This window comes from Phalangium opilio, unplaced genomic scaffold (genome assembly GCF_054372755.1).
Source record: "Phalangium opilio isolate 3A_F unplaced genomic scaffold, DU_Popi_V2 ptg000077l_1, whole genome shotgun sequence".
NCBI lineage: Eukaryota > Metazoa > Arthropoda > Arachnida > Opiliones > Phalangiidae > Phalangium > Phalangium opilio.
In genome coordinates this window covers 9,499,700-9,643,878 of record NW_028324185.1, presented here as the reverse complement: position 1 = coordinate 9,643,878, position 144,179 = coordinate 9,499,700, and the positions used below count along the sequence as shown (strand labels likewise).

The 144,179-nt window shown below is 37.7% G+C and overlaps 1 protein-coding gene across 1 annotated transcript; it reads right to left on the bottom strand.

The window, feature by feature from the left end:
• Window positions 1-43,616: 43,616 nt before the first annotated feature.
• On the bottom strand, window positions 43,617-44,926 carry LOC149657623 (uncharacterized protein F54H12.2-like). Its single transcript, XM_089844727.1, has 3 exons — window positions 44,452-44,926; window positions 43,906-44,205; window positions 43,617-43,837 (listed from the first exon to the last, which is right to left on the bottom strand). Exons 1-3 carry the CDS (start codon window positions 44,924-44,926, stop codon window positions 43,617-43,619), a joined length of 996 nt encoding a protein of 331 aa, XP_089700853.1.
• Between the last annotated feature and the right edge of the window lie 99,253 nt (window positions 44,927-144,179).

Sequence of the window (144,179 nt, the reverse complement as noted above, 5' to 3'; positions counted from 1 at the left end):
TCTTAACCATCAGGGCTTCAGGATCCGGCAGTGTGTCCAGCGTTTCAATAGCACATCGAAAATGCTCGACTGATTGCAGCAAAACTATATAACATCATTATGGCAAGTAATTCTTGGTTAATTGTCAGTTGCATATCCGCCAACTTGTCTACAGTGTCAAAAAAGTCCTTCATCTGTTCCTGAACATTTTCACCATCGAGTATTTTTTCATGGTAAGCTTCTTCAGCAGAGTTGCCTTCCAAGCTGGTCCACTTGACTGTATGTTATGTAGATTTAAGTTTTGTCCACACGTCCAGAGAGGTAAGGTAATTCTTCACTGGTTTTAGTTCCGAGAGACCGATAGCCAGGATCAAACCTGATTTGGTTTTCCTCTCTCAGTCTTTAACCAACTGAAAGTTTCCGTCCGCTCCCGGTATAACGGTCGCTCTAGTGATTATCCAATCGACGTATTCCTATAAGAAGAATTTCCACTTGCATCTTACAGGTATCGTAATGATCGGTACTTGGTGAATTCCAGCCATCCTTGAAGTTGATCTTCAACTTGACTCGTACTGGATTTCTAATGTTAACTATACTATTACCAAATATTAACCCTCGCCTATATTTATTTGTATCTCCGCGGTACCCAAGGTTCCCCTATATATGTATAGATGGTGCCACCCTTTTTTACTCTTTTTCGTAAACACATGTAAAAAAAATAATTTAGATAATCTACCGTGCTTTGCCCCTGGCGCTTTTTATCTAGCGTTGGTCAACCAGCTCCGACATTGTATGTAAGCAGTATCAAATGCACTTAATAAAACCCTTTGTTAATTAAACCCAAGCCTCGTAACTCAATCGAAAATCGACGCCAACAATGACGACTTCTAACCTACTTTTTATGCGCAGTGGGATAACACTGGGCCCATAACCAGTTGTTGTTACTAGGTCATTTCAAAATAAAGAAAGATTTCTTGTCAACACTCGAGTTTTACTGATTTCTCGTCAACACTCGAGTTTTCCTGATTTCTCGTCAACACTCGAGTTTTACTGATTTCTCGTCAACACTCGAGTTTTACTAATTTCTCGTCAACACTCGAGTTTAACTGATTTTTCTCAACACTGAGTTCTACTGTTTATTAGTGATTCCCTTACACTGCGAGGGATTTACGGTGAGTTCTAATGATCTTTTCGTGAATGGCATGATTGCCAACTGATTGTTGATGAAATTCGATTGATGTAGTGGTTACTTTTTATTATCTCTATTATATTTGATTATCATTTTGCATTGGAATACGCGTGAATATTTCGCGAAATGTGTTATTTCAAAATTACTTTACTATTTCTGATTGGTATATTCCCATTGCGCAGAATTCCATTAGACCGAATTCCCAATAGACCGAATCCCGCCAATATTTTTAATGAATTAAGCCCAACCGCGGATTTGGTATTTACAATTCAAACGACGCTATTTGTCGAATTAAGCGACCCCAAAAATGCTATGTAGTTTAATTTCTATTTATGTCGTTTATTAAAGAAAGCGTTTTAAATACATTTTTATTGCCTTGGAAACGCCATTATTTGACGACTATACAACAAAATGATAATTAAAAACCACCTTTGGAAGTTTTCATTACCCTGTGTTCAAAAAGTGTAATATAATAGTATACAGAAAAAGTGATAATAGCACTTGACTATTTGGGCATGGCTTAAGGATTAATCAAAAACGCTTTCATCCAATAAAACGTTCTTGTTCTAAACCAGTTTAGGTTAGGTAAGGTTGGGTTTGGTTAGCAATATCTTCATTGACTTTTCAAATAATATGCCTTTTCCAAAAAATTACTGTTAGGTTAGGTTAGTAATATTTTATAAATCATTCAACAATGTTACGCCTTTTCCAAAATATTGATGTTTTTTATCTTCATTGACTTTTCAAATAATATGCCTTTTCCAAATAATTATTGTTAGTTTAGGGTAAGGTTAGGTTAGAAATATTTTATAAATCATTTAACAATGTTACGCCTTTTCCAAAATATTGATGTTTATCTTCAGTGACTTTTCAAATAATGTGCCTTTTCCAAATAATTACTGTTAGGTTAGAGTTAGGTTGGGTTTGGTTAAGTTAGGTTAGTAATATTTGGAAATCTTTTATCAATGTTACGCCTTTTCCTAAATATTTATGTTTATCATCACTGACTTCTCAAATAATATGCCTTTTCCAAAAAATACTGTTAGATTAGGTTAGTAATATTTTCTAAATCAGTTAACCATGTTACGCCTTTTCCAAAATATTGATTTTTATCTTTATTGACTTCTCAAATAATATGCCTTTTCCAAAAAATACTGTTAGGTTAGGTTAGTAATATTTTCTAAATCATTAAACAATGTTACGCCTTTTCCAAAATATTGATGTTTATCTTCATTGACTTCTCAAATAATATGCCTTTTACAAAAAATTACTGTTAGGTAAGGGTTAGGTTGGGTTGGGTTTGGTTAAGTTAGGTTAGTAATATTTATAAACCATTTAACAATGTTACGCCCTTTCCAAAATATAGATGTTCATCTTCATTGACGTCTCAAATAAAATGCCTTTTCCAAAAAATTAATGTTAGGATAGGGTTAGGTTTGGTTTGATTAGGAGGACGTCTCTTCCACTTAGGAGCGGTTATACACTTCAAGTACAGTAAAATGGCTGGCTTAAAGTATTTTCATGATAAATAAAACATATAATAATAAATCAATATTAGCAATTGGTTTTATTATGTCATATTTTTATGATTTATTACTACTTTGTTCTTATATTCCTTAGTTTTAAAATAATAATTTTGAATTTTTTGGATCTTGTGTTCATTTTACGTAGGCCTTAAATTGTTTTAATTTTCTTTAAATTTCATCGGGGAAAACCCGAAGTGCGGATTTTTCGGTGCAATGGGATTGTCCCATTGGACAGAATCGTAAATCCGCCAAAGGTCGCGTTTTTCGGTCGAATGGTATTGGTTTCGGTTGATTGGGATTCGGCGCAATGGTAGTGAAGCTTTCTGATTTTCTAAAGTTATCGTGTGCATTCAAGTTATTAATAGGACATTCCGATTACAGCTGACTACCAACTACTAGTGTCTTTCTGAGAATATCAGAATACAAGTACAGGGTTCATACAACATTTGGAAAATCGAGTTCCCACAGTTTTCCAGGCCTTTTCCCTCTAGTAACGCGACTACGCGAGAGCCAATCAGTATATTTTACCTGCCCCTTATCGTTAAGCAATTTCTTCAGAGCAAACTAACTCAAACCTCACAAATTTCGCATACTTAACCGTATTTTACGAAAAATAGTAAATTTTTCCCAGAGTTTTTCAGGTTTTAGGGGTTTGCATGAACCCCGAGGTAATCGACTTCTACTGGTTCGATTACGCAAATGATTAAACCCCTCGAATTGTCCCACTTGTCAAATACTAAAAAATCAAGTCTACATACTCACCTTGGATGTGTTTCCAGGTGGTCAAATATCTTACTGCCATTCATTACTGGTTACCTTAAAAAAACCAAATTAAAATTAAAATTTACTCTTTTTACGATTGATTATTTCTCGTCATTCACAAAATGAGCTATAAAACGGATATACCTGAGAAGTTTATTAAATGTCGCCTCCCAAGTGACACGTACGCTTTCCTCATACCGCACTTCTATATCAAAGGGTCCTCATCAGTAAAAACCTTTTAAATAAGTAGCAACGCGAAAATAAATAATTTGTCTTTAATTATTTATATTACTATTTTAACAACCATTGAAAAATCACGAAAACTCAGTTTGGATATATAATAATTTGGTCTTGTCGAGCTTGTTCGCCCGTTTGATGACATCATTATGACGTGAGAAAAAAAGCGGGAGAAACCTTTACACGTCTCGAGCTTCTCGCTTCTGGGTCTGATAGCAGAGAGAGTTACCGACGCGAACACCATCTCACGTGAAAAATATATCTGTGCCGTCAGCCTACGGGAAACTTTTTAGCCTTGCATAAAAAATGGATTTAAAATCATTTCATATGAATCATTTTGAAATGCATAAGGCCAAATAACCAGAAATCGGAGGATTAAAAGTTTGATATTTTTGAATTCACAGAAATTAATTCTATCTTTTGTTATATGTAGTGATGCAGACGACAGCTTAAAAGGTCATGATCTCGACTCTGTCCTACACATTAGCGTAACCAATGAAACGCGAGGAAGGAGGAGCAGGCGGTTTAAATGTTTTCGGCGCTTTCTGTCACAGTCAATCAGATATTTGTATAGGGTTCATGGCCTCTTAAAGATTCCAAGTAGTAAATCTATGTATTCCTGGGGTAACTAATGCTTATTCCAAAGAATGCTGTCGATAGATGGAGCCCTACAAACGATGGAGCTCTAATCTGGCCGGGCCTTCTGGTTTTTTTAACCGTGAAACTACGTCCTCAAATTGCCGACCAAGAGAGCTGATTCCGAGAAATTGAAACGAAATTATATCCACTTTAAAGGGTGTATATACCTATCGTAATATTCCGTAGGGTATATCTCTCATCCATGTCTCAGTATCTTCAATCAGAAGTAGGATAAGAGACTAGAAGAGCACTGGCATTGGTAATAGATCCTGGCACTAGTGAACAAATTTGAGGATTTTATGCCGCTTCCATCGTGCCTCCACTAGAGAGGAAAAAATTGACCGAGTTCCAAAGGAGTCTACCCATTCAACCGAATACCATTGAAACCAATCCCATTCGTCCGAAAATTTCTAGCCAGTATTTTAAAATCTAGCCCAATGGCTGTTTTCTATTAAAAGGGAATATTTTCCCATTCAATCGAATCCCATTGGAACGAATTCCCTTCAACCGAAAGTTCCAAGCTAGTTAGTTTATTTGATTTCGAAGTGGTCTGCGTTCCACCGTTGTCTAGTGGTAAAGCGTCGGATCGTCACGCAGAAAATCTTCGTTCGAATATCCATCAGGAACGTAAGTTTACAAAAATCGAATTATAAGTATAATACTGAATAATCGATAATAATCGAATTTAACTTCCTTGCAGGTGCTGAATTTAGAAGGCGAATTTATAATTCAGCAGTATTAATAATAATGTGTCTTTTCCAAAACATTACTGTTGTGTTAGGTTAGGTTTGGTTAGGTTAGGTTAGTAATATTTTATAAATCATTTAACTATTTTACGCCTTTTCCAAAATATTGATATTTAGCTTCATTGACTTCTCAAATAATATGCCTTTTCTAAAACATTACTGATATGTTAGGTTTGGTTTGGTTAGGAGGACGTCTCTTACTCTTTGTAGCTGTTATACACTTCAAGTAAGTGTACCCCTTAAAAATAAATAAATAAAATCATCAAATTCTACTCTATTTGAGTCTTTTTGGGTATGCAAAATTGGGTTAATTGGAATAGGAGAACTGCGAATTGGGTTGAATGAGGTTTCGGTAAATGGGAATTGGGTGTTTTAAATTGGGTGAAATGGGGGTAATATTAACAAGTACCCAAAAAGTTATAAGTGCAATATGACCTTTAATTTTTGATATATTTACGTACAAAATATGAAAACATTAATTGGCTAAAACATTTTTATAAGAAGATAACTATAGAGGATTTTTAGACCAAATTACTGCAATAATTTACCGCCAAATTCGGCTACATTTCGTTCGAATGGGATTCTGTCGAATGGGCTTCGGTCGAATGGGCCAGGAGCGTTCCAAAACATTTCTTACCCCCTTCCTCTCAAGACTTAATCGGGACACGGAATTTAGCTCAAGACTTAATCGGGACACGTAAATCATCTCAAGACTTAAGTGGGACACGTGAATCATCTCAAGACTTAATCGGGACACAGAAATCATCTCAAGATTTAATCAGGACACGGAAATCATCTCAAGACTTAATTGGGACACGTAAATCGTCTCAAGACTTGATTTAGAAATGTGAATCGTCTGAAGACTTAATTGGGACACGTGAATCATCTCAAGACTTATTCGGGACACGTGAATCATCTCAAGACTTAATCGGGACACGTGATCATCTAAAGACTTTATTGGGACACGTGATTCATCTAAAGACTTAATCGGGACACGTGAATCATCTAAAGACTTAATCGGGACACGTGAGACATCTCAAGACTTAATCGGGACACGTGAGACATCTCAAGACTTATTCGGGACACGTGAATCATCTCAAGACTTAATCGGGACACGTGATCATCTAAAGACTTTATTGGGACACGTGATTCATCTAAAGACTTAATCGGGACACGTGAATCATCTAAAGACTTAATCGGGACACGTGAGACATCTCAAGACTTAATCGGGACACGTGAGACATCTCAAGACTTAATCGGGACACGTGAGACATCTCAAGACTTAATCGGGACACGTGAGACATCTCAAGACTTAATCGGGACACGTGAATCATCTCAAGACTTAATCGGGACACGTGAATCATCTCAAGACTTTATTGGGACACGTGATTCATCAAAAGACTTAATCGGGACACGTGAGACATCTCAAGACTTAATCGGGACACGTGAGACATCTCAAGACTTAATCGGGACACGTGAATCATCTCAAGACTTAATCGGGAAACGGAATTTAGCTCAAGACTTAATCGGGACACGTGATCATCTCAAGACTTAAGTGGGACACGTGAAGCATCTCAAGACTTAATTGGGACACGTAAATCGTTTCAAGACTTAATTTAGAAATGTGAATCGTCTGAAGACTTAATTTAGAAATGTGAATCGTCTGAAGACTTAATCGGGACACGTGAATCATCTCAAGACTTAATCGGGACACGTGAATCTTTTCAAGACTTAATCGGGACACGTGAATCTTTTCAAGACTTAATCGGGACACGTGAATCATCTAAAGACTTAATCGAGACACGTGAGTCATCTCAAGACTTAATCGGGACACGTGAGACATCTCAAGACTTAATCGGTACACGTGAATCATCTCAAGACTTAATCGGGAAACGGAATTTAGCTCAAGACTTAATCGGGACACGTGATCATCTCAAGACTTAATTGGGACACGTAAATCGTTTCAAGACTTAATTTAGAAATGTGAATCGTCTGAAGACTTAATCGGGACACGTGAATCATCTCAAGACTTAATCGGGACACGTGAATCTTTTCAAGACTTAATCGGGACACGTGAATCTTTTCAAGACTTAATCGGGACACGTGATCATCTAAAGACTGAATTGGGACACGTGAATCTTTTCAAGACTTAATCGGGACACGTGATCATCTAAAGACTGAATTGGGACACGTGATTCATCTAAAGACTTAATCGGGACACGTGAATCATCTAAAGACTTAATCGGGACACGTGAGTCATCTCAAGACTTAATCGGGACACGTGAATCATCTCAAGACTTAATCGGGACACGGAATTTAGCTCAAGACTTAATCGGGACACTTGAATCATCTCAAGACTTAATCGGGACACAGAAATCATCTCATGACTTAATCGGGACACGGAAATCGTCTCAAGACTTAATTTAGAAATGTGAATCGTCTGAAGACTTAATCGGCACACGTGAATCTTCTCAAGACTTAATCGGGACACGTGATCATCTAAAGACTTAATTGGGACACGTGATTCATTTAAAGACTTAATCGGGACAAGTGAATCATCTAAAGACTTTATCGGGACACGTAAATCATCTTAAGACTTAATTGGGACACGTAAATCATCTCAAGACTTAAACGGGACACGGGAATCATCTCAAGACTTAATCGGGACACGTGAATTGTCTCAAAACTTAATTTAGAAACGTGAATCATCTCAAGACTTAATTGGGACACGCGAATCATCTCAAGACTTAATTGGGACACGCGAATCATCTCAAGACTTAAATGGGACACGCGAATCATCTCAAAACTTAATTAGGAAACCCGAATTATCTCAAAACTTAATTAGGACACCCGAATCATCTCAAGACTAAATTGGGATTGTAAAAACACACTTCAAATAGGTTACAATGGACTATTGATAACGTTAATCATAAAATCACTTGTTTGAGTTCTTTTTTGCCCATCATTCAACCGTGCTCATTGTTAATAAGTTCTTGAATTACCTTATATTTTGTCCTCTTAATAAAAAGAAATGAAGCTGTGGCGACTGGTTAATTACGCCAACACTTGTTATATCACAAAAAATTTGATTGTTTGCCAATAATACCACTCGCGTTTACACTCTAGAATAAAAAAATAAACACTTAAATGATTCGGTTTTTCCTTACGCCTTGTATGCTAAACGATGCAGCTTTCGGGAATTAAACACAAAATATATGGGTAGATGCCAGGCCACTAATGAGCTTTACAATTCATTCGTGATATATTTCAGCGCGCTATGACGAAAACCTCATGGTCAGAAATAGAGCAGTATTCGATTAATTTTTCTATACTTGGAAAGGTAAAGCTTTAGTCAATAATTTCGCGTGACGCAAAAACGTTTCTTTGTCCGCTTTTATACCTTGCAATTAAGAACAAAAATCTAGCAATAAGCTGTTGTGGCTGGACGCGATTTATTTAGAAAGAAGTTAAACTCTTGTGTTCCGCTTTATTCAACGCAATTGCGTAATTTAAATCATTCCTGGGAACTTTTCCCAAAAGTTAATATTTCATTTATAACGCCATAAAGAGCAATTTCGAAAGAACTTTATTTAGTCAAGCGAGCAACGAGCGAGTTCTTACACGCGAGAAATGAGTTTGTTTTGGTCCAAATTCATTTTCAATCTCAATATTAGAAATAATTTGATATCGTTTTGTATCGGGGTATTTTCTATACTCCGAAGACACTCCCTTGAAATCATCTAAACTCACACCAGAAATATGTGATCTGGAATTCGAAATATCAAATAAAATAGAAATAAGGTGAAATATCATAAACAAGGGCTGGTATTGATCTTATTAGAATCATTGTGTAGTAATATTCTCATAATATCTAGACGGATTGTGTGGGAATAACTAAACTATCGTTAGGCATTACTAATTTCACTTGACTGCACCTTGAACCCTACGCGCATCACCAAACTATTTGCAAAGCTAGGAAGACGTCAGAATCAGAGGCGCCGATCAAGTGGGGCAGTGGGAAGCCCCCACTGGGAAACCACGTTTAATTTAGGGCCACTGTGAGTCGCCTGGGACTGGGCCCCCACAGGCCCTCTTATAACACTAGCCCTCACATGAGCGGTACCCTTATGAGCGGATTTCATAATAGTGGTTCTCATAACAGCAGTTCCTTAAATATCGGTTTCTTGAAGTGGCAGTCTACCCGTTACAGCAATTACCGATACAGCTGTTCTCGTAAACGAGGCTTACCGTTACAGCAGTTCTCTAAAGAGCAGAAAAACAGATATGTGAAAAACGTTAGTGCTTTATTATAGTGTAGGCTGGCCCAGTTAGGTTATATGAACTCAAATAAAATTAGGTCAGATATGGATAATTCTGTTAGGTTAAAGTTGATTATTTCAACTAAATAGTTTTAGGTCTGGTCAGGTTATGTTAGGTTCGGTTTTTTAGGTTTTGTTTTATTTTGTTAGACTAAGTTTAGTAATATTTTGGAAAAAGTGTAATAATTATTCAAAATATTCTTGTTTATCTTCATTGACTTCCCAAATTATAATATGCCTTTACGAAAAAATTACTGTTTACAATTATCTACTTCCGAAAGCTTTCTCGAATTATTTTCCTATCCTGGTATGAGAATTTTAAACTGATACAGCCTGAAGAATAGTACAATATTTAAGTGTAGCAGTCGCCATTCCTAAAAAAGCAGTTTTGAACAACGCCGCTGTTTTTTGGGAACTGCTCATACGAGGTACACCCGGGAAATAATAATGGACATTTCTTGTTTTATTAATTGGGTAGTTTTAGTCTATTTCACTATTGGGCCAGTATTTATATCGAGATAGCCATCACTATCAGAACAAAATTTCTAACGACCATTTTTTTTACTAATAATGAAACCAGCGCGATTACTTTCAGAAAGGAGGGGTGCTCAATGTTTTCAGGCTGGATCTGGAATACCAACAACTTGGCATCGCTTACAACAAATAGGAGGCTCGGAGAGACCAAATTCTCTGTTAGCCCCCCCCCACCGTCACTGTTTGGGTATTGCTAGAGATGGGCCGATACCAGTTTAAACCGATACCGATATGATCCGATACTTGGGAAACCGATACGTACCGATACCGATATTTTACCCGATCCTTCGATTAAACCGATATCAAACCGATACCGATATGGTATCGGTATCGGCCCATCTCTATAGATGATTCTCGATCCAATTTCGGTACTTGAAACTATAAAACTGGCTTATCATACGAAAAACCCATTTTAGACACTAGTTACGTTATCCGAAAATAGATGAAAATCTGTGCTGTCTCAGAGTTTAGGTCTTATGGTGCCATCTACTCTCAACATAAGTATTTATTTTCTTCAAAAATATCGGGTAGAAATATCGGTTCATTTTTAACCGATACCGATATATCGGTTAAAGCCAAATATCGGTACCGATACCGATATGGTATCGGTATCGGCCCATCTCTAGGTATTGCAACGAGCCCAGCGGTTCTATATTTCCTATCAAATCGTATATTTTTGAGCCTGTTATATCTTATCCTATAATTCCTTGAAGGTCCTATAGTAACATATATTTTCATGAAGCGTCCTATATTAGCCCATAATTCCATGAATGGTTAAATATTATACTTTATTTTTTAAGTTTTCGAATAGTTTAACGTCAAATTTGTCAAATTTTAGCTCTTATATCGAGATCGCATTTGACTAGAAAAATAAATTGCGGAGCTGGCTTCGCTCGCTCATGATTTTTTATATATTACATTTTCAAAACCAAATCCAATTTTTTATTTAGAAATGTTTCTACATATAGTTTAACCAGGGATAGATTTCATTTTAGGAGATATAGAGTTCCCCCCTCCAATACGTAACGAAAAGTTTAAATTATCTTATAGGCTCACTTAAACTATACGTATTAATGACGTTGCAGATTGGGACGCCGAAAAATACGTAATTCCTTTTTACCTCTCTCGCTATGACCCGCCGCTTCTTTCATACCCTCCCGTCCCGTAGAAGGACGGCCGGGAACAATTACTCTGTTCTCCATTCCTACTTCTAAAATTAAATCTATCCCTAGTTTAATTCAAAATAGTATTATATATGAGAAATTTTAGTCCTATATTTTCCTATAAAAACACATTTCTTCTCCTATAATTCCTATTCTTCCCTTAAGGAGTTTTAAAATCTGGCTTAGCCCCTTAGTTTTGTCTTGCCCCCCCCTGGGAAAAATTATGATCGGCGCCCCCTGGTCAGAATTATGAGGCGTGACGCAAAGTACTTGAGACCCGCCCACAAAACACTCGTAGAAATTAACATAGTACAAAGATTCCTATTAGCGCTATGCATTTCTTACTAAGAGCTAAATCGAGTGCGACAAGCGATAAGAGCATAAGGCTATAGAGCTCCATTCTCGAAATCGGAAATTACATTCCTCAAACATCAAGATTCATGGAGTATTACCATTTTGATCTCGATTGCGTACGTATGTTTTTCGTAGTACGGAGAGGCGTAACTCATTATGTATAATACGAAGGTAACCGCTAATAAAGGGTAAATTACTGACTCAATTACCAACCCGAAAAATACTCCTTAGTCATTCAGAAATATTTCACGTTTTCATTTTTCAGTAAAATTATCAAAGGTATATAGATAAAAACAAAAAGTACACTTTGTTGAAACTTGGTAGCGTCGTGCAATATGAGAAGCCCTCCTTTATCCCTGAATTGTGTCGACCCCCATCCGCGTATCGTATTGTTACCTTCCCGACCGTTGCACAGGGAACGAGCCGTGAATTGGTTCATAAAGTAGAAAATTCTAGCTCTAGTTCCAAAAAAACGGTTGGATGGCCAGCATCATGAACTGTTTTCTATAAACATATGACACCTCAGATTAACAAGCCCTGGATATGAAAGGGAATAGGGAGGCATGTTTGAATAGGGCATCGGCATCTCTAGCGCGCTTATTGTCGAAACTTGGAAATTAGCCACCCCAAATAATAAGCGCGTCTGCTACTCTGCTTTATAGCTACTTATATCAGCCAATTCTCATCATATCCCGGTACTTTAGATGCTGGGCCCGAGGTTTTTGTCACTAATATAGGTAGGTTTTTAGTTTTTTATGCAAAAATTTTCAAAGATGCGAAAAAAACGTTTACGTTTCGTAGGCCTTACTGGTACAAATCAATCCGCGTCGTCTGCATGGGATGACAAAGTTCTACCGTTTGAGGACGCCACATGGCGATACTATTTGAAAACGACCGGTTTTGCTTGCCTTTCACATCTAGGGTTATTAATGTGAGATGACACCGAGAAGCTCTTCCCTTGTTTGTTTGATTCTGTAGGCGGTTGATCGGAGGGTAATATGCTCTCAGTTTACATGTCGACTACAGCCCAAGGCAATAAAAATGTACTTTTTAATATCTACATACTTTTATATATTATTATAAACGTTAAAGAAACCTTGGCTTATCTTAAAATATTATTTCATGATGGTGGATCTGAGTGTCATAGTTTGCGTTAGTGTTAAGAGGAATCAAAACATTGTCAGGATTAAGGAAAACACCGTGACACCCCCTCTGCCGTACATTATGAGGAATAATGCCAAGATCTGCAGCACGCGGGTTTATTTTATTTCATCAAAACGTTTTGGAGTTTTTAAATGGTCTTACTTAATATCCAAATTAAAGAACGACAGCCAAATTATCAACGACATGAAAATCTCCGTAAAGTATTTGTTTACCAAATTTTAAGACGCTAATTGCGGCCGGTTAAAAAACAAATAACTGAAAATACAAATCAAAACAAGAACCTACTTTTTACCTCTTCGAGTGACGATGACGTCAGGGAGAAGTTTTAGAATGGACGTGTCTGTGTGTAGGGGGGGGCAGTCATCGCGTTCGTAGTTGGCAAATCGGAGCAAACGTGTTCGTAGAAAGTAATGTTATAGTTAAGGTTAATATGTACGCGGCGATCTGCTAGGGTTACGAAAAACGTTTAGCCCTTCAATGGCAGGGCTTCCACCAAAGGTTGACGCAATTGCGGGTTTTCTTACCATTAATTGTGTATCAATCGCCTTACATACCCTTATTTTCCAAAATTTGTTAAAGAGGCATACGCTTGTATTCAAACGTCAACAATAGCCGTGTTTAAAATTAATTTAGGAATAAACTTTCTTAAAACAATTTAACTAGAATAAAGCTAAATTAATGACGATTAAAATATTTAATATAAATTATATTTTATTATTTAAGAAAAACGTCTCGAATCTGAGAGGTTTATTTTGGTTTCCCAACTTTTAAGTTAGGTGTGGTTATGATCTTGCGCTGATTGTTTTAATTGTATGTGTATGTATGTTTGTGCCCGGGGTACGCCATGAACAAGTTTGGCTAGATTGTTTTAATTGTGTGTGTATGTATGTTTGTGCCCGGGGTACGCCATGAACAAGTTTGGCTAGAAACCGATTAAGACAAGATCCGCTACCACGTTGGAACTCGTTATGTGAACGAATTGCAAAAAAAGTACATTAGTTTTATGGTATGCGGTAACAGCAATTTCATGTCGATTCTTGAAAAGACTGTACATCCTGACATCTTCCAAATATATCTTCCACCTTGGGTAGCGGGTACTTGTCTGCATCTATAATCGTATTCGTCGTTACGCTAAAGTCACCGCAAATTCTGACCTTTCCATTCGGTTTTCGTTCTGGAACTATCGGTGCTGCGAAACTTGCGAATGGAATTGGGCAATTATTCCAGCGTCTTCCATCCTTTTTAGCTTTTCCTCAACGTTATCCTTGAGTGCGTATGGTACTGATCTGGCTTTATGAAACACAGGCTGAATATCAGTTTTCCGGTACAGATGAACCTTGACATCCTTAAGACATCCCAATTGGTCATTGAAAAGTTCTTCGTGTTTATCCAGAATGGCATTACTTTCCGATGTCTGCTTGACATGAGAAACTCTTGATAGTTGAGGCTGCACTCCATTTTGAAGTATCGGCAAACGTGACGATGTCCAAGTTCTTCCACACAGTGTTGGACCTTCACCGCAATAAATGACTAAAGGAAGTACATCTTCTTCATTTTTGAACGTGACTTTAGGATAAATGACTCCAGCTACGTCGACTTCGTGACCAGAGAACGACGTAAGCTTCATGTTGAGAGGTTTCAATTCATATATCTTCAAAAGATCTTGTACTTTGCTACTTGGCAGAAGTGAGTATGCAGAACCGGTATCGACCTCCATTTTGAAGTTTTGATTGTTGATTGTAACAGTAATCTGATATGGTTCTGGAAGTATGCTCTTCTGGTGCGAATCAGCAAGGAGATTAATTCGTGATTCTTGTAGTACGTATTCCGGAAATACGTCATATCTCGAATCTTGACGAGTGATTTTGTCTTCAGCTCTTGTAATTTGACGATTGATCTGGTTTGTATTCGATCTTCCTGGATTGGACCGGCAAGCTCTCAAAATATGACCCAACTTCGTGAATTTGTGGCACTTTGATTCACGAAATGGACAGTCAGGTGAGGATTGTCTTGTGTCGTTACATCGGGAACACTTTGAATGCTGTCTTTCTTGTGATTTTTGAGTCTGCTTCTGATAACCATTGGATTGATTCTGTTTCGAATGCTGATTAGTATTTCTTTTCGACAATATCTTCTTTCGGTGCAGTATAGAGATAGCGTTAACATTTTCCGTTGAAGGTTGTGCTACTTGTGTTTTAATGTCGAGAAGGTTGCAACTCGCTGTTTCCATTGCTTGGGCAATTTGATTAGCTTTGGCTAACGTAAGGTTGTCTTCGGAAAGTAACCTCTGCTGCAGAACATCATCACGGCATCCACAAACTAAACGGTCGCGTAACATGTCGTCTAGCGATGTTCCGTAACTATTAAATTGAGTCATTTTGCGTAGTTCGGATATGTAAATGGCTATGGTCTTCCCGGCTTGTCTTTCTCGCATGTTGAACGTTGTTGTTATCCATCCTATTACATAATTGAGTAAAAATAACCTGAACCTAACCTCACCTCATCTGAAACTAACCGAAGCAAGCCTAACCACAACCTAACCAAACCTAATACGCCACTAATCCATCACAAACTATGTTTCGACTATAATGACGTTCGACATAGTTCCGATTTTGTTATTTTCATCCTCATTCCATTCCATACTAATCAAATTTGTCAAAATGTGGTTCGCTCCTAATCCTTAGGATGCGAATTCTTTCGACTTTAAGGACGTTCGATTCAATTCCATTCGACTCTAGGTTAAATAATTAAATTGAGGGAGCAACTCTCTATTCGACATTAATCCATTCGATACTATTATGCGATCCCATGGCACCCCATGTTATCCCCTCGTAGAGTTTAATTCAGTCCGAGGGGCACTGCCATTAGGTAGGTATTGAGTAGCTATAAAAATGCTTCTTTATTGTGTTTATTTTGCCAAAATGTTGAAAAAATTAATCAAAGAGGCAAATAAGGACTTGCAATTAACATATCCTTTTTTCACCTCAAATTACATAATTCCTTCAAGTGAGGTTGGACATGGAGCAAAAAAAATTAATTTATTTGTTCAAATTGTAAATATACTGTCCTAAAATTAAGGTTTTCTCATTCAAAATAAATTGTGCACACTTTCTGAAATGAAATGTTTAGGCAATAAGTTTTATTCAAAATTAATGTGTGTAATCGGCAAATCCTGTTCACATTATCGGAATCAATTAATTTGGTAAAGTTGAATATACTCATTTTAAAAAATAAACACAAATAATTGTAATTCTTACCCTAATTAGTCAAGAAGAAACGGAGCAAATCTCTCATTATTTGAACCCCAAGCTATCCTAGCTCTCTCAGCTTTCCACCGTTGAAATCATAATTTCAAAAATAGCATTTTTTCTGCTCCGTTTATTATGTCGAGCTAGGACCAAAGAAAATGTCTTACAGCTCCGAAACTTTTTGAAGATACATATGTACACTATACATTGCGTGATATAGGGAATATAATACAAAAGTAATAGAAATTAAACAATATGAAATATAATACAAAAAACAAGAATTTTAAATTACACGGGAAATTGGGGCGAAGTTTAAATTTATATATTTTGGAATAATTTTAAATTACTATTAAATTGGTTTACTGATGAAATAGAAACTAGGTATTAAGGGAGAGCATTCCATAAGGGAATGGTCCTGCGGAAAAATGAGTTACGTAAGATATTGGTACGGGAAGGAGGAAGAAAATGTTTAAGGCTGGGGCCTCTAGTACCCTTACTATGAGAAGCAAATAAAAAATATGTCTCGAAGGAAAGTGATAGGATTTTAAATAGGCTCACTAGATCAAGGAAGGTACGACGGAGAGAGAGTGGAGTCCAGCCAAGAGCGGACAAACGGAGTTCCCGAAGTTTGGAGCGCAGGATTTGTACCACGTGACTCAATTGGCCAATGGTGGCTGATGTACATATTTCAAATGAAACGTACACGCCCCCCTGAAGGTCTCACCATCAAGCGTTAAAATCGGTAGTCTACGGGGTATACTCCTATTGGATAGAATCCCGTTGGACCGAATTTCGATTTGTACAATTGTAGCCAAATTTAAAACAATTTATAGCCCAAAGAGCGATTTTCGGCTCAATGGGAATATTTATATGGAATAGCTTTCGACTGAATGGGATGGGTTTACACATAAAATCACAACGTTTTCCTTCAGTTGCCGAGGTCCAGTAGCGCAATGAATAGAGTTGGATGATCGAAGAAGTTAAGCAGCATCGAGCGCCGTCAGTATTTGGGAGGGAGTTCTCTATCTCTCTCTCTATCTATCTCCCTCTCTCTCTCACTATCTCTCTATCTCTCTCTATCTCTCTCTTTAGTCTTCAAATTCAAACTATAGTATTCAATTTAATTTAACTTAAGGTAATTTAATTTAATTTAATTTTTAATTTTTAATTTAATCGTCTATTGTACTGAACTAATCGCGAATTGTTAAGACGGTGTGTGTATTCGCCCGACCGAGGCTTAGCGCGTGTGGGGGCCGCCATCTTGAAACAAGAGGATCAAGGCTTTCCCCTGTTTGTGCCAATAAACATGTTGCGCTCCAAATCGAACTCTTTGGAACATTCTATACGGGATAGAAGGCAATCGGTTAATACTCCTGTCTTGTCTGCAAGAAAGCCATCGTCTCCAGCTGTTATTAAGCCTCGAATCGTGATGAAACCCTGCCCCCACTGTGGAAAAGAATTTAAAGGTGATCAAGGCATTCGTGTCCACATTTCTAATTCTCATAAAGAAATCTCCCGAGCTAAGGTAGTGGCCAACTACCAAACGAAGAAAAAGCGTCCTCCAGACCCCAAATCCGATCGCGTGGTAACGCCTACCACATTAGTTGATATTAATGAAGCTCGCGATGACAAGGGACACGTCATCCCTAAAATCAACAATAATCCTACCCCTCTTACGGTGGAAAACCCTCCTAGCCCGATATTGTTCCCTGAGGTCAAGGCCTTCGAGTTGAGACTATCCAGACTTTTGGACGGTGAAATGGACACTACGGGGTTTGACGTCCTCTGCCTAGAGATTCAGGAGTTCTTGGCATCCGCAATTGACAAGCTACTCGGACCCAAACATCCGGCCAGCAAGGACTTTAAGGCGGGAAAAAGTAATTGCCCGAAAGAAAAGGACAAGGGCTATAGAAATTCATCGAACCCGCAACGAGACAGGATGAAACGCAGTGAAAAGTCCCGCCAAGAATATATGTATGAGAAGGCCCAGTACGAGTACTATAACCGCCGACGAAAAGTGTGGCGTACCATTGCCAAGAAGAACAATTACTCCACACGTAAAGTAGAAATTAATAAAATTCAAGAGCACTTTGAACAGTTACTATCCATCCCTAACGAATCAATGAGATCTCAATACGAACAAACAATCATCGTCGACGAGCATGTCGACTTTCCATTCTCCAAAGAAGAAATTTCTATGGCCATGAAAGGTATTGCAATCGACACGGCCCCAGGACCTGACCACGTCATGTTGCGGGCAGTAAAGGAAACTCACTGCCATCAGGTCATAGGACTGATCGCTACCATTATGAGTAAATGGTCGTATGTTCCATCTTCATTAAAACGCGCAAGAGCAATACTTATCCATAAAGGCGGAAACGACGATGACTTGAACAACTGGAGGTCTATTATGATCTTCCCAATAATACGTAGAATAATAGAACGAGCCATCGACAAACGCGTCAGAACCCAGGTGCAACCCTGCCAAGCTCAAAGAGGGTTCGTGTCCACTCCAGGTACGCACATCAACTCATCACTGGTCAATTCTGTGCTAAAGGCCTCTAAATCTAATAAATCGGATTGCGCAATAGTCTTCCTGGATGTGGCAAAAGCTTTCGATAACGTCAGTCACCTTCACATAGAAAAATGCCTCAATACGTTACCGCTATCTCATAAACAGCGGTTGTTATTACTAGAATTGATCTCAAACAACGAGGTTCAAATCGAAGCGGACCGAAAGAAGACAAAGAAAATATTTATCAAAAGAGGAGTCCCGCAAGGTGCTCCGCTATCACCTACCTTGTTCAATATCGCTATTGATTTCATATTAAAGGAACTCACAGAAGACTCAGTCGCAAGGACCCACGGCTATGAAGAAGTGCAAGGCCAAAAGCCACTATCGGGACTCGGCTTTGCAGATGATACCGTGGTTGTCGGAAACAATACAGAGTCGGTGAAAGCCCTAGTTCTGGATGGGCTCATGGAAATCGGACTATCAGTAAACTATAGTAAAAGTAAAGCAATAGTCATCTCCAGGGGGAAACTGGATATCTCTATGGAAAATGTCCAAATGCTAAATGGCCAACAAATCCCTACCCTTAGGGCGCAAGAAAGAGTAAAGTACTTAGGAATAAATTTTGAGGATGAAATTGTTCTTGACAAAGCGGAGGTCCTCTTCTCAGTGGCCAAGGATCTCGACAATTTGGTTGCAAGCCCATTGCTATTCCCGAGTCAAAAACATAATATTATAAATCAATTTATCTGGCCAACGGTTGTATACCCTCTTCAGAGCGCTCCATTAAAGAATCTCACGAAACAATTTCTGAGTGACATTGATACGTTCATCAAGGGAGCGGTTAAACAAATATTATTAATCCCGAACGATAGTCCTGATTCGATGCTATACTCCTCGCGAAAATATAGAGGTCTTGGTATAGTTCGAGCTTCCTGGGAGGCATACCTACAGCACTATAACATCAGTATGAAACTGAAGGTGGTAGATGATAGTACATTAAATGCATGTAGAGACTTCGCTCAAGAACGAATGGAATGTTTGGAGAAATTGTCCATTCAGGTAGACGAACAAGGAGAGGCGCCGCCAGTCCAAAGGTTAAGAGACCTGTTACGTCGTCAGGCATTCGAGGAGTGGAGTAATCTCCCGGGAAAAGGCTTAGGGGTGGTGCAATTTGCCGAATACCCGAAAGCAAATTCATGGATGGTCTTAGGAAAGGGCCTATCGTCATCCCAATGGACATCAGCCATCAAAATGAATTCAAACAGTTGTGCCACCCGAGGTACTAAAGGGCGATCCGACGGAACCACCTCATGCAGATTCTGTATGAAGAAAGAAACCTTGTGTCACGTTCTACAAGATTGCCCAAGAACCAATGAGATGGTGATTTCACGACATAATAACGTCGTAAATAAACTTGAAACTGAACGGAGACACTTGGGAAACGAAGTCCACAAAGAAGTTCACTGTGTGGACTCCATAACCAACACCAACAAAAGGGCTGACCTAGTAGTCCTGGATAGGAATAACCTAGCCTCGCATATGGATCTACTATCGACGGGTAATAAACATCCCCGCGGCTTCATCTTAGACCCCACGATTCGCTTTGAAGAGCAACTAGACCAAGCGTTGTCAGTAAACGCAGAAAAGAAATTGTACATGGACTCTACTCACGATTATTTTCGAAACAAGTACCCTGATATTGTTGACTGGGAAACGATCGGGTTGTACGTGGGCTCCCGAGGAACAATTCCCAAATTCTGGGTTGACTTCACCCGCCGGTTTTGACTGCACGAACAAATTTTAACGGACATTGCAATATTCTATGAGAGCGGTTGCTCTCTTAGATAAGACTTCATACTGACTTTAATGTATAAAGAGGGTTTTCTGTTTGGATGTAACATTGTTCGTTTTATGTTTACTGTTTTGAAAACATTCCACGGATCTACAATCCAGGCCCTTAATATGGGGTTAAAATTTCAAAGAGATCCATTAATTAGTTTATTTTATAAAAAATAAAGTTGCTAAGGGTGGTTTTCATTTCCATAAAATGATTCAGTCATTTTGGCAAAAAAAAGGAAATTTTCCCATAGGAATAACATGGGATATGTTCGAGGGGCTACTCACTTTCTTATTTCCAAATATTTCCGATTTATTTCTATTATTTTTGTATTTCTTTATTTCCCGATATTTTTCCTAAAATTTCCAATATTTCCATTATTCCTTCGTATTTCAAATATTTCTCAGTATTTCTATTATTCCTCCTTATTTCTATTATTCCTTCGTATTTCTATTATTCCATCGTATTTCTAATATTTCTCAGTATTTCTAATATTCCTTCGTATTTCTAATATTCCTTCGTATTTCTAATATTCCTTCGTATTTCTAATATTCCTTCGTATTTCTAATATTCATTCGTATTTCTAATATTCCTTCGTATTTCAAATATTCCTTCGTATTTCTAATATTTCTGATTAATTCTATTATTTAATAGCATTTTTGATATTTCTAATTCTCTCAACCATCATTATAACAATAATCTACAACCTATACGGTTAAATGAAGTCGGAATCGTTTTTAAAAGACTACTTTTGAATTCAAAGATACCTGATTTTCTGATTATAAAAGTTTTCAGTATTAATATAAATTCAGTTCAAAAATTTTTTTAGTTCCATTGTTTAAAGATTTCATTTGTTTCATAAGTTCATAAGATATGTTCCATAAGTTTGTCACTGGTAATTGAGAGTTTGTCACGAAGTAACGTAGGTGAAATGTGATATATTCTCGTAAAGTGACGCCTGGTGAAGCTCTGTCAATGGCTTAGTAAAATGAACTGTAGAACCGAGTGTAGTCAGTCCTTGCATCGTTCTCGAAATAGCTCTCACTAATTCTCTAACATTACGAAGTGTGGGAAGTGTCATACTTATGGAACATATCTTATAAACTTATGGTATTTTTCTTTATTACGCTTCCATATTAAATCCAAAACATATAATAGTATTTAAGAAAACTAATTAGAAACAATCTGAATTTCAAATGTTAAAGATTGCCGCTGCAACTTTGGATAATATCTCAACTTGTGACGTCACACGTTACATAAAGCAGACGACGCTTCAAGGCCGCCCAAAACTTTTCTCAAACCGAAGACAGATCGAGAACCCCTTAGGCATAACCAGGGAATTTTCTGAATCACGAAATAACAAACCTTTAAGAGTAGCTCAGTGAAATCAATCGTAAATCAGTGAAATCAATCGTAAATCAGTCAAATCACTATACAAAGCAGTCAAATCACTATACAAAGCAGTCAAATCAAGAAATCATCAAATCAATCAAATCATTAAAATCACTATGAAATCAACGCCAAATCACTCGAATCACTATGAAATCAACGCCAAATCACTCGAATCACTAGCAAATCATTCAAATCACTAGCAAATCATTCAAATCACTAGCAAATCATTCAAATCACTACCAAATCATTCAAATCATTTCCAAATCCTTCAAATCACTACCAAATCATTCAAATCATTTCCAAATCCTTCAAATAACATAAATCGAATCGAAATCATCGTAAAATCGTGAAAATAATTCCCAAATCCTTCAAATCGGCTCCAAATCAGCAAATCAGTCAAATCATTCTTAAATCTTTGAAATCATCAAAATCGAGAAAGATTTCAAATCTCGTACGCTCTCATGAGTAATGACGGCCCCCCTCGAGCTCGCATCCCTCAGAAAATGCTGAGGAAAATACAAATCTCTGCTTTACCAAGATTTCGCCATATTTCCCCGAATTTCCGATGATATTTCTCATTATTTCCGATATTTCTCATTATTTCCGATATTTCTCATTATTTCCGATATTTCTCATTATTTCCGATATTTCTCATTATTTCCGATATTTCTCATTATTTCCGATATTTCTCATTATTTCCGATATTTCTCATTATTTCCGATATTTCCCTATATTTCCGATATTTCTCATTATTTCCGATATTTCTCATTATTTCCCATTATTTCCCTATATTTCCGATATTTCTCATTATTTCTCATTATTTCCCTATATTTCTCATTATTTCCCAATATTTCCGATATTTCCCAATATTTCTGATATTTCTTATTATTTCAGATATTTCCCTATATTTCCAATATTTCTCAATATTACGATATTTCTCGAAGTATTGAAATATATTTCTTCAGGCTTGTACACCATATTTCGTAAGTGGCTAGCCCCTCGGATATGTTTGCTGTGATGGCCAAAGCTACTCGACCATTTTTTGAAGACTATTTATTGGATAGGTCTGAAAATGGTTTTAAATGAAAGGTTGAACATTAAACTGGTGCCTTTTGAAGTTTCATTAAAAACAATTAAGTTGAAGTATTGTTTTTCTTAATTTTAATTACATACTCTAAATTCCGTTGCTTACCCCTAAACTGTGGAGCATTCAACTTTTTAGTGGTATGGGTTAGGTAGTCGTTTCACCCCAATTATACCGCCTTTATAGACGATAATTCTAGGTTAGCGATCGAGGGTGATTAAACTAGGTTAGCGATCAAGGGTGATTGAGCTAGGTTAGCGATCAAGGGTAGTTGAACTAGGTTAGCGATCAAGGTTAATTGAACTAGGTTAGCGATCAAGGTTAATTGAACTAGGTTAGCGATCAAGGTTAATTGAACTAGTTTAGCGATCATGGTTAATTGAACTAGGTTAGCGATCAAGGTTAATTGAACTAGGTTAGCGATCAAGGTTAATTTAACTAATTTAGCGATCAAGGGTGATTGAACTAGGTTAGCGATCAAGGGTGATTGAACTAGGTTAGCGTTCAAGGGTGATTGAACTAGGTTAGCGATCAGGGGTAGTTGAACTAGGTTAGCGATCAGGGGTAGTTGAACTAGGTTAGCGATCAGGGGTAGTTGAACTAGGTTAGCGATCAAGGTTAATTGAACTAGGTTAGCGATCAAGGTTAATTGAACTAGTTTAGTGATCAAGGTTAATTGAAGTAGTTTAATGATCAAGGTTAATTGAACTAGTTTAGCGATCAAGGTTAATTGAACTAGGTTAGCGATCAAGGGTGATTGAACTAGGTTAACGATCAAGGGTAGTTGAACTAGGTTAGCGATTAAGGGTAGTTGAACTAGGTTAGCGATCAAGGGTAGTTGAACTAGGTTAGCAATCTAGGTTAATTGAACTAGTTTAGCGATCAAGGTTAATTGAACTAGGTTAGCGATCAAGGGTAGTTGAACTAGGTTAGCGATCAAGGGTAGTTGAACTAGGTTAGCGATCAAGGTTAATTGAACTAGTTTAGCGATCAAATTAATTGAACTAGGTTAGCGATCAAGGGTGATTGAACTAGGTTAGCGATCAAGGGTAGTTGAACTAGGTTAGCGATCAAGGTTAATTGAACTAGGTTAGCGATCAAGGTTAATTGAACTAGGTTAGCGATCAAGGGTAGTTGAACTAGGTTAGCGATCAAGGTTAATTGAACTAGGTTAGCGATCAAGGGTAATTGAACTAGGTTAGCGATCAAGGTTAATTGAACTAGGTTAGTGATCAAGGGTAATTGAATTAGGTTAGTGATCAAGGGTAATTGAACTAGGTTAGCGATCAAGGGTAATTGAACTAGGTTAGCGATCAAGGGTAATTGAACTAGGTTAGCGATCAAGGGTAATTGAACTAGGTTAGCGATCAAGGTTAATTGAACTTGGTTAGCGATCAAGTTTAATTGAACTAGTTAAGCAATCAAGGTTAATTGAACTAGTTTAGCGATCAAGGGTGATTGAACTAGGTTAGCGATCAAGGGTGATTGAACTAGGTTCGCGATCAAGGGTGATTGAACTAGGTTCGCGATCAAGGGCGATTGAACTAGGTTAGCGACCAAGGGCGATTGAACTAGGTTAGCGATCAAGGGTGATTGAACTAGGTTAGCGATCAAGAGTAATTGAACTAGGTTAGCGATCAAGGGTAATTGAACTAGGTTAGCGATCAAGGGTAATTGAACTAGGTTAGCGATCAAGGGTAATTGAACTAGGTTAGCGATCAAGGGTAATTGAACTAGGTTAGCGATCAAGGGTAATTGAACTAGGTTAGCGATCAAGGGTAATTGAACTAGGTTAGCGATCAAGGGTAATTGAACTAGGTTAGCGATCAAGGGTAACTTTCCACTGCGGAAACGAAGGGAAAGCTATTTGAGTTGGACTGGGCGTTGATTGTCATGTCAACCAGTCAGGATGACATTTTAAACAATGGACACGCAAAACCCTTAAAAGGAGCTTTTCTCTCCTAATGTTTAAAACGTTAGTTCTAAACAACTTTAATTAATATTAAGACTGAAGTTCCAGATATTAATAAAAACTGTCTTTGCAGACAAAGACTTGAAAAAGTAAGAGATAAGTTTAAAAATTAATTGCCTGAAGTAACAGATATTAAAATTTTGACTTTTGAAGACATGATTATAAAACATTTAATATTTGAAAAAAATTCTTATCTTAGTTTTTTTCACCAAAATTTAATTTGGCGAAAATATTTTTCAACATTATTTAAACAAGTATTTTGCTCTTAATAACAATTCTAGAAAAAATGTCATTTCCAAGAATATTTTAAGGGATTATGGATACTGGCTTTATACCAGTGTTTTTTTATTTATTAATAACTGCTTTTAAGAAGTTCAATTACTCGGATATCTGAAAAATTTAACTTGAGGAATTTAATTTTTGATATTTTAATATTGAAAATATTGCGAAGCGGAATATAACATAGGCCGTTTGACTGTGATATAGTTATTCAATTCGAAAAGATCTGTACTTTGATCGTGATCTTTGGAGAGCTATACAACACGTTCATGTTGGGTACTTCGAAAACTTAAAGTTAACGAATACGTTTTGTTAGGTCTTAATACTAAATTTATTTTATCAGCTATCAAAGATTTTTAGTACATTTTATTCTCCTTTTAGAGCCGAATACTCAAACCTAACTATACATTTTTAAAAGAAAGTAAAATGCACATGTGTTTTTAAAACGATGCAGATATTTCATAATGAAATATTTTTACTAAAGGTATTTTGGTGAAAAAATTAAGATAAGAATTTTTTTCAAATATTAAATGTTTTATAATCATGTCTTCAAAAGTCAAAATTTTAATATCTGTTACTTCAGGCAATTAATTTTTAAACTTATCTCTTATTTTTCTGCAAAGACAGTTTTTATTAATCTGTGCTAAGAGATTCAATTGCGCAGCTTAACTTTAATCTCCATTCTTAATTAAATTATAAAGATATTCATAACTTAGCTTTGTTTAAACTAAACTAAAAAAAAAATTATTTTAAATACTTGGTTAACGATGTCACGCGACTGATTTGGTACACTGTGTATATGCAACCCTATAATGGTTAGGGCAGTTTATACTCTTAACTAAAGTAATGATCATCATCTCTATCTAGGGTACGGACTCTACGCCTGGTGCAAGAGAAGCTACCACCTTTTCTGGGAAGATAGCTAGGACAGAGGACTCTGATACCTCGCCTAGCTCACAAGCGGCGGCGCCAAAGAAGACTAAGTCTTACTGCGACGTCGCCAGCATTGTCAAGATGGCCATCGTCAAAGATGGCTATCCTACTAATGCGGTCACGGATGCGGACGTTGTTCCCATCCAGGCCGCTATACTTGACGCACTGGACGCTGAGCTCTCCTCCGGAAGCTCGCTGCCGCGTCCCCTAAATTTCCACATCATGGGTGGGGCCATGATCTGTTCATGTGGAGATTCTGCGACCGGTGAATGGCTCGTGAAGGTGCTGCACCATAATGAGCGTGCCATAGGGGGAACACGGCTTTCAGTGATGAAAGCCTGTGAACTAACGAAGCCGTTCAAGGTGTATTTCCGTACCAAGGACCGTCGCACCACTGATCCGGCGGCTCTTCTCCGGCGACTAAAGGCCTACAACGGAAGGTTTCTGACCGACTGCTGGCGGTGCCTGAAGTCGTTCGATGAGAAGAGCACCAGACTCTGGATATTCCTCTGGACCCTCTTCAGAATGTCTCTGAGGCTTCTGATGAAGAAGGCAATACTGCAGCCAGCGTGAGTGGGGAGCTGGCAGCAAACATTGCTATAATTAATTTAGACCCATCCTTTCCAGATGGCTCAGATATAGACCTCGGGACAGAGTTTGACTTCTTCAAGGACTCTGAAACTGAGAGGCCTTACGCTCCTGATACTGCGATGGAGGCCGGGTTTGCTGCTGCCGGTGGCGAAAGAGATACTGGTCCTGGGGTGCGATTCAGCAGGCATGCGTTAAGCCTCGTTTTCAATCAAGCAAAAAGTTTACGCTTTTTGCTTACGATTGAGGTGGCAAAAAAGCGTATTTTCAATCAGCGCGCTACCGCGTGAGAAAAAAGCAAACTGCAAAACTACTAACCGTTTTCAAACTGGTCGTGCACAGCTTTTAAAGCGTGCGTTTACCGATATCACGTGATAGTGGGCGGGTACCAAAGCATATGGGGCCGTACAACTATAAACAAATATGGCGGTCACCTCGAAAAGACGGAGTATGCTAAGCCTCGGTTTCGTAAGTTTGCTTTATGTCTCACCAATTTTTAACAGCGCCACCTTTTTTAGCTGCCTATCTTTCTATCCGGTGCATTTCTTTTATTATTTATTTTTTTCTCCCATTTTCAATAATAGTATAGTTGTTACAAGTTATTCAATGTAAAATATAACACTAAAAATCTCCGAGTCGAACGGTCAACACACACTCAGAGGCATGAAAAATGGAGAATTACTATTGGACACTAAACTGTGACGTCATCCTCCATCGCGCTTCAAAGCAAAAAGTTAACGCAAATATCTACGGAGGATAGATATCTGCTTGAACTAACATTCAAGCAAAAGCGCGCCTATGAAAGCTTAAAGCTTCAGCCCAAGCGCGATTGAAAACGGCTAAATATTTTGCTTTTGCGTTTTGCTGTGATTTTTCAAGCAAAAGCTTGCGTTTTTGATCAAAAAAGCTTGATTGAAAACGGGGCTTTATGGCTTTAACGCAAGAAAACTTGCGTAATGATATCACTTTGCGTTAAATTTCAAAAAATGCGATTCACGTGTCAGCGTTACGATATCACGCGTTATCATAACGCCAAATGTCGGGGATATCGTATCGCCATCCGTTTGCTGGCGTTAATAGGTTTATCACGAACGTTATTAAACGTTTTCCCGATTTTACCCTCAAAAATTCAAAATGGCTGCACTCCGTGATGCTTTTTTAATAATTGCGCGCTGATTAAATTGAGGAACAAATTTAAATAGAGAAAAGGTTTTTAGAGATGATACCCAAGCGTTTGAAATGCCGGAAAAAATATTTTCTAATGCTTTTTCGGTTAACTATAGTTTAATTGAGGCTCTGTGAGAGTCTTACTGGGCCAAGGCCCACAATTATTTCAAACGATAGTAAAGTGAGCATTTGTTTTCTGCTATTATTGAAGTATAAGTTCAATACTTATAATCGATTTAATATGTTGCTATTTTATTATAAGAAGCTATTTATTTATTATAGTACTGAATAATAATTCCAATGCTCGTATTACATGCAGAGAAACAAACTACCAGGGGCAAGCCTCCATACTAGATAATTACCCTCACGTCTACAGACACCGCTAGAGTTGGCTAACCTCTCACATGCAGTTAGCTTGGGATGCTACTAGTGGTGTCTCGTGGCGTGAGGAATATTGTACAGCATGGAGGCGTGTCCTTGAAAGTTTGTTTCTCTGCACGTAATGTTAATATTGGCATAAGTTTATAAGAAATGTTCCATAAGTATGACACTGTCTATACTTCTTAATGCTATACTGAGAGGTAGTTCGAGAATTGACTACACGCGGTTTAGCAGTCCATCATCATTTTTAGTCTGTATTAAGCCTTTGACAGCCCTTCACCACCACCAGGCGTCGCTTTACGAGAATGTATGACGTTTCCCCTACGTCACTTCATGACAAGCTTTCAGTAACCAGTGACAAACTTATAGAACATATCTTATGAACTTATGGTATTGGTTAATAGCTTACTTTTTTTCCACTGCTGCACTACCTTCGTGGCGCAGTTTCGTTGCGGCATAAGCGGCTAAATGTGCGTTTGTTTTTGTTCAAGTTTTATCAACTGAATAAATTTCCCCTTTATGGATAAGTTTTTACACTTTAATGTCGCTACCTTTTCCAAATTAATGCTAATTAGCTCATTTATTTTAACACTTTCCACAATATTGCTATTTTAGTTCGTTTTTACACTAAAAAGAGGCGCACTTTTAGCCACTCGCGTTGCGACTAGCTGATTCCATCTTTAATCATAATTAATTTTCGAGAATTTAAAAGTTCCTATTACTACGTCTTTATTTTCTTCCCTAAAACTTAGCAACATATTCAGTTGCTCTTCATAAACCTTTTCCCCACGTTTTCTAGGCATTGTTGGTATTTTTAAATGTGGTTTTTCCGTCAATATTGTTGAAATTTTCGCGAGCAGGCGACAAAATTCAAATTTTTGGCGCCCTAAATTATTTTCTTTGTTAACGCTTAAGTTATCCCCGCTAGATAGCGCAAATGACGTTGAATCGCATTCCAGAGTGATATTTAAAATTTGCGTTACGAGCGTAACGCTGAAAAATCATAACGCGTGATATAAAAAATTTATCACTGTGCAGGTGAATCGCACCCTTAGTCGACTAAAGGGTATCGGCTATGAGTTCCCATATTTTATCTGCAAATTTTTTCCTCTTGAAATATGAAGTTATGTATGAAAATATATTGTTTCGTCTTCACTTCGCTTTTAGCTGCCTTAAGCGTAACCGATATGAATTCCCATAGTTTATCTGCAAGTAATTTCATGTTGAAATATGCAGTTGTGTATAAAAATATCTTGTTTCGTCTTAACTTCGCTTTTAGCTGCCTCAAGCGTAACCGATATGAGTACCCATATTTTATCTGCAAATGTTTTGCAATTGAAATACGCTGTTATGTATAAAAATATATTGTTTCGTCTTCACTTCGCTTTTAGCTGCCTTAAACTTGTAGGAACTCGGCACGAGGGCGTCATTGTCGTACCACGCTGCGGTTAAATGAAATAGTCCTTACAGGGTTTCAGAGTTACTTTCGCTCGGTCAGAAAACGGTTGTTGGGCCGCAACTATATCTTTTAAACACTTTGTTTTTATTTCCGTTCTCTGAAGTGTGGATTACGCAAAACTAGTGGAAAATTGCGGTAAGTTTATTGATTTGATCTTTGTTTTTGCAAAAAAGGCGATATAAAATAGTATTATCGATGGAAATTTTCGATCGCTTTTGATTATGCATAGGCGAAATACATTCGCTTATACTGTAAATAGCATCAAGAACGCATTTAAGCTACTAATAGGATAACGTAAAACGTTCCTTTTAACACTTGCCTACAGAAAATGATAGCATGTAAATGTCTAATTCGCTTTTGGTTAGACTTATCTCGGGTCATAGCGATATAAAAATGTAAAAGAAAAGGTCGGTCTCAACACTTGCCTACAGAAAATGCTAGCGCAACACTTAACTATAAAGAATGTACCATGCTGGATTTAGCTCGCTTTTGGTTAGCCTACAGGTGCTAGCTATATAAATTAGGCCAAACCAAACTTCACTTTGCTCCTCCAAATTATACTTCGCTTTCGGTTATATATACCAGATATTAGCTGTACACAGCGGAAAATCTATTTTACTTGAGAGGCTTGGTAGTTCACTTTACTCTAGTTTGTAAGAGGCTTGGTATTTACCTATGCTTTGACTATGGTGTGAAAGTACCAAGCCCCTCAAATACTATAGTAAAACACAGTTTTCCTCAGTAGTATTTGAGTGGCATGGTATATCCACTGATTCCATGTTTTTGTATGGAAACCGAAAGGAACAAGCCTCTCAAATACTATAGTATAAGTTTTCCACTGTTTTGCCATCATTTTGCTTTTGGACAGATATATCCCAGGTCATAGCTATACAGGGTGTTTCTGAAAAGTCCATCACAAATTAAGGGGCGTGTTTATGGGACCAAACTGAGCGGAAAGTACCAAAGAACATGGGGTCTACAACATTTAGTTTCGGAGATATGGCCCCCCAAACATTTGCTACAAAAACGAGAAAATATCCCAAAATGTGGAGTAAGGGTTATTGCCATTACCCAACTTGTTTCGAAGTCATAGACAATTTCAATAGCCTTGAATTTGAGAAACACTACTGTAACTTTAGATAGCAGAAGGGTATAAATGGGTAGAAGTACGCGTACGGCGGTAATGTAAAGCTAATGCCAAGTGTCATAGTGTTTTAAGATTTCTCAGCACCCAGTAAAATGGTGGACCTCAACCTAGAGGGCAAGAAGTCCCAGAGGCCGTAGAAGACGAAGTCCTTACTATTTTCGAGGACGAATTAGAAGCAAGTACCCGCCAGGTGAGTAAGCGATTAGGCGTTGGTCACGTGCTCGTGTGGAAAATCCTCAAAAGTCACCAGTTTCATTCTTACCATTTTCAAAAGGTTCAAGGTTTGAATTCCGCGGACTACCCACGACGCATTGATAAACGCCATTGATTTCCCGCGTAGTCTGTTAGTCACAGACGAAGCTAATTTTTCGCAAGATGGTATTATTAACCTGCATAATAAGCATCAATGGTCCCAAAGAAACCCTCACGCAACGCTCGTTAAATCTCACCAAGTACAATTTAGTTTAAACGTGTGGTGCGGTATTGTAGGTGACAATTTAATTGGATCTTATTTTCTACAGCCCAGGTTAAACGGTGAGGCGTACCTACAATTCTTACAAGACGTTTTACCGGAATTACTTGACGACGTGCCCTTAGGTTTGGTGCGCAGAATGTAGTTCATGCATGACGGTGCACCACCACATTTCAGTCTCGCTGTCCGAGCTCACCTTAACGCGACGTTCTCTTTTCGGTGGATAGGTCGAGGTGGACCCGTGAAATGGCCTGCTCGATCACCCGACCTTAACCCGTGCGATTTCTACCTTTGGGGCCACTTGAAGGACATAGTTTATCAGAGTGAAGTACCTGATGTGGAAGAGCTTCGTCGACGAATCGTTAATGCCTGTCAAACTATTCGCGATACTCCAGGCATTTTGCAACGTGTTAGGGAATCGTTTGTAAGGCGTGTTCAAGTTTGCCTTAACGCGGGTGGTGAACACTTTGAACAATTCTTGTAGTAGTTATTTGTTACAGATTAAGAATGAAGAACTAATAAAAAATACATTTACATTGGGATCGTATCATGGCGTTTTCTCTGTGACACATCAAACACTAACGTAATGAACAAACTCAACCTTCAATCGCAACCATTTTACTGGGTGCTGAGAAATGTTAAAACACTATGACACTTGGTATTAGTTTAACATTACCGCCGTACGCGTACTTCTACCCATTTATACCCTTCTGCTATCTAAAGTTACATTAGTGTTTCTCAAATTCAAGGCTATTGAAATTCTCTATGACTTCGAAACAAGTTGGGTAATGGCAATAACCCTTACTCCACATTTTGGGATATTTTTTCGTTTTTGGGGCAAATGTTTGGGGGGCCATATCTCCGAAACTAAATGTTGTAGACCCCATGTTCTTTGATACGTTTCACTCAGTTTGGTCCAATAATCACGCTCCTTAATTTGTGATGGACCTTTCAAAAACACCCTGTATAAAATATAAGTCAAATAAAACGTCGCTTGCAATTCTTAATTATAAAGAATGCACCATGCAAGTATTAGATCGCTTTTGGTTAGCCATATCCAATCTGAAAGCTATATAAAACGGGTCACACAAATCGTCGCTTGAAACACTTGCCTACAAACAATGCAAGAAAGCGTACACCCTTGTAACATAAGATGTAATTTATTCTCATTCTAACTGATGGTACGCTTGCGGGCGGATGATATTCGGTAAGTTCAATTAGATGTTTTTTTTTTCTTGGACTAAATATTATCGACCTAAGAATATCACTTTACATGTATTTATTTTGCCTTCGGTTAGCTAAAGGCTAAATGACACCGATGTGTAATTAACGTTCGAGTCCGTTCGCTTAGAATATCCAAAACATATCTTTAGGCTAAATAAGAGTGATATGAAATTTATTTCACCTTCATTATATGCTGGGACAAATAATAAATTAGCGTTAAATAATGATCTTTTAAATATATGTATAACAACTTCGCAAAATCTTTAAAATAGGGTAACCAAAGTTGGCATTAAATTTTCAAGTGCACTTCAATATAACATTGCCTTATGCTAATTTATGAACAATATTTTGTTTTCAAAAGCACGATCTTTGAGACTATTTCGGATAAACAGACCCTGGATGTGGAATGCTTTGTCCAGTTTCTAGAAGTTCTAGAGTCACAGAACGCACCAAATAGTAAATATAAAAACACCCCGTCCTTCGAAAAAATACCAGCGAAGAGCCTCCTGTGGGCGTTAATTGAATTTGGAATAAAATTTCCAACCACCGAATGGGAGACGCTACTACAAAAAGAAAAAAGAAAAAAAGATGAGCCCGAAAAGGGGTGGCAATGGGTGGCCAGGAAGGCGATGCACTTATCTTCATAGTGAGCTCCGAAACTTTAGAGAAACGCGCTTTTTTTTTATTAAAAATAATAATATTTATTTCGCAAAAATAATTCGCTGGCAAATCTTATTTCTTTCAGTCAAAAAAATTTTTCCAACTGAGTTACACTAAAAGTTTGGAAAATTACTTCCTCAGGCAAAGTGATTCGCCGTACTCCACAATAATTTGTGGTTTTATGGTGAAACTTCTTGGTAATATTGCAAAATTTTATAATTCATCATAAGTTTATATATTACGTTCCATAAGTATGCCACGTCCTAAGTTTTGTGGTCCATCTCCCTAATTCGTCTGTAATATGCCTTGGACAGCACTTTTCGTTTTCCGAAAACTTAGGAATATTTAATTACGTCACGACTATCTCTTAATTAGCTGTGGAACACTTATGGAACACATCTTATAAACTTATGATACATGTATACCTTAACAAACCATAAATGCAGATCACATAATTAGGACTCTATTCTTTAGATATAAAGTTTCGAAAGAAACCCTCGAAAAAGAAAAGGGCCAAACTTCCCAGTTTTTTCCTCAAGGGATATGAGGAACTTGTAAAGCAAACACCAACTTTTAGAAAAATGCTTCTTCTTCCAAGAGAATGTGCAAATTTCAATCCTCGCACAAGGCCGTCAGGAACCAGATGTGCGGAAACAATGGTGGAAGGTGAGTTGAAAAGTGATCTACGGGAAAAATAATGATTTCTCGTTTTCAGAACAAACCGTTTCTGAAGGTTCGGAGGAAAGCGAAGATGAAAGTTTAGATGTACCAAGTGTTAGTTTCACTGAAGTGGGTATCGCAAATGAAACTTCGCAACAAAAACATGCAAACCTGATTAAGAAAAAAGACGTAGAAATTGAGATTTATTTGAAAATAGTCCCATATCCTATCTAATACAATCTTTTTTTAGAAAATGATATGTTTAAAAGCAAACCTCCAAAAACAAATAGAGGCTCTTGATAAGGATTTGAAAAATGATAACGAAATTGAGGAAAGAAGGATTATTAATAATTTGAGATCAGAGATACAAGAAGAAGAATTAGAAAAAGAAGTGCAAAGGATGCTTCACATGAAAAACACCATCAATATTTTAGCTAAATCGCATGGTCTGACCGAAATCGGTTTCCTGGCTTACCTGGGTAAAGAGTAAAAAGGTACTTTGTGTTTGAAATCTCAACACTTTTATGTTCAATACTAATGATAATTATCTTTTTAAGCTATAAAAAAGAAAAAAAAGGTAATTAAGATTCGCAGACAATTTATGTTCAATACTAATGATAATTATCTTTTTTAGGTATAAAAAACAAATAAAAGGTAATTAAGATCCGTAGACAATTTATGTAGCAGAAACGAATTGAAAATCTAATGTATCATTTTCAATTGAAATTAGCGTCATCTAGTTCAAGCAGTTCCAGCTCGAGTTCTTCCAGCTCGGATTCTAGTTCTGATTCAAGCTCAAATTCAAGCGATGACAGTAAAAATGTCAAAACGCGTGGAAGCGGATCAGAAGGTAAGGCTGCTAGTGCGGCTTAGTGCCTCAAAAGATTAAAAGGGAAAGTGATCATGTTATTCTAATCATTACGAGTTTTTTCAGCATCGTCTTTGCGAGACAGAAGTGAAGATGAAAATATTGAAATTGAAAAAACAGGAAGATGCGATGAAAGCAACGCAGCTGAAGGTAAAGAATAAGTGGAAAGCTTACAATAACGTGATAACTGTTGTTAATTAACATCTATTTCAAGGAATTGCTGACTCGTCCGAAAGGGCATCAACGGAAAAACAATATCAAATATTCAATTCCCGAAGTTGGGAATGAAATTGAAATTGACCCTAATGAAACAATCAATACGGTGGCGTCCATCAATAATGAAAAAGATAATGAGGCTTCAAATGAAACTCAAACAATTGTTGAAACACAGTTAGCTTTTCGTAAGTCTGCGTTAAAATCAAATTTATTAGTTTTCAAACATTGACAAATTTAATTTATTACACATAAAGTAGACCAATCAAAGGTTACGAAAAGAAAGCATAAAACGCGTAAAGGTCCAAAATACCAAGAGCAGGGGGAAAAAATTGAAAAATTGGATACGGAAATAGTCCCTCAAGAAAAACCTATTGAGGCGTCCACCCCTCATGATATTGATACTGAGATGTCCACAAGTAACGAAAATGAAACAATTAAGGGTACAAAAGGAAAGAAAAAGAATAAAAAACAATGTAAGATACAATCCATACCTAAAATGTAAAATTTTGTTTTGTAATTTGATAATTTCCTTCTTTTTTACAGCAAGCCCAAGATCAAAAAAAGAAAAAGACACGACTTCAAAAATACACAGGATTGACTTGACAAAAATAAACGATATATTAAAAAAATTTCAAAACATATTTACTAAAAGTAACTAAACTTTTTACAAACGAAAAAATGTATAAAATTAAAAACATTTTTAAAAATTTCATATTTTATACTATGTTGCAATGTTTAAAATGATGCAATTTAAAAAAATGTTTAACAATTTTCATGCTATATAGAAATTTGAAATATTAAAGAATTTTGAAATGTTAAAAAAGTTTGAATTGTTAAATCATCATTTTCAAATAAGTCTTTCGTTTCCGATTTATTGGTTTCAAACTTGCTAGAACCCAATTTCTAGTTCGCTTTTTTGCAATATCATAGATCATAGCTATATAACATGTCTCAGAAAACGTCTCTTGCAACACTTGACAACTACGTAAGCACCATGAAACTTTTAGTTCGCGTTTGCTTAGCAATATCCCAGGTCATACCTATATAGACACTTGCGTCATCAATTCGATTTTGGATTGCAATATCACAAGTGATAGCTATATAAATTATGTCAAACCGAACGTCGCTTGAAATCCTTTCCTAAAGACAATGCAATGAAAAGCACAGTAAAAGTACTTTACTGTAGTATTTAAGAGGCTTGGTTTTTTCGTGTGTTTTGCCTATGCTGTAAAAGTACCAAGCCCCTCAAATACTATAGTATAAGTATACATCCTCTGCATGGAAACAGAAAGTAACAAGCCACTCAATTCGCTTTTGGTTAGCCATATGCCAGGTGTTAGCTATATAAAATAGGTATTTCAAACTCGTTTGTAACACTTGCGCCATCAATTTATAGTTCGCTTTTGGTTCGCGGAAGCAAGAAAAGTTCAAGAAAGAATGGTTCACTTGTAAAGTCTGTTTGGTGGATAAACAGGGTTACCAGGCTTTAATATAATAATAATAATAATAATAATCTAAGCTTTGTCTACGAAGGGATTTCCACACTAAGCCTGTGGCTTATTTACAGGTGGGTCCCTTTACAATGCATAGAGGGGTGGTGGCTAGCCCCTATGGCACAGCTAACCTACAGCGCCCTATACTAACTATTACCGTTAACCTCTGCAAGTTTTGATGGAAAGGAGAAACCGGGTTAGACCGCGGAGGAAAACTCCTTCAACAAGCGGGGAGAGAACTTGCAAACTCTACGCAGAAGGATTTGTTCCCAGATTTTCACCCGGTGCTACAGTCCGGGATCGAACCCGGGATGCTCTTGCTGCGAGGCGAAAGCGCTAACCGCTACGCCACCCCACCTTCAAGTGTGATCAATTCAAGTGTGTGATCACCTTTTTTGTAAAGAATGTGTGAAAGAGTACTTTGCGGTTCAAATTAAAGAGGGAAATGTTCAACGCATAACTTGTCCCGAAGAAAAATGTTCGACGCTAGCTCTTCCACATCAAATAAAACACATCTGAATTATCACTTCCTTTATAACGACACTAACAATTTGCCTATATATGAAAATTTTAGGTTTTGGAATTGGTTGGAAAATAATTATTCGATCGTTATGACAAAATGTTGTTGGAGTACTCGAACCACATTTTTTGAAAAGCGAGTAATATTCGTTTGAACGAATACTCGATTCGGATTTCGAATAGGAGACTTACTATTCGATTTGTATTCGATTCGGTTTGAAAAACCACTATTCGCACAGCCCTACCTATGGCGAAAACGGTTAGTTTGGTGCACCTATTTAGATATCGGGCTCTCATAAAATGCACGAGGTTCACAACAACCCTTTAGACGATAGTTGTGATAACCAATAACTTGCTTAAAAGGTTAAAGAATTGCCCACAGTATATGATACCAACTATGCATTATTTTATTTCGGCCAAAGTTTGCTGTGCCATTAAAAAATATTTAGTTAGTCCCACCGTAACATTAGCAAATTACCCTGGGGGTTTTAAGTTACGATACGACACTAAAGTTAATTTTTAAATACAATGGTGGATTTGAAAATTTTATTTATTATTAGATTGTACATTTGAAATGAAAATCTTATTGACGGACATCATCAACTCACGATGGCCCTGGGTTTGCGGTATTTTCCGATGAAATATTCTGCTAAAAAAATTTATTTCGTTTTCATATCTATGCAAAAATTTCATTAAAAAACGATTTACCATCTCAATTCCTTTTGGAGAAACTTTGATATTCGGCTTGACGCTGGCACTTTCAAATCTTTCTTTATCCACGTTTTCGACGTTGGCACTTACAAATCTTTCATTTACCATGTTTTCGACGTTGGCACTTTCCAAGGTTTCTTTTACCAAGTTTCCTTTTTTTCCCTTGCTTGGTTCGTCCAAAAAAGCTCCTGACTTAGAAGTTTTAGAATAAATTAAATAATAGTTAAAAATTGAAATAAGCGTTTTTACCATTATATTCGGTTGGACGTGTTCAAAGAATCGATATTTTAATTTTCTTGCGGATACATTCTTCAATGTTTCAGTTTCTCGTAATAACTCTCGTACTTTGTGCCAAATTTTACGTTTCGTGAGGTCCAGTCCGAAGCATGATCCATTTAATTTCTCAACAGAGGCTAACAAAAGTTTATCATCTTTTAAAGTGAACATTTTTTTTCCATTCATTAAAATAAAGTATGCATTATAAGTAGTGAACCCACCGAAATATGGAGAGTTAATTAGATCATTTAAGTGTGCCGCAAGCCTTCTAGCGCGCTAGACTCGCGCGTGTATACTCGCGTAAGTTTAGAATGGGGGAACACCGGTTTTTTATCCGGGGGGGTTTCTCTGAGTTCGTTTATTGGTCGAGAGTGGGGGTCGCCAATTGATTAGGTCTTTGTTAATTGGTTAAAGGGTTAAGGGCGTGAACTTGTCTCTCTTTAGTCGTGACGTAATTGCCAGATAGAGTTTGTCTGATAAGAGAGTGCTCTCTTTATCTCGGTTATTCGCCTTGAAGAGAGCAGTGACTTCTAATGGATATCTTCTTACACACTATGCGTTATATAGTGACGTATCAACGATTCAAAGGGCGCGAGGATTTCCAATATATGGTCGCGTATCTTTTAGATCAATGCACTATGTATACAATATGTTTCGAACACCGAGTATCTGAAAGTGGGAAAATCGCTCGTGTTACTAAGAAATGCACGATATATGAAGATAAACCTCCTGAACATCAAGATATCGAATACCAGAATCAGGTGGAAATTTTGAAGCGATTAATATTTGATAGTAGTGACATTATTTTGGAGGATTTACATGACGGACTTTTATTTACCCGATTGGGTCACGGTATAAATCAAACAAGAGTTAAAGCCCCGGAAACGGATTCACCGGCGCCATTGTGTTTAGAAGAAAAAGCCGAATTTTATGGAAATGACTTTATAAAATGTTTACGGGAAGAATTGAGGAAATTAGGGACTCTCGATAGTATCTACGAGGAATATTTATCCTTTTTATTTCCCGGTAGTCGTTAATGTAATCTATTCTATAACCGTCAATTGATTAGGTCTTTGTTAATTGTTTAGGGGTTTTTAGGACGTGTCTGTACTTGTCTTTAGTCGTGACGTAATCGCCAGACTTAAGAGAGTGTTCGCTTATGTAGCGTATGTTAACTTATTTATTATCTGTTAACGTCTCGAATTTCACTCGAGACAATTTTCTTTACTCCTATATATTATCCGTTACTCGGTCATTGCGCTAGAAAGATATTACTATCAGAAAATTGACTAAACAAGATGTCGCGAATACGTTTAATGGTATTGACAGCGCTGTGTTGAAGAGAATCCCTATTTATCATATATAATAACGTAAATAAAGGCCTTTTTCGGCGATAGGACAAGTTAGTTATAAATTGTCGATAACAAAATTTAGCCCTATGGTTATAAATGAACAAGTTGGATAAAATAAAGAGATATGGTTGAAGACTTGGAAAAATAAAAGATGAAATTTAATATCACTGTATATGTACAGATATAATGATGAAAAAATAAAGGCGTTCATCGGCGATGGGAAAATTTTATAAATTGTTTATAACTAAGTTTAATCTTGACCCAAGGTTTCACTCGAACTAGTTGGATAAAACTAAAGAGAAGCAGATATGGTTGAAGGTTTAAAAAAATTAATATTATTGAATCCATACCCCCACAGTAGCGATAATAAGTAATATGACTCCGCTTAAGTGTAATCAGAAAGAGCTATTCATACCCTTACATTAAAGGATAGATATCTTTGACTTAAAGCTAGAAAAGACAACGCTCATTTAGTATAAAAGATCAGACTTAAAGGACGAGATTCATTCGTACCGAAAAAATACTTTACTAACAATTTGCGATAACACATTTCTATAAAAAGGTGAGTACTTTGTACTTTTCAAATGGACTGGAAAAATTAGTAAAAGGAAATTTTTATTTTATACAGCGAATCAAAGTAAGAGACCGAAATGGAAGAAGAAAATATAATAGAATCCCCGAGAAAAAAACAAAAAATAGAAGACGTTAAAGTAACGTCTTTACAAGATATCGCTATAAATAATTTGATGCATGTTTTTAAATATAAGTTTCATAATGAAAGATATTTTAATTTTAACGATGTAAAAAATTTTATACCGAAAACTTTTTGGGTGCAAATAGAATCAGTCTTTTTTAAAGCCGCCGAAGTAGAGAAACATCGACCACCTGGAACTTTCGAAGATTTGGATATAAGTATATCAAAATCGTCTATAGAGAGAGAAATAGTGTTCGACGAATTCAGTCCCTTAACGTTCGAAGAATTTGAACTAGTGCATCGCAATCGGATAGAAACGCCACCATTTATCTTAACAAATGAACAAAATCATTTACATTACCAATATTACGTAAAAATTTGCTATTGTGGTTGCCCACAAAATTATAGACGAATATGTCCCGCTTGCTATTTTCATCATAGTTTAAACGATTGTTTAAACGCTAAATATGAACAGTTAACTGATCACTATCAGGTTAATAGTAAAGACGCGCTACTCTATTATATCTGGAACTATAACAAAAGTTGGTGTTCCAACTGCATTTTACAACCATTATTCTCATTAAAAGATGCTGACGATTGCGAACAAACTACTGATTGGCATAGTCCGTCAAATAATTATCCCTTCGAACACGGTTTTATGGGGGAAGACATTAACCGTAACACTGTTCCAACACCTACAATAGAAGACGCGTTCTAACAGTTAATTACGTACAGGCGCCGCTCCAACTGAATTTTACCATAAATTCTAAATTTCCCTACGTTTTTTGTCAATTATTTATTTGCCTTGATTTCCCAGTTTCCCAGGTTTGTACGAACCCTGGATTCAACCTCGTTCAGATAGGCAGTTCAGCGTTATTATGAAAAATACAGAAATAATGTCCTAATAACTTAATTGATCGGTTAAGAAAATTAAGATTAATAATAAAAAAGTTTAATGGTAACATTTATTTTCTGTTTTTCTTTACAATTAATTGACAAGAGATATTTCATGAAGAGTTTGTTTTTTAAAATGAAGAGCTATTGTTGTTATTTATTTGTCTTTTATATTTCTTTTCTCGTTCCTTTTATTTTTTAATAAAACGAGTGGGCAGGGACCGAAGAAACGATTTCATCTGTTTCTGAGGTTTATTTCAAGTAACGTACTCTAGTCCCTAGATGCACAGACGCGCTGCTGTTTTTCAATTAATCGCAATTTTTGACAATTACTTCTTAACTTCTTCAACGTAATTCGCGGGGAAATATTAACCCTTTTGAAACACTCAACCTCAAACTATACTCCTAAGCTAACCTCAAATCCCAAACCGTAACTCGAACTAAACCCCACCCGTAACCCAAACTGAAACCCTAACCGTATCCAACCTCAAACCCTATACCTTACCCGAACTCAACCCTAAGAGATGTTTCATTAAGAGTTCGTTTTTTTAAAATGAAGAGATATTGTTGTTATTTATTTGTCTTTGATATTTCTTTTTTGGTTCCTTTTATTTTTTAATAAAATGAGGGGGCAGGGACCGAAGAAACGATTTCATCTGTTTCTGAGGTTTATTTCAAGTAACGTACTCTAGTCCCTAGATGCACAGACGCGCTGCTGTTTTTCAATTAATCGCAATTTTTGACAATTACTTCTTAACTTCTTCAACGTAATTCGCGGGATAATGGTCCATGCTGTCGTCTGTACGCTCTTTGCACCAAACTTGCTCGTATGTATATATTAGCGTTTTTCTAAAAAAAGGTTTAATTCACTGATTATAAATTATGGCATGCAGATTAAAATTTATTCATCCGTATCAAATGGTTTGCTCCGGACCAATTATGTCGGGAAAATCGACATTTGTATTTAGATTGTTGGAAAACAGTCGATTAATGATTGAGCCACCTCCAGATCGTATAGTTTATTGTTATTCTATGTATCAACCAAAATTTGACGAATTAAAAAGAAAAATTGGAAATATCGATTTTATAAAAGGTTTACCGCCTAATGACGAAGAATTCTTCGATAGGACTAAAAATAATCTGTTGATTTTCGACGATCTATCATCCGAGTGTAATAGTAGTAGTCAAATTTCTGATTGGATTGTCAAGGGGTCTCATCATCTCAATACCTCGTTGATTTTAATTACGCAGAACCTCTTCGCTAAGGGGAAAGAGGCCAGGACAATAAGTCTTAATTGTTCTTATATAATTATCTATAAGTCTCCGAGAGATTCGTCCGCTGTTGAATACCTAGGACGGCAAACGTTTCCCAAAAAGAAACATTTTTTAGCTAAAGCCTATGAAATGGCTACGGAGAAACCGCATAGTTATATATTAATTGATTGTAAACAGGACCAAGATGATAAACTACGTTTAAGGAGCAATGTCCTTCCTTCTGATGGTCCTATGATAGTTTTGTCGAGGATTAAATTAACGCGAACTCACCAAAATAAATTATTTACCATAACGATGGTACCCCGATCACTTCGTCCACACTATCCCTTCTTACACGTTTTAAAACATAGTAAACAAAGAAAAAAATCTTAAAAATAGTAGCAATGCTCAGATAAAAGCTATTTGCAATATTTGTCATAATATTACAACTGGAGGCTTGCCAATCACCAAGGCACAAAAGGCAAAACTTAGGAGTCATAGAAGGGTTATAAGAAGATTAGCTCTGAAATCTTTGTCATTAAAAAAGAAACGTCGTTTGATGACGAATCAAACAGGAGGATTCTGGCCTTTACTACTAGGAACATTGGTACCTAGTGTAATTTCGGCGATTAACGCTGCACGATGAAAAAAATGATACTAGTTCCGGCTTCGACAGTTGTGTCGGCCGTAGATAGAAATTATCTGATTTAGACAAAGACATGAGTGAAATTCTTGAAAAACCAGGAACATCCGAAACAAAATTGAGAGAATATTTCACAACGTTACACAAGTTTCTAAACGTTAAGAAATTAGTTGAACCACCGACCGTAAAATTAAGTCAACCCTCTATTGTACAACCATTGTCAGTTCCAATGGTCCCCACATCGACACCTAATCTAGTACCTACAATGCCTCCAAATATAATGCCATCAACACCTACAAATGTGATGTCACCAGCAGCAACAGCAGCAGCAGCTCCGGCATTTACATTTACTGCTCCAATACCTACTGTATTACCAAATCCTGAAAGGCTTAAAAAGAATAGGAAAAACAGTATGGCCCAAGTAATTCACGAATATCAAGAACTGAAAAAATTGTACTCGCCGCTTGAACTAAGAAGGAAACCTAAAAAAAATTCCAAACCAAAAGAAGAAGAATCAAACATAACTGTAAGACGACAAAACAAAAAACGAAAGACGGAAAATAAAGGGATCAATTTATACGAATAAAGTTTATTGATTACAATACATGTCTTGATGATTTAATAAATGATTCCACATAAACAAAAGTACCATTGCTTCGTTATACATTAAATCATGAGGATTATATAAGTCGTGAATAATCATATCTAGGGTATAGCCTTTACACATGTTAAATAAATAGAAAATACAATGTAGTCCACACGTTTCGGACAAAGGATATTGTATAGGTACGTGGTTAAAATACCATTTACTAGCGTAAAGGTTAAGGTCTACAAGATTGTAGTAAAAAGGATCATTTCCGTAAGAATCAAAAAAGGTACCTATTCCATTATCTACGTAGATTGCTAACCAGTGAAGGCCTCGGCTTGATTTTGGTTCCGTATTCAAACAAAAACAATATTTTTTTCTGACTGGGTGGTAATGGTTTTTGATCAAAGGCAAAAACACCGAGAAAAAATGGTTTTGTTACGGATTCACACGTTAAAAATTCGTTTATTTCTACGGTGTTCATTCTCCTGAGGGATTGTAAATCACGGTGCGATCTTTTGAAATTATTATTTCCGATTCAAATTCCGCGTAAACAATAGCCGTTACATTATGAACCAACGGAGACTTAAATTTCATTGATATTCTCAAGTTTCCTTGTTTATTCCGTGATAGATGGTCAGCACTAGCTTGTTCTTCCGGGGTTAAATCAAATCCGTAGAGAACGTTACCTTCTTTATATTCTTCGTAAGAAACACAGTTTCCTTTATTTCTTTTGAACAAGTCCAAAGCCGTATAATTTGAAAGATACTCTCGGGAATACTCGTTAACGTTATAGTTTGGCGTAAACGAAGGGTTGGGAAATGTTTGGTTCCTATTATTAAGGCCAAGTAGTTTAAATTGAAATGAGCAAATTCGAAACCATTTAAACTCAGATCACCGTTAAAGGCTGCCGTTCTAACTAAACCAATAATTACCCGGGCTGGCATTTTATTCATAAATTCATTTTCGCGTGTAATATCCGTTAAACCACTGCTAATAGAAAAGTATTTTAACACGGTCCGGTTAATAGGGTAAATAACGTTATGTTTTTCATGAACCATAGCGTGAGCTAACATTATTTCCGCATTTACCTTAACCTTTTTAATTAGTAAAGTTACGTCTAATATTTTAAATTTAAATTTTTGATTTGCTATTGTTGAGATAATAGCAAATTCGTTTACTGCCTTTATGAATCGAAACCTAACATCTACGTTATTTAAAAGAAACTTGTGCATTTGACACACATCAAGATGTAAATCACCGATCATATCAACGGGGTTTGAGAGGGCTACGCGATTTTTCCTTTTCAACATACCATTGTTATCATTGTTATTCGCAGCTAAAAACATTTTTGCGGCATCTACTGGATTATCTTTGTAGTACATTTTTGCAGACAGATAGGAATTTTTTGCACTGTCACCGTAATCTAGATGCGTTTCAAAGAATGCCAAATACGGATAAGCGTTTGTCGAAGTATTAACTTGAGTATCTCCGAAAAACACATCTACTTGATTTAACAGAGCGGCGTGTAACAAATTCACAGGACCCGCATCCGTTTCTCGAGCAGTTAAAGCAGAACCATCATCTTTGAGTAATTTTACTCTAACTTGTAGCAATGTTTTAACCAAGTCCGTATAGAGATCATTAGATCCTGGAGCAAAGAAGTCAATAGGACCTTGATCCGAAATTGATGCCAAAGGCTTGTAAATAACGTAATCACTATTTTCTACATTGTAATTCGCCGGTGGTACCGCGAATAAATCCAGTTCTGACATCATACCCTCAACCATGTTTATTGTTTTTTTTTAGTCCAAAAAGTCAGTCTTGGTTCGTTTTTTCTTTATGCTTCGATTTCTAGTCTTCAGCTTTCTACGGCGACCCGAACGAGTTTGCGGTTGACTCGCTTTTTGTAATAAATTTGCTCCAGCTTCACTCAAATTAGATTTCAGAGACTCTTTTAGGTTTCTACCCGCAATGTAATCACCAGCTATTTTGGACCCAGTTCTTAGGGCTTCTCTTCCTAATGCTTTTCCAACGGGCTTAAAAACTTGTGTTATAAATCTTATTAAGCTTTTAAAAATGCTTCCGAGGCTATTTCCTCTCTGAAATACTGGTCCCCGGATGTGACTAAGACCACTACCGGTAAGACCACTTCCGGTTTGGTTCAAGTAGTAATTTAGGTATATGTTACTTCGTGTCATGTTTGAGTATGAAATGAAGTTTTATGACTGATTTGTTTAACTTAAACATAATATTCTCTCCATAATCAGTTCTCATGTCTATTTCTATCATTTCAAATGACGGACATCTTAAGGGGTAATAGTCAATGTTTTGAAACCGATGGACGGCTAACGTTGTTGATTTATCATTGACTATAGGTACAACCCTTAGTAACGGAGCATAGACATCACCAACTTGAGGCAGTATTAAATTTGTATAAATATATAAACTTGCAGTTCCCTTGTCAATATCCGCTATACTCTTACTAGTTGAATTTCTAAGAGGAGAGTCCATTTGATCCTCGTGAAACCCTAACAATCTTCCAAGACCCGACTTTTCTTTCGTGAACAGTAGATAATAATCATTTACACATTTGATATTTACTTTTCCGTCGGGATTCCGGTTTATTGTAATCTTAGATCTATGTTCCGTGGAATTTCATTGGTCATAGCTTCGATGACGTTTTCAATGCTTGTATATTGCCCCGGTTGAATTTGTAATATCAGCTCTCGAGCATTTTTATGACCTTTTCTCTTCCTGATATAGAAAAAATTATTGGAACTATCTAGGACGAGAGGGTCCTCTTTCTTTCTTTTAACGAGTTCTTCGGGAAACGAAAATCTTTCTTTTATCCATTCCATGGAACTCAGGCCTAGGATTTTACCCATCTCCTCAGGTATTTGAATTTCATACCCATTTTTAGCCCTCAGGGCGCAAAAAGCTTTTTCATTATCATCACTATATGTTACAAACATGCATACCGAAGATCGTATTTCCGGTGGTATGGCATTGTTCATAGTTTTTAATAAATTTTTGTACGCGTCATAACCATCTCCGCGTAAAGTTCCGCCGGTAAATTGCACCTTTGATTGATCCCAAATATTATCAGTATAATCGTAGACTCCGGCCCTAAAATATAGATAGTCTGCAGACACATTATCCCAAGCTTTAGGTAAAAATGCTTCGGCTAAGCCCACATGCCAGTTTCCATTCAAATGCAATGGAGCTGGTAATTGAACTTTAAAATGAGATTGCGTGTTTCCCGGAAACACGTTCATAGAAGCCGTACTCACGAGAGTTACGTAAAATGAATCGTTCGACATGACTCGTTAACTTTAAATGTTTTTTATTTTTCAATTACTATTCTTTATATTTTACAAGATAACTTTTTGAAGTTCGTATTTGTAAAAGGCTCCCCTTATTTCTTCATCATCAAAGTCCTTTCCAATATAACAAACGGGGTTTCTGTACAGAATTTTTGAAATGATAAATATTTCCTTAGCCCAGTACCCTTTGTAACCCTTTTCGAACAAAGGTTTGCTTTTTGATAGCCTAACAAGATCACCGACCTTTAATATTGGTGGTTTTGCCCTAGATTGTTTACCATACAGACGTTTCCACACTAAATGCCCGTTTTGTAAATTGACATTAACGGGAGCGAAACCAGTACTTGAATGTACAGTTGAATTGTAGGCTTTCATTATTTTTGGTAAGGCATCAATGTAATTTAGTTTCTTCGTTCTAGTTAATAACTTGAAGATTTTATCCTTTAAAGTTCTATTAAACCTTTCAATTACTCCGCATTTAATCGCATCTACACTAGTATAAAGACTTACCCCCTCTTTTCTTAAATAATCTTTAAACAATTTTGATAAAAATTCACTACCTTGATCAACATTAATTCGTAACGGCTTTCTTTCTTTAATAACTCTCCGCAAAGCTTTCAAAACCTCTTTACTAGTTTTATTTTTCAAAGGAAGACTCCAAGCATACTTTGAGAGGATATCAATAATAGTTAGAATATACTGAAACCCTTTATTATATTTTTTAAGATTTCGTAGATCGATCAAGTCGCACTGAAATACTTCATTGGCTGTTGTAACGTAAGTACGATTTCTTGGAAAGTATATCCTCCTTGATTTGTGAATGGTATCTGTTGGCTGAGACTGAAGCCACGCCTTAATTTTTTTCTTCGAAACATTTTTCACTCCTTGTTTCAATTTCTTTACGCTACCGTAACTGAGAGGACTTTCACTGTTATAATACACTCGGCTTAACTTATTTTCCATAATTACACTTTCTCAATGAGAGATTTTCTATTTAACCCTTGTCAATGTACGTTTAAAGCTATCCAATCATCCTCGTCTCTTATCAATGACGTCACAGATAGAGTTGTAGAATATTTAACCCTTGTCAATGTACGTTTAAAGCTATCCATTCTCGTCTCTTATCAATGACGTCACAGATACAGTTGTAGAAGATAGGAGTTTCCCAATAGACGGCGCACGGTGTTTTCCCGCCAATGACGTCACAGATACAGTTGTAGAAGAGACAGGACTGCCAGATTCCCGCGCAGTGTTTTCCCGCGAGGGGGCGCGCAAGTTTTCCCGCCAGGGGGCGCTCAAGTTTTCCCGCGAGGGGGCGCGCGGGTTTCCCCGGGGGGCGTGGCATAATGACGTCATAGGTCATTGACACAGTGACCTTGACATTCTACACCTACATTCTACACCTACGGAGGTACGAAGTGTGGGTCTATACTACTTCCAAAGTCATTGGATTGCTGAAGGGTTTATTCAACAATATAAGAAAGTTAAGGACGGTCTTCTTTAAGAACTTTCAAAGAATATTGCTAAAAACTTGAGAAGGTAGGTTCTCAAACTTAGTGAGGTAAAGTAGGTTTGTGATAGCGGCCATACTTGATCCTCGACAAAAATAATCATTTTTAAAGGTAAGCACACTAATAGAAATTTCCGTTCAATGCGCCTTCAAGTTTGAATGCCAACGTTTAAAATTGACTTGGCCATATTTTGACTAATTCAAACCAATAGCTGGCAAACCCGTTTAGAACTATTTTTAATTATTATTATTATATTATTATTTAAAGCTTTTTATTTTGGATATTCCTTTCAGTTATAAAAGTTCCTGATTTACAAAGGAGTCCAGTTGGTTTAAATTAAATTCAAAATAAAATCAATGCATAGTCAATTGCTTGCATTACAAACAAATACCCTAATGTCTTGTTTAAATTGTTTTGGGGAATCAACATTCTTAATACTATTTGGTAATAAGTTCCATAGCATAATATCTCTAGTTTTAACGCTTTTTTGACTAAGGCTCGATATTTTTGTTGGCAAAACGAAAGAGGTGTGACAGGCGTGTACTGTATGTATTTGTCACAGTTTCAAACATGTCCAAAATATAGGCTGGGGCTTTTTTGTAATATATCTTATGCATTAGTATCATCAAATTTATTTTGTATTCTTGTAGCAGATTCATCCAACCTAGATAATTTCTAGCCTCGGTGGCAGAAGACCTCTTCCCTCTTTGCACCAATGTTTTTGTACATTTATTATGAATTACTTTTAATCTCATTATAAAATATATCACTGAAATTAAACATGGGCTGGATAATTGCCTTGTGAAAGATGATTCTGCTATGAACATTAAGACATTTGTATAATGGGTTGACAAACCATAATCTCTAGTTGACCCTATTAAGGGTAAAATCAATATGATCAATAAATGTGAACCCATCATCAATTTTCGTCCCAATATAACAGTATGAGGTGACACGTTTGATACCTAAAGACCCGAGCTTGGTGTTTTCAGTTGTCATACCTTGAAATTTCATTGCTTCTAATATCATAAATACAGTTTTAGTTTCGTTAAAGATAAGGTTCTGTTTTTCCAAAATTGATTTTAATGAATTTATACCAGACTCTAAGTTATAATTAGATTATCAATATTTTTAGATGCAGAAAGCATCGCATTATCATCTGCATACTCAAAGGAATCAGAATTGGTCAAACATTTATGATTATTACGGGTAAATATATTAAACAATAACGGCCCCAAGATACTCCCCTGAGGTATGCCTGCTTTGATATCTTGTGGCGTCGAGTGGACATCACCAAGGCATACCGACAGGGTCCGATGAGTTAAGTATGATTTAAACCATTGTGTGGAGCCAATGTCTTCTCCACATTGTAGGTCCTGTAACAACAACTCATGATGAACACAGTCGATGTAAAGTAAAATTTTTTTTCTTTAAAGTAGGGTAAGTAGAATATAAAAAACCTTTATTGCAGGATGAAATCTTTTTCAATTCAACAAATAATGCTACAGACGTATGATAAGCGGGACGTTAAATTAATACCCTCAGTCAATATTAGTCGGTAAATCAGTTAGTACAATTTTTATCAAGCCTATTGAGCCTTAATATATTTCTTATCTAGAACCCTCATGAGAGAGGTTTCTCTTCTAAAACCTGCTCAAATGGCCACAGTCCTACTGCAAGGAAAATGACGTCACATCTGGTTTTGTCATACCAGTCATTAGTGCTACGATTCTCAAAATTGAACAAACTAGACATGTATATCTTACATCGATGAAAACGTAGCTCACCATTGAATTCAAGAAAAGATTCAAGGACATCATCATTCTCCGTACGTACTTCATAGTGGCAATGCTTCATACAAAACAAAGAACCGCATTTTTGACAAGTATAGGTGTTATTTTTAAATAATTTAAGGTCTTTAAATTCAGATCTGTTTTTCATAGGTGAAATTGCTCAAAAATTGGATTTGTGCCAAAAAAGACGCAATCTGCTTATTGAACTAAACATTACACAATTATATTCCAGCAACAGTGTGTTGAATTTTCCAATTCCAACGATTGAAGTGAAGCTTCAACTACGTTGATGAAGTGCCTGATGTTGAGAGTGAAGAGTTCGGTGTATTTGCCTATATAAGTGATGTTATAAGCAAGAAAAAAGTAGTCCAGGAAATCCACGAAGTGGAGCTATTTTTGTCTCACGATTTAACTTCTGAAACAGTGTCTGATAACCCCTTGGAGTTTTAGAAAAAGTACAATCAATAATATCCCAGGTAACGCAGCAACTGTAATTGTCTTTTCTGGCCGACTACATTACAGTGACTCAAAACTTTTAAATAAAGACTTTCAGAATTGTCAAAAATTTACTTGACTGTTCCAGAAACTTCCGGAAGTTTGGAAAGATTTTTTAGCCCAGCCGCGGCTTTGGCAAGAGCAAGAAGGTCTAAATTAACACCAAAAAGAATAGCAGAAATATTATTTTATCCGCTTAGATAAACTAAAACAGCAGGGAATCATTAACGACAAGTTAAAACTGCCTAAAACAAATACGTAACAAAATGTTACGCGATATTTTTTTAATTTTCACTTAACTTGTCCCTCCAATGGTATTAGAAATAAGAATTGAAAATAACTTTCTTACTTAGTAAAAATTAATCTTCATTCATCTAATAATTCTAATTTTTACTAGGTAAATAAAGGAACTTTTAGCTCTAATTTTTTATATTAAAACTAGTCATTTTAAGGTAAATAACTTAAGTACGAATGAGTCACTTCCAAAAAACACGGAAGTGCAAAAGAAAATGTGATTTGCTTTTATTTTTTTAAATATTCACTAAACTTACCTGGAAGTCCAACAAAAACATTTAAGTAAACTATTGAAATTTAATAAGAATTGAAAGCTAAAAACCATTTAATTAGTAAAAATTAGAATATATTATCCCTTTATAATTTCCAATTTTCACTAGATATATTAAACTCATTTTAAATATTAAAATTTGTAATTTTATGGTAAATAATAAATCACTCTCTTGAATATATTTAAAGCCAATTCACGGTCAACAGTGCCCTCGTCAACTCCAGTTTGAAATTCTTGCTTCCTGTTTCGTGTCCGGGAGTCTCTTTATAGCTTAGATCATTCATAATTCATTGCAATTAACTGGCTCTTTAACGAGGGTCAGTTTTAAAATTTACAAAACCTTTTTCTTTTATTTTTGCCGATAAGTACTAAATTTGTACTCGGCAGGATTTTTGTACATCAATTTGATGTTTTTATTTAAATCCGTGAAAACTAGCTCTTTAATGAAAGTTTCTGCTAAAAGGAACTTTGGATTTCCTTATATAATTTTGCCACGAAAAACGTGCATTTGAACTTGGCTCAATTTTTCTACGAATCTTCATGATTCGATTAGAAAATTAACAGTAAATACTGTTGATAGCAGCTAACGGTTTTATAGCCCGTAATTAAAGCGCCATGGACCTCCTTTCCTATAAAATTCATGTTTGCCTGAATCCTGGTAAAACAACCTATACCAATGTGCGGAGATCTTCGACAAGAAACACATTTTGGCCAGAATGGATCTCAAACAAGCATGAGATCCTAGGGTCAACTATCAGCTTAACTCCGGTCACATCGCAAATCGAAAGTCTTAATTGGCGACAGTAACTTAAAGAATAGACTATACGGTAAATGAAATTGATTTGGAATATTTCATTTACTGTCGGGAAACACAGTGATTCATATTAATGTGGATTTTTGTAACCGGACAGCTAGAACCAGTGCTGATGGTCGAAATGATCAGATTCAAGAGGGTTTTTTTGGGAAAATAACGATGGAATTTTTAAGGTAAGTGATCAAAATTGTTATATCAAAACTTTTAAAACGTAGCTGTGACCAAATTTTTTAACATTTCGTTTTAAATTAATGTTTGCAGAATAGTGAGTGTGGTCTACAAAGAAGAGAAAATTGACCAGAAAATTACAACGTATGTGCGGACATTATCCCGAAACACATTCATAAAAGACTAGAAAAAGGAAAGTTTCTTGATGCAAGTCTTTTAGAAATTAGATAACTTATCCAGAAGTTCCGAAAACAAAATTCCACCATTGAAGAGAAAAGCTACAGATAAAGAGTTGAATAGTAAAAAGCCACGCGATTCCTTCCAATAAGAAAATTAGAAGGACTACAAAGTTAAGTGAGACATGTCAAGTAAACAGAAGGTTGATTAATGAATTTGAATCTTCCTGAGATATTAAAGTAGAGAAAAGGTCTTGTAGAAATTAGAAAAAAAATTACGCAAATTTTCTTTACGATTAACTATTCAGTTTTGGATTTAAAATTTTAATTAAAACAAGTACAAGTTTAATGGAAAAAGTTTTGCGAATTTCATTACATTTATAATTTTATAAAAAAACCACTTCAATAAGGAAAAATATCAAAATTAAAATGAACGGTTAGAAATAGTCCAGAGACTTAAATTAAAATATGTTGGGCAAATATTTCTATATGTCTAGTTAGTCCAGTTTTTCATTAGATGTAAAATCAACTTCATTAATTAGAAGCAATTAATCACGATGATATTTGTTTGAACTATTCTTTCCCTGCACATTCCTTCTAATTGCAAGATCTGACGATAATAGCCTTTGGTTTAAATATATGTTACGTAATAAATTACATAGCTACATAGAAAACCTTGATTAGTTGCTAGATTGTACAAGAATGTTTTAGACCCCTGAGATTGATAGCTGTGATGCTGATTTAGATGGTAGTGAAGATGAGTTTAATGCTACTGATGATGGAGGTTGTTCCTGAGTAGTTCTTTTGGATCCTGGGTAGACAATCCGTCCTTTTCGCAAACATCATCAATACCTCGGAAAAAGTGCGTGTCGTCCTTAAAACAGCAGTATTATGATCAGGGTATAGCCAAAACGTCTCATATTAATAAAACAGTTCACATACATTCGGAGAAATATAACATTCTTCAATTTGATCATCCGTTGTCACCTGTATATCTAGGTTACATGCCGTTCAGACAAACCCAAATTTGATAACATAAATACTAATTACAAATGCCACTAAATGAAACAATGAGCTTACGGTCTTCGAGAAACAATGTCTTTAAAGAAAAACAGACTTTTAAAGAAAGGCCAGGAAACCAGCAGTAGTATAGGGCCCCACTTCGTACCACGGTAGAGGTATAAATTAGGAGCGTGGGAACTAAAACTAGCATATTTCAATGGTTTGAATTGTTCGCCGCCGCCGCCGCGTTGAATCTTCGCGAGATCCCCGCGCGCGAGTTCCTTCCCCCATTTTAACTCCACGCGCGGCGCTAGTTTCGTACTATTCAATTCCAGGAAAAATTCTATTGTTAAATTCTTACTATTTACTGAGATTTTATACTGAGACCATCCCTTTCGTATTTTATACTGAGACTATCCCTTTAGTTTTTTATCCTGAGACTGTCCTTTTAAAGAATTGAGAGGTGTTTTCCCTCGGTAACATCAAACCTTAACCTTTCTGTTTTCATACCTTGCGTGTGACTAATCAGTAATAGGGATTATTTATTCAACAACACGAACTGGCTATAATACGTTTTATTCAATGCCTTCAAATATATATCAGTTTAGTTTTTAAATCATTTACATCGTTTACAATGTAGTTGTAAAGAAATGGTTCATCAATAGGTAAATTAGTACCAAAATCTTTGCGAAACTTTTCAATGACATTATCGTAGTTAATTACTTTTAAAGCTTTCACTAGGTTTTTTTCGACCCTTTCGTTCCAGTCAGTTTCTTCGGACTCGCACATAATATCGTGGGCTATTTTGTTTTGGCAAGAGGTATTGTCGCAGCATTGGGTCATCTCAAATAAGATTTCCGTTACGTTTTTCAGAATCGCTTCTCTCATAGTTTGAACGGCTCTTTTTTTTCGTGTAGCTCTATGTCTATGAGGGCTTTAATTTTTTTCAAATAATCCCAACTAGATTGGTTAAAGGAAATGCCCCCGCTTGTAGCGTACAAAATGTTGTATTTTTCTCGACATCCTCTCGTGTATTTTCTAATGTCAAATATATGACCTTTTCGGTTTACGAAGCATTCTAGCTTTAAATTGGTAGTAGTTCGATGTAGCCAGACGGAAAACCTCGGCGAATTTCCTTTGAAGAAAGCGTCGATTTCGTTGGAAAACTCCCAAATATTAGACCAAACGTGTTTCTTTAATGACATTTGTACACGAGTGTTGGTACGTCTAAAATATACCTTTGGGGTCGTGACATTACCAACCCAAACTTCTACTTTCTCCGAAATATTGTGAACTTGGTTCATTTTAAAGCGGTTTAGAAATGACGACTTCGACTTTGAGTTCCTACCTAATATAGTTTTTCCTCAAAGTTTAGGTGATCTCCAAAAAAAAGAGTAATACGAATGACGTCATATCTAATTCAACCAATCAATGCGCCTATATTATAACTGTTCGACGAATGACGTCTATTATAACAGTTCGACGAATGACGTCATATTTGCCTTAAGTTTTACTCTAATGATACAAAAGTTTTTATTGTTATATTGGGACTATTTGTTACAAACTTCAATTGTTAAAGTTAGATTATTTTTTTAGGGTCTACGTTGTAAGCATTTTCTAATGGCATAGAACGAAGGCGATATTTACAAAGTCACGTCCTGTTGTTATGGAATATTACAAGTCAGCTATATAAAATATAAATCGAAAGACCTATGTTTGTATTAAGAAGTGCTAAGCTTATTGGCTGACTTAACCATCTGGGTAGAAGGTTAAAAAACTAACCAATTACAAATTGTGTACTAGAACGTTTATAGCACGTGATTTTACTGTTACAAGCACTTCTTGGAATCGGGAGATTCTTAGAAATCAGTTAAAGACGGTCATTTAGAGGTCTTACATGTTATCTAAAATTTTTTAAAAAAAGGCTTTTAGTTTTCAACTTGGTTTAAAGTTTTTGATGAAAATGATTTTAAGTACGAGTGCAAAATATAATTTGTGTGGATATAGTGGTTTCAAGCGTGTAATTTTCGAGTAAAAAACCACGTTTGTTTTTGTGATCATCAACTTAAATAAGGAATACATATATTCACATTGAAAGGTAACATTTTTTGCTATATTTAAATTAGTTTTGGGGTGCCTAGTGTTTGAAATGTGCACTTTAATAAATTTCAAGAAAAATATTCTAAAAGTGAACTATCGTTATGAGTTATAAACGTGCCAGGGTGTTAGCCACTAAAATAAAATCAATATACATGACAAAAATGGGTAATGAACGAAAAATAAACGAACTCCTCCTCCTCTTCATTTAAATTAGCAATGCGTATAGAGCTTCATCTATTTAGTTGTCTTAAACGGCAGAAAATCCAACCCTTTTCTTATGAAACAAAAGTCATACCATCCTGTTAACTGGAAATGGTAGCTGTAAAACCCTTTCGCTAGGAATGCGAGATGTAAAACCCTTTTCTCTAGAAATGAAAACAATGTATCTGACTGAGAATTTAAGTTTATTATACTACAATTTACAATAAATAAATAAAAAAATTAATGTAAAAAAGATACACGAGCCACTTTAGTATGAGTTACCTCTTCTTGGTCTCTAAATGTAAATGATCTACGATTGCTAATAGTATGCCAGCCGGTATTATGCGAACAAAATTCCTCACTATACATATTAAATAAAGGTTTTTTTATGCAATTACTACAGAAACTTTTCTGAACGTCCCAAATTACTTCTACCATCATGTCGTCTCGATGCACTACTGTATGAGTTTTTACCGCTAGATATTTCGTATTTGGTTCGTCCATATCGCTAAAAAAGACAAAACAGTCTCTGCAAACTCTACGTTGGCATTTCCTTTCACCTTTTCTCCATGTTTTTAAAAAATAGTCATATTCTATGTGGTGGTACCCATCCAATAAAAAGAAAGGGATGGTAACTCTATTCCTTTGCGTAGCTTGAAATTGAGCAAAAGTCAAGCGATTATCCACTTCGAATTCAATTTCTGATTCTGTGATCCAAAGCCAATTTGGCATTTCTTCGGGGTATAGATCCTCTTCGCCCAGGTTCCCTCGTTCACCAATAGCTGCTTTCCAAAATACCTGTTCAGATACTCCCAAAGTTGGCGTGGAATTGTTTTCTTAATATCATTAAAGGTTTGCTCCGTATTAGCTAAAACGAATTCCATTGTTACTACCATGGCTCTAATGGCCATGGATCTCAAAGACATGGGTGACCGAGATTCCATATTGATTTTAAATATATGAAGAGATGCTTTAAAGTTAATAACTGAATGTTGTATGTGCCCTTAAGTTTTAAATTTCCCCTTAAATACCTACTGTTAATTAGATAAAAATATTCGCCAAAAGTAACATTAGGTCGATTGAAAGGTTACTTACCGATAACTGGAATCGAACCAGGATCTTTCGAATTCCATATTTAGCAGCCAATACGCTACCAATCGACCTAATGTTACCTGTGATCTTTGAGTGTGAAACTATAAGTCTATTTTTCCAATAACTACTATTTATACAATGTATGACGGAGGTGATATTAGATTTTGTGGCAAAGGTAGTTTAAGTATAGTAAAGCATATATAAGGCTCATTAGACTTCAAAGTTAATTGTTGCGTTGAGTCATAATTCCAAGAAAAATCCTTCTATGCCAGAACTGCGAATTAACTAAAACGTCATTGTTTCTAAGGCTTGAGTTCCAAGAAATTTTAATTTTATTTAAAGGTATGGTTGTTAAGTTTTATTTCTCTATTCGTTTAAGTATGTAGCGCCAATTTTCCCCTGCTTTCACGTACAAAAGCGGTAGGCATGATAAACTACATAAATTACCTTTTACACTCCCTTTAAGAAGTCTGAACAATATAAATACCGCACCCACCGCCCCGCGAACTACAAAATATCCTCATTGCTTTCGCTTAATCTCCCCGCTAAAATTAATAAATTCTTCAAAATGGTAAGTAATATATATAAATATATATTTTTGGTACTTTTTCTTACTACCCCATAGTTTTATGTTATCTAGGCTCAAAGCAGCAACCCTTGGGAGACTCTTCAACTACAGTTTAGTCAATCCGAACAAATAGGAGTTAAACTATGCAAGTTTAATAATAAATTATACGTAGACATAAGAAAGTACGCTCTACTCAGAATACCCCTTAAATCGGGGGTATGCATACCCATTGAAATAGTAGACGACTTAGTTAAGGTTTTGAAATTAGCATCTCTGAATAAGTTACCGCAAAGTTCCTGTTTGCCTGGGATGTTGGAAATCGAGAAAATAAAAGAAAAGGGTTGTCTAATAACGAAATATAGGGGCCAAGAGCGCGAGAAGCAACTGGATTTGAAGGCCGTCGATATACCGGAAGTAGTAGAACTAATATCGAGCATCTTGAAGAAGGTTACGTTGAAGTAGTAAAATGTCTGATGATGAACCACTAGACCTTTCTATTTTTAGAGCAGAAAACTTTTATGAATTAGATAAAGTAAATGTAGCCAGATCTAGGAAATTTAACTGTTCATCCTACGAATACAAAATTATCTTTAAAAACCTTGATAAAATATGTGTGACGGAACTATATGAAAAATTGAAACTCATATTTCAATCAATCATTGAGACTATTATCAACGCGGGTAGAGACTACAACAGAGTCAGGTTTTGTGTTAGAAGTGACCAGCTGGAAAATGCCATAAATATAAGATTTATGGCGTTGAACGAACTGACAGTTGATAGGCTTTTTGGTGCTATAAGTCAAGTTAGTCAATCAAATCGTAATTTCATTTTAGACGGTGATATTAGAATTGATGCAATTTTTCTAAAAACTGATATTCCAATATCGGGTAGAAAATCAGTCAGAAATAGATCGATGTTATCACTAGAACATTACATGAAAAACGGGAGGACTTTTTTACCAATTTTAAACGATGACGATCTTTGCGTAGCTCGAAGCATAGTGTGCGGAAAAATGGTTGCGGACTTAACCTATTTAAAACAACAAAAACAAGATAGATCTGGTTTCGACTATAATCGATACCGTAGAATACAGGCACCTAACAGACCGCTACAGAGGGAAGAGGCCCTAAAACTTCACCATGAAGCTAACTTACCGGTAGGACCCGTTAGTATAGAACAGATTTCGGCTTTTCAAAAAATCTTAGAACCCGAATACCAAATTATAGTGTTTAGCGCTGAAAATAATTTTAAGAAAATTTATGAAGGTGAAATTTACGCTGAAAAAAAAATTTGCCTTCTGCTTGTAGATACACATATGCATGTTATTAAAAGTTTAGCAGCCATGTTCGGATGTGTTTCTTATTGTAACAAATGCTTAGTAACATTTAGTAATGTATTTAGGGCCTCAAATCATAAATGTTATAATGAACCCACAAAATGTTGGCGATGTTACTCTGAGACATTCCACGAGAGCCCATCCTTGGACGTCGTGAAATGTCCAGATTGTAATAGGTATTTTAAAGGTCCCGAATGCTTCCAAATACATAGAACTAATAAAATTTGTGAAAAAGTAAAACGATGCAAAATTTGCTGCGAGGAAATTGAAAAAAACCACAAATGTAGTAAAGTATGCCCAAAATGTAAAATTGAACACCCGCCTAGGCTTTGTTATGTCCAACCCCTTACTAAAAAGTATAAGGAAACAACTTATTGTTATTTCGATACCGAATGTATAGTAGATAATTCCCTTCATACCCCAATACTTCTAGTTTCTGCTATGCAAATAGAGGAAAATGTTTACGATTATAACATTTTTAGAGGACTAGATTGCGTAGACAAATTTATGCAATACCTAACCCAAGTAGATGAAAAAATTGTTTTTACAAGAGACAACAAAAGACGTAGAGTAACCAAACCTAGGTTTGAAAATGTTACTATTGTTGCTCATAACATGAGAGCCTATGACGGGTTTTTCATTTTACAATGGTTAATCCATAATTATGGAAAAATAGAAATTATATTCGATGGAGCAAAACTGCTAGCAATGTTTGTTAAAAACCAAAATTTAAAATTTATATGTAGTTTTTCCTTTCTGGCTATACCATTAAGGGCTTTTTCGGAGACATTTCAGTTGGGTTCAACCTGCAAGCAGTTTTTCCCATATATCTTTTTAAACAAAAACAATTTAGATTATTGTGGTAAAATTCCCGATAAATCTTATTTTCAGCCAGAGTTTATGAAAAAAGATGATAACATAGCTTTTGAAAAGTGGTATAGTGAAAAGTCAAAACAACCCGTTTATAATGCCATGTTAGAGTTACAAGAATATTGCGTGGCTGATGTCCAAGTCCTTCAGAAGGGTGTAGACTGTTTTCGTAACCATTTCAAAACAGTAACGGGTTTAGACCCAATGAATTGCGGTGCGATAACCATAGCTGGAGCTTGTACTTCGGTGTATCTTCACACATACTTACAGAAGAATACCCTTGGTGTCGTTCCAAACCCTGGATTCCGTGGTTCAGGTAACCAGAGCAAGAAAGCCATAAAATGGATGGCATGGGTAAGTAAGGAAAGAAACGTCGAGATTCAAACTGTAATGTCAGCATCAGGAGAAAAGAAAATTGGACCATATGCAGTTGATGGTTATTGTAGTGACCCGGAAATAATTTTAGAATTCATGGGCTGTTTATATCACGCGTGTAAAAAGTGTTACAAAGGAAGTGAGTGGAATAGCGTAGTTAAGGAAACCAATAAAGTTATTTACGAAAAAGGACTTGATAGAATACAATACATTAAAGAGCTTCATCCTAGGGCTGAGATCATTACTATGTGGGAATGTGATTACGATAAACTGATGGCTGAAAATTCAGATTTTAGGGAATTTTGTAATTCAGTCGAAGTGTGTGACCCTATCTTATCAAGATCAGCGCTTTATGGAGGAAGATGCGAACCCCTAAAGTTATACTATAAAGCAGATCCAAGTAAAAATGAACGTATTTTATATTTTGACATTATGTCTTTATACCCTAGTCAAAATAAATATGGTATTTACCCGAAGCATTTCCCTGAGGTGATTCAATTCAATTTTGATTATCGGAAAGACGCTTATTTTGGAATCATGTCGGCGACATTGTTACCCCCATATGGTCTGTACATTCCTGTATTACCCTACAGACATAATGGGCGATTGTATTTTCCTTTATGTAAATCTTGTGTAATCGAAGAAAATACTGAACTTTGTAGTCATAGCGATGGTGAAAGGTCAATTTCGGGCGTGTGGTGTACCCCAGAAATTTATAAAGCTATGGAAATGGGTTACAAACTTTTAAAAATATCAGAAGTGCATCATTATAAAGAAACTTTCAAATATGAAAAAGGTGTAAGCGACGGACTTTTCGGTGGTTACGTAAATAAATTTTTAAAGATTAAGCAGGCCAACTCGGGGTTCCCCTCCTCAGTTAAAACCTTCGAAGAAAAGAGGGAATATTTAGATTCAATTTATGAGACTGAAGGAATCAAAATCGAAGTGGATGAGGTAACTAAAAACCCTGCTATGAGAGCAATCTCAAAAATTTGTTTGAACTCACTATGGGGAAAATTTGGATTAAATACTAACAAACCAAAGTCTATCATAATAGATGATTATAAAGATCTAATTGGCATTTTAGTAGACGACACAAAAGAACTTATAGATTTAAGGCCCCTAAACGAAGAGCTATGTTTGTTAACGTATAGTTTTAAGGATGAGTTTCAACCCACATATTATAAGGGGAACCCATATGTTGCCAGCTTTGTTTCATGTTATGGTAGATTAACTCTTTATGAAACACTTGCAAAGTTGAATGAGCGTGTACTTTATATGGATACTGATAGCGTAATCTTTGTTGCAAAAGAGGGGGACTACATACCCCCCACCGGTATTAACTTGGGGTGTTGGGTAAACGAACTGGGAGAGGAATCAATTTTAGAATTTGTTTGCAATGCTCCAAAAAGTTACGCCCTGAAAACTACAGACAACAAAACTATCGTGAAAGTAAAGGGCTTAAGTCTTCAAAATCGAATAAATGAAAATATTGTAAATTTTGAATCCATATTTGAAAGTATTCATAATCAATCGAAAAGAATTAAAGTAGCCGTTCCTTTTAATGTACGTAGAGATAAATATACGGCAACAATAATAAATAAAAAAATGGAAAAGACATTTGGATATACATTTAAGAAGCGCGTAGTTAAGGGTTTTAATACATTTGCATATGGTTACTTAACAGAGACAACTCAGGATGAGTAGATCTAAAAAGAATGTACATTTTTCACCAAATGTAACTGTGTTTGAAATACCTATCGAAGATAGACGTAATTACGCCCTTTACGATGCGCTAAGGTTTAAAGATCGTATTCGAAAGGTGGAAAAAATGTTACTCAAAATATATACAATTCGAACTGAGCAATAAAATATTCGAGTGTTGAATTTTTTGTGTCATTTTAATTACATTTATTAACCATGGCGTGTCGAATAAAATTTGTGGTGCCCTTTCAGATGTTATGTGCAGGCTCTAGCATGTGTGGTAAATCATCGTGGGTTTTTAATTTATTAAGATATAGAACATGCATGATTAGTCCAAAACCAGATCGGATAGTTTATTGCTATTCAATTTACCAAAATAAATTTGATGATCTGAAAAGGGAAATCCCTGAAATAGAATTTTTGGAAGGGTTACCTCCGAATAACGAAGAATTTTGGAATAGAAATCAAAATAACCTCCTGGTGTTGGATGATTTAGCTTCAGAATGTGGTAATAGTAAAGAAATAGCTGATATGTTTATTAAGGGGAGTCACCACTATAATACCAGCATAATTTTAATTACACAGAGCTTATTTAGTAAAAATAAAGAGTTCAGATTGATTAGCCTAAATTGCGTTTATATTTTAATATTCAAATGTCCCAGGGATTCATCGCCAATACAATTTTTAAGTAGGCAAGTTTTTCCTAGAAAAAGTCAGTTTCTAGTGAAGGCCTACGCCATTGCTACAGAAAAGCCGCACTCGTACATTTTGATTGACTGTCATCAAGCCACGGATGAATGTCTACGAGTTAGAACAAATGTCCTCCCTCCAGATGGAAATATGTACGTATTTATCGACGAATAAGAAAGAGTGACGGCGCATTTTTAATCTATTTAATACAATGATTCTGCCGGTCTCACTTCGTAAGAAATACCCCTACCTAACTTTGCTTAAACGAAGCAATAAAATTCAAAGAAAACACATTCTAAAAAACAGTACCAAAGATCAATTAAAGACGCTTTGTAATATTTGTTTTAACATTACACACGGCGGGATACCTTTGACCTCCAAACTAAAAAATCATTTAAAACGTCACAGGAGAGTTATAAGGCTATTGGCTCAAAAGTCTTTGCCATTAAGTAAGAAGCGTCAGTTGATGATTAATCAATCAGGCGGAGCCTTTTGGCCAATGTTACTGGCTAGTATTATCCCTAGTGCTATCTCAGCTATAAAAAGTTTAACATGAAGAAAATGGTTTTGGTGCCTGCCAATACCATTTTGGACCCGGTGGATAAAGAATTATCTGAGCTAGATCAAGAAATGCATAACATTCTTCGAAAGTCCGGGTCTACAGAAACTAAACTTAGAGAATACTTGGAAACCCTGCAAAAATATTTAAATATGAAGAAACTAGTACAACCCATTACCGTAAAAACTGTATCGGCACCTCCTACAACTTATCCAGCGCTACCTTCTACCCCGGTGGTTTCTACTTCTACCGCTACTTTACCCATTACTCCGAGCCTAACAGGAATACACGCAACTACCCCCATTATGCCTACCGCTTCTGCACAGGGTTCCACCATTTTTCAAGCACCACCTAGCGGGTCCACCTTGACATGGCAGCCATTTACGGCTACGGCTATAGCGGCTAAGTCTCCACCACCCAAAAGAAAAAAACTCTACGTAAAACAGCGTGGCTCAATCATTAGATGAATTTAAAAAATTTCAAGAACTATATTCGCCTCTTCATTCTAAACGTAAAACCAGAAAAGATAAAAAAACTGTTGTACCCACTACACTATGGAAAGAAAAATTTAAATAAACGTTTTTTTATTGATTGCAATATTTATTTTGATGTTTCAACAAATGATTACATAAAAACAATAGAACCAAAGCTTCATTATACATTAAATCATTTGGTTTATATAAATCTTGAATAATAACGTTTAGATTATAACCGTAACAGGCATTAACTAGATAAAAAATACAATGTAAACCGCATGTTAAAGATAATGGATATTGAACAGGTACAGGGTTTATAAACCATTCTTTAGCGTAGACATAAAGATCGCTAAGATTATAATAAGAGGGATCATTTTCATAAGAATCAAAAAAGTTCCCTACGTTATTATTTACATATATAGCTAACCAATGAAGTCCTGGACTCGATGAAGGTTCCGTATTTAGACAAAAGCAATATTTAGCTTGCTTTGGCGGTAATGGTTTTTGATCGAAAGCAAATACACCGAGGAAAAAAGGTCTTGTTACAGGTTCACACGTTAAAATTTCGATTATTTCCACCGTATTCATTATCCCGATGGGTTATAAATCACGGTACGATCTTTAGAAATAATAATTTCAGATTCAAACTCGGCGTACACTATTACAGTTACGTTATGGACTAGCGGAGATTTGAACTTCATAGATATTCTTAGGCTTCCCTGTTTGTTTCTTGACAAATGTTCAGCGCCCGCTTGTTCTTCCGGTGTAAGATCGAACGCGTACAGAGCGTTACCCTCTTTAAATTCTTCGAAGGTAATACAGTTTCCTTTATTACTTTTGAACAAATCCAAGGCCGTATAGTTTGAGAGGTACTCTCTGGAATACTCGTTAACGGCATAGTGGGGTGTAAACGGAGGATTGGGATATGTTTGATTTCCAATTGTTAGTGCCAAGTAGCTTAAATTAAAATGATTGAATTCAAAGCTATTCAAATCTAGGGCTCCATTAAAGGCCGTTGTTCTAACTAAGCCGATAACTACGCGTGATGGTTGTCTTTCCATAAAGACATTTTCTCGTATAATGTCAGTGGAACCGCTACTGATGGAAAAGTATTTTAACACTGTTCTGTTAATTGGATAAATTACATTGTGCTTTTCGTGTACCATCGCCTGAGCTAACATAATCTCATTATTTATTTTAATCTTTTTTATAAATAATGTAACATCGTCAATTTTAATTTTAAATTTAGGATTAAGTGCTGCTGTAGATATAATTGCAAATTCATTAACTGACTTTATGAAGCGAAACCGTACATCAATATTATTAATGAGAAATCGACTCATTCGACATACATCCAAATGTAAATCACCCAACATATCAATGCGTTTCGATAGGGCAGCCCGATCTCTTCGTTTCAGCATTCCATTCTTGTCGTTGTTTGACGCCGGTAAAAACATTTTACTAGCGTCCACAGGGTCATCTTTGTAATACATTTTTGAAGAAAGATAAGACTTTTTGGCACTTGTACCATAGTTTAAATGTGTTTCAAAAAATGCCAAATATGGGTAGGCATTCGTTGGTGTATTAACTTGCGTATCTCCAAAAAATACGTCAACTTGACTAAATAAAGATGCGTGTAATAAATTTGTAGGACCAACGTCCTTGTCTTGGGAAGTTAAAGAAGATCCATCCTCCTTAACTAGTTTGACTCGAACTTGCAATAAGGTTTTAGACAAATCCATAAAGACGTCATTAGATCCAGGGATAAAAAGTTCAATTGGTCCATCATCAGAAAGCGAAGCCAAAGCTTTATACATAGCATAATCACTATTTTCTATGTTGTAATTTGTTGGTGGCTCCGCGAACAAATCCAGTTCAGACATCATTCCTTCAACCATTGTTATTTTTAATCGAGAAAATCGGTTTTCGTTCTTTTTCCCTTTTTTGATCGTTTTTTAGGCTTCAGCTTTCTGCGAAGTCCTTGGCCCGTTTGTTGTTGAGCCAAGTGTTGGCTAGCCTTTTGTAGTAAATTTGATCCTGCTTCGCTCAAATTTGATTTCAATGATTCTCTTAGGTTTCTTCCTGCTACGAGATCCCCTGCTATTCTCGACCCCGTTCTGAGAGCTTCCCTACCTAACACTTTACCTGCTGGTCGAAATATCGGTGTAATATATCTAATTAAACTTTTGAAGATGCTTCCGAGTCCGTTTCCTCTTTGAAATACAGGCCCCCGGAAGTGATTAAGACCATTTCCGGTTTGGCTTAAGTAGTAGTTTAGATATATGTTACTTCGTGACATGCTTGAGAATGAAATGAAGTTTTATGACGGACTTGTTTAATTTAAACATAATATTTTCTCCGAAATCTGTCCTCATATCAATTTCGATCATTTCAAATGATGGACATCTTAAAGGGTAATAATCAATGTTTTGAAACCTATGTACAGCTAAGCTAGAAGATTTATCATTTATTATTGGTATAACCCTCAGAAGAGGGGCATAAACGTCACCAACCACTTGTGGTAGAATTAAATTTGTATAAATATACAAACTAGCCGTACCCTTGTCTATATCGGCAACACTTTTTCCAGTTTCATCCATAAGGGGTCTATCCATTTGGTCCATGTGAAACCCTAATAGTCTACCTAGACCAGACTGATTTTTGTTAAAACACAAATAATAGTTATTTTCACATTTTACGTTTACTTTTCCGTCGGGATTAAGCTTAATTACAAAATTACTACTGTGTTCTCGAGGAATTGCGTGGCGCATAGCTTCAATAACATTTTCAATGTGGTTATACTGGCCGGGTTGAATTTGCAGAGTAATTTCCCTTGGATTCGTTGGGCCTTTTCTTTTTCTTATATGTAAAAAATTATTGGAACTATTTAGTTCTAAAGGATCGTCTTTCTTTCTTTTAATCAGTTCTTCGGGAAAAGTGTATCTCTCTTTGATCCAATCCATGAAGGGTAAGCCCAAGATTTTACCCATTTCTTCCGGTATTTGAACTTCATATCCATTTTTAGCTCTCAGAGCGCAAAAAGCCTTCTCATTGTCATCACTGTAGGTGATAAACATATAAACCGACCGTCGTATTTCGAGGGGTATGGTATTATTAATAGATTTAATTAAACTCTTATAAACATCGTATTCGTCTCCACGCAAGTTTCCCGCGACAAGTTGTATCTTATACTGGTCCCAGCTGTTTTCAGTATAGTCATGTACTCCAGCATTGAAATATAAATACTCGCCGGATACATTATCCCAGGCCTGGGGTAAAAATGCTTCGGCAAGCCCCACATGCCAATTACCAACTAAGTTTAAAGGAGCTGGTAACTGAACTTTAAAATGAGATTGCGTGTTATCCGGAAAGACATTCATAGAAGCCGAACTTACGAGTGTAACATAAAATGAATCGTTCGACATGGTTAACTAGATTAAAATGAACATTTATTTATTTGCCAATAGACATATATCAGTAGACTACTTTTTGAAGTTCGCATTCGTAAAAGGCACCTCTTATTTCTTCGTCGTTGTAATCTTTAACTACGTAACAAACTGGATTTCTGTAAAGAACTTTTGATACGGTAAATATTTCCCTCGTCCAATAACCTTTATAACCCTTTTCGAAAAGAGGTTTACTCTTTGACAGTCTGACAAAATCACCAATCTTTAACTTTGGGGGTTTAGCAGGTTTTTGATTGCCATACAAACGCTGCCATACTAAATGTTCATTTTCGATATTAACATCTTTTGGAGCGAAACCAATACTTGAATGCGTACTAGAGTTATAGGCCTTCATGATTTTTGGCATACTACCAATATAATTATATTTTTTCGTTCTTGTAAATAGTTTGAATATTTTATCCTTTAACGTTCTGTTAAATCTTTCAATAACACCGCACTTTATCCTTCCAACACTTGTATAGAGTTGAATACCCTCTTTCTTCAAATATTCTTTAAACAATTTTGATAGAAATTCACTGCCTTGGTCAACATTAATACGCAAAGGCTTTCTCTCTTTGATCGCTTTCTGAAATGCGCTTAAAACTTCTCTACTAGTTTTATTCTTTAAAGGAAAACTCCAGGCATATTTTGAGAATACGTCTATTATAGTCAAAATGTATTGAAAACCTTTGTTATGCTTTTTGATACGTCGTAGATCAATTAGATCGCATTGAAATACTTCATCAGCTGTTGTAGCATAAGTTTGATTTCGAGGGAAGTTTATTCTCCTTGGTTTATGAATAGTGTATGTGGGTTGAGACTGAAGCCAAGTCTCAATTTTTTTCTTTGAAATACTTTTTACTCCTTGTTTCAATTTATTTGCGCTTCCGTAACTAAGAGGGTTTTCAGAATCGTAATATACTCGGCTTAATTTTGATTCCATTGTTATTGCTAAGCTTAAATTCTATTACCCTATTCCTTTATTTAGAATTGATTTCACTATAACAATACAACTGTATTCATACGCTATAAGTTATCACCATAAGTCTATGATACTCTCTATAAGTATGGGTCTATAGAATATATGCCAAAAGCATTAATCACTACGTAGATAGTAAGAATTTAACAATAGAATTTTTCCTGGAATTGAATAGTACGAAACTAGCGCCACGCGCGAAGTTAAAATGGGGGAAGGAACTCGCGGCGCGCGCGGTAAACCCCGCGGGGGTGAGGTGGGAAGGAACTCGCGGGGAACTCGCGAAGATTCACCGCGGCGGCGGCGGCGGCGTGCTCCAGTTCCCACGCTCCAGTTCCCATGACCCAGTTCCCTTGACCCAGTTCCCATGACCCAGTTCCCATGACCCAGTTCCCACGCACCTACTTTATACCTCTACCGTAGTACGAAATGTAGCCCTATACTACTTAGATTAGTCGGGGTAGTACCAGTTAGATCCTGCGGAACATGAAGGGATAAGGTAAATTCGAATGTGACATGAAAAAGATAAATATGGGATTCAAAATCTGCAAATTGGTTTTAAATATTCCTTTATTTTTCTGTTTGTTAATTACCATATAGTAACGTAAATAAATCAAAAGCGAGAAAAAGTTACATACGAATTTTTGGAAACAAATATTTAGCAATAATGATGGCTAAGTAGACTAAACCGTTTTGCATCAATTTGGCAATAAAAATAAACCGCTTGCAAAAATCAATTTGTAAACCAAAGAAAAAACTTATCAATATTTAATTGATACGGCAGCGAATCGCCCCTCACGCGCAAACACATTCGTAGCCTTTTCCTAAAGGACACACATAATTTCCGGATGAAATCAGGTGGCAAAGCGTTGTAAGCCGCAAGAACCATGTTGAGAAGATCTTCTCGAGTGTCCGGAATTCTCTTTTCCATGTTGTTTGCCATATGTGCCCACATGGTTTCAATGGGATTTAAGTCCGGCGAGTGCGATGGCCATTCCAACACGTTAATTCCTTCGTGGTCCAAGAAATTGGCCACAATTCGGGCATTGTGCGCGGGGCAGTTGTCCTGTTGGAACCACAGGCTGAAATATTTATGTGATAAGTCAATAAATTCCATAGAATTAATGTTAATAAACTTACCGGTTTTGGTCTTCCACGTCATAAATAGCGGCCACAGAGGGAAGCATGGAGTCCCTCAAAATCCGAATATAGGACTGGCCGTTTAGACGTCCCTCAATTGGGTGCAAAATGCCGACCCTGCCATCGCCAATACATCCCCAAACGTTGACGCTAAAACGCCCGCTCCTTTTCGTATGATTGACGAAGTTCGGGTCGTATCTTTGATTTGTGGTTCTCGTGACCCACACCACCGGCGACGATGGCGAACTTTGAAAGGACTATAAAATATCAAGAATAAAATTAATTGAAATTAGCATAAGAAATTACCCAGTTAATATTTACTTTTTCATCGGAGAAGAGAATGAACCTTTCCAAGTCTTCCCGTGGCCAAGTTAGCATTTCTTCGCAAAATTCCCGACGAGCGCGCTTATGGGCTGCCGTGAGAAAAGGCTTATTCGCCGACCTTCGTCTCCTTACTCCCGCCTTCTTTAATTTGGCCCAAACGGTTGTTGGCATAACGTTGACACCAGTGTTGTTTTGCCACCTATTTCTTAAATGTCTGATTGAAAGAAATTGGTTGTTCTTGGCGTCCCTGGTGAGTGCCCTCGTCTCTCCGGCATTGCCGGCGATCGGTCCACCAGGTCTATCTAAATCCTACACGTAGGGGAACCACCTTATACTTTCTACATCTCTAACCTTATATAATCAAACCAAAGGCAAATATTAAGCAAAACCTTACTTGAACCCTTTGGAATCTTTCATATCGTGAATACGTGTAACGAGCACCTCTACTTGAACATCCAACACGATTAGCGATTGCATCCCAGGTCCATCCTTGTCTCCTTAGAGTAATAATTTCGACTCTTTGTCCTTCCGTGATGCGAGGCATCATTGAAACTGTTTACTTTCTTAAGGAATGTAGGCATTTTTATATCAAGTCACAAATAGTTTTTTGAGTGCGTTTCCCGTCTATAGAATTTATATTTAGACCTAAAGCAAAACGTTTTTAATGTACATCAAACGATGTGGCTAAAAATAGCGTCCAGAAACGTAAAATATTTTTTATGAAATAACGTCAAATGTCCCGAAAGGCTTTAAACTTTTCGGAGGGGAGCGGTGATCGGAACCAATGTATATGGTGGCTAACAGTTATGATTTCGAATATGCTTCAGTCTTATACCGGGGATTTTTTTTTCCAATTATTCCTGTAAGATACGTTTTTCATCCGTTAGGCACCTTGATGGAAACCATAAATTAATTATGTGGAGATTCGTCTTTCATGGCTGTATAGACGGTTACAGCAGGCAACTTGTTTACTTGGACTGTCTCACAAACAATAGAGCTGAAAGTGTTATTACTCTTTTTCGTCGAGGAGTACAAATATTTGGATTACCGTTACGTGTAAGGGGTGATCATGGTACTGAAAACGTTGAAGTAGCGCGATTCATGCTTGAAAATCGAGGCCTCGCTCGTGGAAGTTTCATAACTGGACGATCTGTCCACAATCAAAGAATTGAGAGACTGTGGCGGGAAGTAAATCGATTAATTTCGTCACGCTATAAAAGTGTCTTCTTATTTATGCAAGAGGAAGGCTTGCTTGATCCTGATAATTAAGTTCATATTTTCGCCTTACACTATATTTACTAGGGTTGTAAGTCGGAAAATTTTCCGCGGAAAATGACCGAGCTTTATTTTTCCCGAAAATTTTCCGTATTTTTCCGCTACCGGTTTCTTAATCAAAAAGTTAAAACTTTTCAATTGCCTTTCTTTTCAAAACATTCATTATTTTGTTTTCGGTGAATTCGGAAGGGGAAAAATTGTTTGTTAACCCTGTTTAAAGTCACAAATTATGGGAAAATCAACCACTAATATTTGGCGGTACTTTAATAATAAATCTACTAAAGATGGCAAATTAACTGGAGAATGGGTGATTCTAAAATGGTGGTATAACCGAACTACTGCGGGTTCTATGAGCGATTTTAAGTCGAAAATGTTCTATGGCATTTTGTCATCCAGGCCACCGTTTAAAAGTTATGATAAGAATCATTTACGGATGACCCCTTAAAATTAATTAAATTAATTAAATTAATCAAAATCCCAGCGGGTTGAATACATATTTTAAGGGGACTCACGTGTTTAGTAATCGCGATTTACTTCCCCGTGAACTCCATAAAGAAGTCCTCCACCAATGTAAGCTTAAAAATGGGTTCAAATGGGAAGATTCATACCGAATTGAGAAAAACCTAACAAAATGGGGAAATGCATTGAAAATTTAATAAAAAAAGGACCAAATGGGAAGATTCTTGCCAGATTGAGAAAAACCTAACAAACAATCAACAAAGGTTTAATGTTCTGAGAATCGCAAAAAGAAGTGAAGCTTTTCAAGCAAAATTGTTTAAAGCGGATCAAAAAACAATTTGATCGTCAATGGAGTAAGAAGTTACGGAACACATGGGCTCTACTGCAATGTAACGTAAAAATTAAAAAGTCAGAAGCCAAATTAAGAAATCAACTAAATGTCAGTTTTTGGCGGTGTAGTGTGTTTTGCCTCATGGAATGAGAGTCCGACTAGATGTTCTCACATTCGATTCTCAAAACTTGATGAATCGCTGGCTTTTGTTTGCTTTCGTGGCCGGATTTAAAATACTAACTGTAAAGTCAGTTGGAATTTGGAAGGGTATTAAAGCTGCAAAACGCGCGAGAGTTCAAATTGTAGTGGTTTTCTTTCATCTTTGGCGGTAATTTGGAAATGTTTATGAATTTGGAAAGTTTATGAAGAGTGGACGTAATAACCCGCCAATGTTTTTCTGTGGTGAATCCAAGAGTAAAAGTAGCATCGCAACGACCTTGACGACAAGTGGCCATTATCAGTTTAGTTTTTGATTAAGCGTTGTAATTAGTGGAGGGCCATACCTAGGGTTCTAAATCGGTAAATTACCATGGTAATTTACACGGTAATTTACCACGGTAACTGTAATTTACGCTGGTAAATTACCACGATGGTAATTTACCACCGAATTTTCATTTATTTCACTTGGAAAACAACGCATTTCCTAGGCGAGGGCGAAGTGGTCGAGCGTACCTCTCGCGGATTCTTATCCATCAGTCGTTCTAGGCTCAAAAAGCGTTTAACTAAAACTTGGTTTTTAAAAAAGCGGGTTGGTTTCGTTCACTGTCTGCGCTGTTCAAAATCTTATTTGAAATTAGGCTTAAGAATTGTTGGGAAGATTGTAGTCACGAGACTTAAGCACAGTAAAGGGCTGCACGTGCCATTACAAAATTTTTAAATGTTGGCGCGCTTTTGTTTTCGAATTTAATTAATTTTAAGGGGTCATCCGTAAATGATCCTTATCATAACTTTTAAACGGTGGCCTGGATGACAAAATGCCATAGAACATTTTCGACTTAAAATCGCTCATAGAACCCGCAGTAGTTCGGTTATACCACCATTTTAGAATCACCCTGTATATTGTAAACAATGCTATGCAAATAACGCAACGTGGATGAAACGCTACTTTTCATCTGGTATTGCAAAAAGTGTTTCCCATCTTGTATTGAAAAGTTTCAAAATTAACTGCACGAAAAATGAGTCATCTCATGATATGCAACTACATTTGGCAAGTCAGCGAAGTGTAATTAGTCAAATTCGTAATTCAATTATATAAAAAGGCTGCAGTTTCTATTTTAAAATGTATCTATTATATTAATTTCGAACTCAGGACAACAAAACTGAAGAAGCTATCGAAATATCTTCAAACGTTTGATAAATTGACTCTAAGCTCGATTAATTGCTAGTTTTATATTTTTCCGATTAGCGGAAAATTTTCCTCTTTGCGGAAAAGTTTCGGGAAAATTTTCCGGAATATTTTCCGCGTTTTATTTTTCCGGAAAATTTACAACACTAATATTTACCTACCAAAAATAAGAGAATCTTGTCAGTATTTTATAAACTCATGGAATCACCATGCGCTCAGTACCGAAAATGGGTTTTCGCCAACGCAGTTATTCGCAATGTCAAGAATGAACTCTATGGAACTTCAAGAAGAAAATATTTAATACGACCGTAACCCGACATTGTATGGCGTTGAAGAACCGAGAAATATACCGCTCGATACTGACAACCACGTCGAAGTTCCGGAGTCTAACTTAAATATAAACGAAACTATAGTAACAGAACTTCAAAATCATATCGATCCTATATCTGATGATGGTAACCATGGAATAAATCTCTACGTATCCGTATTAAATATTTTAGTTAACCAAGCAACTAACGGAAATTTCTAGCACGAGGATAAACATTGTATTATTTTTGAAAAGGATGCCAAGTTATCTGCGTAAATAGCATTGTTGTTCAACTCGACCTTTAGCATTTTAACATTATTGTTATTTTTATTTTTTGATGCAAAACAGTGTGTATAAGCTAACTACCAAAATAATAGCTTTCAATGGGAAAACAAGATGATTAAACATATGCTAAACATAAAACATTCTTAATCAGTTAACACATCAGAACGAATAGTGACTAGGATTATTCCGCAAAACCATTAGAGAAGAGTCCTTTAACTTCTGAAATAAACGATATGAGAAGCCTGTTATTCTGCCTTAAGTTCACTATAATTTTAGAACCCTTTTCTTTCTCCCTGGTCACATTATAAGTATTATTATTACCTTACTTTTCTCAAAGCTACGCGTAAAACCGTAATCGGTATACAGTTACTCTGAGAGTATAGTTGTCTAGTAAATAAAACTTCTGAAAACAAGAAATAATAAATTTTACATTTACAAGAATAAGGGCAACAGCCCATGGGAATTTGGGCGAACTAATGTTAAAAGCATATTTTTCGCTGATTCGGTGTTTTTGCTAGCCTATTCTACGAGGCTTGGTTCGCCATAGTTTTGTCGAAAATAGAGGCAACAAGTCTAAGGTTCGAAAATTACGGTAATTTTGAAAAATTGTAAATTACGCCCTAATTTAAAGCGTAAATTAACATTCATTATATTGGTCGTTTTTAAGCTAAATAATGAAAAATACCACTTGAACATAGCTATACTTTTTTAGCATAATATGGTTCATTATTTAAAAACCGAGTTTTGATGTTTGCAGCTCAAAATAATTTTCACCAGCAACATCCACTTTCTTCTTCTTACACATTTTGCGAATTATTGCAATTTCACGTTTTTAGAACAAAATTTTAGCAACTACAGCGTTTCTGGAAGAAACTTGACAACAAGAATAGACGAGAAAATAAAATTTTATTTCCTTTTTAAAATTTTTCCCACGCTTGACCTTCATCCTTGTATGACTTACTCATGTGAAGAAGTAAGTGTGCATGCGCGGGGCCGGGTAGAGCAAAACATGGTGCTTTTAGACCATTTTGAATTTTCCAAGAGAAAGAAGTGATAATTCGGTGGTAAATTACCATCGTGGGATTCCCACCCTTTGAAAATCAAAAATCCCTTTTTCACCCTCCCTTTAAGAAGACGAACGATACATCTTCTTCTTATTCTAATACCCCCATCGTTAGATGTACATCAAACAACCAAACTGAACATTCTTTAATTAGATAATACTAGCTGTAAAAAACTGCATCACGCAAAGATTTCATACGGGTGTGTCTACATTGAGGGGTCGGACGTTTTGGAAAGTGTACGGGATTTCGAAATCCCATTTTATTTCTTCGGATTTCGTTTGATTTCATCGGATTTTGTTTATTTCAAATTTGATAAAATCCAACGGATTTCGTCGGATTTTGCGATATTTTCCTTGATTTCGTTCAATTTTCAGGTATTTTTCGTGATTTCCTTGGATTTTGAGACTTTTCTCGTGATTTCGTCGGATTTTGTGATTTTTTTTATTTTGGATTTCGCGATTTCTTTAACGATTTTGTGTCTGAATTTATGATTTAACTTCTGATTTTGTGATTTTTTTAACTGATTTGGATTTTTTACGGAATTTCGAAATCAACAAAATTACGTTTGACTTCTTTCCTGATTTCTGATTTTGTTATTGATTTCGGATTTCTAAATTTGGATTTCGCGGGTAGCATACGGGATTTCGTGAATGACCAACCCTTCGGTCTACATAGACTCCTCATGGACCGTTTTCAGTTCCTTAAAATAACCGGACAACGCAGGGTATCTTAGCTTGTACATGCATATACATCACTAAAAAGAACACAATGGAATTGTGCTTATTTGGTTTGCCACAACAGTTGGTGTAATCTTAACTTCTCCGTTTTGCGTTCGTCCTAAATATATACGAAATCCCATCCGCTTCTCCCAAAATCACGAAATCTATAACGAAAACCAATATACAAAACGCAAAAATTTCTGGTATCCTCATGAAATCCTTCAAGAAATCACAGAAATCTTTATGATTTCATAATTTTTGAACAATTCATAATATCACGAATTCTTCGGGGAAATCGCTAAATCCTGTACGCTTCTTAGGAAAGGTCGAACCCAATGGGGCTTCCAACTGTTTATACGTCAATCAATCCTATATCGCGGTTTTTGCATAAGTAAATAAACTGTCGTAAGTATACCAATACAGAAATTAGTACTGGAAGACCAATAAATCAAACCCATGTTCTACAATGCCCTCTATACCATTTGTTACTCAAATTTCAAAGACACCACTAATCTAAGACATCGAGTTTTTTTTTTACATTGGGAATTTCAATTTAAATCTTAAGGACGTCTAGGAAAGGTCAGACACTTTTAGGCTTAACATCTATAAAACCATTCGTTATAATTTGAAAATATTCATGATGCATTTTTTCTCTATATATTCATGGAGAATTTTTTTTAAAATATTCTAGATGGATTTTTTCTAAATATTGATGATTAATTTTTCTAAATTTTCATGATTAAATTCTTGAAAATATTCATGAGGCGTCCTACCTACTCGGAAATAAAATACAAAAGGTATTATTATGATGTTGATGACTGTGTAAATTCCAGTGAACTACTTATATAGTTTTTTATATACACATTAAAAATCCATTTCATTCATTGTTTGAAGACTAATTTTTTAAATACAACGTTCTATAATTAACCTTAGATTTAACAAAAAATATATGGCATTCTAAAATTTAAAGAGATAGTTGTCTAATTTCAAAAGTGATGGAAAAATTAAACTTTCAGACAAAAGGAGAAGTATTCGAATATCAATATTTTCATGTCATTAGGACAAGTGAGTCTTTTTAATTGAAATAATATAATAATTCGAACCATTATCTTCGGAGATTACCATCCATTTCACAATGAGAATTAATATTCGCATCCTTCTTCAAGAATTTGTCGTTGTTACATTCTTCTCTAATTCATGTCATCGTGAATCTTCATTCCCGATTCTCCGCTACATTTCCATGGTAGACACGTCACTTATTCTGCAAACTGGAGTTCTGCCACGATATTTATTCTCCAAGCACTCTAAACATTTCCTTACAAAATCCAACCAAACATTTTTATACCGAAAAGACACCCAAACATTATTTACCGAAAAGACACAAAAACATTAATCATCGAAAACCCACCCACCCAGAAGCTACACAAACTATTTCATTCTTTAAGAGCTTAAAACATTAACTACAGAAAAGCCACATAAGAATTCAACCCAAAACGCAAACTTCGCGCATTATAGAATATTTGCAAAATTTTTAATGTCAAAAATCCTTCCACTTTAGCAATCACAACTTGCTTATTATTCCAAATTCACAGACTTAACACTACCCTGCACACAAATCCAAAATTTCTACTTTCCAAAGCGCCATCCAAAAACTTTATTTCTAAGTTGGAACCCTATTGTCCTTTCAAAATCGAGACCCTACTGGCAATTAACTAATAAATAAATAAATTACTGAACGTAATTCTTAAAACCTCATTTCTATAATTTCAGAGTAAAACTATGCTATGGCTTGAACATCCTGTTTTTCTGATCGTAATGTTTTACTACTGAGCTAAGTTGATATAGATAAAATAAATAATCGTTAGGCTTATTTGCTATTGTTTTGAACGTCACGTTTTTTGTCATAACTTTTGATATTCTGAGCCGATTTGCAATTTGAAAACAGTTGCGGATTCTACGTGACAAGACGCGTGCAACGATAGCATTGTTGATCCATTTGAAGCATTATTTCGGAACGTCATTATCGGGGGGTTTTACTATTTCCGCTTTGGCTAACGCCCTATTAGTGCCATAGTGTCATTTTTAACTTTAAAATAATCTTGAGAAATCAACCTATTTAGAAAGTCCTATTTTGTTTCTCTAGCTCAAATAGGAACAAAATGGCAGCCAAATGAAAATGTCCAGAAACTTTTGTCCGGGACTGTACATGCTGGCAAGAGACGGAAAACTCGCGGATATTTGAAATCCTGAAGATCCTAAACGTTTTTTGTCTCTTCACAGCACGTACAAGGCTAGGTTACATAGAGACCTTGCTTTGCGCGTGCTGACAACTGATGCTCTATCAGAGTATATACAGAAAAAGGTGTCGCTCCAGAGAGGGAGTTGCCTATCCTGTAGCGTGCAAACAAATTTCCTCACGCGCATTCTTTATCCATGACGATACTCATGAAAAATAAATAAAAGACTTTACATTCCAGATCAATCAAGGCTTGTCTTGTTCTCCTGCCTGCATTTAGCAGCTCATTATCATCATCACCATCACTGGCTTCATCGTCGTCCTCATCATCAAGGTTTCTTACCACGTTTGGATTTGGTACAGCTGCAATGGAATAGTTTTCTTTAACACTCATGTTCCATATATATAAAACTAATTAAAAATGTGTCTATTGAAAGGATTTTCCTGCATGATGACCATTGTGACTACTTTGAATTATTATCAAACAATAGGGCATGTACAATTGAGTTCTAGGAAATTAAAGGAAAGTGTTTAAAACCTAGGATTATAAAGGAGATTCATAGTGAATTTATTGGAAAATTGAAGACTAAAACAAACACTGACACATGACAAGGGAAATAAACGTGAACTAAGAGAAAAGGTAGATCACATGGTTTCTCTCATAGAAAACTATACTAAAACGAAACACAGGCATTCAGTTGAGGACACGACAACTAAAATGAACGCGATAATTAAACGTAATTTACCGTCTTCTGCAATAAAAAGCCAAGAACATCTTTTGAAATTTTATTTAACGAGGGTTGATTACAAAATAATTTAGCTGCACTACATTTCTTTAAAAGAGAAGAGGAATATATTAATGCCGTTACTTTCGCCCTCAAACGGAATACAGTTTTATTGAAAAGACATACTAAAGATTCTGGGGTGGATCCGTACAATCCTTGTGCTATGCGTCTTTGGGTAGAGAATATGGACATTCAATTAGCTCCCGACGCACTAGTTTTGTATATTGTGTCATATATAGGGTAGAGTCCGACGTCGCGAAAACGTTGTCGGCGGCAGCGTTTGCACAGTTTAGACATATTGGCGACGGCGTTGCATACAGTTTTATTTGCGGCGGGGGCGTTAGAGGCGTGTAAGTTCACAACAAGTGATTAATGTCGTATGTAGATCTCAGTTCTGAAGGGGTGGTTAACAAGAGCAGTCCATGTTCACAACCGTGTTCGATATTACGATTTCAAGCTTAGGTCTGTAAGTTTTCGGCCTTTAACAATTTCGTGTTAGTGTCTTTAGCCCCTTTTAGAAAATTTTTAAGTATTTACGAATATATATTTTTAAAAAATAACTTTATTGACTAGTAATTACCACTTTTTCCAAAAATGACTTGCCAAAATTACTATCACAAATTATCACATTCTATCACATTCTTCGTGGTAGTGCTCATTGCTCTTTTGAAAACTCTTTAATCGCATTGTAGTTATCGTGGATAAAAATAATTTTATGAGCTTTTGATGGATGAACATTACTTCTTTTGACATTGACTAAACACCCTGCCTCAGAAATAGCTTTCTCTGAGGGTGCACTGGTAGGTGGAATGGAAAGAAACTACCGAGCTAGTTTTGCCAAGGTGGGAAATATAACCATGTGTTCTTTCCACCATTCGTTTGGGTCTTCAACTTCTTCTAACTTTTCCAAATATTTCTTAATTTCATTGTCAATATTGTTAACTGCTCGAAGCTGGATGTGTTTTTTAATGAGGCCACTTCGAGTTCTTTTCCATGAAACGTCTTGCTCTTTCTTTGCGGCGAAAGCAGCGCCAGCTTGACCCTTTAAGTTTATTTAAAACAATTCAAGAATATAAATAGGTTTTAATGAATTAAAACAAAAATTACTTCTGTTGAATTGATGATCGGTGTGTTTCGCATTAGTCCTCTTTCACTCGATGTATCTGGTTCTAATTCTGAAGTGCTACATATGCACTTGTACTTCAACAGCAATCTTTTTAAAAATTGAGCTTTCGTTTCTTCGTTTTCTTCTAGTATTTTTGAAATCTGTGACAAGTTTATCAATTCTGGGTCCAACAAACGAGCGCAAATATTCTCATCACTCAACGGAATTCTCTTATCTAAATATTTAAGTAAAGTTTTGCTAGCTTGTATGACCAAAGGTGAGGAGGCCATGTCTTCCTCGTTTTGAATCAACCTGAAATAAATGTGCCTTTTCAGTTTTTCAGAATGAGAGAATATCAAAAATTGAGGCATTTTACTTGGTTTCAATTTCACTTTTGAAAAGCAGTACCATATTTAGGGTAGGGTATTCACTACCACTCAAAACCTCTGTAGCCTTTCGAAAAAGTTCTAACAACTTTAGCAATTCTTTCGCCATTTGCAAATTTTTGCCATTCATTATCAAGTCGTATCTTTCTTCTTTTTCAAGAAATCTTTTGAAAATGTCTTAATTAATTATTCGGATTATCCACAAAGAATCGCAGATTTATTGGTTAATTGCTCAATATCGCCGAGCCCTATCTGTAATCAAGGTGAAAGGTATCCCTTCTAAATACTGCCTTAGCTTTCCTACTCCCCAAACTACGGCAAGCAGCTCCCTCTGATGATATCGATGCTCTACTTCCGTTAACTTTTTGCTACAGTGGGTGACCACTCGTTCCTTACCGTCATTGTCCTTTTAGAACAAGACCACTCCCAAACCTACCTCACTAGCGTCCGTTTGGAGAAAAAAGTGTAACGAAAAATCAGGATAGTTTAAAATTGGCGCCTCGGTCAAGGCCATTCTCAGTCGCCTAAAACTATCTTCACATTCCTCGGTCCATCTGAATTTGCTTCCTCCTTTTGTCAAGTTTGTTAGGGGTACTGCTGTTTCCGAGAAACGGTCAATGAATTCCCGGTACCACCCCACTAGTCCCAAAAAAGAACGCACAGCCTTTACGTTCCCTGGCCAAGAATATTCGGCGCTAGCTTTGATCCTGTTCGGATCGGGTTGGATTCCTTCCTTCCCTACAATGTGGCCCAAATACTTCACACAAGGCTACAAAAATTTGCATTTGGACATTTTTGCAGCGAGACCGGTCTTCCTTAACCTTTAAAAACTGATTCTAGATGAGCCAAATGTTTTTCCAAAATATCGTCTATATAAATTAACACAAATTCACCTAATTCTGTTTCGAAAACGATTTCCATACATCGCTGAAATGTTGCGGGAGAATTTCGCAATCCAAAGAGGAGAACATTGTACTCAAATAAACCCTTGTATGTTATGAAGACAGTAAGGTGTTTGGAGTTTTCTTCCATGACAATTTGCCAAAACCAATCCTTTAAGTCCATTACCGAGAAGTATTCAGCCCCTTGCTACTGATCCATTTGGTCTCTAATCAAAGGCATGAGATAGACATCTGGCACTGTGATTGCGCTTAGCTTTCTGTAGTCCCCACAGGGCCTAATTTCGCCTGTCTTTTTGGGTACTAACACAATTGGTGACGCGTATGCCGAGTGGCTTTTTCTCACTATCCCTCTCTCCAACATGGTTTTTATGTACTCCTCTACAATTGCTTTCTTAGAAGGGAACAAAGGGTATGGACGAGACTTTATGGGAACCTTGCTAGTACGTTCTATTTTGTGTTCTACAATATTCGATCTACCTGCAGTCCCGCTAAAAACGTCAGGATATCGTGCCAACAGCTTTTTAACCTCGGGATTCAGCACGGGCACGCCTTCTTCTAGATCAGCGCTGACAGCCAAGCTCCGATTCTCCTTTTCTACGTTAAGGGGTTCCTTTTCAACAAAACCACACGCGTTGTTTCCCCTTTTCCCCTTATCCCTTATCAAAGGGTAGCCTTTCTCTTCATCATTGAAATAATATTTTAAAGTGTGTGCCTTAGCGTTGATTCCAGTGTGCAGCGCAAAGTCCCACCCCAAAATGGCGTCCGCGTCAAGATTTCTTATCACACAGATTTACCATTTCCATGCCCTAGGAGGTATTCTGATCCATACAGTCAGTTTTCCCAAAATTTTCATTTCCCCTTTTGTGGCATTTTTAACGTTTGGGCCATTCCAGGCCGTTAGCTTGCTATCCATTTGCAATGATTTAAAGAGCTGTTCTGAGATGGCGGTTATATCTGACCCTCCATCTAACAGTGCCGTTCCCTTCCAATTCCCAATAGCTACCGGAATTTGTGGCCTTGAGTGATTATTGACCGCACAAGTTAAAATTTTGGCCCCATTGTCATTTGAATCAAGGTCTACGTTCCCTACCAATGAAGCTAAGTCTTTGTATTCGTTTTTCAACGCCATTTCTGGTCTCTCTTGATCTCCCTTCTCAAGACAATCCTTAACTTCAGTGCACCTCAAATTATCAATTTTTTCCCAGGTCGTTTCCAATTTGCTAAACAGGGCGTCGGGATTTCTACATTCTAGGCTAACTAATGAGCAGGTAGCTGCTTCCTGTTCATCCGTGGTATCCCTAGCTTCAGACTCGTTACCTGACATTGCTGCTACCCTGGTCGGAACTTCTCTTCTCCCAGAACCGTCGCACTGAAAAGACTTATGGCCTGGTTTACAACACGTAAAACATACTATGGGGCGGCGCCTTGCACTTCTATGAGACCCTTCATTCTGGGTTTTAGTCTTTTTGCTTTCAGACGAGTTTGATGGCTCCTCTTTTGATTGTTTCGCGATTGCCCCATTACCATGCCCACCTGGTTTCGCCTCGCTAACCCGACTGCCGTTACCATGGAACGCAGACGAACTCCCTCTACACTGTTAAAAAATGTTGTCCAAAATTGGATGTAAATGGATCCAAACGGCTGACTCTGAGACAGCACAGTTTTTCGTCTATTTTTGGATAACGTAATTTGTGTCCAAAAAGGGACGGTCAAATGATAAGCCAGATTTGGAGTCTCATCCAAAATTGGATCCAGAATCATCTATTAAGAGATCAACAATTACCCAGAAATGGACAGGATGTTATCCAATTTTTACGCAAGTGGGCAAAAATGTACTAGTATCCTCCCAATAATGGACTAATATCAAGCCAATATTGGACTAATATCAAGCCAATATTGGAGTAATATCAAGCCAATATTGGACTAATATCAAGCCAATATTGGACTAATATCAAGCCAATATTGGACTAATATCAAGCCAATATTGGACTAATATCAAGCCAATATTGGACTAATATCAAGCCAATATTGGACTAATATCAAGCCAATATTGGACTAATATCAAGCCAATATTGGACTAAATTCAAGACAAGATTGGACAAATTTCTAAACGATATCAAGCTCATATTGGACTAATATCGAGCTCATATTGGACTAATATAGAGCTCATATTGGGCTAATATCGAGCTCATATTGGACTAATATCGAGCTTATATTGGGCTAATATCGAGCCCATATTGGACTAATATCGAGCCCATATTGGACTAATATTGAACCCATATTCAACTAATATCGAGCCCATATTGGTGTAATACCTAGCCCATATTGGTGTAATACCTAAATAACACTGAACAAATGTCGAAAGATATTGGGCTCATATGAAGCCAATATGGATGCTAGATTCTTTACTTCACCAAGTGATGTATGCTATGGAGATGTTCTGTTCTCGACGCATCCATCTGTCTTCGTGTGTGCCTGTCTGTCTGTTGTTACACCCCAAGATATTGCTTTCGCAGATTCCTAATCTGAACAAAAGTGTTCTCAATTTCTCAGTTTAAGTATTCAAAATTCACAGTTAACGGAATTATGGAATATTGGAAAACTGTACAATCGCAAGTACACTGACCACTATTCTCTTTTCAGTCATCCCCAATCTAACTACACCATTTTGTGGTCTTTTAGACACTCGTGAAAGAGGTATATTCTAGGAGTCAAACGTCAATATTAGCTAGGTTCAAATGATAATAGGGAAAACCTCTCTTAAAACGATACAACTAAAAGTATGATAAGTAACTCAAGATAAAAATAAATAATATCAAATAATTTTAATAAAATATTTGAGAAAAACCTATCTTAACCAAAAAATCCGTAGTCAAAGTTTATATAGGACGAGTAAGGAAGATTGGGTGGGAAGTCAATACACTGGATATATTTCACAGTTTATTTAAAGCGAGTAATAAAGACTGTACAGTAGCATGAAGCTCTTTCCAAAGTTAATGTGTGACGAGTATTGATATCGTTAGTAAATAAAAACGGAACAAAGAAGTCGTTTTGAGGTAAATGACCAAAAGATGTTTTAAGCGTGACTTTCTGAAATATTGTAGGGGGAGTGGATTTTTACCTTTCTGGGGAGAGGCTTTGTATCTAACGTGTCAGTGTTTTACGTTAACTTCTGCAATTGCTTATCAATAAAGAGAAATGATTGATGAGAAATAGGTAAATATTTATGTAGGTGATCCTCAAGTATCATTTCGCTCCCCCCTTTTTACCTTAACCCATTTATATACCTTAACCCCTCTTTGTTCGAGTCTAGGGTGTTTATGTTCAGATATGGATGGGTTTCGCACCAAGAATCGAAGGCATGCATTTTTTGGATTAAAGCTACCATTTTTGGACCCTTACATCACTTCCCATCCAAATTTTGGACTATTTGTGCAAATTTGGATAGTTTTAGCACCTAGAATCGAAAGCATCCATTTTTGGATTAAAGCTACCATTTTTGGACCCTTACATCACTTGCCATCCAAATTTGGATTACTTTGTGCAAATTTGGACAGTCATTGGACTCATTTTTCTAACAGTGTAGTTTGCCTTCTCTTTCCTTCGCGAGCCTCCTCATCGATCTTTTCACACCTCTCCCTCAAAGATTCAGCCTCTTGGGCCTTGATTTGGATATCCGAGAGGGTGTCGTCATCATCAATGTGCATGTTACTAATTAACCATGGATTCAAGCCAGCCAGGACTTTGTCTACAATCTCTTCTTCAGACATATTACTATCTGCTTGTTTACATAATCTTTCGAGATCTAAGATATAATTCAAAACAGAATCTCCCTGGTTTTGCTTTCTATTGGCTATTTGGGTTTTAAATTTTCGTTTATAATCCTTTCCTAAAAACGCTTAGCTAAATTCGGTCTTAAAGTCAGACCATTCGGTAACACGCGACTTTACCCTATCCCACCAAAAATTCAAATTACCTGTTAGCATCAAAGGGAGGGATTCCACAACTTGGGCATCCGTAGCCTTTCTAGCTCTAAGATATTTCTCAGCCTCGTGTAAAAATAATAAAGGGTCTTCACCCAGTTTTTCCCCCAAATTTTGGTAAAGGATTCTTCTTGATGCTAACCAAATCATTTCTATCTCCTCCCCTCGGCGCTAATGCCGTTGCTAATTTTTCTATCATCTCCCTGTTGGCCAAACGGTCAGCTTCTTGCTGCTCCCTCATTTGATTTAAGATGATAGCTAACTGATCCATTGGATCCAAAAGTTGAAATGCTATTGTTTGACTACGGGTTTTAGCAAAGAACATACCCTGGTTCCATCAAAATGAATTTATGGTAGCCTACTTTTAGGGTCTACCATTTACCACAATTAAAGTTATAATTCACTTGTACGTTACCCAATATAGTCTCTATCATTAGTTCACAGTTTCCTTTTTTCACACTTTGTAGGAACAGTCACTTCTACTTCATCCTCGACAGTCTCTTGCAGGAACAATCACTTTTCGTTTTCTTTTCTTTAAACTTTGATCCGTTCCGCTGACCAAGATATTTCTGATTCGGTCGTCTATTTAGATTTCTGAATTTTCCTCCAAATCTTTCGTTCAATGCTGGCTATCCACTTGGTGTAGTGGATCTTCTCTCTACAGCAACTAACGAGTTCTCTTCTCACAGCCACTTTTCGCCCGGTGCCAGATATCCACCTTTTCTTAAGTGGATCTTCTCTTCCACAGCAGCAGCTTTCTCTCTGGCTCACTTGGTTTCTATTGTTTTAAGATGTGCCCCGCGCCTCCACCAGTTAATGTGACTCGGATTGGGGGTTTGTGGTGTTTAGTGTCACAATAAACAAATTTTCAAAATAATCTTAAAACTTTGAATCCATTTTTATTGAGAGATTACTTTGGACGAGAAAATACAGTTACTAGTTCCCTCTAGATCTCAAGCCTGAATGCCCTTTTTCGTCGCTCTCCCAAAAAGCCAAGACCCCGCATGGCTTATCGGTTTTTAGGATCTCCCAAAAAAGCCAAGACCCCGCATGGCTTATCAGTTTTTAGGATCGCTTGACAGCTCGTCAAGCGTCCGACATTTCCCTTAGGCCAAACTACCTTTCGTATAGACCACCAACGAGTTGCCTGTGGGCAATTTCTACCTCAACGATATTTCTAGCTTACAAGCTGTTTACTGGCATAGGCAATAGGTACCTCGACGTCATCCTGGACCTGTGACAGGAAAGCCCCAAGTCCGGCGTCGCTAGCATCCGTTGTCAGGATACACGGCAACTTAGGGTTGTAAGCCGCTAAAGGAGGTGCCATGCAGATTGCATCCTTGATGGCCTGGAACGCTTCCTGCTGTTCTTTCTTCCACTGGAACGGAGCGTCCTTTTTCTTGAGATGGTTTCACGGGGCAACGATCTTGGAATACTGCGGGATGAATCGAGAGTGCCATCCCGCCATGCCCAGAAATCTTTGGATTTCTTTCACGTTCTTAGGGACGGGAAAGTCTACTATAGCCCTAGTCTTGGAAGGATCAATATGAATCCCTCGTTCATTTACTATATGCCCTAACGCGGTCGCTTCCCTTTGCGCAAAGCGACATTTCTTGGTCTGAAGCGTAAGTTCCACTTCAGACAGTCGGTGAAAGACATATTCCAAGGCTTGCAAATGGTCTGCCCAAGTACTGGATGGAATGACGATGTCATCCAGATAGGTACAGATGGAAAAGTGAAGACTTCGTCGATGAATCGTTGAAACGACGACGGCGCATTGCATAGACCGAACGGAAGTACTTCGAATTCGTACTTTCCCGCATACGCTTTCGCTTGCGGATGGAGATCTATCTGCCAATAGCCGCTCTTTAAGTCCAGTGCTGTGATGAACTTCGGTGCTCCCATTTTTCCTAAGAGTTCTTCTATTCGCGGAAGCGGATACGAATCTTTCACGGTCACTTTATTTAAAGCGCGATAGTCTACGCAGAAACGTATCTTTCCGCATTTCTGGTGGACAAGTACCACTGGCGACGCGTAAGGACTAACGGAGGGTTTCACGATTCCGTCGAGGATCATTTCGTGAAGATGATCTTCAATAATCCGTTTTTTTCGTCGCTAACACGATACGCGCGTTGACTAACGGGAACATCGGTGGTAGTATGTATCTCGTGATAGACTAAGTTCGTGCGTCCCGCTTTTTCCGAAAATAGTTTTGGAAATCGTAATAATAAAGTTTTTAAGTCTTCCTTCTGTTTAGGACTCAGTGTAGGCGACGCGACAGCTTGTTCAATATCCTCGATAATCTGAGGGGTCGGTGTCTTTAACCCAGGGAGATTAAGTACGAATGGAAACGTTGTTCCGTCAATCGGACACGTTTTTGTACAAAAATCCAAAACGGCACGATGTTTACAAAGGAATTTTTTTCCCAGAATAAAATCTTTTGGCAGTGAGGGAACTACGTGAAATTCTTGCTTGAGGTTCAATTGTAATAAGCGAAAGTTTATTCGCGCGCGTCCCTTTGTGTCGCCTAACACTATGCATTGAGTCTCTTCTTCTTCCTGAAGTACTAAGTCTGGTTTTAAAGTTATGACTAAATTACGCCACTGATATACGCTGATAAAACAAGCATCAGAGCCTGAATCTAGTCTAGTCGCAAAAGTCCCATGGGAATATACGGCCTCTATGGCCACGGGAGGATCAACCTCACAGCGACGCACATCCATAGAGCCAAATTCCATAAGGGGCTTTATTTTTTTCGCGCGGCAGGAAGACGATCCCCTTTTTGTCTTCCCGCTTTCGCGTTTTCCGAAGCCTGTCTTTGCGCGACTTCTTGGCTTCCCACTGGCTTCACGCGAGGTAAGATACAATGAGCTAGAGTGGGTCGCTCGTGAAATTTCTTCTGTTACGCGGCCCTTCTCTATGAAACTGCGTATTGTCCTTATGTTGTCGTTAAAGACATGGATGCGTATCTCGGGGAGGATATTTTTCTTACACATACCAACAAGTTTAGAGTCAGTGTACGCAACTCGTAGGTTTTGATTCATAGCGGTAATACTAGCGATATACGCGTCAAAAGGGACAAAAGCAGGTTGTTTAAACTGCGCTATTTCTAGACGGAGGGATTCCTCCGCTCTTACAGAAAAGAAATAGTCTCTAAACGCGCCTTTTACTGTACGCCACGTTAGTACTTGATTAGGCCTATTCATGTCTCTAAACCAAATTAATGCACGGTCCCTTAATATTTGGGGTAGAATCGCGATAATGTCATTTCCCGTCATGCCTTGATATTCAGCGAATTCCGTCAAAGTCCGACGGAATTCCGGGGCGTTTTCACCTTCAACCTTACTAAATATTAAGTGAGGGGGTGGTTTTGGCCTATTTTTTGGCGGCTGGTCTAGTTCCTATGTTCGCTAACGTAGTTGCAAGTGTTTGAATAGTTTGAATCAACACATTTGACGTTGCACCTTGCGGTGGCTGCGGCGGCTGCGGCGGAGGTGGGATTCCTCCAGTCGCTTGTTCTTGTCCACGCGTAGGACTAGTACCAAGGCTAGGAGGAGGAGGAGTGTTCCTCCTCGGGGGAGTATAGGATCCCGGTAACTGGGCGTTGAGCGCCGCGAACAAAGCTTGCGGATCGGCGGGATTCATGACGCGACAGTTAATGAGTTCAAGCTAGTGATCGTACGGGGTAAAAATTTAATCGGGGTCGGAGTCGGGGTCGGGGGCAGGTTATCCCCGAAAAAAACAAGTCGGGGTCGGGGTCGGGGTAAGACACCGCATGCTGAAAATTTTTGGAAAAATGATAAAAAAAATCGTTAAATTTCTGGGTGTTTGGAAAGAAGCTTTATTAATATACAAATTCGAACTCAGTCTCAGAGAGACTCATCACTCAAATTATCAGTCTCCGGCTCTGTCGGGGTCGTTGGCAGTGGCAAAACCCATGGGGTATCAAGAACAATGGAATTGGCTTTAGCATGTTCATATTACTTAACAACTGCTTCGATTTCATAATTCATAGCCCTCTGATTCGCACTTAGCTAGTGACCCTTAGCTAGTAGGCAACAAACTGTAAAAAAGCCCAATAAATTCCGACTTTCCGAGCTACGCAGCTACGATTCCCACGAAAGACCACTGCCATTACAAAAGACGGGGGAGGGCCGCCGATCCACGAGAGGGAGGATGGTGAACTTTGGAATTTTGGTGACTGTTTTTACTGTATTTTGTTTGTTGTTAGTTACCCCCTTGTCCTTTTTTTCATAAAGGAGAAGCGGAGCACTTATTTGAGACGAATGAGATGATTGTTTTTTCGCATGACAAAAAATAATTTGCTAAAAATAACATAACCACAATCTAACCCCGAAAAAAACCCCGACTACATTTTACATGTTAGGTACCGGGGTCGGGGGAAAAAGTCGGGGATCCCCGGTTTTCGGGGTCGGGGTCGGGGTCCCCGTACGAACACTAGTTCAAGCAATGGCACAAGTAATGTTCACAAGTACGCGTGTAAGTACAATGATAGTCTTAACTTTACGTAACCGTAAAATAAAAATGTAGGATACGGGGCCTAATTTCACAGCTCACAAAGAAATTAAATTAAAACTAGCAAATTAAGAAGTTCCCAGGTTCCCTTTTAAAGGACTTACTGTCCACGACTAGCAATATTTACCAGGGAATCCATTGTAGAAAGAAGACACAGTTCGTAATAAAAATAATACTTGTCTTTATTAAACAAAAACACGTCTAAACTTGAGCGCGGGTACAAAAGAACTACCAACTGACAACTGACTTTTACAGATTGTAGGCGGGGGTTTTTATCCCTGCGAAAAATGTTTTTTCGCAGTGGCACTTATGGCGCCACTCCGGGACTATTTGACATTATACAAAATTTAGTATGAAAATACAAAATCAATTAAGCAGACGACGCGGTTTTTCTCCCGGGAAGGAGGTGCTGGCTGTGAACGGTTACAAAGCTCAACTTTGCTTTTGAGAATATGAACAGGATTTTCGGGCACATTTGTATTAACATAAACGCAGGCCCGACTACACCTTGAGACTGGAATTTGTAAAGCACTATAAGCCGCTTCCTGCGCGCTTACATCGTGCGCGTTCAAAAACTGATTAGCAATCACCTTCAACTTTTGCTTCACCGTGCATTTATCTGACTGCGCTCGTTTGGAGGATTCACGCAGAAGCATTGACATACCACGCTGAGGTTTCCCTATTAAGACACAATATACATAACCAGAGCGTAAGGATCAAGTACTAACTGAATGTCCATATTCGATTGCCAGAGGCGCAGAGTGCACGGGTTGTACGGATTAACCCTAGTATCTTAAGGGTGTCTTTTCAATAAAACCACTTTCCTTTTGAGGTCATATGTAACAGCTTTAATATATTCGTCTTCAGTTATACGCAACTTTTTCAACAACTCCTCAAAACTATCTACCCATAATTATATTTCTTTGTATTGTAAAAGCTCACGTAAATTAATGGTGGCGAATTTCTTCAGGGTTAAAGGAGAATGGATCATCAAGGAGCTGACGATGTTCAAAGGGGAAACGAGCGCCTACGGTGTCTGGATTTTTCAATCACCATGCAAGTTCTCGGAGTTATCCATCAAGAATAAGAGACAGGTCTGCTGGTTGTCTCACAACATTTGCGATCTTAACTTCGAGGAGGGGGATTATCCCTACGAGACGTTATTGTATTCGTCTGAGGGCATCATCCTTCGTAACGAAGGGGTTCGAGAAAGCTTCGGTTTTATCCAGGGTCTTGCGAGTGGACGTCACCAGCGCCGAAGATTATGCCCGTCCAAAACTGATTACAATCGACAATTCCGAGCCTCCCAGAGCATGTACCTTCCACAGGGATGGAAACAACTGCACCCTGGTGAAGGCCGCGAGGTTGGCGACATGGCTCCGCCTAAGAGATTGCGAGAGCAATCCGGTTTTTTAATTTATAAAAAATGCACAGAAAATGAAAAGAGAGTAAGGGTGGCTTTATAACCCAGGGGGGGTAAAACCTGGGTTATAAAGCCATCCCGGGGGGAGGAAGGGGGGGGTAACACCTGGGTTATAAAGCCATCCCGGGGAGGGAAATTGATGATGTCACGTGATGGTGTTGAAGGGGGCGATGGGGGTTGAATTGATGACGTCAGGTGACGGTTTTGCCGGGAAATTTGAATTGTTGCACCACCTGTGTGTAACAACATTTTTTGGAATTTTCAAGTTTAGGTAACGATAATTACCCCAGTCGCCATTTTCCATAGCTGAATAGATCTCCGTCCACTCCTCCATAAATTCCTTCAAAACGTTTTCCGGGGGTAAAACCTGGGTTATAAAGCCATCCCGGGGGGGAAGGGGGGGAAACCTGGGTTATAAAGCCATCCCGGGGAGGAAGGGGGGTAAAACCTGGGTTATAAAGCCATCCCGGGGGTTGAATTGATGACGTCAGGTGACGGTTTTGCCGGGAAATTTGAATTGTTGCACCACCTGGTGGTGGTTTTCGTGATGACGTCACGGCTATTTTTTTTTGATGACGTCACGTGGCTGGTACCTGTAGGGATAGGCTTATGCTAGGCTTATGCTAATGTAGATCCTAAAAGATAGGCTTATGGTAGGTTATTCTAGGCTTATTATAATTATGAATCAGAATTTTATTCAAAAACCTTTAATGAACACAATCAATTGCAATTAATTCGCGAATGTACGCGTCGTTATTTAAGCAAATGTAGAATAAATTATATAATTGTAGCTTACGCGTCAAGTTTTTGTCACGAACTAAGTTACAAAAATCTTCGAAAATGCTCGAAGAAACTATACACGCTGCTAGGAAATTTTTTACACGGTCGTAATCATTGTGAGACATAGTACCGCGACATACATAATATTTCTGATATATATCATTCATGCGTTTTACAATCGCTTCATACATGCATTTAATAACTTCGGCTTGATCATTTAAAAGCTTGAAGTGAAATCTCATAAAACTAAATTTCTCGTTCAGTTTCCCTGCCTCGGCCTTTGTTAGAGTGAATACGCTACCATCGTTGAATACTATACTCCCCTCCATAACGGTTATTTTTATTTTCAAGTTCAAGTAACGATAATTACCCCAGTCACCACTTTCTATAGCTGAATAGATCTCCGTCCATTCCTCCATAAATTCCTTCAAAACGTCTTCCGAGATGGTGAGAATTGTTCCGTCCTTCTTTGTCAAAAGTAGGCTTGGCTCGAATCCATTTACCCCGAAAACGGCATAACATTCATTACTTAGTCTAACACGGGCGTTCACGCGGTAAGCTCCGATCTTGGTGGACATTCTTACGACAGGTCTTTACGGTTTAAAAATTGAGGACTGAATGATCTTTATCGCGAGATTTTCTTGAGTGCGGGGTTGATAATTAACCTGAGGGTATATTGACTGGTGCTTTTCTTTTTTTATTGCCCTTTATTGCCCACCCAATAGGACCTTAAAAGGGGGCGTGGCTAAACCAGTTGTATTGTTATCAATGGAATCTGAGTGATTTATGACGCACCACCAACGTGTTAAGACATTCCATCGGCTTTTTATTTATACGTAACATCGTTCAGACTGGTCTATGGCCATAAAAAGGGACAGAACTTAAACAAAAGAATTTATCCCCATCCGTTTTTATTTTTACTATAAAGACGTTTTTTTAATGGGTTTAGGGGCATAATCGAATCAGTTGTATTGTTATGAATGGAATCTATTTTCGGATTTATTGCTTTGTTAGTTGGTGACTCTTCCTACCACGAAACATTTAATTGTTTCTAGGTGTTTGACAAGAAGGCATTATCCTGACAAGTCTCAACATGTTATGTCTTTGTTGTGTTACCCGAAATTAAAGTAATATTTTTAAAATACCAAAATGCAAATTCAACTAGAAATACAGTTACTAGGATGAAAGTAACGGCCACTATTTTCCCTAGCTTTGAAAGAGCTTCGCGAATTAAAGTCTGCTTAGAAACAACATCCATTACAATCTAGCCTTTCATGCCCTTATTTGGGGTATAAATAGCGGCTGATTTGGTCCGGACCTCATTTGATTGTTAGACACCGCCAGGATAAGATGAATCGAGAAATTACCTGTCTAGAAACGTTTGGTGCATTTGCGAGTACGTTTGTAAAACCGTCAGAACTAGCCCGTCATGGGTTTTACTATTTAAGTTCGGGGACGGACGCTGTTAAATGCCATTTTTGTGACTTAACGCTACGAGGATGGGAACCTAACGACAATGTTTTCGAAGAGCATCAGAAATTCAAGGCAGACTTTCCATTACTTCAAGGATTACCAACAAATAACATGCCTATATTCATCCAAAACCCATTGACTAAAGACATGCCACCAAACAGAAAGTACAGAGATGTCCCTCAAGAAGAGTGGGAGAAAGAAAAAGTCATTCCGCTAACCCAACCCATACCAACAACACTTACTCCGAATGACGATATTGTACTAAGAATTAAACGCGTTAATCTCGAGAAAGCTATAATTGAAATGTTTATTCAAGAACTTTTGCGACATGAAAGTTAGATCCTATTATTGTAATATATTCCATACCTTATTACGTTTCTAAATTATAAAAGAACCAATCAAAAAACTTGAAATGTAACTCGAAGTAAATATAATTTTTTCCTTAATTTGTTCTTTGTAATGCTATTATACCTACTACAGTCTTGATAAAACCTCGTTGAAATAAATTCTAACTAAATTTATCAAAATCATTCCTATTTTCAATTTGGTCTTTGACAGTTCCTCAAAATCATTTATGGCTTTAGGGAGGGGTGAATGACCTCGGGTCCCTGAGATGCATTGGAATTTATTTTTCTTTAATTGGGCCACCTCACAGGTTGGTTTATGACCTTGAAAAGGGGGAGGGCTGAACTTGAACAAAAGCATCTATTCCCTTTGTCTTTTTGGGTCATTCCAAGACTTCTATGGCCATAAAAGAGGGCTGAACTTGAACAAAAGAATTTATTTTGTCAATTCTTTAATTGGACCCCATACCAGATGGTTTAGGACCTTAAAAGGGGGCGTGGTCGAATCAGTTGTATTGTTATCAATGGAATTTATATTTAGAGTCTTTTATGACTAGCCCAAACGTGTTAAGACATGTTTATGACATTGAGGGGATCTATTTTTTTTTTCTAATTGTATCACGAAAGTATAAAAGGGCGGATCACTGTAGGCTACTCATCAGTTTACTTCTGACCGCTGTTGATGCAAGCCAAGAAATCTTCTGCTCCCAAACAAAACGTGTCAGTTATTCCGTGCCCATATCATAGTGCTTTAGTATTTTTAACTTAGTTTTTACAAGTATTTTCAATTTAACTTAGATTTTTTACAAGTACTTTCATTTTAGTTTTTATAAGTACATAATTGTTTTATTGTTTTAGTATATTTTTGTGTTTTAGTAATATTATTTAGGCCTATTCAGATTTATTATTAGTATTTTGTGGTATCTGTATTTTTAAATTATCGCAATGGCCAACTCTAATGTAGAAATTGAACTCCCTATTGAAGTTGATAGTTTTTTAGTCGACTTTCCAGACTCGTTAGAAATAGCCTTTTTAAATGCCGATGACACGTTCTTGGCAAACTATTCTACACCCCTGTCTATGTTTAACATTACCCCGCAGTCTATGGCAAACAATAGCCCTCTTCCTCCTTTGTCGCCTCTGGAAGAGGCGTTTCAAAACGACGACGTTTCTTTCTTAGACGGTTATGCTACCCCTCCTATAGCTCCATCTCAAAATGAGTCAATGGATTTGGGGGAAGGACAGTTAGGGGGTGGGGCTCTTACTCCTCCACCTCCATCTCCGCTAGTTGCACCACCAGGTGTAAACGTACTTTCTAGCGGGGTAGTGTCCTTCCCCAATTTTAATCTTGATGGATGGGAAATGGAAGTACAATTTGACAATAACATCGTCGAATCTGTAAGCGACTTCCTAGAATACGTTTTGGACGACTGTTTACCCGATGACATGATTGCAATTTCAATGACAAGCATTAGTAATCCAGGCATTCAAACCGCAGACTTTAGTTTTAGAAGAAGGGACCAAATAGATATTGGATTCATACTAGAAGTAGTGGCTGATAAGTCCTATAACCCGGAAAAAGGGTCAAAGTTTTTTCTCGGCCCTATAGGAATAAACATACAGCGTGTGAGATTGCCCCAAGGCGCCTATCGATGCAAGGCTATTGGTATCTGTAGCTTCGAGGCTTTTGCCAGGGAGAAGAAATGCATTATACAAATTAAAAATAACGATCAGCTATGCTCCCACGTGCTCTAATTTTGGCTAAAATACACAGGGATCATACAATGCATCCCCTTGACAAAAGCCTCGAGGCAGATTTCAAAACCCTATGTCGCCCTGATATTAGGAAAAAAGGCAGGAGAGAGGCTTAGGAAGATGGCGGAGGAATTAGCCGTGGCAGCGGAAATACCATTGGACGCATGAACAGGGGCGGGTGCTCTACCTAGATTTCAATCGTACTTGGCTGATTACCAGGTCATAGTATTTACAGTTAGAGAAAACGTCCCCTACCGTATTTTCGGGGAACCAGATTTTATTCCCGGTGCCGATGGTAATCCAAAGCCGCGGCTATACCTTTTTAACTATCAAAATCATTTTGACGTCATCACCAAACCTAGCCCTCTCTTCCATTTTCATTATTTCTGCGAGAGGTGCCTGGAGGGCTATAACCATTTAAACTTGCACGCCTGCAATAAGTATTGTTATTCCTGTCAAAGGGCCGAAGATTGCGAGGGGGGTGATATTAGATGCGGGACCTGCCATTGCGACTTTAGGGGGCAAGAATGCTTTGACGCCATTAAGGCTAGTGGAAGCAAAACCCTAGCAGTCTGTCAAAGGGTTTTTAATTGCCTCCGTTGCGCAAAAACAATAGATATGGGATAACGCAAGTCACCTCACAACTGCGGGGAAGTCTATTGCGTCATCTGTAATAAATTCAACCCACACCCCCACTATTGTTTCATACAGGTTACCGACTTTAAAGCCCACCCTGCGGCTAAAAAAGCTAAGACCCATCCTTCAGTTACTATCTTTTATGATCTCGAATGTGTTCAAAATACCCCAGACCCTTCAAACCCTAATGCTTTCCTACACACTCCTATCTTATGTATTTCTAAAAAATCTGTGATCAATGCATTCTCGAGAAATCTGATCAATTTATTTGCGCCACCTGCGACCCTCGAGAACGGGTGTTTCTCGGGAATGATCCTGTTCTGGATTTTTTAAATTATCTGCAACAATTCCACAATTCTCCCAAAATAACAGTTACCGCCCATAATGCGAAGGGCTATGATTTACAATTTCTGTACAAAGCCATGTTAGACATAAGGAAAGAGTTATTATGGGAACGTTTGTGGCGGACGAAGTCCATTTAGCGGTTAGAAAGGGTTACGTGGTTTTTAAATTCCACGAAGCCTGGTCGTACAAAATATCTCAGTACGACCCCGTAACTAAATCAGGCGGGCTTTTTAACAATTACGTCAACTGCTTTCTGAAGCTAAAACAGGAAAGTAACGGTTGGCCTTCTGAAGAGTAACCCAAGCGCAGAAAGACCAATACGTAGCAGAGTACTACGAAAAGGAAGGGGTAAAACTTGATCCTAGCTGTATCGAGAAGAACGCTGGCAAGCGTACCATCGCCAATCTGTGTTTGAATTTGTTTTGGGGCAAATTTGGTGAAAGGACTCGGCTTGACAAGGTTGAAGTCTTTGATGATCCACAGAAGTTCTTTAACTAGTTCTATGACCAGCAATTGAGGTCAAGACGTTGATACCCGTTAGCGACGACATTTGCGTTGCTAAATTGTGTTATATCAAACGAGATTGACCCAATTAATAAAAATGTCAGTGTTCCGATCGCAGCGTACACCACTGCCATGGCTAGGATTAAGCTTTATTCCTACCTTGAACGCTTGGGTGAGTCTGTTTTGTATACAGACACTGATTCGATACTGTACGTTTACACACCAGGGGGCGTCGAAATCGAAACTGGGAATTTCCTAGGTGAAATGACCAATGAGCTTGAAAAGTACGGACCCGCGGCCTACATCGAAGAATATGCGGGTGGTGGATGTAAGAACTACGCATACCGAGTTGTTAACCCTGATACCGGAACGACAGCCGTCGAGATGAAGGTTAAGGGGTTCCGACTTAACCATACCACCAGAGATTTGGTTAACATGGATCGGTTAATGGGGCTTATAGGCATTTACGAACCACCGGCGGAACCAATCCAAGTACCAATCCCCAAGCAAATACGCCGAAAGGCTGATCACACTGTAATAAGTGTCGACCAATCCAAGGTTTATAGAACTGTGGTGGATAAGGTTAGGTTAATTGAAGATTTCCGCACGCTACCTTACGGTTACCGAGTTTGAGCACATTCGACAGTATCTATTTCTGTGAGGGGTCTCTTCTTTTTTATTTATTTATTTATTTATCTAGTCAGTCCCGGTGATATTTATTTATTTATATATTTATCTAGTCAACATGTATTTAGTCGTTATATAAAGTCTAGCCATATTGTTTTTTGATCAATATTGTCAATTAGTCATTTTCGTCTCGGTGAAATGTCCTGTGATTAACTAATTTTTTCGTCAATGCTTCCATAAATACCCCATGTATTTTCGAAATTGCAATTGTTCATTTTACGTGTCGATCTCATCTATATATATATATATATATATATATATATACAAACACTTTACAATCTTTATCTCATTCGTTCGTTGAAAGTCAAAGTGTAGGGTCATGTATCCTTTCTACCATCCTTTTAACATGGTGATAGCAGGCCCGTCTCAAAGCGGGAAAACTCAATTAGTTTTAAAAATATTAGAGAACAGGAGAGCCATGTTTTCCCCTAATATAAGCGAAATACATTGGTTCTACGGTGAATGGCAACCATTTTTCGAAAGTTTGAGAAAATTTGTGGTTTTCAAACAAGAAATGCCAGATTTATCAGAATATACAGGCGGTAAGCCTTGCCTTTTAATCATTGATGACTTGATGACCGAGAACAAAGGAGAAGTTGGGTCTCTTTTTACCAAGGGAACGCATCATCGCAACTTGAGCGTAATTTATATCGTCCAAAACGTATTCCATCGATCCAAAGACTCTAGAGATGTTTCTTTGAACGCTCATTATCTTATTCTTATGAAATCTCCTAGAGACAAATTGCAAAGTTCAATAATAGCTAGACAAATGTTTGCCGATAAATGGCGTTTCGCTGTCGATGCCTACCGTGACGCTACTAGTTTACCTTTCGGATATTTATTATTCGATCTACACCAAAGATGCCCCGAGAATCATAGACTTAGGACTGGAATATTTCCCGACAACCCTTGCGAAGTTTACTTTCCCAAATAATTATAATAATAGACGGGTGTTTAGCCATCTCTTCATTTAGTCACTATGCCATATGCAGTTCGGTCGCAAAGAAATTTGCTCTCCGTTATTGCCAATTCCCCTCGAAAACATCGTAGGATCATATTACGTAACGCCAAGAAACCCTTAATTGACGCAATCGCAGAGTGTGTTGAAAATACTTTACACGGTAACGTTAAATTAAATTAAAGTCAAAAAGCTAGATTAGCTAGGCATTCCGCAAAACTTAGAAAAATTGCTAATAAGAGAATATCTTGGAAAAAAAAACGTGATATACTAGTTCAGGAGGGTGGTAGTTTCTTTTCTTTCCTTTTCCCTCTCGTTTCCTCTATTATCGGAGCCATAACAGGAGGTAGTCAGTAAAAATGCAGTACGCTCAGAAAATGGTCCTTGTCCCTAGCTCTACCTTTAAAAACGACCCGTTCCCACACTCCCAACAACAGGTAATTTCGGAATTGGACAATGAGATGAATGTTATTTTAGCTCGTAAAGATTTAGACGAAGCTTCAAAATGGCGCTTATACGAACAGACCCTACAAAGATATAATAATTTACATATTATCGCTAGGCATCCTATACCCACGGTCCTCCAACCAACATCCAACTATTATAACTTGGCGTGGTTAGACGATATCACCCTTAAATATATAGGGAATGTACAAAGTATCGTTGATCAGATTTCCACTAGCTCTGAAAAGCTTAGGTGGACAGATAGTGGGGAATTTATAGTTAATGATGCAATAATACCCGGCTCGAATATTAGAGATATAGCTTTAGAATTTGTCAAGCCTTCCTCTAACAAAGACCCAAAACCTAGAGGTTTTTACGCATTTACAAACCTACATTCTAGTTTTTCCCCTCTAACCTCGTATACAATACCCCAACAAATTAAAATCAAAAGAACTAGAGCTCCTAAAGTTAGTGCCAAGTCAGCAGCTAAAAAACTTAAAACCGAGTCTCCGAAATGGGCAGCGTACGTAAAATCTCCAAAATTTTAAAAGGTATCTACTTTAACCCTTCCCACCCCGCCAGGGGGTGCTGAAAAATTATATTTAGCAGTAAAATTAAAGGGGATTAGTAAGAAACAAGTACTAGATTGGTTAAAGGGAAAAGACGCGTACACTTTACATTAGAGAGTTTTTAGAAAGTTTAAAAGAAACAAGGTGGTTGTAACTAACATAGGAGATCAATATCAGGCTGATTTGAACGACATGCGTTCTTTGAGTCAGTACAACGACGGGTACAAATACATATTAACCGTAATAGATTGCTTTAGCAGAAGAGCTTGGGCCGTACCTTTAAAATAAAAAAGCGGTGTTGAAACGGTTGAGGCTTTTAAGTCTGTCTTTAGAGAAAGGGTTCCTAGGAAGCTACAGACGGATAAAGGTACCGAATTTAGAAATTCCCAATTACAAGGATACTTGAAGGAGAAAGGGGTTATATTTTTTACAACTGAGATTGACGATATAAAAGCGTGTATGGTAGAAAGATTAAATCAAACTTTAAAGTCACGCATGTACAGGTATTTTACAGAAAAGAATACCAATAGATATATAGATGTTTTAGATGACCTGGTAAATGCTTACAATAACTCGGTGCATTCCGCGATAAAAAAGACTCCTTTGGAAGTTACTGGCACCAATGTCCTTCAGGTTTTTAAAAATGTTTATGGAAAGTACTTTAGCGAAAAGAAAGTTTACGGGAAAAAATTAAAGGTGGGCAAATACGTCCGAGTAAGTAGGATTAAGATGATTTTTGAAAAAGGGTACGAGCGAACTTACACAATAGAGGTTTTTAAAATAGTGGGAAAAATTGACAGACGCCCTCCGGTATTCAAACTAGAAGATTTAAACGGGGAACCAATAAAGGGGGTGTTTTACGGGATGTAACTTCAGTCGGTAGCTAGACCCGAGACGTACAAGATCGAGAAAGTAATTCGCAAGCGCACTAGTAGAGGACAAAAGGAGCTCTTTGTAAAGTGGCTAGGCTATCCCCCTTCTATGAATTCTTGGATTCCGGCTAATAGCCCAGGACTTTTAGGGTTTGACCTAGAACATTTGAACATAAAGATGAAAATTGGTACATGTGTTATTTTCGACCCAACAAAAAATATACTAAAAGTCCCCTGCTGTAGAGCGCGAGCTTTCGCCGCCATCTTGGAAAATGGCCGCCGGGAATGCCAGCTACAATGTATTCCACATTCTTTTTCAAAAATTAAGAAAATTGGTACACATTATGACTGAGACCACATGAGCATCATAGAAAAATTTTACAGCTCTGTGTTCGATTGTTTGGTCGCCATATTGGAAAATGGCCACCGTGAATTCTAGGTACATTATATTTCACCATGTTTTTGGAAAATTATGAAAATTGATAGATATTATAGACAGAGCTGTGTAAACCTCATAGTAAAATATTGAAGCCATTCATCTGATAGTTTGCCCGCCATGTTGGAAAATGGCCGCCGGGAATGTCATTTAGATACAGTATATTCTTCAAAAATTATGAAAATTGGTAATAATTATGTTTAAGACTGTCGAAACATATATGAATATTGAAGACATGCTACTGATAGTTTGGGCGCCATCTTGAAAAATAACTGCTGGAAATACTAAATATATTTCAAACATACAAATCTTTTCGAAATTCCTATATTGAGTAGATGATTTTCATTAACGTAATAAACACCAAAAAATAGCCCTCTGCAAGTCGATATTATCGACGCCATCTTTAAAAATGGCCACTCGAAAATTATTACCCTAAATTCTGAAAGAAAGAAAAGTTATTCAAAGCTGTAATTCTCAACATGTTGACTAGGGTATATAATTTAATATAGGGGTTTATACATTCTCGTGTTGTTGAAGATTAGATTTAAGACAAATCTCTAACATTTCATTCACATTCATGTCGTCAGCCTGAATTTTTTTCACAATAATTGCATGTCAGAGGCCTTGATTAGGCGCAGCACCTACCTAGGGGCTCATCATATTCCAAATTGAACCTCCAAGCACATCAGTGCCACACGACCGAAACAATGTATTCGCGACCCTCAGAGGGTTGCCAAGAGCGGGTTGAGCCAATTAAGGCAACACCTGGGCGAACGGGGCAAGGAACGATCTGAACCAAGGACGAACCCAAGCAACTCCCGAACCGGCACACCGAACTCGGGCCCCCTCCGCTACAAGAAGCCCTTTTGCATCTGATCCATCACAGATAGTACAGCGACAATGTCCACGCAATGCTGAGCAAATTAATTCGGATCATCTACATCCACCGTAGAGGTAGAGGTTCCGCAGTTACAGATTAGTAGTATTAAACCTTGGTCTTGAGTGGCATGAATGGAACTTAGTATTCAGGATCGCGAACCCATCCCCATTCTTCGCGGTTTAAATCGTTTCCTAGCCATTGTAGTTGTGGAATGTCTTGGTTCTTTTGCTACACTATCACACCCGAATTGAAAAGTCTTCAGTCTTAAATCTGCAACCAAAACCACACCAAGAAGAGAATCTCAAATCGAGACATTTGAAAAAAAAAGGTTCATAGAACAATTCTTTCATTTACATGCTGTAACTGGATGTGGTTACGATAAGGTGGGGTTTAAAGTAATGACAGATAATCAACATCTTACAAATACGTTGAGAGTTTTTAACGAAAATATTAAGTCAACAAGAGCTAGGAAACGATTTAATCCCGAACAGTGGGGATGAGTTCGCCATCGCTAAAGTCAAAGACCCATTCACACCACTCTGATTCCTGCATCAGATATAGCTTTGCTTTCCTTTGTTTCAGATTTTAGGATAGTAATCTTTCAGTGATCATTTTTAAAGATGGGGTCGATAACTTTGACCTGGAAATAGTTATTTTTATGGTGTTTATTACGTTCATGAAAATCATCTACGCAGTAAAGAAATATCGAAAAAAATTATATATCGGTAATATATTTGGCATCTCACGCAGCCATTTTCCAAGATGGCGCCCAAACTATCAGCAGCACGTCTTCAATATTCAGGTACGGTGTTTACACGGTCTTCAACAATAAATTTACCAATTTTCATAAATTTTGAAAAGTATACTGTATCTAAATGACATTCCTGGCGGCCATTTTCCAACATGGCGGTCAAACTATCTCATGAATGACTTAAATATTTTACTATGAGGTTTACACAGCTCTGATTATAATGCCTATCAATTTTAATAATTTTCCAACAACATGGTGAAATATAATGTACCTAGCATTCACGGCGGCCATTTTCCAATATGGCGACCAAACTATTTAACACAGAGCTGTAAAATTTTGCCATGATGTCCATGTGGTTTCAATCATTATGTTTGCCAATTTTCATAATTTTTGAAGAAGAACGTGGAGCACATTGTAGCTGGCATTCCCGGCGGCCATTTTCCAAGATGACGGCGAAAGCTCGCGCTCTACAGCAGGGGACTTTTAGTATAATTTTTGTTGGGTCAGATACAACACATGTACCAATTTTCATCTTTATGTTCAAATGTTCTAGGTCAAGCCCTTTTTTGGCCTATCTATCCTGGCCTATAAAGATGCAGTCTCCCTTTTACCTAACGCTACCGAGCAACGCTAGCATGAAAATTTATGACAACAACAAGACCTCCTCTGACACTACCAAGTTGCCCCAGGCTATAGAGCTGATGGGGGATGACTGGGAGGTTGCTCTTGTAGACGTTTTGTACCCAATGTCCTTTTTTAACATACCCAGTGAGGAAGGTCACGTGCAGGTGGTCTCGCATGAAAAAAAAAGGTCGGGACGGAAAATCACAGCCTATTGTTAAAGCCGAGGCCTTTATAGTTCCCGGGGGTTATTACAAATCATTAGAAGCCCTCCTTAAACAAATAGCTTCCGGATTAAGCGGCTTTCAATACGGTTCAAAGTTTAAGTTTGATTCGGATCCCCTCTCTGATTACATTTCTTTAACTATTCAACCTAACTTTATCTTGGCTCTTTCTCCCACTTTGAAAAGGATATTGGGATTTAAAACCTCAAAAGGCCAAAGTACGTCTTTCTCTTGCCCTTCAGATAAAACCAGTCAATCGTATAGAAGCTCTGTTCCGGCTAATTGAAATTGTTATATTCCCGACCAATTGTTTATTTATTCCGATATAGTAGCTAATGAATTTATAGGGGATACGGTAGCCCCGCTACTTCGTATAGTAGGCGTAGACAGCGAAAAACCTCACGGTTCGACTATAACTAAATCATTTAACTCTCCTCATTACGTTAAAGTTGCTAAACGTTACTTTGATACGCCAAGCCGCGTCATTCGAGTTTGGAACGTCGTCCTGTAAACTACACTTTAGACCATGCCAAAACCCCAAACATTAGAGTCTCGTTGCGAGTATAGGAGGTATTATTTAGATCAGGTAGGGGGTGGAGGGGTGTCAAAAGTATTTGTCGGGACCCCCCACCAAAAAGGTCACGGGATAGGGAGCGCCCTGAAAGGGTTATTTAGATGGGCACGCCCCTTATTAATAAGAGGTGCAAAGTATTTGGCACCTAGAGCCATAAGTACGGGACAAAAGATTCTTGGTGACGTAATGCAAGGTCAGAATGTGAAAAGTGCCGCGAAAAAGAGATTGCAGGAAACTTATGAGAACATGACTGCTGCTCAGCAAGGTTCAGGATTAAAGATAAAGAGACGCAAAGTTAAACGCCTATCAGTTTATCACCGTCATTCAAAGCAGACGCCACGCGATATATTTAGCTCCTGAAAAAATCATGTTTTCTCTCCAAGCTCTTAAGAGTGAATTGGACATTTTTGCCCCTGTGCCGATTCAAACTAGTGTCGAACATGCTCAATGTGTATGGGCCAAACCCTTGGCGGCCATTGGTGATAGCTGTACCCTCGAATACCTCATCTCGGGCAATGGAGATAGCTACATCGATGTAGCCCACACCATGCATTACAACAAAGTCAAAATCACCAACGAAGATGGAAGTGATCTTCCCGATGCCGCCGTGGTAACTTTCGTGAACAACGCTGGCCATGCATTGTGGAGAACTTGCGATGTTTTCTTGAACAATACCCGAGTTTCTTCAGCCGCTCAAAACTACGCCTTCACTTCTTTTATCGAAACTGTCTCAAATTACGGACCCGCGGCCAAAAAATCTCACCTCATGATGGCCGGATGGGAAAAGGACGAAGCCGGAAAGTTCGACGACTTTTCAAATAAAGGTTTCGTCGCCCGAATGGCTAAAACTGCTAAATTGGCCGTGATTGAATTTTTTACACCCGTGTTTAGTGACGTGTTTAATATTCCCGAATATCTCTTAAACGGGGTGGACCTTAAAGTCGTGTTTACTCGCAACAAGGACGAGTTTGCCTTAATGTGTGAAGAAACAGCCACTCTCAAAAACTGTAAAGTCAAGATACTAGACGCTGCACTCGCAGTACGTAAAGTTACACTCAGTCCTAAAATATTGTTAGCGCATGAAGCAGCGCTTAATAACGGTACTGCCAAATATAATTTTACGCACACCTAACTTAAAACTAAATCTATCTCTACCGGAAGTAGCACCGAGAGTTTTAACAATATATATCTAGGCCCTCAGCCTAATCGCGTCATTATTGGAATAGTATCCAACGCGGCGTTCAAGGGCAGTTACACTCTGAATCCCTTTATTTTTAAAACTTGGGATTAAAATTTTTTGTCTCTGTACCTCGATAACGAACAAATACCCTCGAAACCGTTGACTCCTGATTTTGGTAAAAACTTGTATATACAAGCTTATCAAACGTTGTTCGCGGGAACGGGTATTCATTATAAAGACGACGGTAACGATATTACTCCCAACGTGTTTGCCAACGGGTTAACTCTCTACGCTTTTGATCTGACACCGGACCTATCGGCTAGTGAAACAAACCACTGGAACCCCGTTAAGCAAGGACAATTAAGATTGGACATGGGATTCGCTAAACCTTTGCCCGAAGCCGCAGTCTGCATTGTATACGCCCAATTTCAAAGCATGATTCAAATCGATAAAAATAGAAACGTAATTGTAGATTATTAAAATGTCAGCAACTACCACCATAGACTTGATTCTCGCTTTATCAGATACGCCCAACTTTTTGGGTGTTTTCGCGTCAAATAGGTTACCTAAGGTTACCAGATATCCCGCAGCGTTAATTATAAATTTAGATCAGCACTATGAAAAGGGGTCTCACTGGGTATCGGTCTTCATAGACGGAGCTCGTGTAGGGTATTATTTCGATAGCTACGGTTTGCCACCATTTCTGCCTAGTATAAGAAGATTTTTATCTTTAAACTGCAGAAAATGGACTTTTGGTAAGCGACAACTTCAGAGGTTAGAAAGTAGCGTATGCGGGCAGTATAGCGCCCTCTATTTTATTCATAGAAATAAGAAGAAAAGTACGAAAGCTTTCCTAAAAGCTTTTACCGCAAATAGAAAAATTAACGATATGAAAATTGCTAAACAATTTCAAAATCATATACGGCGACTAAAAAAGTGTAAAAGGAGCTTATTAACAAACCGTGTGGTTGCCTGGTGGTAATGCGTCCAGCTCTGTGTTGTTTCAACAACATTTGAGTTTCCATTCCAGGGTTCGACTTCCTACCAACGGCGCTTCATTAGTCCGGTATAGAAAAAAAACATCTTCAGATATGGCTTGAATCAAGTTTAAGGAGGAGGTTTTTTTAAATATTTAACTAATTTATTATTAATTTAACTTAATTATGTATGTTATTATCACGCTAATTAAATGTTTTTTGATTTAAAATCTGATTGTAATAATAATAAGCCTAGAATAACCTAGCATAAGCCTACCTTTCAGAATCTACCATAGCATAAGCCTATCCCTAAAGGTACCAGCCACGTGACGTCATCAAGAAAACCACCACCAGGTGGCTCAACAATTCAAATTTCCCGCCAGCACCATCACGTGTAGAGAGCTGCAAAATGAAAATATTAACCTCCAACTCCTTCCAACTCCAAGGCAATACACAACAATGACTCCAATTCCTCCCAATGCCATAATCAAAAGTTTCAACTCCGCAGAACTCCGCAAAGCCAAATTTAAAACTCCTCCCAACTCCTTCCATGAAAATTAAAATTTCTTAAACTCCTTCTAACTTCGTCCATTAAAACCTTTCTAGTTTCTACTCTTTGGAAGATTTCTTTACTCTTTAGAATTGGAAAAATAGAAAGTTCAAGTTAAACGTGTAGCTCATTAGTTTTCTTTCAAATTTGGCACGAGATTGATATCACGAGTGCTTATAAATTATGATTTTCAAATAAGGAATAATATTTACTCATAAAATTCTTCTAGAAATTAAAACTTAAGATTTGGGGGAAAAAGGCGATACGCGTTGTCGTTGAGTCATATTTTACGCTTAGTTTCTTAAATTAGCTATTTAATTAAAATCGGACTGATTTGCTTCACAAATGCTATTTGGAAGGACAAGGCCACGAACTTTACGAATCAAGAAATACTAACACTAGAGTCAATTCTGTTATTAGTTGTGCCTGCCAATATGCCTATTGCCTTACATTAATATGCCTCAAAGCTAGAAAGGAGACTTGTCAATGGGTTTAAGAGAAAAGGAAAGCGCCGGAGGCCCCATTGTGTGAGAGACTCACTGAGAGGACGTGTCACGTGGGGTTACAGGTGAAAAATGAATTTCGTACGAAGCTTCTGAAGACAAACAACGTTAAAGTCCGCTTTGAAATTGGAGCCCTACCACTTACCAGACTCAAGTTTTCCAACTCCGAGATTTCCATTGCCTCCCAACTCCGCAATTATAATTATCATTATTCCCATTGCCTCCCAACTCCGCACACGAAAACTTCCACTGCCACCCAACTCCAATTTTATCTCAGAAAAACATTTCCAACTCCTGGAGTTCCCATCGCTTAAACGCGGAACCCAGCGGGTTTCGGAGTTCTTCCACGGAGTTGCAGCTCTCTAACCCTGATGTCTTAAATATGAAACTGGTCCCGGGACCAGTGACCCTTCCCCTATTTATTTTTCTACTGGTCCCAGGACTTGTGGTCGTTCTCTCTTCTAAAAAAATCTCTCTCGGCTTAGGGTTGTATACACAGCTGGACTCCTGGAGTCGAAATTTATGTTAAAATGAAAATGATTAAAGAGGTCCCCATATCAATATTTAATAAAAGTAGGAATTAATAAACTAGTCATTGGGACCAGTGACCCTCCCGTTTTGAATAAAAAAAGTGGTCCAAGCTATTAATAAACTGGTTTTTGACCTGTAAACCTGTCTTATTTCCTAGCCTGATCTTCACCGCAACTGTATGGCTTTGCAAAATAGCGCATCCCAACAAAAAAATGTACTGTGGAAGGCAACGATAAAAAACAAGCAAGCTCGGACGCTATCTTGAGGGGAGAGAGCGACCGTTTTCCTGAGGGGAGAGAGCGACCGTTTTCCTGAGGGGAGAGAGCGACCGTTTTCCTGAGGGGAGAGAGCGACCGTTTTCCTGAGGGGAGAGAGCGACCGTTTTCCTGAGGGGAGAGAGCGACCGTTTTCCTGAGGGGAGAGAGCGACCGTTTTCCTGAGGGGAGAGAGCGACCGTTTTCCTGAGGGGAGAGAGCGACCGTTTTTTCCGAGGAGAGAGCACGGCTATTGTAAAGAAGGGGAGCGAGTCTATTATAAAGAGGGGGAGCGAGTCTATTATAAAGAGGGGGATCGAGGCTTTTATAAGGAGAGGGAGCGAAGCTTTTATAAGGAGAGGGAGCGAAGCTTTCATAAGGAGAGGGAGCGAGGCTTTTATAAGGAGAGGGAGCGAGGCTTTTATATGGAGAGGGAGCGAGGGTATTATAAGGAAGGAGAGCGAGGCTTTTATAAGGAGAGGGAGCGAGGTTTAAAGAGAGGGAGCGAGGGTATTATAAGGAGGGAGAGCGAGGTTTACAAAGAGAGGGAAGGTTTTGAAGGGAGGGAGTGAGGTTTAAAGAGAGGGAGCGAGTTTTAGGCTAAGCACATAGTGGAGCGCAGAGCACAGCAGCGATTAGAGCGAAGAGCGTAGCGGTGAATGAAAGTGGCGGAGATGAAAGAGTTCGAAACACATAGTAGAGCAGAGAGCGTAGCAGAGATGATAGCGGAATAATATTTTGGCGGGAAAACAAATATTCAACAATTTAAGTAAAAAACATGGATTCCTTTCTATTAACCGAGAATTCTTCACTTAAAACTTGGTACTTTCTTCAAAAAAAGAAAACCAGAAGCTGTAGTATCCATGAAATAAATAAAAGTAGACATCTCCACGGAGAATTTCATCACTTGTATGAAGAACTTCGAAAACATCCGGAAAAATTTCATTCATATTTTCGAATGAAAATCGCAACATTTGATTACATTTTAGAAAAAATTCAGCACAGATTACTTCATAATTGGGCAAACTTCAATCTGAACCCCATTAATCCCACAGAACGTCTCGCGGTGACCTTATGGTAATTAGAGTAAATTCTTCCATTTTAATACTTTATTTTGGAACGAACAATAAATGTTTAGGCTTAGAAATATAGGAAATCGTTAACCATGGATACGTGACTAAAACATAGCTATGATTTTATCTACACTTCATTGTTGCTGAGATATGTTGTAACTGTTGTCTTGCGTTACATTCTGCAAATGTGTCACTTGGGGTAGATTCATTTGTTCAGCATAAACAAAATTGTAAACAAGTTCTTGCATTTTCATTCTCAATAACATTTATTTGGTGGCGTGAGAGTGCGTATATGTGGAGCCAGACTTTGAAAAAAACTGTCGTCTTCATCAGGTTCTTTTTTGTTCTGGTTTTCTAGAATTCTTAATTTATTCTCTTCAAGTCTGATAAGGGCGGAACCAACATCCAAATCACTGACTTTTTCCGTTTTAAACCCTTGCTGTTAGTGGTGGACGCATTAAATTCATTTCCTCTTGAACTTCATCATTCTCCAGTTGTTGTTCATCAATATTTATGACATCATTTGATTCCAAATTTAATTCACGCAGCGGAGGTTCAGTGTTTTCATCAATGAATTTATCACGTTCAACATCAGGCAAATTTCCAGTACTTGATCGGGCAGTAAACTGATCTTTTAAGAAAAGAAGACTTTCATAATATTGTCACGATGACTTAGCATCAGATGCTCCGTCTCCAGATCGTTTTACTGGAATTTTTTTAAGCTCTTTTCGGAAAGCGTCTCGCAAAGATTTCCACTTCGACCGAACTACATTTCCTGAAAAAATAAACATACATTAAGTTGACTGTTATCGGAGTAGTAATATATTTATATTTTTTAAGGTATTTAGCCACTGGATTATCATTCAAAGGAATCGGTTTCACTTTTCGAATGGGTGCAACAACTTTGTCCCTAATTGTACGAGAAATTGTAGAAGCTATTTGAGAGGTTCTACGACCAGTTCACATGCAAGTTCCCACTGAAAATACGTTTCAACAAACTGCCAAAGAATTCTACGAAAAGTGGAACTTCCCTAATTGTCTAAGGGCTATTGACGGGAAACATATTAGAGTAAAATGCTCTCCTCACCCTGGAACTATGTTCTACAATTATAAAAACTTCTTTTCTATCGTTCTTCAAGCCGTTGCTGACGCAAATTATAAATTCATTACAAATTGATGTTGGTGGATTTGGCAAGCAGAGTGACGGAGGTACTTTCCGCTCCTCATCGCTCTTTTCGTTAATTCAAAACAAAAAACTTAACATTCCCCCGGATAATACACTGCCATCAACCGCGATTGTTGTCCCTCATGTTTTTCTGGGAGATGAAGCCTATCCACTAATGAATAATTTAATGAAACCATGAGTGAATCATATACTAGCTCCCTATAAGTTACTCAGTCACACTGGCCTAATGTATCCAGCATTTTCTTCCGAATAGTCGAGGCGAGAGGAGGGGAGGCGGGTGAAAGTGATAGTAGACGGCGCCCTCTCTTAGGGCTTTGAAATTAATATATCGAGAACTTGAAAGTGACGATAGTTCCAAATGTTATTAACGGTTTTTTCTTTAAGTTTTTCTATTAGATCTTTAAACGCATTATTAAAACGTTTAGAAAGGTTTTCGAGATGACTATTAAGTTGTTGTTTAGCTGTTTTTTTTTGATAAAGTTTGGTTCTCTGTTTCTGCCTCTGAAGCCTGAACGTTGCCTACGTAATAAAAATTCATATTCCGTAGGCAACGCTCTGAATTTAAATGAGTTTCTTTCATTTTGGCTTTGTCAAAAAATATCCAAAACTCTGCCATTTTAATGCGAAAAAATAAAACTTCGTATTACGCAAACCTAAACCCATTAAAATAATTTCAAAGATAAAATACGAATGTGAACCGTCCGTAAAAATCACAATATTTCTAAAACGTCGTCTGCTTATACTAACTACCTTTGAGTTCAAAGTTTCATTGGTTGATCCCCTTTTCCGGTTTTTAACCGGAAATACGTAAGCGCCGAGAGTAGTGTTATTTTCTCTCACTGGGGGTCGCATATAGGTAACACCTTTTTGGCGGGAAGAAAATGCTGGATACATTAGGCCAGTGTGGCTGAGTAACTTATAGGAAGCTAGTATATGATTCACTCATGATGAAACCTTACTGCAGAAGAAATTTGGATGCTGAGAAAGAATATTTTAACATGCGACTATCACGAGCAAGGTGTGTTGTTGATTGTGCATTTGGTATAATTAATGCCAAGTTTCGTATTCTTTGGAAGCCCATAGGAACATCTCCGGAGTTTGCGGATAAAATTATTAAATGTATATGCCTTTTACACAATATTATACTTGACAAGGATGGATTTAACAAGGACGATGAACATTTAGTGTGCCAATGTGAGGACATTGATAGAACTAGAGGCAATAACAGGCCATCCAATTCGGCCAATTGGGTCAGGGAAACACACAAAATGTTTATTTGCTAGAATAGAATATAAACTGTTCTTACAAGAGGAAATAATACGCCAAACAATGTTGATAATGTGTCAGGGAATCTAACAAAATGTTTAATTGTCAGAATAAAATATAAACTGTACTTACGTGTTGATTTCATGTCCTCGGCCACAGCATCCCACATTTTATCTAAAATAAAACGGTTGTGATGTTGAGAATCACTCTGGTCCCATAGAGGTTTTTTAGAGAAAACACTACTGATTAATGCATCAAGGTCCATTTTTCACAGTAACAAAAATGGGTAAAAAAGAGCGCCAAAGCCCTCGGAAATAATAGTTTTTGCCGAACGCCACCTCTGCATCGGAACCGGATTGTACCGGTTTTTTTTTTTGAGAGCAAAGCGGGAAAATCAAACTTGTTTAAAAGCTTCGCTTTGCTCGTTTGTAACAGCGCTGTTACCTCGATGTAGATCGCTCTACTATGCGTGGTTCAATTGGAACTCTAGTGTTTGATTTCACCGCTATGCTCTTCGCTCTAATCGCTGCTGTGCTCTGCGCTCCACTATGTGCTTAGCCTTAGAAAGAGGGGGAAGGTTTTGCAGGGAGGGTGCGAGGTTTAAAGAGAGGGAGCGAGGGTATTATAAGGAGGGAGAGCGAATTTCGAATTTTGTCCGCTTTGGCTCGCCATAAAAACGGGCAGTCGAAGACTCCCTCACCCCTATATCCTCCTATGTTTGAGGATTCCTTACCGCCGTCCCTCTTTCACCTGGAAAATATCTATTGCTCATGCGACATAAATGGGCGACTCCCGCCGCGAGAAAAGGGTCCAAGGGTACCTACCTTGAGCATTTTGCACGTGATTTTAAACTTGTAGGAACTCGGCACGAGGGCGTCGTTGTCGTACCACGCTGCGGTTAAATGAATACAAAACCACGGGCTTCTCGTGTTTTTAAAGTAAATAAATATATAATTCTTATAGCTCAATCCGTGTATTAGACTTTAATTTGCATCTATCTAATAAAACTCAGTGACAATATTATTTACAGTTCAACCCGTCTATTAAACTTTATTGCGCCACTAATAGACGTCAAAGTGAATATAATATTTTTTGTAGTTCAAGCCGTATATTAAACTTTAATTCCTACTATCTAATAGAAGTCCAAGCGGCCATATTATTTATAGTTTAAGGCGTTTACTAGACTTAATTCGATACTATGTAATACAAGGCAAAGTGACAATAAGGTTCCTTGAGAGTTCAATCCGTCTATTAGACTTTCATTCGCCAGTATTTTATAGAAATCTAAGTGAAAATACTATTTATACTTTAAGCTGGGTATTAGACATTAATTAAAATATGCAGTGATGTATAAAATTATCTTGTTTCGTCTTCACTTCGCTTTTAGCCGACTAAAGGGTATCCGCTATGAGTTCAATATGAAGTTATGTATTGTTTCGTCTTCACTTCGCTTTTAGCTGCCTTAAGCGTAACCGATATGAATTCCCATAGTTTATCTGCAAATAATTTCATGTTGAAATATGCAGTTGTGTATAAAAATATCTTGTTTCGTCTTCACTTCGCTTTTACCTACCTCAAGCGTAACCGATATGAGTTCCCATATTTTATCTGCAAATGTTTTCCTGTTGAAATATGCAGTTATGTATAAAAATATCTTGTTTCGTCTTCAATCCGCTTTTAGCAGACTTAAGCCTAACCGATATGAGTTCCCATATTTTATCTGCAAATGTTTTCCTCTTGAAATATGAAGTTATGTATGAAAATATATTGTTTCGTCTTCACTTCACTTTTAGCTGCCTTAAACTTGTAGGAACTCGGCACGAGGGCGTCGTTGTCGTACCACGCAGCGGTTAAATGAAGTAGTCCTTACAGGGTTTCAGAGTTACTTTCGCTCGGTCAGAAAACGGTTGTTGGGCCGCAGCTATATCTTTTAAACACTTTGTATCTATTTCCGTTCTCTGAAGTGTGGATTACGCAAAACTAGTGGAAAATTGCGGTAAGTTTATTGATTTGATCTTTGTTTTTGCAAAAAAGGCGATATAAAATAGTATTATCGATGGAAATTTTGGATCGCTTTTGATTATGCATAGGCGAAATACATTCGCTTATACTGTAAATAGCATCAAGAACGCATTTAAGCTACTAATAGGATAACGTAAAACGTTCCTTTTAACACTTGCCTACAGAAAATGATAGCATGTAAATGTCTAATTCGCTTTTGGTTAGACTTATCTCGGGTCATAGCGATATAAAAATGTAAAAGAAAAGGTCGGTCTCAACACTTGCCTACAGAAAATGCTAGCGCAACACTTAACTATAAAGAATGCACCATGCTGGATTTAGCTCGCTTTTGGTTAGCCTACAGGTGCTAGCTATATAAATTAGGCCAAACCAAACTTCACTTTGCTCCTCCAAATTATACTTCGCTTTCGGTTATATATACCAGATATTACCTGTACACAGCGGAAAATCTATTTTACTTGAGAGGCTTGGTAGTTCACTTTACTCTAGTTTGTAAGAGGCTTGGTATTTACCTATGCTTTGACTATGGTGTGAAAGTACCAAGCCCCTCAAATACTATAGTAAAACACAGTTTTCCTCAGTAGTATTTGAGTGGCATGGTATATCCACTGATTCCATGTTTTTGTATGGAAACCGAAAGCAACAAGCCTCTCAAATACTATAGTATAAGTTTTCAACTGTTTTGCCATCATTTTGCTTTTGGACAGATATATCCCAGGTCATAGCTATATAAAAAATAAGTCAAATAAAACGTCGCTTGCAATTCTTAATTATAAAGAATGCACCATGCAAGTATTAGATCGCTTTTGGTTAGCCATATCCAATCTGAAAGCTATATAAAACGGGTCACACAAATCGTCGCTTGAAACACTTGCCTACAAACAATGCAAGAAAGCGTACACCCTTGTAACATAAGATGTAATTTATTCTCATTCTAACTGATGGTACGCTTGCGGGCGGATGATATTCGGTAAGTTCAATTAGATGTTTTTTTTTTCTTGGACTAAATATTATCGACCTAAGAATATCACTTTACATGTATTTATTTTGCCTTCGGTTAGCTAAAGGCTAAATGACACCGATGTGTAATTAACGTTCGAGTCCGTTCGCTTAGAATATCCAAAACATATCTTTAGGCTAAATAAGAGTGATATGAAATTTATTTCACCTTCATTATATGCTGGGACAAATAATAAATTAGCGTTAAATAATGATCTTTTAAATATATGTATAACAACTTCGCAAAATCTTTAAAATAGGGTAACCAAAGTTGGCATTAAATTTTCAAGTGCACTTCAATATAACATTGCCTTATGCTAATTTATGAACAATATTTTGTTTTCAAAAGCACGATCTTTGAGACTATTTCGGATAAACAGACCCTGGATGTGGAATGCTTTGTCCAGTTTCTAGAAGTTCTAGAGTCACAGAACGCACCAAATAGTAAATATAAAAACACCCCGTCCTTCGAAAAAATACCAGCGAAGAGCCTCCTGTGGGCGTTAATTGAATTTGGAATAAAATTTCCAACCACCGAATGGGAGACGCTACTACAAAAAGAAAAAAGAAAAAAAGATGAGCCCGAAAAGGGGTGGCAATGGGTGGCCAGGAAGGCGATGCACTTATCTTCATAGTGAGCTCCGAAACTTTAGAGAAACGCGCTTTTTTTATTAAAAATAATAATATTTATTTCGCAAAAATAATTCGCTGGCAAATCTTATTTCTTTCAGTCAAAAAAATTTTTCCAACTGAGTTACACTAAAAGTTTGGAAAATTACTTCCTCAGGCAAAGTGATTCGCCGTACTCCACAATAATTTGTGGTTTTATGGTGAAACTTCTTGGTAATATTGCAAAATTTTATAATTCATCATAAGTTTATATATTACGTTCCATAAGTATGCCACGTCCTAAGTTTTGCGGTCCATCTCCCTAATTCGTCTGTAATATGCCTTGGACAGCACTTTTCGTTTTCCGAAAACTTAGGAATATTTAATTACGTCACGACTATCTCTTAATTAGCTGTGGAACACTTATGGAACACATCTTATAAACTTATGATACATGTATACCTTAACAAACCATAAATGCAGATCACATAATTAGGACTCTATTCTTTAGATATAAAGTTTCGAAAGAAACCCTCGAAAAAGAAAAGGGCCAAACTTCCCAGTTTTTTCCTCAAGGGATATGAGGAACTTGTAAAGCAAACACCAACTTTTAGAAAAATGCTTCTTCTTCCAAGAGAATGTGCAAATTTCAATCCTCGCACAAGGCCGTCAGGAACCAGATGTGCGGAAACAATGGTGGAAGGTGAGTTGAAAAGTGATCTATCGGGAAAAATAATGATTTCTCGTTTTCAGAACAAACCGTTTCTGAAGGTTCGGAGGAAAGCGAAGATGAAAGTTTAGATGTACCAAGTGTTAGTTTCACTGAAGTGGGTATCGCAAATGAAACTCCGCAACAAAAACATGCAAACCTGATTTAGAAAAAAGACGTAGAAATTGAGATTTATTTGAAAATAGTCCCATATCCTATCTAATACAATCTTTTTTAGAAAATGATATGTTTAAAAGCAAACCTCCAAAAACAAATAGAGGCTCTTGATAAGGATTTGAAAAATGATAACGAAATTGAGGAAAGAAGGATTATTAATAATTTGAGATCAGAGATACAAGAAGAAGAATTAGAAAAAGAAGTGCAAAGGATGCTTCACATGAAAAACACCATCAATATTTTAGCTAAATCGCATGGTCTGACCGAAGTCGGTTTCCTGGCTTACCTGGGTAAAGAGTAAAAAGGTACTTTGTGTTTGAAATCTCAACACTTTTATGTTCAATACTAATGATAATTATCTTTTTAAGCTATAAAAAAGAAAAAAAAGGTAATTAAGATTCGCAGACAATTTATGTTCAATACTAATGATAATTATCTTTTTTAGGTATAAAAAACAAATAAAAGGTAATTAAGATCCGTAGACAATTTATGTAGCAGAAACGAATTGAAAATCTAATGTATCATTTTCAATTGAAATTAGCGTCATCTAGTTCAAGCAGTTCCAGCTCGAGTTCTTCCAGCTCGGATTCTAGTTCTGATTCAAGTTCTGATTCAAGCTCAAATTCAAGCGATGACAGTAAAAATGTCAAAACGCGTGGAAGCGGATCAGAAGGTAAGGCTGCTAGTGCGGCTTAGTGCCTCAAAAGATTAAAAGGGAAAGTGATCATGTTATTCTAATCATTACGAGTTTTTTCAGCATCGTCTTTGCGAGACAGAAGTGAAGATGAAAATATTGAAATTGAAAAAACAGGAAGATGCGATGAAAGCAACGCAGCTGAAGGTAAAGAATAAGTGGAAAGCTTACAATAACGTGATAACTGTTGTTAATTAACATCTATTTCAAGGAATTGCTGACTCGTCCGAAAGGGCATCAACGGAAAAACAATATCAAATATTCAATTCCCGAAGTTGGGAATGAAATTGAAATTGACCCTAATGAAACAATCAATACGGTGGCGTCCATCAATAATGAAAAAGATAATGAGGCTTCAAATGAAACTCAAACAATTGTTGAAACACAGTTAGCTTTTCGTAAGTCTGCGTTAAAATCAAATTTATTAGTTTTCAAACATTGACAAATTTAATTTATTACACATAAAGTAGACCAATCAAAGGTTACGAAAAGAAAGCATAAAACGCGTAAAGGTCCAAAATACCAAGAGCAGGGGGAAAAAATTGAAAAATTGGATACGGAAATAGTCCCTCAAGAAAAACCTATTGAGGCGTCCACCCCTCATGATATTGATACTGAGATGTCCACAAGTAACGAAAATGAAACAATTAAGGGTACAAAAGGAAAGAAAAAGAATAAAAAACATTGTAAGATACAATCCATACCTAAAATGTAAAATTTTGTTTTGTAATTTGATAATTTCCTTCTTTTTTACAGCAAACCCAAGATCAAAAAAAGAAAAAGACACGACTTCAAAAATACACAGGATTGACTTGACAAAAATAAACGATATATTAAAAAAATTTCAAAACATATTTACTAAAAGTAACTAAACTTTTTACAAACGAAAAAAATGTATAAAATTAAAAACATTTTTAAAAATTTCATATTTTATACTATGTTGCAATGTTTAAAATGATGCAATTTAAAAAAATGTTTAAAAATTTTCATGCTATATAGAAATTTGAAATATTAAAGAATTTTGAAATGTTAAAAAAGTTTGAATTGTTAAATCATCATTTTCAAATAAGTCTTTCGTTTCCGATTTATTGGTTTCAAACTTGCTAGAACCCAATTTTTAGTTCGCTTTTTTGCAATATCATAGATCATAGCTATATAACATGTCTCAGAAAACGTCTCTTGCAACACTTGACAACTACGTAAGCACCATGAAACTTTTAGTTCGCGTTTGCTTAGCAATATCCCAGGTCATACCTATATAGACACTTGCGTCATCAATTCGATTTTGGATTGCAATATCACAAGTGATAGCTATATAAATTATGTCAAACCGAACGTCGCTTGAAATCCTTTCCTAAAGACAATGCAATGAAAAACACAGTAAAAGTACTTTACTGTAGTATTTAAGAGGCTTGGTTTTTTCGTGTGTTTTGCCTATGCTGTAAAAGTACCAAGCCCCTCAAATACTATAGTATAAGTATACATCCTCTAATTTGTTAAATTGAAGGTGCGGAAACTAATTAAAATATATATTTTCCATGTTTTTTAATATTTTACCCTTTACCTTTTGGTTAGATTATTTTAGTTTTCCAAATGATATCACACCTTTTCCATAATATTGTTGTTTATCTTCATTTACTTCCCAAATAATATTACGCCTTTTCGAAGATATTGTTTATCTTCATTTACTTACCAAATAATATTATGCATTTTCCAAAATATTATATTTTGTTATCTTCATTTAAGTTCCGAAATAATATTGCCCCTTTTCCAAACTTTTGATTAGGTTCAGGTTAGGTTAAGGTTTGGTTTGGTTAGGTTCAGGTTTGGCCGTCATTTAAGGGTTATATTTTCAGAAATCCTTCCAAAAAACTCTGCCGATATGGACGACAAAAGCTATGAAAATATTGATTAAAATAGTTTCAGAAACTTAAATGTAATTAATTAACATAAACCTGGGTGCTACGGTCCATTACATTCAATTTTGGCCGTGTCTGGGTACTTTGTCAACAGAAAAATTTGACATGCTAATATTGTAATGTGAAATATGGCATCTTATATTTAACAAGTATTTTTCAATAAGAAACCTCCGAATTTCCTTACTTTAAACAACTCTTGCTTTACAATCCGAACTTTTCAAAGCCATAATATATCTTATCTACGATCTTCAAGATCTTTCAGAGGTGGCGCCCTTTTTTTGGTCCTGGACGCTGGTCGCCCAGGACTGGAAAAGGTAGTGTCGCCTTAGTTTCGAATCATGAGGGGAGGTCTTCGTCCGAGCTTCCCACCATGTTACCTATAGACCTTCTATAACAAGTAACACAGAAATGCAAACAAAAAGAATTTCTAGGTTGCCTTACTGGTGCCTAGCGGCTTAAAACAGGGTTACCCTCGTACAACTCTACGGCAAGGTATTCTTCTTTTGTATATAACAAAAAGGGGTTCAGCCAACCTACTAAAGGTTTTGGGTCTTTTCACGGTCAGTCGGTCACGTACGCCACTTGTGACGTTCGTGACCGATGATAGCTATAATTGGACCAACAAAATCACGTGTCCAACGACTTTTCAAAAAGAAGATTTGAAAAGGATGAAAAAGAGAGAGAGTCGTTTGGAGGACCGAGAGTAAAAGACGTACAATTGGTCGCGACCGCTAAAAGTAGTAAAATGACGGACTGGTGATCGGTGAGCGACAGCGCGAATAACTGTAAATACGCAAACACTGTAAATACGAGACCGGTATACGTTCATCCGCGTTAACCATCCCATCATGGTCATCATGCGGCGTCCGAAAACGATTACACCATAAGTACTTTGGTTGTTCATAAATTTGTTCAGTGCTAATTAGTCTAAAAGTTAATTGATTGATAATTGTTAAATAAATGGTTGGCGAGCCCAATACCATGGTAGTCCGTCTTTGCTCCTTTACCTACATTTGCACATAAATCCCCTAAACAAACGAAGAAAGGTAGGCCCTCGCTAACCCTACCCAATTCAGTTACGCGAGGAGGAGGCCCGGAGTAAAGTGTAGTGAGAGAATGCAAATAAATTCACTACAAAATGAGGACCCAGCCGGGATCGCAAGGCCAAAATGTTGTCAATGAAACGGAAAACCATGGTAGTTGTTGTATTTGTTAAAAATGGTATTAATTTGTAAACCCACAGGAAAAGTGTGTGGGAAGCCAGGATAAGGGGGAAGAATAACGCAATTGTAATTGGTCTGATATGTGTCAGGGTGTAGTATGATTGTGATAACATTTGTTGTTAACTGAGAACTTCCAAGGAATCTACTATAGTAACAAAAAAGGGGTAAACTGATGTTAACTGAAGGTACCGATTGGTTAAAAAGGTTTCAATCGACCAGGAAAGGTTTAATGGCCGAAGGGTTATTTTCATTCGGTCAGAGTTTTAGGGTCGATTGGTTAATTGTTAATTAAGGTTTAAATTGGTCAAGCAGTTTTATGAGTAATACGTATAGTAGATTTCCTTAGGAGTTAAGCGAGGTTCTAAAACAGAATCGGAAAGAGCGTTATGAAACACGTTGTCTGGCACAAAATATAGTTTCTTCCACTGCGTCGGATCAAAAAGTAGACATGCCTTTGTCAAATACACCTCCTCCGTCCCCCTCAGTATCGCGTGCGGCATCACCGCCGGTATCTTCTATAAATAATACGTCGGTAATGACGTCCACTCAGACCATGGGTGCCATCACATATTTGATGCCAACGAATCAAGTGCAAAATCAAGCACAGAATATTACAGTGCAAGGTCAAAATTTGGCCCCGCCTTCAAACCCTTCCGGAACCTCAGGTTTGAACACGGTAAGTGGTAGTCAATCTGGTGATGCCACGCCCAGTATGGTAACGCCACCGGATGTTCTAAGCGCACTGCTTCAACGGAAAGAGTCTTTGGTAGCAATACAAACTGCACAGCAAACCATGATACAAACGCTCATGCAGCAGGTTCAAGCGTCAGGTGCTACGAATGCCGTATCTCATACTAATACAGGTCCCTTAGGTACACAGGCAAATAATAGCAATATTTCGGTCACTATGTCGACACAGAGTAGCACACCAGCCGTGAACAATCCATATCCCCCTCCAATAGTACCAGGACCGCCATTCACTTATTCTGTGAACGTCTTGGGACGAGTTGCATTTCATTTTGTTGAGGCTGGTTTTCTCGAGGCTCAACTTCAGGATTTCTCCTCTCAAAGACTCGAGTTTGTTGAGGAAAATCCCTGGGTAGGCTTCTTCTTCGAGGAGGTCTGGACGCAAGGTGGGATTGCCTTGGTTGGGAATTTGGCCTCGGGAAAGGAGCTCGATAATCTTGATTCGGATATCTTTGGGAATCATTTTGGATTGGGGGAGGATTGTAATAACCATCCTGGTGGGGGTTGTTATTGTTCCCATGTGGGATATCCATGTTAGTACGAGTTCCCACGTTCGGGATGTTCCCTTGACTTACTTTTTTTCTGGGGGCTAGATATGGTGGGATCTGTTGTATTGATTGCTCTCTAACATCCCTATTGTGTTGTGAAACTGGATTGGGGTTGTCTTGTGACGAGGAGGGTTGGTCTAACTCAAATGTTTGTTCTATTTGTAAGCAAACATCTTGCAAATCGGACAACGTTTGCGCTGGCAAAACCATAAGTAACCCTTTAAATTCCATTCTTAAGTTTTGTTTAATTATAAGGAGTAATTCATCTTCCGGTATTGGAGGGCCTAAATTCTGATTTACTTTCACGAAATAGCCAAAAAAATCCTCGATGGACTCATTTTGGTTTTGTTTTCTGTTATGTAAAGCTATTCGGGTCTTAGCTCCCTCATCCTTAAGCCCAAAACGACGTTTGATTCGTCCCTTAAATTCAGCCCAACCTACTCCTGGGGGAAGGGAACGGTACCAGTGCAGGGCATTTTCTCTTAATATGATGGGCATAAAAAGCATTTTACCACTCTCACTAATTTTATGGAAGCTAACATATTCCTCAAATTTTCTTATGAATTCCGGAACGCTTTCGCCCTTTTTTCCATAAAACGCGAATCTCTCTGGGGGTTCTAAACCTTTCACATTTCCCTGATTTGATACTGCCAGGTTTGAAAAAGACTGCAAGACGGACGCTAGCCTGTTGGGTACCTCCCGTATTTGGATTATTTTGGGGTTGCGGATTTGTTGTTCCCTGGATTTGACTCGAGGGGGAAACCACTAACAAAATTTTGTACACCTGATTTCAGATTTCAAATGACTTCAATTGAACTATCAAAGACTTCATTCGACTTCAAAGACTTCACTAACTGTATTTGATTTCAGATGACTTCAATAAAATTTATAAAGACTTCAAGGGACTTCAATATAATTTATAAAGACTTCAAGTGACTTCAATACAATTTATAAAGACTTCAAGTGACTTCAATACAATTTATGAAGACTTCAAGTGACTTCAATATAATTTAGAGACTTCAAGTGACTTCATTACATTTTATAGACTTCAAGTGACTTCAATAGAATTTGTAAAGACTTCTAGTGACTTAAACATAATTTAAAGACTTCTAGTGACTTCAACATAATTTAAAGTCTTCAAGTGACTTCAATAGAATTTATAGACTAAAGCCGATTTCTATTTTTTTCTCAAGACTTCATTAAATTGTAATAATTAAAAAATATCTATGTACTTCGCTATTAAGTACTAAGGTGCAGAGCAACCGAAAGCAATTATCTATGCAGAATTATATCAAGAATTAATTTACTATAAGAATGCCTAAGTCACTAGATTTTACGCTTCTACTCTTACGCCGGTGTTAGTGGACAAGTAAGCCCCACCCCTTTCATGTCCCTCATTGCTCTGCGCTTTCCTATTGGATCCCGCGGGGATAGGTCATACAGACGCGATTGACGTATTCCGAATAGAGAAAGAAAACGTCTAGCAAAGTAAGCAGAAAATGGAGGCTGCCAGCGGTGCTGAAACGGTTAGGGAATGGTTTTTAATTGCCAATAACAAGTTAGTTAAAGGTTTTGAACCTAACTTAATGGATTTTGAATACTTGTCTCTACGTGAAAATCGTTCGTTCTATAATTGTTTCTAAATCGAATCAAGTGTACTATACTTATGATTTCGTGAGTTCCAAAAACCAAACCAAGGCTTAACGAGAAGGTAAAAGAGATAGATGGTGGAATACATAGAGTAAGATAAAATATTAAGTCCCGCCTTCTTTTCCAGCCTCCTCCCACCCATTGGCTGCTTGTATGCTGTATTTCGAAGGTTCCCAATTTAGTTAAATAGTAGTTTAAATTAAGCCAATTAAACTTCGCCACAAACAAAAATATATCGTTTTTACGAATATTCCTTGAAAACGGAATGATTAGCAGCCGACAATAAGTCCAAAAAGGAAAAAATTCTGGGGAAGAGTGTCTGGCACAAGAGTCTGGTAGCATTGCACCTCCGAAAACGGCCGAAAATTGAGGGATAGAGACCAGCCCCCCCCCTGTTTGACTGGAAAATTTATAGGACATTGTCCACTGTAGTGTGCAGAAATAGTATCACATCTCCATAGTCAAGCTATCAAAACTTACAAAATTTTATTGGTCAAACTGTCCAGTGACCCCCTTAGTTTTTAACAAAACTATGGCACATTTTAAAATTCCAGTGTCCTGTGCTTATTTCCGGCCCTGATCAAGACTATTGAAGATAAAATTTGAAGAAAAGGAAATTTCCACGGAATTTCAATAGACTTCAAGGGATTTTTCTACCACTTCATTTGACTTCAAGAGATTTCCAACGGACTTCGTATGACTTCTAAGAGACTTCAAGAGATTTCCGAGAGACTTCAAGAGATTTCCGAGAGACTTCAAGAGATTTCCGAGAGACTTCAAGAGATTTCCGAGAGACTTCAAGAGATTTCCGAGAGACTTCAAGAGATTTCAAAGGGACTTCGTATGACTTCTCTTGACTTCAGAGAGACTTCAAGAGATTTCAAAGGGATTTCGTATGACTTCAAGAGACTTCCGAGAGACTTCGACTGACTTCAAGCGATTTCCAAGGACTTCGCATGACTTCAAGGGATTCTCTAGGGACTTCCTAAGATTTCCGAGATTTCAACTAAACTTTGCGATTTATAGAGACTTCAAAAACAATTTATGGACTTCAATTGTGATTTCAAAAATTTTGTACACCTGATTTCACAAGTGGTTTCCCCCTCGGTTTGACTGGCTCCCTGGGTACTTTGAGAGCTATTTCTAAGTGGGGACTGAGAAATTCCCTGTGGGTTCTGTCCTGTAGGATTCTGTGGTTGTCCAGGATTTACGGGACTGGGTCTATTTGGTCTACTAGGAGCAGATGTATACCCGACCGAGCATCTACGGGGATTTGCCCCGATGGGGGAGGTACCTTGTACTGGGACTTGTGAAACATTTGCATTTGGCGTGGCCTTTGCTATACGTTTCCTTGAGGAAACCCAACTATTCAGAGACTGTTTTGCCTTTTCATATGCACTTAATTGAACTTCTACCTTTTGTTTGGTTGGACTAGTTATGTCACTTAACTCGACTAAATCGGGGATACTCCCCGCGTGTCTGTTTCTAGTGAGACTACTCCCCTGGGGGTAATAACTTTGACTTATGTTCTCAAATAGGGCTAAATTGTCCTCATGTCTAGGTCTTTCTTCCTTGGTATGGAGGTATGGGGTTAAATCCAGATTATCGTCGAATAGGGAATCGTCCTTAGTGTTTTGGGAACATGCCATGTTTAAATCACGCAATTTAGGGGGACGTATAATATCAGCAGCCACGATGTTAGGCTTAGCTAGCGGTAATGTTGATTCTGAGGATTCTGAATGATTATCTGGAGTCGAAGAAGACTCGGTATCGCGTCTTTTACGGTATAAATTTAAATTTGGGAACGATTCGGGAGTGTTCATTTAATTCATAAAATAATTTATTCAAAAATATTTATCCCGAAAAGAATATGATCAAACACGCCGTTAATTCCAGACAATTAAATTCAATTTAAATCCATAATAGTAGTAATAATAATCCATAACGCGATTGAATAAAAATAAAAGCGGAAAATCCTTCTCCAATGTTCGCGAGGGTATGGGACCAATATGGCGGTGTATTGTCTAAACGTGTATCAACCTGTTGCAACACTCGCGAATCGAGCCCGAGCACCCCGACGAAAAAAAGAGACCGAGACCCAAAAACGACGGGCACGGCACCATTTGTAACGGTTCGCCCCCGGGAAACTATATGGCCGGTCGTTGAGGGGGTTTCGCGCTACAAGTCCCTAATGTCCGATAGCGTGGGGAGTTATGTAGGCCTAACTCAAATCGTCACTATCGTCCCACAAGGGAATTGAAATCAAAGGAAAATTAACATACCTTGAAGTCGAACTTCGAATAATTCTTTATTAAATTTTAGAAATTGAACTTTGAATAAATTTAATGAGGATCCAAATCTGGAGGCGCGATTTCACGCGAAATACAAAATTGTTCGTTCGCGAAAACACTTTCGTTTCTAAACAGACCCGTGCCTGATGTCGTAAAATAAACACGAACTAACTTGTTCGGGAACGAAGCGGATCTCACCCGTATAAACAAAAAGGTCGAACTAACTGTTCAAGAACCAAAAACGAACTGACTGTTAATAACCAAACCGGCGTTCCTTTTCATCTCGGTTTGAGTTTGGGAACAGGGTTTTTTTTGGGTAGGATAAGAAAGAAGGAGGAGGAGCTTAGATGCTGGCGGGCTGAACATAGTCCCAAAAAGTGGACCAGGGTGCTCAGCCCTCCAACATCGTCTGCAACGGCTTCAGAGGTGACGCCGCTGCAACATGGGATTGCATTTTGTTTCCCGACTATCGATTTTGCACAGATCATACAGTTATTAGTGGATTTAGACGCCTGCGTTCGGGCCTTGCCCATGTTTGGGGCCCCCGGTGTAGCGGGGTAGTAGGGTTAAAAACGATTTAAAAAACGAACCGGACTAAAATTTTACGGAGCACGGAAAAAACACGTCTGCACTCAACGAAAGCCGACTAATAATCTAATTAAACATATGTACTAGTTAATTCCTCGTAGGTAATTAATTTATTGCCTTAGTGAAATTAATTATGAATTTTCTATACACATAATAAATGTTTACTTCCAAAATTTAAATGTAAAATGTGTGCATTATTTCCCAATCAATAAAAGATATCCACCTATTTTTCATTCAAATTAATTTCCCACTTAATATTAATTAGGCCTAATAAGCTTAAACTATCAAATTAAGAGGTTTCTTAATTGCACTAAATTATTACAATCTAACATGCAAAAATCCAAGGCTTGAAAACATTTTACTTTCACATTAAACGCTGCAAAAGAATTGACCAATAAACACTAAGTCAAATTACGTAATGAAAGAGGAAGTGACGTACATTTGGTTTGGATAAAGGTTTGGCGGGAGATCCAAATGACGATTTGCATTTGGGTTAGAGAATACGGTTTTAAGCGCCCTGTCCAAATGGAACCGATCCAGACGTTTAGATTTGGGTCCTCATCCAAATGATTTACATTTTTAGAGAATAGGGTCCCAGGACTTTTAGGGTTTGACCTAGAACATTTGAACGTAAAGATGTAAATTGGTAGATGAAAATGGCAGCCGGTAATGCCAGCTACAATGTATTCCACAGTCTCCTTCCAAAATTATGAAAATTGGTACATATTATTAATATATATAAGTTCAGCTAGCTAATTGGACCAAGTCATCTTGCGACTTATTGCCACTTATCTAACGCCTTTACAATGCATAGAAGGGTGGTGGCTATCCCCTATGCCACAGCTAACCGACAGCGCCCTATACTAACTATTACCGTTAACCTCTGCAAGTTTTGATGGAACCACATGAACATGATAGTAAAATATTAAAGCTCTGCGCTTGATATTTTGGCCGCCATATTGAAAAATGGCCGTCGGGAATGCCAGGTATAGTACATTCCACCATGTTGTTGGAAAAATATAAAAATTTATACATGTTATAACTAGAACTGTGTGAACATCATACTAAAATATTGAGGTCATGAACTCAGTAGTTCGGACGCCATTTTGTAATGCCAGGAATATCATTTAGCTACAGTATATTATTCAAAAATTATGAAAATTTTTACATAATAGGAATAAGACCTTCTGAACCTCATACTAAAATATTGAAGGCGTTCTACTCTTAGTTTGGGCGCCATCTTCAAAAATGACTGCTGGAAATGCCAAATATATTTCAACTACAAATCTTTTCGAAATTTTGAGTAGATATTTTTCATGAACGTGAAAAACAACCAAAAATAGCTTTTTCTATTTCTATATTATCGACGCCATCTTTTTAAATGGGAAGCGGAAAATGAATAACCTAATGAATGAGAGAAAAAAGTAACGCTTATAAGGGAATATAGTTTAATGTGGAGCTTTTACATTGTAATGGTTGGGTTTAAGACCAATCTTTAAACATTTCGTTCATGTTAATCATCATCTAGAAGATATTTTTCACAATTATCGCAGCTACTACCGCTACAATGTCTGCACATTGCTGAGCAAAGTAGTCCAGATCGTTTACACTCACAGTTCTTTACGCAAGATGTTCTGCAGTTGCATGTAATGGGTGTTAATTGGTGATCTGGTGCAGGAGGGAGAGTGCAGTAAATGGGTCTTAGACTTTCGCGATCGCGAACCCATCCCTATTCTTCCGGGTTTAAATCATTTCCTAGCCATTGTTGGACTTGCAGATACGAATTTAGTTTTGCAGCATCGGTTGTTGGGGGTAGTTTGGCGAGGTCAAACGAGGATTTGACAGAAAGTCTGGCAACGGTTCTAATATACATGTAATATCTACACAGGTCCAAATTGTCGTGTGATTTACCACCGTAAAAAGAGAAAAGGAATATCTCTTTCTCAGCAGCTATAAGTAACTTCCTTCGATTCATTAGGGCCTTTAAAAACTCTGACCGTTTTTCTTAGGTGCTGATTGTCTTTCAGTAGTTTCAACCCTGCCATTTTTCCTTTTCCATATAAAGCTGATGTGGTATCACCGGTACGCGACAATTTGGTCTTGCCGTTATGGTCTCGCTGATCTGCTATCGCCGTTTTGGTCTTGCCGATTTGGTCTTGGGACAAATTGGTCTCAGGAAAACTGGGTCTCGAGACAAAACGGTCTTGGGGCAAATGGGTCTCGGGACACTTTGGTCTTGGGGCAAATGGGTCTCGGGACACTTTGGTCTTGGGGCAAATGGGTCTCGGGACACTTTGGTTTCGAGACAAATTGGTCTCTGGACACGAAAGTCTCGTTTTAAAAAAAAATATCACCTCTTCAGCATTCTTTTAACCAGCCAAATTTAACCGAACCAAACCAAACCAAACCCAACGTAACCTAGCCTAACCCAACCCAACCTTGTTTGGAGGAAAGAAGATTACATATATGAGTATTAAAAGCCCACCTCTTAGCACGAACAATTTATAAGCAATAATAGAAATGTTTTGGAAAAAGTGGCAGCTAATTAATAGGAGAATATTTTGGAAAAGCATAGCCCACTCGATCACGCGCGTCTCGACGCAAGCTGCTCGCGCTATAGAAGCACGTTCAAAGAATTCAGTTTACATGTATAATCGCGACTTTTGAAAAAAAATCGAATTCACCGAAAAATTAACATTAAGTTCTATGGGAGGTCAGTTTTTTGACCATATCCTCTCTTATTTTGATCGAAATGACCTGATATTTTTGTGAGACGTTTGGTTCAACGGGTTTTATTATTCTAAAAACGATTCAAGCTTCTAGATTGGATAGTTGATTTTTAAAAAATTATTTTCAAAATCAAAATGATGGGTTCGGTGTTAAGACTGAATATATCTTCAGCTCTACGGGTCCAAATGTCCTGAAATTTTAAGGAGAGGTGTGTTGCAATTTGTTATATTATATTAAAAAGGATATAAGCTTTTAGAGTGGATAATTATTTCAATAAAAATTTATATGTTAAAATGCTAAATTGAATACTTAACCCCAATATATTTGGATCTAATGATCCAAATGTCCAGAAATTTTAACGAGAGGTGTGTTACAATGTATTATACCAAAAAAGTAAAAATTGTTCAAATTTAAAATGTTTTAATTTCATTCATGATATATTTAGTACTTTGAGACTTTGACCCCTTTTCAAGATTAAAAATATTGCTTACACATTACACCAAACATCCTAAAATTAACCAATAACAAGCCCTAAAGCCTAAAACACGCCTGTTTCGGGCAAGTTCAGAAGAAGAAAAAACTTTATTCTAGGAGAGCGATAGCTCTCTTAGATAAGACTTCATACCGACTTTAATGTATAAGGATGGTTTTTTGATTGGTTATAACTTTTTTTGTATCGTATTAACTGCTTCGAAAAAATTCCACAGAACTACAATTCGGGCCCTCAATATGAGGTTAAAATTTCAAAAAGATCCACTCATTAGTTTATTTTATAAAAAATAAAGTTGCTAAGGGTAGTTTTCATTTACATAAAATTAATCAGCCCTTTTGGTGAAAAAGTTAAATTTTCCCATAGAAATAACATGGAGTTTTTTTCAAATTTAGCCATTTTGTGGCCACCCTTTTGAAATGAAATATTCGTTTGTTACGTTTGGCAACGGTTTTATATCAAAATTTAAACCTTTTTCTAGGACCATTTTTAAGGTTTTTGAGAAAAATTAATTTTAAGTATGTTTAATTTTAAATTTTAAAAACTACCCCAATCTGCGATATTTTAGCATGGATAATAGTCAGTTTATGATGTTAGCACGGTTAAGGCTATTTGGTCCAATTTTCGTAGTGGTAAAAAAACAAGAGAACCTAAGCTTGTGTTAGCTAACAAGTTAAGTTGGAAAAGTACCCCACACATATATATTAAGTTAACAAGATTACCTACGACTGGTAATTAAGCAAGAAAAACATGGCGTTTGAGCTCTTGTAGGTGCTTTGCCCGGGTGCTTGAAGGTGCTTGTGGGTGCTTTGCCCGGGTGCTTGAAGGTGCTTGTGGGTGCTTGTGGATACTTGTAGGTGCTTGTGGATACTTGTAGGTGCTTGTGGATACATGTAGGTGATTGTGGGTACTTGTGGGTTCTTGTAGGTGCTTGTGGGTACTTGTGGGTTCTTGTAGGTGCTTGTGGGTACTTGTGGGTTCTTGTAGGTGCTTGTGGGTGCTTGTGGGTACTTTTGGTTACTTGTGGGTACTTGTAGGTGCTTGTGGGTACTTGTAGGTACTTGTAAGTACTTGTGGGTGCTTGTAGGTACTTGTGGGTGCTTGTAGGTGCTTGTGGGTACTTGTAGGTGCTTGTGGGTGCTTGTGGGTACTTGTGGGTTCTTGTAGGTGCTTGTGGGTGCTTGTGGGTACTTTTGGTTACTTGTGGGTACTTGTAGGTGCTTGTGGGTCCTTGTAGGTACTTGTAAGTACTTGTGGGTGCTTGTAGGTACTTGTGGGTGCTTGTAGGTGCTTGTGGGTACTTGTAGGTGCTTGTGGGTGCTTGTAGGTACTTGTGGGTACTTGTAGGTACTTGTGGGTGCTTGTGGATACTTGTAGGTGCTTGTGGATACTTGTAGGTGCTTGTGGATACTTGTAGGTGCTTGTGGATACTTGTAGGTGATTGTGGGTACTTGTGGGTTCTTGTAGGTGATTGTGGGTACTTGTGGGTTCTTGTAGGTGCTTGTGGGTACTTGTGGGTTCTTGTAGGTGCTTGTGGGTACTTTTGGGTACTAGTAGGTGCTTGTGGGTACTTGTAGGTGCTTGTGGGTACTTGTAGGTACTTGTAAGTACTTGTGGGTCCTTGTAGGTACTTGTAAGTACTTGTGGGTGCTTGTAGGTACTTGTGGGTGCTTGTAGGTACTTGTGGGTGCTTGTAGGTACTTGTGGGTGCTTGTAGGTGCTTGTGGTTGCTTGTAGGTGCTTGTGGGTACTTGTAAGTACTTGTGGGTCCTTGTAGGTACTTGTAAGTACTTGTGGGTGCTTGTAGGTACTTGTGGGTGCTTGTAGGTACTTGTGGGTGCTTGTAGGTACTTGTGGGTGCTTGTAGGTACTTGTGGGTGCTTGTAGGTACTTGTGGGTACTTGTAGGTACTTGTGGGGGCTTTTAGGTACTTGTGGGTACTTGTAGGTACTTGTGGGTACTTGTAGGTACCTGTGGGTACTTGTAGGTACCTGTGGGTACTTGTGGGTACTTGTAGGTACCTGTGGGTACTTTAAGGTACTTGTAGGTACTTGTGGGTGCTTGTAGGTACTTGTGGGTGCTTGTAGGTACTTGTGGGGCTTGTAGGTACTTGTGGGTACTTGTAGGTACTTGTAGGTACTTGTGGGTGCTTGTAGGTACTTGTGGGTGCTTGTAGGTACTTGTGGGGGCTTGTAGGTACATGTGGGTACTTGTAGGTACTTGTGGGTACTTGTAGGTACCTGTGGGTACTTTAAGGTACTTAGGGGTACTTTAAGGTACTTGTAGGTACTTGTGGGTACTTGTGGGTACTTGTAGGTACTTGTAGGTACTTGTGGGTACTTGTAGGTACTTTTAGGTACCTGTGGGTACTTGTAGGTACTTGTAGGTACATGTAGGTACTTGTGGGTGCTTGTGGGTACTTGTGGGTGCTTGAAGGTACTTGTGGGTGCTTGTAGGTACTTGTGGGTGCTTGTAGGTACTTGTGGGTGCTTGTAGGTACTTGTGGGTGCTTGTAGGTACTTGTGGGTGCTTGTAGGTACTTGTGGGTGCTTGTAGGTACTTGTGGGTGCTTTTAGGTACTTGTGGGTGCTTTTAGGTACTTGTGGGTGCTTGCAGGTACTTGTGGGTGCTTGTAGGTACTTGTGGGGCTTGTAGGTTCTTGTGGGGGCTTGTAGGTTCTTGCGGGGGCTTGTAGGTTCTTGTGGGTACTTTAAGGTACTTGTAGGTACTTGTGGGTGCGTGTAGGTGCTTGTGGATACTTGTAGGTGCTTGTGGATACTTGTAGGTGCTTGTGGATACTTGTAGGTGATTGTGGGTACTTGTGGGTTCTTGTAGGTGATTGTGGGTACTTGTGGGTTCTTGTAGGTGCTTGTGGGTACTTGTGGGTTCTTGTAGGTGCTTGTGGGTACTTTTGGGTACTAGTAGGTGCTTGTGGGTACTTGTAGGTGCTTGTGGGTACTTGTAGGTACTTGTAAGTACTTGTGGGTCCTTGTAGGTACTTGTAAGTACTTGTGGGTGCTTGTAGGTACTTGTGGGTGCTTGTAGGTACTTGTGGGTGCTTGTAGGTACTTGTGGGTGCTTGTAGGTGCTTGTGGTTGCTTGTAGGTGCTTGTGGGTACTTGTAAGTACTTGTGGGTCCTTGTAGGTACTTGTAAGTACTTGTGGGTGCTTGTAGGTACTTGTGGGTGCTTGTGGGTGCTTGTGGATACTTGTAGGTGCTTGTGGATACTTGTAGGTGCTTGTGGATACATGTAGGTGATTGTGGGTACTTGTGGGTTCTTGTAGGTGCTTGTGGGTACTTGTGGGTTCTTGTAGGTGCTTGTGGGTACTTGTGGGTTCTTGTAGGTGCTTGTGGGTGCTTGTGGGTACTTTTGGTTACTTGTGGGTACTTGTAGGTGCTTGTGGGTACTTGTAGGTACTTGTAAGTACTTGTGGGTGCTTGTAGGTACTTGTGGGTGCTTGTAGGTGCTTGTGGGTACTTGTAGGTGCTTGTGGGTGCTTGTGGGTACTTGTGGGTTCTTGTAGGTGCTTGTGGGTGCTTGTGGGTACTTTTGGTTACTTGTGGGTACTTGTAGGTGCTTGTGGGTCCTTGTAGGTACTTGTAAGTACTTGTGGGTGCTTGTAGGTACTTGTGGGTGCTTGTAGGTGCTTGTGGGTACTTGTAGGTGCTTGTGGGTGCTTGTAGGTACTTGTGGGTACTTGTAGGTACTTGTGGGTGCTTGTGGATACTTGTAGGTGCTTGTGGATACTTGTAGGTGCTTGTGGATACTTGTAGGTGCTTGTGGATACTTGTAGGTGATTGTGGGTACTTGTGGGTTCTTGTAGGTGATTGTGGGTACTTGTGGGTTCTTGTAGGTGCTTGTGGGTACTTGTGGGTTCTTGTAGGTGCTTGTGGGTACTTTTGGGTACTAGTAGGTGCTTGTGGGTACTTGTAGGTGCTTGTGGGTACTTGTAGGTACTTGTAAGTACTTGTGGGTCCTTGTAGGTACTTGTAAGTACTTGTGGGTGCTTGTAGGTACTTGTGGGTGCTTGTAGGTACTTGTGGGTGCTTGTAGGTACTTGTGGGTGCTTGTAGGTGCTTGTGGTTGCTTGTAGGTGCTTGTGGGTACTTGTAAGTACTTGTGGGTCCTTGTAGGTACTTGTAAGTACTTGTGGGTGCTTGTAGGTACTTGTGGGTGCTTGTAGGTACTTGTGGGTGCTTGTAGGTACTTGTGGGTGCTTGTAGGTACTTGTGGGTGCTTGTAGGTACTTGTGGGTACTTGTAGGTACTTGTGGGGGCTTTTAGGTACTTGTGGGTACTTGTAGGTACTTGTGGGTACTTGTAGGTACCTGTGGGTACTTGTAGGTACCTGTGGGTACTTGTGGGTACTTGTAGGTACCTGTGGGTACTTTAAGGTACTTGTAGGTACTTGTGGGTGCTTGTAGGTACTTGTGGGTGCTTGTAGGTACTTGTGGGGCTTGTAGGTACTTGTGGGTACTTGTAGGTACTTGTAGGTACTTGTGGGTGCTTGTAGGTACTTGTGGGTGCTTGTAGGTACTTGTGGGGGCTTGTAGGTACATGTGGGTACTTGTAGGTACTTGTGGGTACTTGTAGGTACCTGTGGGTACTTTAAGGTACTTAGGGGTACTTTAAGGTACTTGTAGGTACTTGTGGGTACTTGTGGGTACTTGTAGGTACTTGTAGGTACTTGTGGGTACTTGTAGGTACTTTTAGGTACCTGTGGGTACTTGTAGGTACTTGTAGGTACATGTAGGTACTTGTGGGTGCTTGTGGGTACTTGTGGGTGCTTGAAGGTACTTGTGGGTGCTTGTAGGTACTTGTGGGTGCTTGTAGGTACTTGTGGGTGCTTGTAGGTACTTGTGGGTGCTTGTAGGTACTTGTGGGTGCTTGTAGGTACTTGTGGGTGCTTGTAGGTACTTGTGGGTGCTTTTAGGTACTTGTGGGTGCTTTTAGGTACTTGTGGGTGCTTGCAGGTACTTGTGGGTGCTTGTAGGTACTTGTGGGGCTTGTAGGTTCTTGTGGGGGCTTGTAGGTTCTTGCGGGGGCTTGTAGGTTCTTGTGGGTACTTTAAGGTACTTGTAGGTACTTGTGGGTGCGTGTAGGTGCTTGTGGATACTTGTAGGTGCTTGTGGATACTTGTAGGTGCTTGTGGATACTTGTAGGTGATTGTGGGTACTTGTGGGTTCTTGTAGGTGATTGTGGGTACTTGTGGGTTCTTGTAGGTGCTTGTGGGTACTTGTGGGTTCTTGTAGGTGCTTGTGGGTACTTTTGGGTACTAGTAGGTGCTTGTGGGTACTTGTAGGTGCTTGTGGGTACTTGTAGGTACTTGTAAGTACTTGTGGGTCCTTGTAGGTACTTGTAAGTACTTGTGGGTGCTTGTAGGTACTTGTGGGTGCTTGTAGGTACTTGTGGGTGCTTGTAGGTACTTGTGGGTGCTTGTAGGTGCTTGTGGTTGCTTGTAGGTGCTTGTGGGTACTTGTAAGTACTTGTGGGTCCTTGTAGGTACTTGTAAGTACTTGTGGGTGCTTGTAGGTACTTGTGGGTGCTTGTAGGTACTTGTGGGTGCTTGTAGGTACTTGTGGGTGCTTGTAGGTACTTGTGGGTGCTTGTAGGTACTTGTGGGTACTTGTAGGTACTTGTGGGGGCTTTTAGGTACTTGTGGGTACTTGTAGGTACTTGTGGGTACTTGTAGGTACCTGTGGGTACTTGTAGGTACCTGTGGGTACTTGTGGGTACTTGTAGGTACCTGTGGGTACTTTAAGGTACTTGTAGGTACTTGTGGGTGCTTGTAGGTACTTGTGGGTGCTTGTAGGTACTTGTGGGGCTTGTAGGTACTTGTGGGTACTTGTAGGTACTTGTAGGTACTTGTGGGTGCTTGTAGGTACTTGTGGGTGCTTGTAGGTACTTGTGGGGGCTTGTAGGTACATGTGGGTACTTGTAGGTACTTGTGGGTACTTGTAGGTACCTGTGGGTACTTTAAGGTACTTAGGGGTACTTTAAGGTACTTGTAGGTACTTGTGGGTACTTGTGGGTACTTGTAGGTACTTGTAGGTACTTGTGGGTACTTGTAGGTACTTTTAGGTACCTGTGGGTACTTGTAGGTACTTGTAGGTACATGTAGGTACTTGTGGGTGCTTGTGGGTACTTGTGGGTGCTTGAAGGTACTTGTGGGTGCTTGTAGGTACTTGTGGGTGCTTGTAGGTACTTGTGGGTGCTTGTAGGTACTTGTGGGTGCTTGTAGGTACTTGTGGGTGCTTGTAGGTACTTGTGGGTGCTTTTAGGTACTTGTGGGTGCTTTTAGGTACTTGTGGGTGCTTGCAGGTACTTGTGGGTGCTTGTAGGTACTTGTGGGGCTTGTAGGTTCTTGTGGGGGCTTGTAGGTTCTTGCGGGGGCTTGTAGGTTCTTGTGGGTACTTTAAGGTACTTGTAGGTACTTGTGGGTGCGTGTAGGTACTTGTGGTAATAAGAATACAGACTTTTAATGATATACGTTTTTTTTTGAAGTATCATTATAAATAAATGTCTGATTGAGCTAAAGTTATGGTCCCCTTTATACATGTTTCTGCAAAGTGCAGATTTTGAAAATGTAAAACAGTTTCTTAACATTATTAATTAAAATGAAGACTGAAGGAACAGATGTTAATCAAAAATGTCTTGATTAGAATCAAGACCTAAAAAGTATCGATAAGACTGAGGTTATCACTTGTCTGAAGGATCAGATATTAATTTTTTTTTAATTGAAACTTAAATGCATGCTTAAGAAAAGACAACGTTCCATTACCGTTTTCCGTTGAAATAAATTATTTTACTGCTAATCAATTTCAAAAATTTACTTATCTCGGCTTTTCGACCACAATTCCATACCCCGAAAACATTTTATCATTACATGAATTAGTTTTGGGAGATAACGAGTCAAAATAACCTATAAAACAATAAAAAAAACTGTAATAGCGGTCTGTTTAGCCATGAAAACAACCTTTTAAAAGTTACAAGTACTATATAACCTTTTCGAGACTAACAGGACCTGAGCAAACTATAGCTTAACCTGCTACTAGTACGATCAGGGAGAATTGATGTAAACTGGAGTTGAAATTTCATCATGTGCGACCTGCGGCACTGAAACTCTCCCATAGTGTGTGCAGAACATAATTTTTTCGCTGTTATCTGCAAAATCAATCTTTCTAGGTAGTGTCGCCTCCTCACTTGAATTTTTAATGATATGTTAAGGTTTGAACGAACAAAATTCTAGATTACTATTTTCACTACCATGTCCCTCTGCTAACTTGAAGCAAACTTTCCTCTCTTTTTGCTGCTCATTACCGGTGCCATTCCCTTGACTTTCTATTAGTTATAACTAATGAGTTTATTTATTTCAAACAAAAATATTAAAAATGGATTCTTTTTCCTTTTGTGCTACTTTGAATTTACAAATGTATATAACGTTGTGCCGTGCCATGTCAAATAGTCTCTAACCATTGTTAGAAACTAGAGAGAGAAATTGGGCAGTAACACTGATCATGCCCTGAACTATGAGAAAGAACAATACGACGGTTGACTAAAGTACACTATATATTACACCATTTTGCAAAAATCGCGAGTAAAAATCTTACTGTCCCTATTGAATTTGGCGCCATTGGTTTTAGAATAATTAAAATGTTCCACTGCGAAGCGTGCCGGTCTCGAATGGGGATGTAACGTCTTTAGGAACCTTATAAAACGCTAAACCATACACGTACTCTCCCAAAAGTAATTAATGTAATGATAAAATGTTTTCGGGGAATGGAATTGTGGTCGAAAAGCCGAGATAAGTAAATTTTTGAAATTGATTAGCAGTAAAAAAATTTATTTCAACGGAAAACGGTAATTAAACGTTGTTTTTTCTTAAGCATGCATTAAGTTTCAATTAAAAAAAAATTAATATCTGATCCTTCAGACAAGTGATAACCTCAGTCTTATCGATACTTTTTAGGTCTTGATTCTAATCAAGACATTTTTGATTAATTAAGTTTTAGTTCTAAACTGTATTTATTTAAAATTTTACATATTTTACAAAGACAAAGAAGTATATAAAAATCATGGTTAAGAAACTAACTGAAAAACATTGGTGGAAAGTATCTAAATACCTGTTGCAGTTTGTAAAAAAATCCGAGGAAAAAATTTTAAATCATACTTAATAAAAAATGGAAACAAGAAACAGGGTTACACCACAGAGGGAAACTCGGTTAACAATTGGGTAAAGAACTTGCAAACTCTACGCAGAAGGATTTCTTCCTATGTTTTTCACCCAGTGTCACTGGCTGGGATCGAAGTTCGAACATTCTCTTGCTGCGAGGTCAAAGTAACCCACTCAGAAATTAACAATAAAACTTCCTTTGGTCCATGGTGGTTCTGCCATTACGAATTGCGCCATTGCTTGCGCAGCTCGGAAGAATGATAGGACACAACACGGTTTACGACCTTCAAAAGTGATGGTCCTATATACCTAGAAACGCAAATTCTAGTAAAACATCCCTCCAAGTAATAAAATTTTTTTAAGTCACTACGCTAACAATTGCAAAGGTTTTGCGTAAGTAGGAATAGGTTTTGCGTAAGTAGGAATAAACTGTTTTAAAAATCTTTCTTCGCGTTGCAATTTTTCTTCTTACGTTTTCAATAGCATGCTGCTAGAAATTGTGCAGTTGAGAAGCTTCCGAGCTAGAATGCAAATTCTTCAAACAGACATTCGTCAAACAATCCGTTACGGACAACTAGACGAATGTCTGTTTGACGAATTGTTTAGCATCGTGGTATATTGTATTAAAAAATATTAAAAAAAATCTTGCTAATTTTTTTAAATGTTTTAATTCAAATAAAGACTAAGCTTTTTTAAACGTTTTAATTTCAAAAGAAAAAAGCTTGTTAAATTTTAGAAATAGGTTCTAAATTCAAAAAAAAATCTTCTAAAATATATTTTTACTTCAAAAAGAAAAAAATGTTCTCTAATATGTTTTTAATTTAAAAATAAAAATAAAGACACATCAACTAACTTAAAAATAGTGTATTACAAAATTCATTTATAAAGTTTTATACCCATAAGGATAGTGTATTACAAAATTCATTTATAAAGTTTTATACCCATAAGGATAGTGTATTACAAAATTCATTTATAAAGTTTTATACCCATAAGGAACTGTTTCAAAATAATTAGGTAAAATTATTACTTTATCTAATATTATTCTGTATACATACTTTATCTAATATTATTCTGTATACATGTTTTATCTAATATTATTCTGCATACATACTTTATCTAATATTATTCTGCATACATACTTTATCTATTGTTATTCTGTATACATACTTTATCTAATATTATTCTGTATACATACTTTATCTAATATTATTCTGTATACATACTTTATCTAATATTATTCTGTATACATACTTTATCTAATATTATTCTGTATACATACTTTATCTAATATTATTCTGTATACATACTTTATCTAATATTATTCTGTATACATACTTTATCTAATATTATTCTGTATACATACTTTATCTAATATTATTCTGTATACATACTTTATCTAATATTATTCTGTATACATACTTTATCTAATATTATTCTGTATACATACTTTATCTAATATTATTCTGTATACATTAGTTTCATCGCGAGATACAACAATGTGAATTGGTAATCTTCTTGTTTGTTTAGAAATACGTATTTTAAAATCCGAAGTTTAATTTTCTTCTATTTCAACGCCAAATAAGGCTTGGTTTTGTTTTTGAGTGTCGTTATTTCGTCTTGAAAGTCTTCTATTTGTTCTGACTTTATCCATTTTTGTTCCGCGTTTAGTAATTCAGATGCTGTCAAGGCACCTTGCCTTGTATCTCTCTTCTTGCAATTAGCAACAAATCGGTACATCCAAGCCGAAATCCTTAGAACCGTGTCTAATTTGCCATATTTATTTAAGTCGATGAGACTTTGAATGCAAAGTCTTTCTTTACATTTCACGCTCACGCTTAGTACTGTTTTCCTCCTCTGTACTTCAATTTTGTCTTTTGCCCTAAGGGGTACGGCGCTTTGTTCGGGCCAGTTTTCTTCCTCCTGTCTCAGCCAGGGGGGTCCGTGCCACCAGAGTTCGTTTTCGTTTAGGGTTGTGGCTGATAAGCCTCGTGTGGGCAAGTCTGCAGGGTTATTTTCTCCTGGGCAATGCATCCAATCTAAGGGGTCGGATGCTTGCTGTATTTCAGCTACTCGGTTTGAAACGAAGGGCTTCCATGATTTTGCTGAACCCTTTAGCCAGTGCAACGCTATCATCGAATCGGTCCACATTCGCACCTTTAATGCGTCGGTTTGAAATACGCTCTTTATGTTCTTTACCAAACGACAACCAAGCAAACAAGCCATTAGTTCTAATCTTGGTAAGGTTAGTCGTTTTAAAGGACCCACTCTAGCCTTGGCGGTTACAAATGATGTATGTATTTCATAATCTTTCGATGTATAGCGTATGAAAATAACGCAGGCATATGCCTTGATGCTACTATCACAGAAACAATGTATTTGACTTGTTTCAACATTGTCCGTTTCATTGAAATAGTGACGAGGAAGTTTGATGTGTAGCAGTTCGGGAAGCTCTTTACACAATTGTCTGAACTGCTCGCTCATTTCTTGGGGAAGTTCATGATCCCATTCGAAGCCTTGATCCCACAAGGATTGAAATAAAAGTTTCGCCCTGAGGGTATACTGGCTTAGTACACCGATAGGGTCAAAAATTTGGCCTACCGCGCTTAATATGAAGCGTTTGTTGTTCTTTATTCCTTCGAGAAACTGAATCAAATTTTGTAGAAGGCGAAGTAATCTTCTTCTGGCTTCCAGAGTAGCCCAAGGATCTTGAAATCTTTCTCTCCCGCCTCCCCTTCAAACGTGACACCTTCGCTTGATAAGCCTTTATGACCCCACATGCGTTTTAGTTCTTTTGAGTTAGTGTTCCATTTTCTCAATGTCATTCCGGCTTCTTTCATGACGCTATTGATATTTAGTGGAAGGTCTAGGGCAGCTTTAGGATCACTGTCGCCACTACACAAGTCATCTACGTATAGATCTCTTCCTAGGACTACAATTTCCTTTCTTCCGCTGTCATATTTTTAAGGTGACATTTGATGGTCGCGGCTAGGAGGAAGGGAGATGACGTCACCCCAAATGGGACTCGGGTCATGCGTAATTCTTGGAATTCATTTGTGTCTAACTCTGGGATCCATAACATTCTTAACGAGTCCCGATCTTTTGGGTCTATTCTCACTTGAAGGAATGCTTTTTCGATATCTGCGGTTATCGCGATCTTATGATTTCTGAATCTTAGTAATAGGAGTAGAAGGTTTGGGTTCAGGTTGGGTCCCGCAGACAAACAGTCGTTTAAAGACGGTACCCCTTCTAGGTGTGAGGATGCATCACATACGACACGCAAGCGAGTTGTGCTAGATACCCTAGTTACACCTTGGTGTGGCATATAGTATGTTCCAGGGATTGATTCAATTGTCTCTACCCTTTCTAAGATCCCATTTTTTAACTGTTCGTTAATTATATCCTTGTAATCTTGAAAGTATTAAATCTTCGCACTAGGCTTTTCATGCGTTTGTAGGCTACACTTTTGTTATTAGGAAGGACGGTTCTTTCTGTTATGAATGGTAATTTAACTTGGTATCTATTGTCTATGAATTTAGTAGTTTGTTCAAATAAAGTCATAAAGTCGTCACTATGGGGGTTTTCGTCTTTCTTTGCATCTATCCCGAGGGATTCTAGTTCCCAAAATGACTTTAACGTGTCAGATACTTTCTTCTCTTCTATTCCAACACGCATAGACGTTACTTGTCAATATTCTTGTTGTAAAGAAGGAGAAGATTGTGGGCCTTGCAAAACCCATCCAAATGTCGTTTCTTGTGCGACTAGAGATTTGTCCATTCTTTCGATATTGCTCGTGGCGATTTCCCAATAATAGTCGCTTCCTATTAGTATACCAATGTCCGACCCGCTTCTCGCGGACTCTTCGGGTTCGTCGGCTAATGCCATACCTTGGCTATTCATGTGTTTCTCTATCTCCTCGAAGTCAATGGTGGTGATGGCTTGGCATAAATAAGGTACCTCTATGGCTATAATTTCTACTGCCTTATTTTGGTTATTCTGGTTTTCTAAGGTTAGCTTCACTTTCCTTTTTTTGACAGCTTCTTGATCGTTATTTCCAAAACTATTTATTGTTAGGCTGACAATTCCAACCACTGGTAAGTTTAAAGCTCGTGAAACATCTTGCCTAATGAAAGTAGCGTCGCTGCCGTCGTCTAACAAACAGCGCGCTTGCCTTTTCTTCATGGCTTCTTCCGGGTGGGGGTTCCTGACTATGGCCTGTGCAGTTTTTAACAAAACGTTGCGATTGGAATATACTGAATTTACTGTAGCATTTCCACTCCCTATCGCGGCGTTTGATTGATTGTTTATACCCGCCATAACGGTATTCTTTGGTCCCTTGTTTGAGTTATTTTGGGGCATATGGCTCGATTATGTTTTCCTTTGCATAACATGCAGCCTTGCAAATATGATCTGCACTCAGATAGAGAGTGTCCCATTCGCAGACAATTAAATTATCGCATCGATGTCTTTATCAAATCCTTTTTGTCTTTTAGGGAATGGACCGTGCAGTTGACCGACGCGTGTTTATCATTTTTGCAAACGATGCAATAACACTGGGTTTTCACTGGGCGTTTTTCGTTACGCAAAAATATCTCAAAAATCCGCGAAAGCGTAAAATTCGCGGCAGTGGTTTTTTTTGGACGCGTCTCAGTTTTCACTGGATAAAAAACGAGAAAGAAACCGCAAAGTATAAGTGAAGGGCTTGATTCTATGAACTGAAGTGAACCGTTTATTAGTAGTTTTTAATGATGGAGGACGATGATCGCATAGTGGATGAAGAAGCTTTAAATACAATAAAAGTTTATGCATTGTGGCGTCAATGGAAAGAAAAGAAATACAGTAGACGTTCTGGGTGCGGGATATTTATCAGAGAAGATGTCTGCAAGGAGATTTTTCCAACCTTATACAAGAAATGAGGCTTTCGGACCAAGAAAAACACATAGAGTGAGTTAAGCCTTGGCCTTTTATTTACTCTATTTAGAAGTCCTCTAAAACCCAATGTTTTTATTTCTCATAGGTACTTTAGAATGTCATGTGAGCAATTTGACCATTTGCTTTAGTCCGAGATGATATTACCTAGACTGATACCAACTTTAGATTTAGCATCTCCCCAGAGGAACGATTAGCTGTTACATTACGGTAAAAATTAAATCATGCCTGTAATTTGCAAAGATTTGCCGGGTAGTAAGACATAAATGTCCCTTATTTCAGATATTTAGCTAGCGGTGATATGCAAGTAAGCTTATCATATAGCTATCGAATGGGGAAAACAACAGTTTCCAATATTATCAAAGATACGTGCAAGGCTATTTGGAAAGCATTATCTCCCATATATGTCAAGTTACCTTCTTCCGAAGAAGATTGGATGGAAGTAGCCAAAGGGTTTGAAAAACAGTGGGGCTTGCCCAATTGTATTGGTGCAATTGATGGGAAGCACATAGTGATAGCCAAACCATTCGGCACTGTACTGCTTGCACTATGTGATGCTCATTTTCGTTACTTGATGTTGGATGTTGGTAGCTACAGTTGCCAAAGTGATGGCGGAATCTACTCAACCTCAGAATTTGGAATTCGTTTGCAAAACCAACTATTAAATATTCCTGAAGGCAAGATTCTCCCAGGCTCAAACACGAAGTTTCCTTATTTCATCGTAGGAGATGAAGCATTCCCACTGTCACGTGATATTAGGAGGCCTTATCCTGGAAAATGTGATTTAGTTAGGAGAATTTTTAACCTTCGTCTTAGTGGTGCCAGAATAGTCATTGAAAACACATTTGGTATCATGGCGGTAAGATGGCGCATTTTCTCGCGAACTATATATGGGACCCCGATAACATTGATGGGTTAGTCAAGGCATCTGTCTGACTTCACAACTATCTCATGACAGACGAGCATGATAAACCCTCCACAGAAAGAAGGTATTCTCCCGCAAGGCTTGCAGACTATGAAGATGACAACGGGATTTTAAGAAATGGAACATGGAGAGAAAATTTGGAGCATTGCATTATTAAAGATTTCTCAGAACGCAAGCCACCAAATAGACACAGCCATTTTGCGGGTATTTTAAGAGACACTTTAGCTGCCTTTCTTAGTAATGAAGGCGCGCTACCAGGGCAAGTAGAGAAAGCTAATAAACAATAGCTATTATTACTTTTTATACCAAAATGCCATCAGTTATGATTACTTGATTCGTTGTAGTAAGAAAACTATAATAATTGTACATATATATGTGAACTAGTTTGTAAATAATTCACAATAGGAAAGTGAAATTAACAGTTTTTCTTTTTATTGAGATCTTTAAGATGGACAATAAATATTTAATCTGATGATTCAGCTTCGTAAAACAATTTTTCAATTCCAAACCGCAACTTAACCTTTTCTTTTTTACTAAAGCTCTCGTACCTAGCCAGTAGGCTTTTGAAGTACAAAGCATTTCCATCATTGTTCATAGTTTTGCTCTCCTTCTGCTCCAAATTTTTGGTAGCAGCATCCAAAAATGAGATCATTCTGTAATCAACGTCACTGGACTTTCTTTTTTTGGCATTGGGGGGTTTAGTTTTATCACAGTTTTTAGGAACTTCAGTTGTTTCCAGTACGATATTCTTTTGACTTGATTTGAAGGAGCTGTTGATGGGGTTACATTCTGGTGAAGCTGGATCTTCAAACATTGTACTTTCACAAATTATGCGTTCAGCGACTTCGTTGGACTCTTTACACAAATCCTGCGGGTTCCTTTTAAATTATAAACATTAATGACAATTCAAACCGGGTGTTGATAAAGTTAACTGATAACATACATTTCTTCAAATGAACCCCCACCATTGGCCATGGCGTTTAAAATTGTATAAGCTTCATTACTCTGGCTAATATCAGTACTATCATTGGTTATGTTGTTACATGTTCTACGAAATAGTTTAACACAATAAAAATATGTTTTTAAATTTAAATTAAATGTAGCAGTAGCATATATTACCTTCTAGGCTCTACAGTAGAGCTCAAAAACCCATCCAAAACCGTGTACAGTTTCCATTTAGGAATTGATACTTCATCAGATCCTGCTCCGCTGGACTTTTTTCCAACGTAATCCTTTCTCAACCTCAGGTACCGGTCTCTTAAACCTTTCCATTTCGTAATAACCTCATTTTCTAATAAATAATTTAAGAAATGTGTTTGTATTAGTTACATTGATAAAAAAGTACATTAAATAATAACTTACTTGTTAATTTGAACATTGCGGCGATGGAAGTCATCCTGTTGTCTTTCATAATCGCGTCTTTGTAGCTAGCGTGTCGTTTATCGTAAAGATAAGGATACTTCCTAATTTCATCGACTAACAGTTCCATATTCAATTTCGACATTTAAGTATCACAATTGGTTCTATCAGACTATCACAAATTGGCTCTATCAGACTATCACAAATTGGCTCTATCACCCAGAGGTTCAGACTAGATTACTAGAACTGTACAAAAACAGTAAAACTACCAAGTACTAGCAGAGGCTTCGAGTGTTGTGTCGAACATAAAATGGCGACGTGCTTTTAAAATAAATCTAAGATGCAATCAATGACGTCAAACCAAGAAAGCATATGATTGGTCGGTTAGAACGTAAGAATCATCGTCCGAAACGCGTGTACGACTGTACTCTAAACGGATTTCTTCCGGAATGCTTTGCAGAATAGAGGGGGCCAAACATGTGTTTTTGGAGGCCGTGTCCATACCCAACCCTTTTAAACTCCTTAAATTTACTTCACATATTTCTAAAAGTTGGCGTAAGGCCTTAATATCTCTGGTTGATTTGACAGGTGTTAAGTTAATCAAATTGTTCATATGAGTTAGCATTATTAAATCTGACCTGCCAAATCTGTTTTTTAAGTCTTTAACTATTTCATCATAAGCTTCATCTGAAGCGTTATAGTTTTTAACAGCACCCTTTTCTTCACCTTCTAGATATGAAACTAAATAATTAAATTTCTCTACCTTTGGGATGGTTTCATCATCATCCACAGCAGCCTTAAATCTGCTCCAGAAAGAGTTGAATTGAGTTATGTCCCCTCCAAATTTTGGCATGTCCAAGCGGGGCAATTTGGTATTTGCTCTTCTCGTGGCACTACACGACCCCGATTGGCAACCGAAAACGGACCCATGTCCCGAAGCGCGATTGTTTCCAATCGGTGAAGAGTCGTGTTGCCGTTTACGGCGCGTTGCCGACCGAGTGAGTGTGATTTCATCGCGGATTTTTCTCGCGGCCATCACCTC

Coding starts and splice junctions, on each gene's coding strand:
- LOC149657623 (XM_089844727.1), bottom strand. CDS start 44,926: ATGGTTGAGGGTATGATGTCAGAACTGGATTTATTCGCGGTACCACCG. Junction 44,206..44,451: donor GAATAACAATGATAACAATG/GTATGTTGAAAA, acceptor AAATAATGTTAG/CTCACGCTATGGTTCATGAA. Junction 43,838..43,905: donor GTTAACGAGTATTCCCGAGA/GTATCTTTCAAA, acceptor TTTCTTACGAAG/AATATAAAGAAGGTAACGTT.